At 44.7% G+C, this 144179-nt stretch overlaps 1 protein-coding gene across 2 annotated transcripts; it reads right to left on the reverse strand.

Moving 5' to 3' along the window:
- Nucleotides 1-26591: 26591 nt before the first annotated feature.
- ARHGAP25 (Rho GTPase activating protein 25) lies at nucleotides 26592-114416 on the reverse strand. 2 transcript variants are annotated; one of them, XM_004435597.2, is made up of 11 exons: nucleotides 114180-114416; nucleotides 74073-74284; nucleotides 66606-66693; nucleotides 61437-61553; nucleotides 47130-47337; nucleotides 41943-42075; nucleotides 38644-38717; nucleotides 36537-36658; nucleotides 35268-35464; nucleotides 31785-32314; nucleotides 26592-28502 (listed from the first exon to the last, which is right to left on the reverse strand). In XM_004435597.2, the coding sequence occupies exons 1-11, from the start codon at nucleotides 114238-114240 to the stop codon at nucleotides 28295-28297; spliced, it is 1950 nt and encodes a 649-aa protein (XP_004435654.2). In that variant the 5' UTR covers nucleotides 114241-114416; the 3' UTR covers nucleotides 26592-28294. The 2 variants fall into 2 exon arrangements, with proteins under 2 accessions (XP_004435654.2, XP_087292768.1); XM_087436642.1 differs by lacking the exon at nucleotides 114180-114416 and adding an exon at nucleotides 113902-114041.
- Nucleotides 114417-144179: the final 29763 nt, after the last annotated feature.

A 144179-nucleotide genomic window follows, 5' to 3' on the forward strand; every position in this document is an offset into this window, starting at 1 on the left:
AAGTATGCCTCAAATATTGCACGGGACATACTTATACTAAAAACATGTCTGTTGTTTATCTGAAATTCAAATTTAATTGGGTGTCCTGTGTTTTTATTGGCTAAATCTGGCAGCCTTAGTCAGATATTGCTCACAAGGTTACATGAGTGGAAAGAGCCAGAGGAAAATATGAAGTAGTTATCGCCTCCATTCCCAAAAGGGCTGGCTATTCAGAGGATCACAGATCAAGCCTAGCAGGGTTCATTGTTGAAGAACAGCTTTGAGATTTGAAGTTGAAATCCACTTGACCATGATACCTGCTAATACTAAAAACAGTAGCAATGCCTAACACATCATCCTCCCCATTTCCCTGGAAATCTTACCTTCAAAGGTTTTCTTTTTCATGTTGACTTTGCTTATTTTAGATTTTGTTTTATTCATAAAAGTGAAATTGCTAGAGAAAAAAATATGCACATTTGGCATATATCATTCTGAGAGATACTAGCAATTTACTCTCCAAAATTTATCCCAAATTATACTCCATCAGCTGTATACAAGAGTGCTGTTTTTATACAGTTTCCATAATTCAATTCTATTGCATTTCTTAATGGATGTTGCTGTGGTTGAATTGTGTCCCCACAAAGGGATACATTGAAGCCCTAACCCCCAGTATCTCAAAATGTGATATTATTTGGAAATAGGGTGTTCAAAGAGGTAGTTAGATTAAAATGAGATCATTATGCTGGGCCCTAACGGCAAATGACTGATGTCCTCGTAAAAGGGCAAATTTGGACACAGAGACAGACATGATGAGCACAGGGAGAACGTCATGGAAGATGAAGGCAAAGATCATCATGATGCATCTCCAAGTCAAGGAACTCCAAAGATTGTCAGCAAACCACCAGAAGCTAGGGGGGAGGAGAGAGAGATTTCCTCTTGTAGCCCTCAGAGGGAACCAACCCTGCCAACACCTGGATCTCAGACTTTTAGCTTCCAGATCTGTGAGACAATAAATTTCTGTTGTTCAAGCCACCCAGTTTTCGGTACTTGGTTAAAACAAGCCTTAGGAAACTAATACAGATGCTAAGTAAGTTTAATTAAATAAATTTAAATTTATTTCTTTAATGATTGGTGAGTTTGAATATATTTTCATATATTTCTTGATTAATTATCTTTGTTCCACCAATAGACTTTTCCTGTCTTTTACCCATTGTTTATATTCTTCTAACTGATTTGTTGGAATTCTTTATATTATGTATAACTAATCCTTTGTTGTATGTTATCAATAGTTTTCCCGTTTGTTGCTTATCTTTTAACTTTTCAAAAATATTGTATTTTGCTGGTCAAAAGTTTTACATTTTTATTTAGTCAAATCTGTCAATGTTTTTCTTTGTGGCTTCTGGGTTTTGTGCATCATGCTTAGAAATGGTTTCTCCATCTCAAAATTTTTAAAATGTTTTGTCAGCAAACTAATGTTTGGCCTAGCTTAATAAAACAGCCAAAGGAAAGAAAAGAGGTGGAGGGAATAGGAAATTGTTTTCCTGACTAGGACCATCATAAGCGAATTTCACGCTGGGCCTGGAAGAAGTTTAAAGCTACACTTTCTCTTGTAAGTCCTTCGAAAAGCTCCAGTTTTGCAGTTGCCTCTCACTCTGTAGTTCCTGTGACCTGCAAGCTGGTTGCTTACTCCTCCTGGAACACCCAGGGAACCAGGGGTCCATGCGGGGTTCTTTTGTGCTGACATCCCATCACGTCTTTAGGTTGTCTTATTGGACGGTGTTCCCGCTACCTATCACTGCGTAATTAGCCATACCCAAACAGTGCTTGAAACAATAACAGTAAGATGGTGGCTTTGTCTTCTGGAAGACTTCCTCACTTACATGGGTGGCACCAGGCTAGGGGCTCCTTGAGTCTTTCTCTCTCTTCTCTTTATGCTGTCTCTCCACGTGTCTACCTCCGGGTTATCAGACTTCTTATATGGTGGCAAAAGGTTTCCAGAGTGCATGTCCTGAGAGCCATAGTGAGGCAGAAGCTGGATCATTTTTTATTACCTAGCCTTGAAAGACACGCAACATGTCTTCCACCACGTTCTATTTGGTAGAGGTGAGTCACTAAGGCCAGCTCATAATTAACAGGATGGGAATTAGAGGCCAGCTCATAATTAACAGGATGGGAATTAGACTCCATCTTCTGAAAGGAGGTGTGTCGATAAATTTTCAGACATCTTTTAAAACCTAATAGAATCTAAAAAATCTCTAAGCTGATTCTCTCCTGTCTACTGCCCAGACTGGGGCCATGGGAAACACATAGGCATTCCTTGCCCTGCCTGACCCTGAGTGAGTGAGCCCGTCCCCACCCAACAGTAACTTCGCTTCACTCCACGACCAGAATGGGTCACCAGCTAGTCTCGTCTGGTCTCTTGAACTTGGATTTCCTGGGTGGGGCTCAGACTTGAGTCTTCCGTGCCCCTCCCCCAAAACATAGGGAACACATATCAAGCTCTCAGAGGAGTACAATTTGAAGCAACTCATACTAAATTCGACGTGAAAGGCAGGCATTCTTTCCCCTGCCCTTAATTCCAACAATAAGAGCTAGTTTAAGTAAATGAGGATACATTCAAAATGAATTAATAGTTACTAAAATCAAGTTTTGAAGAATGCTCGGGCATGGAAAATATTTCCTTAATAGAAAAATATTTTTTCTTAAATTAAGTCAAATCATGATAGGTTTTTATCATGAAAAATTGGTAACTCCAGATGGCTAAGCAACATATTTAAGCTCGAGCTATAGGCCCCTTTCAGTTCTTCTTGTTTATTCGATTTTAAATAAATTATAATTTGGAATTCTTGCTGTTTGGATAAAGGAAAAACAGAAAAATTAAGTAACAACTAAAATCAACTAAACAGTCAGTGGAAGAATTAATCACAAGACCTACATATTAGGATTATTAAATCACAATTCAGCTTCATGTGACCAAGATGTTTTTAGTGAACATTTGTTCATGCTTGTTTTTTTAATGAGCAGAAAACAAACATTCCAGATCCTAATATACCATATTCTGCATTTTCCAAACTTTCATAAATGTATTTAAACAAAAGCCAGATTTTTAACAAATAAATACTGTCAAGCAGTATTATTTAGTAAGTAATCTATCTACATGATGTGGTTGAATGCCATTGGCTTGAGGAGTTGCAAAGTGAGAAGCAAAGTGCTTTTGAAACAACACAGCACATGGTGTTGAAAAGCTACATGTGGAGTTAAGTAAAGGTTGAAGGCAGTGTGGATTCACACGCAAGTGCAGTAACCAAGTCTCATGATCCATCACCTTTAGGTTTGTTGTTTTTTGCCATGACAACTGCTTATCTTTGGTAGATGTTTTTGGATTCACAGCTGACACTTGAGGAAGTAGCTTTTCTTATACTGGATCGACAAATGAAGACCAAATATGAAAATTAAGCAGGCTAAGAGATATGGAGGATATTAAAGGGGTCTATTATAACTGCTCTTTTCATGATCACACAAGTGATGTCAAAAAGACACTGAATGAACAATACTGGTTACTCTGAGCTCTGATATTCACAAATAAGATGCAGTTAATCAATCACCTACAGCTAACTTGAGCCCTTTAGATCTATTACAAATGCTATTATTAGCACGATAACTTAAAGTCAATAATAGAAAGATCAAACTGTTAGCCTCTAACCCTTGTGCCCAGGCAAATTAGACCAATCTGAAGTTCCAATGCCAGATTTCAGACTCTGCCTTGACACCCTGAGCCTGTGTGGCCTTCATGTCCACTGGTATAGCCTTAGACTCTGTCTTCTTCTTAGACCATCAAAGGATCCCACCATTCTCTGTGCTATCTAGAACAGGGGCAGCAACCCCATGGGTCAGGCAAGTTACCTAAACAAGTGAGGTGGCCTGGAGACTGTGGAAGGCTCAGGCTCCACCTGTTGGTAGCAGTGGCTGTACAGTTCCAGACAACTGTTCCCATGGTAGAATCTAGACCCATATGTAGAGTCTAGACCCATTTGTACCAGATCTTTCAATTTTTAAGACAAACTAGAAATCTGGAATTTAAAAATTTTTAAATTTTTTCTTCTGTGTCTAGCAAGTGTCTATATTCTGGGAAGTACAAATAATGCACACCTGTGAGCCAAATTTGGCCCACAAGCTGCCTTTTTGCCCTCTCTGGGCTTGAGGTTAGTTGAAATACTGGGAGAATCATATTCCTCCTGACTGGGACTGTGATTTTTCCCGTTGAGCCCATAGTTCTGACAATTGTGTCCAGAACTAGAACTGGTCCTCTTGAGGCTCACTCTCTCAGCTTGACTCTCAGCTGCTTCTCTCAGTTAAGACAGATCAGGAGTCGGGTTGAGTACTTCCTTTCCCCCAGTTCTGGGGAGTTTATGTCTGCTCTTTGGTGATGTAGAGTCAACAGCATCCTTGAAGTCCCCAGCAGGCCTGTTCAAGCCTGCCCTTGATCCTAGCATTGTTCCTACAGCTCAACATTAGACTGTGACTTTCTTCAACAAAGAGCCACTCTATTTCAATAGTTCTCAAGCCAGTTTGTGCATCAGAATCATGAGGAGTAATTTTAAATCAGAGTCTCTGGTCTTACCCAGGAAGATCAGATTTAGTCAAAAGGGTATGATGTCAGGCAGCAGTTCTCAAATGTTTTATTCTCAGGACCCCTTTGCATCCTTAAAAATTACTGAAGATCTCAAAGAGCATGTATTCATGTGGGTTATATTAATTCATATATTATAAATTTAAACTAAAAAATTTTTAAATATATATTTATCAATTCATTTTAAAATTAAACTCATTGTACATTAATATAATAAAATATTTTTGTGAGTAATAAACATATTTTCCGAAACAAAGTTGATGTCATGAGAAGATTGACATTGCTTTACAATTTTGCAATTCTCTTCAATGTCTGGCTTAATAGAAGACAACCAGATTCTCCTATCTGCTTCTACATTCAGTCCATTGTAATATGTTGTTTTGGTTGAAGCGATGAATAAAATTTGACCTCCTACAAATTGTAGTTGCAAAAGGGAGCCATAATTTAATAGCCTGTTCAGATAATTCTGGATATTCTTCTTTGGTATTACACTAAAACTCAATAAGTGATCATTTCTTATATGTTAGTTGCAGGTGAAATCTGAAATCATATTAATGAACTCTTTGTACTTAGTTACATTAAAATCCATTGGTCTTCTTGCACTTTTAATGGATCTTTTACCCAAGAATGATTGTATAATATCATGCATTTGTCATTTGGAAAATATTTGTTTACAGATCTTCTAAATGTTGACACATTTCATTGTATGTATTCATCATCACACATCATGTAGCCTCTGGAAAATTCCGTTGTACAGTCTGTAAGAGATGAGAGTGATAAAACCAAATAATGTCTTAATATTATTGTGAAAATAGTTTTGACTTCTATGGACCCTCTGGTGCAGGAAAAAGAACCCTTTCCTAGACGTATACAGATCTGGATTCTACCTCAGGCTGTGTTGTTTACCAAACAGCTAAGTTTCCTCACCTTTCTATGGCTCAGTTTCTCAACTGTAAAATGAAAGTTTGGAACTCGAATCAGTGTTGATCACTGTGGCACCAGTGGCACTCAGGGCAGAAAAATGTGTGGTTGTGAGGGACTGTCCCTCATGTTATGGGAAATTTAACATCTCTGGCTTCCCCACTAAAAACAAGTTGTGACATATCCCATCTTCAATCCTTGTAACACACCCAGAACCCTTGAGAAAACCCTTTGGAGGGCCACATTACCTCCAGTGGAGACCTGTTGAACTAAATGAACCTTAGGGTTCCTTTTAATTCTGAAACTAATTCTATTAAAAAGTGGGAAAATGGCCTAAAATAATTTAACATATTTTGAATTTCTCTTTTGTTTTGTGTGTGTGTGTGTATGTACACATCTAGTGAAGTGTCGTAGACATTCTTAAATATATTTGACTTGAACAAATGTTTGTGACCACTTTGGTCTAGTGACATAGAAGGTAACAAAACTAGATGAGCTAGGGTAGGGGCAGGAAGAGAAAATAAAGAGTGGAAAAAAATTCACATTCTCCTGGTCACATTTTTACAAACTAAGGATTCTTGAAATCTTTAAGAGTTGATAGTGCTTTGCACAATCACTTGTGCGGCTGTTCGGAGATGTGGAAGGAAGAGCTAAGTTCTCCCTATACTCCCAAGCTTCAGGAACCTATAGAGAGCCCTGCAGTCATCCCTCAGCCAGCTCTGCCTCCTTTCTGCTCCTGAAGGGCAGTGTGGCCTGGTGGTTAAAAGCCTGAGTGCTGGACCAGCCTGCCTGCCTGTTACTTCCCCTCTCTATGCCTGAGTTCCCTCATCTGTCAATTGAGAAGAATGAAAGCAGCCACCTTATAGATTTACTGGGAGGATTAATTGTGTTAATGCATACAAAGTACTTGGAACAGTGTGTGCCAATGGGTAAGGCAGCAATAAATGTGAATCGTGTCGCTGAGCAAAGGCAGGGAGCCCTGGTTCCCCTCCACTGAAGACCTTGGGCCATCTTTGATGTTTTGTTCACCTTTCTCTGTTACATTTTTCCACTCTTTTCCCATAAGGCTGAACATAAAGCTGATTTTATCATACTTTTATGTGTACATGTGGGTTGTTGGTCATAATAGGGGGAAATACCCTCTTGTAACCCTTGATGGCTTCAGCACAGAGCTTTCGTGGAGCCCTCCTGATGTCCACTCTAAGTGAAGGCAAAGAAATTTCCTGAAGCCCAATAGACCTGGCACACTGGAATTTTGAGGGGGTGGAACACACGTTTTTAAAGGAAGCTAATCTGAAACTGTCTCCATTGGCAATGAAAGCCTCATAGAAACAGGCCAAAATGGAATTCCCAAGATTTTTAGCTTTGCAGTGACCACTGAGAAGAAATTCCAGATTAAACAGCAGAGACCGCCCTTGCCAGGACTTTTCCACAGTAAGCATGTGAAAAGGTTTGCAGGTGAATCTTGGAGGAGTGCTGCCTCTTTTAGATTGGGCAGTTCACGCAAAGGTCGTACCTTCTTCCTTCTCCTCCTCCAGAAAAAAAGAGACTGATTTTCATTTGTGCCTTCTGCTCTTTGCAGAACCTCCCCTTAGGCTCCAGAGAATTTTCACTTTCAGGTCACCAAAGCACCTACCTCTCGGGTTAATTGTGGACCAACTTGTGACTTGGCTTCCGGCTGACTCATGGACTCATGGAGAGAAGAATCCTGACAGATGTGTATATTCCATCAGCATTGCAGAGATAAGGGGAAGGTGACCTCATGGCAAGGCTTCTGTGTGTCTGTGTGTCTCTGAATAAACACTCTCTAGTGGAGCTTCTTGGTCTGTGTGTTTTATTTCTATTCTTAAGTGGCCCAGACACTTAGCCACTCTCTCCTCAAGATTCTACTAACGACTAATTTAAGTATTTGATAGGGAATAGGCAAGATGATTTTAGGGTCTCTTCCAACTCTGTAAGGGTATAAATTTATATATTTGTAGAGCTAGAAATGGCTTCAGAATTCATCTAACTCAACTCCCTTATTTTTGACCTGGAAGCTGCAGCCAGAGAGGCTAAATGGACTTCCTAGATCAGAAACTGCTTTCATAGCAGAACTGAGTTGAGAACTCCCACACCATAATTCTTTCTACTACTCACTCCAGGGTTCTTGAAATTGGGGTGCTCCATTGGACATGTGTACCTATGTGTACAAAGGCCACAAAAGGGGTAGAATACAACTTGGGACATCTTCCTAGAGCTTCAGTTTTACCCTAAGGCCAATACTTAAAACAATTTTCATATCACATGTACCACTGTTCTTATCACATGTATCACATGTTCCCCAGCACTCAGAAAAGGGCCTGACATAGTAAGAAATCAATAAATATTTTCTGGGTAAATGAATAAATAAATGTTAAAAATACAATATGATAGTTCATCAAAAATTTTAACTTGCAGTGACCTGAGAGATACGTCAGCGGAAATATTTGAGAAAACTATAGTGGTGCTAAAACCAGGTGTCTCAAAGAAGCAGCTATACTGTGGCCATGTGCCTCATTTGAAAATGTTTCTCTATATTACCAAAGTCTAATGTATTTTGACATTGGGTAAATAAGGAAATTGCCTCCTTTGTTCATCTCTCTGGGACACAATTCCTCCCCTTACGACCTACCTGCAAAATCTTTTCTTATTACTTTCCCAGGGAAGGCTTCCCCAAACTCCAGGAAGGGCTAGGGGTTAGACTAGGCTAAAACCTCCAGTTTTATGCTCCACTGGACCCTGCCCTTCTCCTTTGTAACATTCAACACACTTGATTAATATCTGGCTTCCCAGCTGGGCTGTAAGTTTCCTTTATGAAACATGGCTCATGTTGATCTCACTCATTGCCTGATATCCCTAATGCCTTGACTAGGACCTGGAACATGGTAGGTACTCAATAGTATTTAACTGAAACAGAATTTAATTTCCTGAGCTGATCATAGTAGTGACTGGAGGTGCCTGGCTTATCCTGCTCCAATCCAAAAACACTGGTGCTTGGCCTGTCAGAATATTAGCAGTTCACTGCATACCAGATGCTAGACAGTGTCTCCTGCTGTGCTAGTTCCAGAAGCTGAAACAGCTGCAGGTCACTAACTCTTCAGATCCAATAGCCACTCACTGTGACTCAGGCTGTTTGTCAATCTCTTTCCACCAGGGTCACTGATTTCCAGAGTTGCTCTATTTCCTAGTTGAGAGCTACTGGAGGTGGGGAGTCCAGCAAGGAAGTTGATTAAAAGGCCTGGTCTGAGGCAGTATAAGTGTTTGAGGAGGGGAGAGGATGGATTCAAGAAGTATTTTCAGAAATAGAATTACCTGAGCTTGGATTTATGTAAATGGAGAGCAGGGCGTGGAGAACCCCAGATGATTCAGGGTTTGGTAGCTTGCATGACTGGTTGAATGGTGACACTATTAATTAAGAATGATGAAGGAGAGGAGAATGTCTGAAGGAAAAAACAAGAGCTCCAGTTTGAAAATATTGAGTGCAAGGTGCCCATCCCTGAGGTGGATATGTCCAGCAGTTAGAAATATGAATGTGGAGATGGCAGAAAGGTGAAGGCTGGAGACCTATACTGAGAAATTGGAAGGTGGCCTTGGCCTGCTAATCACCACCAGTTGCTGTTCTGTTCATGGTCAATTATCTGTCACTCTATCCGAGATCGCTGGGTAGAGATCCCTACATCCTCTCTCTCAATAAGTGACCACTGTGGCTGTGGCGTTTGGGTCAGTGCAACAAAGGTAGGGCAGTGCCTGTGGCAGACTCAAGGGGAGACACAGATCAAGCCACTGTTCTTGGCCCAGGCCCAGTTAAAGATTCCTGCATGAGGCTGACTCGAGAGGAGGCAGTAGTTCCAGCACTCAGTCCTGGCTCTGCTGGTGATGCACTAGGAGGTGGATCACATCAGTGAGAACATAATAAATATATGTGGGGATTTGTAAATCCTGGAGAAAAATGGACACTTGTGAACAATTATATAGAAACACTATGTCAGACAAGGTAGACATGTGATGTGTGACACAAGCATACAGAAATAGATGTATTTGGTCCTCAATTTGTAAGGACTTCTGCTTAGTCTGCTCCTTCTAACCACTTGGGCAGGTGTCCACTCTTCCTCACTATCACTGACTATACCTGTTCTTGAACTTAAAAAGACACTAGATCCCTTGACCCTCATTCCATTTTATCCTAATTTATAAGCCCCTCCAAGTTTCACTCCCATGTCTATCTGTCATGGATCCACTGTCTTTAGTCCATCTACTCTCTGGCTTATATTCTCAAGTCACCTTGTCTCCTTGTCCTTTCAGCTCATCCACAAGGCGAAGCTCCAAGCCTGGATTTATATCACTGTCTGCCTTCTTCACTCCTGGGCTTGGGCTGCTTTGGAGGAAACCATGCAGCCAGGAGATGGATGCAGATTCTCTATAGTCTCATAGTCTCCAGACCACAAGACTGTCAGACAATCTTTCCAAGTGTCACCAATCATTTCTGTCTTCCACTTGGTTAAAGAGTATTCCAAACCCATAATTCTCTTTTCATGCTCTAGGCCCTTTGTCTTTCTTGTGAATCTCATCTACCACTGCAGCTCCACCTATAAAAATTGGGTCCCTTCGTCTCTGTTGCAAAGAGCACAGGTGTGCACAGCTAAGAGGGTGCGTGAACCGGTTACATGTAAGAACCCGGGCTGCTACAGCCAGGGGTGATGAGACAGGATCAAAAGTCAAAATGAAGATCAAAATAAAAAATAATAGCTAACATTTACTAAGCTCTTACTAAGTGCCAGGCAGTGTTCCAAGAGTGTCACCTTATTTAATCCTCATGGCAACATCATGAAGCAGTGGGTAAAAACACATTCCTTGCTTACTCCTGCTTCTTTGTTAAGAGAGCTCCAACTCAATTCATACCCATGGCATGGCTCATCATTGGTCTGAACAAACCAAGGTGTCCCTCTCCACTTTGCCAGACATGCACTTCCCCAGTCACCTTTACAGTGACGGGTGGCCATGTGACTCCCTTCTGAGCAATGGGAAGCTAAGGCAAGTCTTCTGGGGATGCTTCTTTTTCCAGATGAAAGGACAGTGCCTCAAAAGGAGAAAGGTGTTTGTCCTCTGCTCCTTGACTTTGAATGCGATCAAGCGGCCTGGAGCCAATGTAGCCATTTTGGAAACATGAGGTGACCAGCACGAGACAATCCAAAAGGTTAAGGATGATGAGCGAGGGGGAAGCACCAGAAGAGCCTGAGCCCGTAAGACACTGCGGAGATGCCCTCCCATGCAAGTACCACCTACCTCCAGATTTCTTATTAAGAGAGACTATTACATGTCTTCATTGCCTGGGTCACTCTTAGTTGGATATCCTTTTATTTGCAGCCAAACACTCTTAACTGAATCAGGTTATTACCATTAGAAGAAAAAACTGAGACTTGAGGAAGGCCAGCGACTTTGCTAAAGCTGGTAACTGGGGAGGGAGGCCAGCATTGAACACACACAGTTGGATTCCAGGGCCTGTTCTCTGGGCTCTGTTTGTGTCGGCCAGTTTACTAGTGTTTCATGATGCAGAGTTGGAAGATGGGCAAAGAAAGAAAGAGCAAGATAAAGGGAAGCAATCAGGAGAGGACAGAACGAGAGAAGCTAAACTGATACACAGATTAAAGAGATGGCAAGAAGAGAAGTGGCGGGGGGTGGGTGCTAAGGTTAAACAGACACATCAACAAAACTTCTCACTTGTAGGTAAAGAAAGTGATGTGGAGGCTCTGATGAGGGTGGAGCTTGAAAGATGGGATAAGAGAAGTTACTTCTGGGGGGATGTTTCAAAAGATAGAAGTAAAATACAGGAATTCTTCTCTTTAAAAAAAAAATGCTCTGAGCTCTCTGCACTGTCTTCTATCACATCTGGAGACAAGAGAAGATACACAAGGAGTGGCCCACATGGGCTCAGAGCCATAGGTTACTCTGAAATAATAAAGACCCATGGCTTCTGTACAGTAGATGAACCTACTTAAGGTAATAATTTATTCTCCCAAATTCCCTCTTTGATTGTATAACTCTTCAGCTGCCACATTGTAGACAGAATGAATAAAGACAACAATGGACTCAATAAAAGAAAGAGAAGAGAAATGGCTGGCACCAGGCAAATTAGCAGAAAAGGGAAACAATGTTCTTCAAGATTTGCACCAATCTGCTCAGCAGACACTTTTTAAAAGTCTGAGCTGGAACTAAGGACATACAACTGTTATTGACTTGCTTCAGAGACGTGAATTTGAACAATTAATATAAAATTCTGCCACTTTTGATTTCAATCCAACCTTTTCTAGCCTCTTCTGGGACCTGATTCCATCCAGCCAGATTGATCGTTGGTTCCTGAATTGACTGATGGCTCTGCTTTGCATGTGCCGTCTTCTCTGCCTGGAACCCCCCACTTCCCCTCCTCTGAATCCCTTCTGTCCTACTCACTACTGTTCAAGTGTCACCTTCTCTAAGTAGCTCCCCCTCATTTGGTGTTGGGTGCTCCTTTTTTGTGTCTCAACAGCAACCTGCACATGCTTTATTACAGTACTTGTTGATCTGGAAAAGTCCACCTACAAGGACTGTGTCTTTAATAATTTAATCCCATACCTCCCAGGAATGCTGTTTCTGCTGTTTCCTTTGCTAGCATGTCCTTTTTAGAGCAATCTCTGAAAGCCTGTGAAAGTCTATGTATTCTCTAGCAGAGCACCCTATTTATTTCTTTAATAACATTAATCACAATCTTCAGCTCTTTGGTTTACTTGCTTCCTTGTATCTGTCTCTCTCGCCCTCTAGAAGGACCCTTGTGTGAGAGCAAGGACCTTGCTTTCTTGTCTCTATCACAGAGCCTGGCACTCACTAGTTGCTCCAAAAATATTAGTTAGAATAAATAATACCATGCCTGGCACGTTATAGTCAAAACTACCTAAAATTCAATCCAGGACTGCTTTACTGCAGATCTTTCCAAAAACTAATTATCTGTATTTTTTGTTGTGGACAACTTTTATTTCATGCTGACAAGTATCATTCAAATGATACACAAAAAACAAAATGTTTATGTGGAAATCATGGAAAAGGCTTTTTCAGTGGGATGGTGTCTCCCAGTGACAAAGACTACATACTTCTCTGAGAGTACTGGTTCTTCAGAGCTTTGAGCCAAAGTGTATTGTCTTTTAAAATCCCTTCTTTTGAAACTATCAGAAGCACCCTTGGGCATTCTATTCTAGGTCTGAACAGAGCAGGGGCCGGAGCCGAGGGCCACTGCAGCCAGTGTTGGGATATATGTGACGTCAGCTCCAGCTCAGCACCCCAGTCCCTATCGATGAATGTTCCAGCTCAACTCACCCGTCCAGGTGGAGATGACAAATTCAGAAAATATTGTTGCCTCCATACTTCCTCCAGCAAAGACAAATATTGTTTGTCACCGTGGAATAGAGAAAACACAATCTTTTCTTTTTCTTTTTATTGTTTTTCTTGGCATACCTGGCCTTTGACGTACTGCACAGGTGATTGTAGAAGGTGGGCTGAGGAGGGGCACAGTCCACCGCTCTCACTCTGTCACTTCAACACAAATCACTCCTCCAAAGCAATTATGTCTCAACTTAGATTAAGTGCCCTGGCTCTGAGAGGCTCATGCCCTCCCAGGTGGCTATGCAACTCCTCCAAAAAGAGCCGCTGACTTTTAGAGAGGGAATCTTGGCTTCCGTTGCCCTCACATTTCTTGAAACTTCCAGCTCACTCAGGACGGCAGCACACAGAACAACACAAAACGCTGACGTTGATGAATCTTACTTCTCCACCACCTGCCTTTGACAGCAGTAACTATTACTTGCCTCTAAGTAATTTCTCTGTCTAGCAACCAAGAAAAACCACGTTTTTTCCAGAAGTTCATCATATTTGCCATCATTCTTCACATCGAATGCAGTCAGTCTGAATCCCAAACCCGGTTCCATCAGTGATAGCGGTGAGACACTGGGCTCGTCATGTGGCCTCGCCAAACTTCCTTTATTTATTGTTTGCTCGGGTATTTATTATTTAGTGAAATAGGATTAATCATCCTAATAATACCTACTTTTAAGATTTTATTATTATTAAATGGAATAATGCATGTAAACTGCTTACACGATGTCTGGCATATTGTTAAGCCTTAAATGTTAGCAATAGTAATGAAAGTATAATTAGTTAAAATTATAGCTAATCATGATAAATTATCATAATTTATCATTGTCATCATTAAGATGATTATTAAGAGAGTGGGTATTAGTATCAACCAAAGCAGCTTTTGAATCTCGTATTTACCACTTATCCTCTTTGGGCTGTTTTCCTGCTGTGTAAATATGAGCGACAACCTCTCTCAAAAGGTTGCTGGAAGGGTTAAGTGAGGTCATGTTAAAAAATAAATAAATAAATAAAAGCTCTGGGCCTGGCCAACAGTTTAGTGTTCAATAAATAGTAAGATGCTCAAAAAGAGAGCTCAGTGGCAGAAATCTCTTCTCCTCTCTGAGGAAAAACAGAAGTTTGGTGAAGCTTTTTCTCCAATGTGCCTTTTTTATTTTAAATTATTTTCTAGGTAAAGTGATCAGGCATGGAATTGTAATCCTGAGGCGATCAGTCAACCAATAGATATTGACTAAGCCAGAGGTTCCCAAACCTTCCCCGTTCGTGCTCTTGGTTTCTCGGTAAGTGGTTCACGGCGTCCCTGAGCCGAAAGAAACACCTGACAGTGCCGCTTAGTAAGTGGTTAAGTCCGATCAATTTAGTAAACATTTGTTTATTTATTTAATAATTTAGTAGGTGTTTGAAAAAAATACACATACATTGAAAGAAAAACAATGCTATTTTTAATTTCATTTTTAAATAACCACGATTACTAGTGCGATATGTGCTCTTGCTGAGTACTGCACGGTTTCTCAAACCTCGGCGTCAGATGAGAGACCTCCCCTCCTGTTTCCTGTTCCGTGTTGATTTTGTGCATTTCATCACAGCACCAACCAAAAGCCCAGCGTCAAAAGATTTGATGTCATTGAAAGGAATGCGGGCGATCTGATGTCAGAGCTGTGAACCACCTCAAGCTGGTAGTCAGCTCTGGGTCCTACAGATGTTACAGATCACTGTGTTTCCCTGGAAAATGTAAAATATCTTGGTGCCCTGTGAGTCTGCTGCAGCCGCTGGGGGGGGTACCTCAGCACGCAGTTTGGGGACCCCCAGAGTAGTCAATTAGTGTGTGCCAGGAACTTTGCTAAGCTCTGGGTTTAATGCACGAACCAGATGAACACAGACTGTGCCCCACGAGTCTTACAGGTTAGTGGATGAGACCAACATTAATCAAATAATCTTACCAAAATATGCATTATTACACACTATGATAAGTGCCGTGAAGTAAAACCAGCGTGTTGCCAGCTCGGCCTTGTTCTCAGGCCTGAGGGAAGAATCTGTCTATGTTTGGTTCTCAGCAGGTGTTTCCTTCGGCAGCTGCAAACTTACAATTGTACTCAGCACCATCCTTTCTAAAACAATGACTTGGATGGAGAAGAAAACTGGTATGTCCAGAATTGGGGAATTAAAAATAACAATGTCAGTTTTAACGAGATGCATCTGGATGGCGTCAAGGACGCCCATACCTACCTCAGCATCATCTTGTCACCCCTGGTTCTCAGGGAAGATAATCAGAGGGGGCTCTCCAAGAAAGATCACTTCATTTCAATAAGGCTCTTGCTATAAATCCTAGATGTTGGGCCAAGGTGAATGTTTTAGGATAGATGTCTTTGGTCCGGGTCCTGGGCAGGCTGAAGCTTACAACCTAGAAGCAGGCTGTCTGGCCTCCTGGGCCTCTGTGCCCCGGGCCCAGGCTCTCATCTCTACATCCATGTTGTTTAAACTCACAATGTGGAAAGAACTGAAGAGGTGGGGGTTCTCTTGCCCAACTAGCTGTGTGGAGACTTCCAGAAGATAACATTGCAGGGGAGAGTTTTGACCTCAGCCTCTCAGCCACTAGTGCCAGACCCCACCAAAATATCCTCACCCTGTATTTCTAGCCCATCCTGGGGTTGATGGAGAGGCTGAACCTAGAGCTCCCACTAGTGGCAGGAGTGGGCCACCAACATTTCTTGACTCCATTTGTTTCTTTTCTTGTTCACCTTGGATTCAACAGCTAGGCCTACGGTCTACAAGAAGCATTAAAAAACGCTGTCTTGGGGCCGGCCTAGTGTCTCAGTGGTGAAGTGCATGCGCTCCACTGGTTCGGATCCCGGGTGCACACCAACGCATCGCCTATTAAACCATGCTGTGGTGGCGTCCCATATAAAGTAGAGGAAGATGGGCACGGGTGTTAGCCCAGGGCCAGTCTTCCTCAGCAAAAAAGAGGAGGATTGGCATCAGATGTTAGCTCAAGGCTGATCTTCCTCAGACACACACACACCCACATACACACACACACACACACACACACACACACACACACCACTGTCCCCACTTTTATGGGGACATTTCTCCAAACACTGGTAGTTTTCTATGGACCCACAGGGAACAATCGTTGCCTCCAGGCCTTTATGAATGTCTCTTCATTATTGACTCCCAAAGCCTCAGCTACTAGTACGGAAGTATCAAGTCACCTCATTTCTACCGTCACCTCCCCCGGCCCTCCACTACTTTGTTTTTCAGAGAAATATTCAGAATCGAGAGACGTGAATTTTGCACACACACACACACACACACACACAGAGTTTATCCCTGGCTTCCGCCAGCTGGGAGATAGGTAGGGCAGCTGGGGAGTCTGGAATGAGTGGCTTAGAAAAGCTCTACAGAGGGATTAGGGAAAGTGTTCCCCTCTCCTCCTTTCCCTGGTGATGTTTCTCCCTAGGTCTGCCTTTTCTCAGCCTCAGAACAGTGAGATTGGGGGGCCTAGCCTAAGGGGATTGAGGAGGCCACTCAGCCCTCCCAGAGTAGTATAGGCTGCAGATCCACCTCTAGCCCAGGGACAAAGGGCCCTGTGCTGCCACGAGGTCCAGCCAGGTCACTGAGGGATTAAACTGTAGTTTGGGGCAAAATCTTTACGGTAATAAAGAACACACAATTGTCTGGCATGTCCCCACAAACCCACCACAGGAATAGCTGGGTGAGTATAAGCATGGGCATTCAGGGTTTCTGAGTCAAGTTAAATACTGCCTCATCACACCTAACTAATAAAAATATTATTAATAATAATATTAATAGTTTAATAAATAGTCTAATAAAAATGCTGTTTATCACAATTAAAAGCCAGATTTCTTGACACCCATCCAGTGCCCTTCTCACGGCATCCATGGGTCATCAAGATTTTAGAGTTCTGATCCTATTCATCTTCTGTAGTAGAAAATTTAAAACAAAATGAAACAATAACCCATCGTTTCTAGTTATGAAGGTATTAACATATTTACTGATTTGCAGGAGAGATGCTGAAAGATGGGGAACCCTGAGTGACAATACTAAAAAAGGTACCAAGTGTTATGGGCTGAATTGTGTTCCCCTCAATTTGTATGTTGAAGCCCTAACCCCCAGTACCTCAGGATGTGACTGTATTTGGAGGTAGGGTCTTTAAAGGGATACTTAAGGTAAAATGAGGTCATAGGGGTGGGCCCTAATCCAATATGACTGGTGTCCTTATAAGAACAGAAGGATTAGGACACAGGCACACCCAGAAGAAAGACCACGTGAGGACACAGGGAGAAGGTGGCCACCCCTAAGACAAGGACAGAGGCCTCAGAGAGACCGACTCTGCTGATGCTTCAATCTCAGACTTCTAGCCTCCAGAACTGTGAGAAAATACACTTCTGTTGATTAAGCCACCCAGAATGTGGTACATTGCTGTGGCAGCCCTAGAAAACTAATACACTAAGGTTGGGAGTTCTGACAATTTTAATAGTGATTCAGAATTCAAAATGATACCATTGAACAGAGTAGGCTAGGATTCAAATTCAGGTAATTCTCATTTTGGAGACGTTGTGTATATGGCAAACATTATTAATTGTTCACCACCTTGGGCTGTTTTGAAACAATGGCTTTCAAAACAATGCCTTTTGAAAGCCTATTGAAGAACATTTTGGGGGGGGAAATGGTTTTTTAGAAAGACTGTTTTCTGGGTGGCGTGGAGGGGTAAGCGGGAAGCCTCTATGTGCATTAGAGTCACTTCATCCCTCTGTCCTAGTGCATGAAGCTTCAGGCTGAAGGCAGAAGTCCATGCTTCTGGCAAAAATCTGGCTTCTGCCTCTCCTCCAGGTGTTTCCTCCAAACCAAGTGCTCTGGTGTGAACCTAGTTCCTGGAAGGTAAAATGGAGCAGCCGGATCCCTGGGGCCGCCACAGGCTCTGTAAGCACATTCCTGCACCAGAAGCTCCTGCTGTGTGCTTCGGGTCAAGGACTTGAAACTTCCCATAGTGACTTTACATACGATAACAGCCAATTTTCTCAGCTGCATCAGGAAGCCCAGATGCCCTCGCTGTGGGCAAAGACCCTCATCCTCCAGCCCACGTACTCAGAGGAGCTGGGAAGACTGTGTCCTGCTGGGAGAGTACTGCATGGGGGCAGGTCTCACTGTGAGAGCCGGTGTGCCAACAAGGAAGTGGGGGACGGAGCCTGCTTTAAGGAGAATTCCTTGTTCCAGGGGTCTTGAAGTGCAGGACACCCCCTAACCCTCAGGCTCATAGCTCACACGTGTGCAGCCCTTTCACGTGCATCATCCTATTCGGTCCTAACAGCCGTCTTGGCAGTGGGTAGGATAAGGCTCATTAGTACCCCAGTCTACAGGTGAGGAAAGTGATGTCTCACAGGGTGACCATGAGGGACACCTACACTGCCAGTCAAATGAATGGCACAACAATGTATCGAGAGGAGACCCCCTTAAAGCAGCTGAGTGTGGTTGCTGTGGCAGCGTGGTCTTGGTAGTCATCCTGGGCCCCATAGGAAGACAGCCAAGCTGGGCTGAGGAATGTGCTGAGCTGACATGGTGGTTCCTGGGATAACATGGGCACAAAGGTGCACACATGAAGGGTGGGACAGGTGCTGGCCTGACCATCCTCTAAGTGCCCACTACACCGAGGGAAGGCATTTGAGCTTGTACCATTGGCAGGCAAAGGTTTATGGGGCAGGATGGCCTGATGGCGCTGTTAGCTGTATAGTACACCTCGAAGTAGACTAAATAATTACAAACTTGGAACAACTCTCCCAAGGTGATACCCCTGTTTAAACTTGACCAGTACCACCCACCACCCAGGCTAGAGAAAGAAGGTAACTTTAGAATAGGAAGTCTGTGCTTCTAAATTTGCAGCCTACTGGTTCTCTCCGTTACTAGATCTTTTTGATATTGACTTCTTTATCTACAAAAAGAGCTTCTCATCTGCCATAAGCAATAACAATAATAGCTTCATTTACTAATAGAGAGCTATCTTAAGATGAACATCTTGGAAAATTTCTTGACATCTAAGAATCCTCTAATGCCCTCTGTCTCTGAGTTTTTACCTAGTTACTCATAACAAGGGTGGCATACCTGAGCTTCCTGATTCTCAACGTGCTGCGCTGCCATTTCTGCTCCACTGAGACCATCTATCGGAGAGTCATCCGGCAGCCTACACGGCCCCTTGGTGTGAGCTACCGAGCTGACTGTGCCTCTGCGTGGAGGAAAAGGCCCCCCTCCCCTGGGTGAGCAGTCGGGGCTCAAGGCTTAGAGGGCAGAGTGTGGGCTGGATTGGAGCTGCAATCGCCCCCTCAGATACACAACAGCACACAGCAGCCCGGAGGCAGGAGGCAGTCACCCCCAGAGTTCCAAATGGCGAGCTCCCTCTGCCTTCTGATCCTCTCTGCAAGGTTTCTACCCATTGCCCCACTCCACCCTGCCCCCAGCTAAGACCTTCAGTTCAGTGGTCCAGGAAGAGGCCTCTGCCTTGCCTTGTACCCTCTGCGTAACTCTTTTCCTGTCAGGTGCAAGCTTCACTTCTGCTGTTGCCTGCCTTCTCACTTCACTATGGTTTCCAGTAAATCTCTGTTTCCAGTTGGCCAAGCTTGGCTATTAATATGTGAAAGTAGACTAATTTGCCAAAAGCCAATTTGTCAGACAAGCAATTCACCCAATTACTGGAGATTGTGTGAAGTGTTAGCGTTGCCCTAACGTGCCCCAACTCCATCTCCAACCCCAGAAGCTGTCAGAAAAATGTTTTCCTCTGGACATGAGACAGTTTGCAGAGTCACAGCAAACGGCAGGAGCAAAAGCAGAAGCAAGTCACTTTGCTGTAAAAGGGGATACTACTATCTAGCTGTGGGGGTTTTGTTAGGATTAACTCAGTTAAGACAAATAAAGCACTGAGAACAGTCTGGCAGGCAATATTCAGCACCCAATAAATGTTAGCAATTATTGCTACTGTAATATTTATTACTTTTAATTTCACACATGTGTTTAAATTATATGAATTAAACTATACACTAGATGAAAAATAAAAATAACAATTTAAATGGGAATGCCAAGAAAAGAAGATAGATAGCAATCACTAGGGCCAATTCAGTGGTTCATACCCTTGGTCTTGTTATTTACCCGAGGAGGGAAAAGGGCTAGAAATTGAGATGAATCACTAATGGACAATGATTTAATCAATCATGCCTCTGTAATAAAGCCTCCATAAAAACCCAAAACGGTGGGGTTCAGAGAGCTTCCTAGGTTGGTGAACACACAGAGATGTGGGGAGAGCACGGAAGCTCCGCGCCCTTTCCCCATACCTTGCCCTATGCGTCTCTTCCATCTGGCTCTTCCTGTGTTATATCCTTTTATAAAAAATCAGTAATTTAGCAAGTAAAATGTTTCTCTGAGTTCCGTGAGCCACTCAAACCTGAGGAGGGGGTCATGGGAACCTCCGATCTATAGCCGGCTAGTCAGAAGCACAGGTGACAAACTGGACTTGAGATTGGCATATGAAGTGTTGCAGGGGAGCAGTCCTATAGGACTAAGCTCTTGACTGGTGGGGTCTGACCCCATCTCCAGGTAGATAGTGTCAGAATTGAGTTAATTGCTTGGTGGTGTTAGAAAAAACACACGTTGGACATAGGAATTTCATAAGTGTTGAAATGAAAAAAAATTGTCTCAGAAATAGGATACTAACTGTGAGCCTGAGCAGATTACTTGACCTCTTGAAGCCTCAGTTTCCTCATCTGTAAAATGGAGATGATACTATCAACTACCTCATAGTTGGCTGTGAGAATTAATTGATATTTTGCAAGTAAAGCAGAGTGTACCAAGCTTAGGGAATGGAAAGCACTCAAATATTATTTTTTAATGTCCCTAGTCAAACGTAGCTCTTCTAGAACACTCAACTGCAGGAGGAAGAATCAATATTGTAACATTTAGCTATATCTTGGGTGCAATTTACTTGTACTAAGTAAAGGTATCATTGGCCACACAACTGCTCAGATTATCTTTTCATAGGGATCAACTATCTCAACATTGGCATGGCAGCTGCTGGATGCTGTATAATTTCCATGTGTTTTATTTCTCCAGTAACCTTCATATTCTTCGGGAGATGGATTCCAATACTCTCAGAAGAGCAAAGAAGACACACAAAAGTGACTGTCAGTGGCTAAATAAGTAGCCTGAATAGCAAGCCAAACAATTGATGTGCACATTATGTGTCCAAGACTATGAAATCCTACATGAAGCTCATAGCTGGAATTCTGAGGGTATTAGTTTTGCATTAATAAATAACCAGCATTTCAACAGGTGAGTAAACTCAGTATTGTGGAGCATGGTGTTGGTTTTTCACTGAAGGTAATATGCAGCCCTAAAATAGACACAGTTCCTAATCCAGACTACCTGCTTCCTGGTGATCAAGTTCAAGTTTCCACAGAATGTGTCTGGTGCCCAGCCCCAGCCCTGCTGAGGTGGGCCACATGCTCACCCAGCCCTTTCTCTAAAAGGAGACTAACAGGCAAACCACTGCCCTCTTTCACAGCCAGGAAGGAGTGACTTCTAAGGGAAAGAAGGGCTTTGCATCCTAGCCGAAAAGCAGTGATGATAAAATGCAAGAAGCAGAGGGCAAGTTTGGGTGACTGCATCATTAGATGGGCCTTGTCTCCAAAGCAGTCATGCGGCCACACTCCCTCTGCTCCCTCATCTATGAGGAGTGTTTTGGAAACAGTCAGACCATGTGAAATAGGTTGAAGATGTTCCAGTGTCCCACACTCAGAAGATGCAAGCCTCTAGCCAGAATGCGCTGTTTTAGGCTATAAACTTCCACAGGGCAGAGCCTATATTTGACTTATGATACATCTTAAGATGAGGAAAGGATGGGGAACAGGTGACCCTATTTCCTCCCACCACCATCACCCCATTTACATAGAGTCCTCTCTGTGGAATATGAAGAGGTTTTTCTCTCTCTTAACGGTCTCCTTGGCAGTACATCCTTCAAACTTATCCAATATGCCCACTTCAGGGCCCTTCTAGGCTCATGGGAAGAGAAAAAGTTTTCTCTAAATGGAAAGGAGAGTTGAGTCTAAGTGAGAAAGTTCAGCACAGAGGTCTCAGAGACTCACTCACTCGGACCGTGGACCAGACTCTTAGGAGACCCCAATCCCAGAGTTATTCCCAAGAGGTCTTTTGAGAGTGGAGCTGATGACATAGGAGTCCAGGCAAGGACCTGGTGAGGTGTGGCCTCCAGCCGTCCTCAGGGCAAGCAGGCGGGCTGTGGGGAAGGCATCTGCCAGCAGATATTCTTCCCTCTTGATGCTGAATCAGAAGTGGCAAAATTGAGGGTTCTTTCCTGGACCCACATCAGTCTTCTTGTCTTACAAAAGTGTCCTTGGAAATTTTGTTTGAGTCTATTATTACTTAGAGATAGCTTTCTACGCTGCCCTTCTTCCCCACGTGAGGGCAAGGCCAATACAGCATTGAACAAATTAGACAGACTTGCTTCAGTTCCCAGCTCTGCTGCATTGAAACTTAAATTTCAGTCCATAAAACAGGTAGAGTAGCACTTGATCCAAAAAGTCAATTTAAGATTTAAAGGAGATGATGTGTACAAAATGCTTGGTGCAGTGCCTGACAGAAAACAAACGGTATTTGTTGCTTATTAATGGTAGTTATTGTTATGATGCTGATGATGATGCCAATCAAGGATCCAGAATGATCCAGGAAGTGGTGGCCCTTGGCAGGCCTAGGAGGACAGCCATCAGTAAAGGGGAGAAGAGAGAATAGTAAAGGAGGTCAAAGTGCCAACTTTGACCAGCTGCCAGGTTTGCTTGAGGGCAATCCTGCTACCTGAATCCCCCTTTCCTCTTTTACAGCCCTGCCCCCTCACCCCATCTCCGATTGTGTGCCCTGTGCTCTCAGGTGGCCAGCGCCTCTGCATCGCGCATTCCTTGGTGACATCCCCTACTCTAATCTACCCCTCCACCGGCAGCACAACTTCTCGGGCCCAGCTCTCATTCTTTCACTAGGCACCCCTCTGCTAGAAATCAGATAACTAATATAAAGAGGGTATTAATGATTAATGGAGGCTTCATGGTAGTCTCTCAATAATATCATATTCGTGGTTAATATCCCAAAGGCTCCTGGTAGAGATTTCTTAATCTATTATGGGTCTGAAAGGGAGATAGTTTTAATCAGAGCTGTTCTCAGGATTCTTTAAATCAAGCCCTCAAGCGCTTACCTTCTTTACCTATGTATAGAGTCAACCCTCAAAGCAAGTTGAGAGTACCCCATATATTAGGGAAGTCTCAAACTCTGTGGATTTGTTCATGACTAAGCTACTGTTATATTGAGTTATACATTTTGGCTCAGTTTTCTCCACCTGAAAAATGGGTATATAACACAAATCCATTCTATCTTTTAGGCATCTCTTATCCTAAATGAGTGAACATATGATTAACTAGAACGTAGGGAGGACAGAGAATGTAGTCGTGTTGACTGGAGATGGGAGAGGGGTACAGGTAGATTTAATATTATCGTTACTCATGACTTGAGCCAAGCTTAGCAGTTTTAGAACCATGTTTAACAATCCTGCCTGCATATTAGAATTAACTGGGAAGTTTTTTTGAGAAAAAAATTCTTAGGCTCCATCTCCCAAGATTCTGATTCAATTGATATGGGGGGGATCTGAGCATCCAAACTTTTTAAAATACTCCTTAAGGTGATCCTATTGTGCAGACTAAGAACCACTGTCTTGGAACAGCATCGGTAAGACAAAGTAGGTGGAAAACGGCATCCTATTGAGTGGATCTTGGTTGCAACCAAAAGCTGAGCCCAGCTCGACATTCTGGAAGCACTCAGCAACTAATGTTCAGTGGGTTTCACATCATGGTTGTGGTCTGGGGGAAAGAACTCTTGGATAGAAGCCAAGAATCACAAGAATTGGAACAGTGGGGTAAAGGATCCCTTAAAAATCACCTGACTTGAATCCTCTTCCTCATCGCCGTGCGAGCACGGGCGGTTCAGCTTATGTCTCTGGGCTTCCGCTTCTCTAGCCAGTGAATGAACAGGTAAGAGCAGATAAGCTCAGGGTGTCTTTCAGTGCTGTTATCCTAGGACCTAAGATACTTTTCAAGCATCAGAGGAAAGAGAAGCTGACATTGCTCCTCTGTGTTGGTATTCTTTGCTCATTCTTTGTCTGAAATCACCCTGGGAAGCCTTCGGAGCCATAGGCCCTGTAGCTCCAGCTCTCTCTGCTGCCAGCCTGGGCTCCTCGAGCGGCAGCTGATCTCCGTCCTCGGGGCCTCCCTCCACCCAGCCTTCTCCGGCAGGATGAAAGCTGCCGTGCAATTCCTGTAAGGCAGCCCATTTGAACGGCAGGAGCGGCCTCTAAGTGATCTTTCTGCTCCCCGGCAAGCACATGATGACCACTGATGGTATCTGCAGAGGAAGTGGTGGAATGTGGAAGTTTACACGATGTCAGTGCACGCACATCCTCCTGTCTTGAGCTGGGGAGCGCAGCCAACGGCTGTGTGCTGTGATGCTCCTTGTCCTCCCATTCTCTGCAGCTTTGGGCTGCCTCAGAGTCTCCTGCTTCACGCTTTTCTGAGAGGATGGGCCTCTGAGCAAGGTTTAAAGAATTGGCCAGAACAACAACAACAAAAACGTTTATTGCTTACATCCTCTGCAGCAGGCACTGTACCCGTGATGTCACACTCCATCTCTCCAGGCCTCAGATTCTGACCAAAATCCACTGGAAGGAAATTGCCATCGTCTGAGTCTTTGTGCTCCCTCCCCAAATTCATATGTAGAAATCCTAATTCCCAAAGATGATGGTATTAGGAGGTGGGGCCTTTGGGAGGTGCATAATCATAAGGGTGGAGCCCTCATGAATGGGATTAATGACTTATAAGAGACCCCACAGAGATCCCTAGCCCCTTCTGCCATGTGAAGATACAATGAGAAGCCTTCAGCCTGGAAGAGGGCCCTCACCCAGCCCTGATCTCAGACTTCCAGCCTCCAGAACTGTGAAAAATAAATACCACCCAGTCCGTGGTATTTTGTCAGAGCAGCAAGAAGGGACGAAGATGGGAATCATCCCAGGCAATCCCCTAATACAAAGTATCCCATCCAGTGCACAAACTTACTGGAAAACCATCAGATCTGCTTCAAACTCAAGAGAAAATTGCCCTGTTATGTGCCACGCTTGAGGCTATAAGTGAAATGAAGAATTTTGGTATGGAAGAGGGCAAGGAGTTTTAAAGTGCATATTGCAGAACTTTTTAGGTTCTCAGTATCTGTGTAGGTAGAAGAGGGGTAAGGTGAAGGATGGCTGGAAAAAGGCAGATTTAGCAGATTCTGCCCATGGAAGGGCTTTAAAAGTAAAGGTGGGAGCTCCAGGGTCCAACCGAGCACCGATGACATAGGTTGTTCTCTGGGTTCTGCCTTCCAGAAACTGGCTCCTAGGTCCAGTTGAGGTCTGGAGCTACTCTGTCACACACCTCATGTGTAGCCTTTTGGGACATGGAGGACAGTGGCATCAGACCCCAGATCTTCTTCCCTCGCCCTTTTTTGGATTCATGAGGACCTAGGGTTCTGGAAAAACTCACTGTCGTGTTCTCCTTATATGTAGGGTGGCACAGGAGTGAATAGTGGCAACTTAAGCAAGCCATGTTCCCCTCTTGATTGTGGAGGGGAATTGGCACTCCAGCTTTGAAGCTGGGATGGCCATTCTGTCACCTCATAGTACTGGTGGAAGGAAGAACGAGAGGCATCGCCTGACCAGGAGGGCTTGGGTTTCAAACGTGGGCCTTCCATTCAGCCTGAGCCCTCACTCCCACACCCAGCAAAGTCCTATAACACAGACCTCCAAACAGACTTTGGGGCACCCTCTTTGCACCTTCAAACAAATGCTCCCTCTGGAATTGTGAAGCTGGCTACTTCCATACTCAAGTCCACATTAGCACCTAAATAGCGAGTGTGAGGAAGCTACAGGAGAACCCCGGGACATGCTCCTGGTGGAGCTGCAGACACTTATCAATGTAAATTAGGTGTTCAATAAGTGTTTCCATGTCTGTTACCCTCCAATTAAAAAAACAAGTAAACCCCAGGAAATCAAGCATTTTATTGCTCTACTTAACCATGTTCCAAATCACTTCCCCTCACTCCCTAATCATCTGCAAGCAGGCCTCTGAGAGAATGCTCTAGGTATTGTCCCTACCTTCCATCAGTCTGGTCCTTAGGTGCCAGGGTCAAGGGAGTAGGGCCTGAGGAGTAGGACTGAGAAACACTGACCCTCCCTCTGTACCTTTCACTCTGCAAGTAATACGTCATGGCCACAGGCAGGGGAAAAATAACCAGGGAAGAAAATAGAGAGAGGAGAAAAAGTGAGAGAATGAAGAAAGAAAAAGGAATAACGGAGGAAACACACGTGCTGGGGAAGGCTAAACTCTCACCATGGTAACCATATCTGTCAAACCACTGCTTAAGCCATGTGGCTTCAAGAGTTCAAGTAAATTTATGGGAGCATTGGGATGACATCTGTAAAACGCGTGCAGGAATGAATCCCTGCTGGGAAATTGGGCCAGTGGCCTCCAGAGCTGAAAGCACATTTGAGAACATCTATTTATATTTGTTTTTATCTTATCAGTATTCAATTTCTGTCCTGTGCATGTTTGATAATATACATAATATAGCAATACAGTAGTTTTGTTGTTAGTGCCGTGGAGTCTATTCTGACTCCTAGTGACCCTGTGGACAGCAGAGCAGAACCCTGCCCAATCTTTTTGAGCCATCCTCTCACCTTCTGGCGCTGTATCAGACAATGCTCCACTGCTATTCATAGGGTTTTCATGGCCAACTTTTTTGGAAGTGGGTGGCCAGGTCTTTCTTCCTAGTCTGTCTTAGTCTAGAAACTCTGCTGAAACCTGTCCACCATGGGTGACCCTGCTGGTATTTGAAATACCAGTGGCATAGCTTTCAGCATCACAGCAAACACGCAGCCGCCACAGTGTGACAACTGACAGACGGGTGGTGTGGTTTCCTGACCTGGAAATGAAGCCGGGCCACAGCGGTGAGCACAACAAATCTTAACCACTAGACCACCAGGGCTGGCTAATACAGTAGTACATATAATTTATAAATAAATAAATATACTTATATTAGGGCATATATACCCATATTTTCTACTGTTGGGGTACACAGTCAAAAGAGTGTGGAGATCACCTAACTAGAACAATGACAAAAACCATGAAAGACTCCATTAAAGCCTGGGGCCTCACCAGTGGCCTCTGCCAGGCTGGCTTAATATAGAAGGTGAAGTCAGCTGTCTGCTGGGAAAACTCCCCTCCCAGCTCATCTCTAGTGCCTCATGTCCCTTTAAAGGGTGAAATCACTTGCATTTTGGTCAAACAGAAAAAATATTATTATCATGACTGTTATATCTAAACCCCCAATCAGCCTCTAAGGAAGTCACATCATAGTGGGAAACCTTTGCTCCCAGGCCCACCGCACACAATTGCGGCCCCTGAAAGGCAAGCGGGGACTGGAGTCCAGCCCATGGCCTGCTCACCACGCCATGTGCCCAGAGAGGGGTGCATCTGCCCCAAGGAAGGCTGTCTCACTAACTCTCACATTGTATGCATTACCAACAGCCCTGCCTTTTTTTTCCACTTTATTTGAATATAATTTTCTCATTGATTTTGCTGTCATAAATACAATTTATTGCTTGTTTTGTCTTAGTCTAATAATAATTTTGAGTTTCCAACCCCTGGAGAGTATGCATTGTGGTGGGGGTGGCAGAATGGGGCTCTGGCTTCAGCAGGTGCAGCCCCCCCCCAAAACACAGCATGCCACGGACGAACATTCAAAAGCTGCATATCATTTTCCGCCCCTGTGTCTCAGAGACGCCTTGAGGCCATCTAATGAAGCGAGTTGTTCCACCCAGAAAACAAAGAACTAACACTCAGTCCAGCCTTGGTTGGGAGCAGCCTGTTGCCTGGGTCCTGGGAGGTGGCCTGCCTCAAATGTCTCCACTGGATATAGGGAATCAGCCATGGAAGGTTCCATTTCACTGGGCCTGAGACCACAGTGGAATAATGCAATCCTTTTGAATATAGCCACAGGGGGTCTCAGATGTCCACACGTCTCTGCTCACTGTTATCTTCCTGAAAACTCCACCGACTTATTTACTAGGAAATGCGATGTTTCCCCCAAAATGTTTTCTCCCTCTTCGGGAGTAATTTTGCTTCCCGCACATCAGGTAGCAGCAAGAAAGGGAGCAGCGTTGGGTCTCTGGGGGCTGGCTCTGCAGTACTCCTGGGACCCTCACGCATCAGTCTTGGGCTCCTTCATCAATCTGACAAATTCCTTGACTTCTTCTTCCAAGACCTTGTTCCTCTTCTCAACATCCTCCCGGGAGCGCTCCACGTTGCGAAGGCTGATTTCCAAGGCTGCAAACTTCTTCTTCTCCTTTTCCAGTTCCTCATTGAGCCTTACCACCTTAGCCCAGACGTCGTAATTTTCCTTCTCAAGGCTACGAGGAAGGAAAGAACAGAATGAGAGAATAGAGTATGACCTCTAAACTCTCCCTTCACCCTTGCCCACAACCTCCTCTGTCCATTTTTCTTTCCACATCACGAGATTCACATCGAACCTGTATCTCTTATTTATGTCCCACCCCCCAATGTGAGGACTTCCCAGGAAACTTGTTTTCCCAGAGCATGTCTGAGCCCCTTTTGTCATTTAGCACCGTCTTGTGACATTTCTCGTGTTGGTGTTCATGTCGTTTTATGCTTTTTAATTTCCATCAGATAATAAAGTCTTTTTTTTTTTTTTGGTGAGGAAGATTGGCCCTGAGCTACCATCTGTGCCAATCTTCCTCTATTTTGTATGTGGGATGCCACCACAGCGTGGTTTGATGTGTGGTGTGTAGGTCTACGCCTGGGACCCAAACCTATGAACCCCGGGCTGCTGAAGCAGAGTGCGCAAACTTAACCACTATGCCACCGGGCTGGCCCCAGTAAAGTCTTTGAAAGAGGAGACCACCTGTAATATATGTATATGTTCACCCCCACAGCACCTTGCATCTGTCCTGCTCAATAGAAATGTTGATTGACTGCTGAAGCCCCATCCAGATTCCCAACACCTTTGTACACGAGAGTGCCTTCTCATCCTGCTTTAATGGAGAGGACAGACCAGTGCCTTCTCTTATTAAGGCCTCCTGGGGATCAAGATTTGGAAAAGTACAGGGAACTGCTCATTGAAGGGCAGTGTTCCTGGCAGTCCCACCCTCATTTCTGGATCGTGCTCCAGGTAAAGGATTTGTTGGATTCCTGAATTCCCAGGATTTTCATGGTTACTGGCCAAAATCTTAGTCTAGTTGCAGGTGCCCCTCTGCCAGGCTGTGCTGAAGTAACTCTTAGGAGTTACTTCATATGCCATTTTTAAGCCAAAAGCGGGAATTTCAGGCCTGTGGGAGATTATGTGATTGGAAATTTGCTTCAGAATTTCATCCTGTGAGGTGCTGCCTCCCTGCTCCCCCAACAGCCTGCCCATTTTCATATGGAGACTTGAGCTCCATTTGAGCCCATGCCTGGCTTCTGTCTCCAAGGGCCTTGGAGAAGCCATTCTGCATGTAACAGCACCACTTCAGAGCTTTGCCTACCATAGCTTACCTCTTCTTTTTGTGTGTGTGTGTGAGGACCAGCCCTGAGCTAACATCCAATGCCAATCCTCCTCTTTTTTGCTGAGGAAGACTGGCCCTGGGCTAACATCCATGCCCACCTTCCTCCACTTTACATGGGACGCCGCCACAGCATGGCTTAACAAGTGGTGCATCGGTGAGCGCCTGTGATTCGAACCGGCGAACCCGGGGCCGCCGCAGCGGAGCACACATACTTTACTGGGCCGGCTCCCGCCTATCTCTTCTTAAAGCTAAATTAGTTTCATTTCTTTTGGCACTCCCATTACAAATCTAGTGTTCTTCTCCAAATTCTCCATCTCCCCCTTGCTCTGGAGGGAATCTCAAATGAGATACTGTGCTAGATCTTAACGTCCACTGATTCCAGTGGAGAGGCAGGATCTGAGTGGGCTCAGGAGGCTGGCTGACAGAGGTTCAAATCCCAGCCCCACCAAGGACTAGTTGTACAACCTTCAGAAATCTGTTTATACTTGCTGGGCCCCCATCTCTTCTGTAAAATGGGGATATTACCTATTTCACAGGATTGCTGTGAGGATTACATGAGAAGGTGTGTCTGAAGCATGAAGCTTAGACGCTGCAGACTGTTAATTCTCCTCCCCCTGCTGAGGATGAGAGGCCCCCCTGATGGTGGATTCAGAGGACTTGGTTCCCTTCAGGAGGAGAGGCTGCCTCTGTGGCAGCCAGTTCTTTCCCTACTTTGTCAGCAACACTCATGTTAGAGTGCAGGGGGAGCCTCCTCTGGGGCTGTTTTGATTACTGTCAAGATGTCACCCAAGTCTTGTACTTCTACAGATGATTGATTTCGGGTTCTTAGACAAAGGAGTGATACTTTGCTTCCGGATGGGCTGCCTTCTTTATAGAACAAAGGATGATGTCTCACAAAAGTCTTCCTTTCGTGTACCTGAGTCTTCATGTACCTTCCTTGCATGTACCTTCAGTCTTAAGATTGAACAGTATCTGTAATTTGAAAAACGCACTAGTTCACATTTCACTACCTCATGATTAGTGTTAATATGGGCTAAGCTGGATTGACGCTTCCTCTCATGAAAAATCAGTGGTGTGAAAAAGATTTCAAGAAAATAGTTTTTCCACCAACGAGAGCAAATTATGTCCAAGTGACTTAGGGATTTGCATGAACCTGTGGCAATAGCCGCCTCACTGGCCTCCTGCTTCCGTCTGTCCTCCGCAGCCGGAGCCCAGTGGGAATCACTGATCCAGGGAAGCTTCAGTCAGCTAGAGCCTTCCGGAAGCTCTGCCTCACTCAGACTTTAAGGTGGTTGGCAAGGCCTCCTGTGCTCTGCCTCCTGCACTTCTCCGCCTTCTCTCCTATCAGTTACTCCCCATGCCCCAGCCTACCACCGCTCTTCCTGCGCAGAACACACCAGACCTACTCCCTTCCCACGGCCTCTGCACCTTTGGTTCTCTCCACCAGGCTTGCTCTTCCCCACTACGTGGACCTGACTTGTTTCCTCATCTCCTTCAGGCCTTTACTTAAGTGACACCTTCTCAATGAGGCCTTCGTGACCACCCTATTTCACACTAGAACCCCCTTCTTGAATTCTCTATCCTCCTGCTCCACTTTATTTCTCTCCATAGCGTTTTCCACCATCTGACAGAGCATAATAGCATACAAATTACTTATCTGTATTGTCTTTCTGTTCCTGCTAGAAGGAAAGTTCTATAAGCGCGGGGACTTTGGTCTGTTTTGTTCAGTGCTATTCCCCCCAGCTCGGATGGTGCCTGGCACGCAGTAGGTGCTCAATAACTATTTTCAGAATGGATGAATCACATTAATATGAAAAAATTTTTAGTTCTTCTTAATTCATTAAAACACATTGATCCTTCAAGAACCACTATTTGGAAATAGTTAATTAAGCTACTTAAGCTACATACTTAACTTTTCATGAATTTAATCTAAAGCTTAGAGTTTTCGCTAATTTAGTCATCTCACCACTCTCTTTCCCCTTTTTCTTATTAGGCCCAACTACTCTTGATCACTGTATTCTCTAAATCGAAGGTTTACAATGTCACTTCTTTGGCAGACAATAACAATCCGTCTTGCTTCTAAAGATGGAAGCCAAGCGGCTGCCCAGGGCCCCTCTGCATGTGACTTACTTCTTAATCTGTTCCTCATACATTTGCTTCTGTGTTTCTATTTCTTTTTGCAGCTCACGGACCACGCTCTGCAAAGATTCAAGTTCCTCTTCTCCAGAGTTCTTTTTTCCAGGCCCGGTTGCAGAGGTTGGGCTGGCAAGAGTGTCTCTCCTGGGGTCACAGGCATGGGAAGAGAGCACATCTGCTTCGTCCCTGGGGGACCCGGGCAGGGCAGGGACGTTATCGTAGGTGGAAGTCCGCTGGGAGTCAGAAAATTGCGGCACACCTTGAGACATCGTTCTCCTGTGCCCTTCCCCTGCCTTCCCCTCTGAAGATGACCAGAACTCATTTTTAAAGATCTCCACTTTGCTGCTATTGGCACCTTGAAAAGCTGATGTCAAGAAGCATTTCCGGTTAGGGAGTGTCTGAGTCCTTTTTCGAGACTGCAACTTCCAATCTCCTGGCTTTTCCCTGGGGTCTCTGCTGCTGTCTTCTAGACACTCATCACTCGGCCGTTGTCCAGTGGGGCTGGTTGTGTCTGAGTCGCTGGTCTAGAAAAAAATGGCCATGAATGTTACATGGGTCTTTCTCACATAGGTCATGCTCCCAAGGTAAGGATTAGAGAGACTTGAAAGAGAGTATATCCCAGCTGCACCTCTATGAAACTCTTAATTAGAAGACTATCTCTTAATTTGTCACATTAGTTGATTATCTGTGTGGAATTTTTTCAAAAGGATATTGCACTTGAAGGAACTCATGCTCTAGAGGGAAGTCATGACTAAAATCAATTGTTTGTTTCCGGTAAAAGAGTCCTAAATGATGATTCTTATATAATCTTAGAATGGAGAGGCCTTTCTAACTATGATTCAAAATCCAGAAGTTATAAAATGAAAGTTTGATAAATCCAACCTACATAGGTTTCCATGACCCACCAAAATGAAAAAAGAACAAAAATAAAACAAAGAAATCACCACATGCTAAATCAAAAAAGAAATGACAAACTGGCAGAAAAATTTGCAATATCACAAACAACAGGCTACTCTCCCTAATACATAAAGTTCATAAAAATTGAGAAGAAAAAGACCAACAACCAATATAAATATGGGAAAAGGACAAGATAAGACAGTTCAGAGAGGAACAATGCAACTGGCTCTTACATCTAAGAAAAGATGTGCAGCCTCTCTCATAAAATGAGAAACTCAAATTAATATTAAAATTACTGAAATATGGGCTGGCCCAGTGGCTAAGTGGTTAAGTGTGCACGCTCTGCTTTGGCAGCCCAGGGTGTGTAGGTTCGGATCCCGGGCGCAGACAGACACACAGCTTGTCAAGCCATGCTGTGGAGGCATCCCATATAAAGTAGAGGAAGACAGGCACAGATGTTAGCCCAGGGCCAACCTTCCTCAGTAAAAAGAGGAGGATTGGCAAAGGATGTTAGCTCAGGGCTAATCTTCCTCACACACACACACAAAAAGCTTACTGAAATATCAGTTCTCACCTATCAGATGAGCAACCTCCCCCAAATTTGACAACACACTCCACTGGTAAAACTGTAGGGAAACAGGTTCTTTCATGCATTGCTGGTGGAAGTACAAAATGGCACAATCTCTGTTTAACTATTTTAATCAAAATTACACATTACAAATCTATTTACCCTGTGACTCAGGAATCCCACTGCTGGGAATTTATCCCCGAAATACATCTGCCTGAATACAAAATGAAGCATGGTCAAGGTTATTCATTGCAGTCTTGTTTATAACACAAAGGACTGAAAACAACCTGCTCATCTATAGGGGCTGATTAGGGGCTGATTAAGTAGATTACATGCACAGAATGGAACACTATACATCTGCCAAAAATATGACGCCATAGGAGACAGCTGTCTATGTACCAATGTGAAAAAGTCTCCAGGACATACTGTTAAGTAGAAAAATGCAAGATACAGGGTATTGTGTGTGTGTGTGTGTGTGTGTGTGTGTGTGTGTGTGTAGAGAGAGAGAGAGAGAGAATCAGAGATTATGTTACATTTTGTGTAAAAAGGGAGGTGAATAACAATGTACAATCATATCTGCTTATATTTGCATAACGGAACACTGGAAGGATAAATAAGAAACTAATAAAGGCAGGGAAGGATGGGGGGCGGGGAAATAGCGGAGGGAGCAGGACTTCTCATGTATATCTTTTTCTATCTTTTTGAACCATGTGTATATATTATATATTTTTAAATCAAATTAAAAAGAAAAAGAATGAGCCCTAAACATAAACTTAGAAAATCAGGGCTTAAGGTCTCCTTCTAACCCTTCTAGCTAATCCCCTGCTTCTGCAACCCCATCCGGGTTGGTTGTCAGAAGTTCCTGGACCTTGAGGTGAGAACCAGATCTAAATCCCATTCCTTCTAGGGCTGCCACCTTGGGCCAGCTGGTCAACCCCTCTGAGACTCAGCTCCTCAGCCATAAAATGTGGATGACGAATTCTGCCCTACAGAGTTAGAGTGAGGACTCCAAAGGTGATCCATTTAAATTTCACAACACAGGGCCTGTCATAGCTGCCCATACTGTTACAATAAATAGCAGAAACCTCTCAACTGAGCATAGCAATGGCTCCTGTCAAGGACTGCGAGTGTTATTTCATTATATGAAGTACAAGCATTTCTAAATATTAATTTAATTTTAGAGTGTTAGTAAGATGCATTGTGTCCAGACAGACATCGCCTAAGAAGAATCACAATCACTACCAGTATCTATCTTTTTCTCAGTACTTTCTTGATCATCCTCAGGATTAACAGTGCTATAGGCAACTTACGTTATTTGGTCAGCCAGAAATTTTAAATCTATTTCTTGGTCACACATAAAGAATCAAGCTGCTATATAAAGTTCACATGTTCTCTTAAAAAAATATTTGTCTCTATAAATATGTAAAAATATTTGAGCTTTGTAAATTATTGTCCTCAAAGAGTCTAAATTTCAGATTCTGCAGAGTTTTTTGACTTTGAGAACGTGAACCCCAATCCTTCAGGACAAATGAGGGGGTTGACATTGCTCAGACTGCTTATCAGGGAATGAGAAATATTACACGAACACATCACATACTCTGAGAAAGGAATCACGTTTCATGGGTTAGCAGGAAACCCGTTCCCTTTGGACTTTCACCCAGAATTTTCAACAACGCTCACTAAAACATTTACAACGTGGTATATAATTTCCCCATTGAACTGTGTTCGAAAAGGTTTCCCTTTTAGAGTGGGCTTCAGTGAGGACTCCCATTGCTCAGTCATTGGGCGACTGGCACACACGTCACTAACCCCACCCTCAGGATGCCAACAGAGACTAGATTTTGAAACAGGGCAGGCTTTCAAGATGCATTCAAATGGGTCTGTATCAGCTGTGCCCACAGCCACAGCATCCTCCAAAACTCCCCAATTGCCACCCAAGAGCAGCTCCTACATGGAATGACCTAGACTGAAGCAAGAGTTGGAGGGAAGGAGGAAGTCTCTCTGCACCTTACCGTGTTACTGAAGCTGTCTGTCCTAGAAATTGAGGGGTCTTCAGTGGCATCCCAGCCCACAGAGCTTCGAGCCACTGGAGGTTTTCTGGGGTCATTTTTTTGGGCAGGTGGTGACAGGGGTGCATCTTTGGACTTGGGGAAGAGGACTTCATGGTCTCTGATCATCATGGTCATTACTCTTTGGATTTGAGGAGCCCCTGGAAGAAAGAAGAAAGAGATCTGTTATGCTGGACCACGGGGCAGGAGGCAGGTAGTCCTCAAGGATCTCCACCCGTGCGATGTCTCTAAACTTGGCTCTAAAACCACAGGGCCCAAAAGGACCAAATTTTGCTCCTCACAGGACCCTTCTTAATTGCTTGGGGTAGGGGATTGTGGTGAAAGGGATGGGATAGAAGAAGGATATAGGAGTGGGGTGAAAGAGAGTTATTTTCAGTCTACACCTCACTGGCTCAGTCTTTTTTTTTTTTTTAAATCTAAGGTTTTGTTTTTTTTTTTTAAGATTTTACTTATTTATTTATTTTCCCCCCAAAGCCCCAGTAGATAGTTGTATGTCATAGCTGCACATCCTTCTAGTTGCTGTATGTGGGACGCGGCCTCAGCATGGCCGGAGAAGCAGTGTGTCAGTGCGCGCCTGGGGTCCGAAGCCGGGCTGCCAGCAGCGGAGCACACGCACTTAACCACTAAGCCACGGGGCCGGCCCTGGATCAGTCTTTGATCAGGAAAATAGGCAATACAACAGGAGAGAAAATGAAGACATCTTTCTCTCCCGATGTGGTCCTCAATATATCTGATTTCTTACGGCACATGGTGAAAACATGCCAGGCATACTGTTTCCCCAAATCCATGGCAGACATCAGTACTTTATGCCAGGACTTCTGCTCACCGAACTAAGACACAGCCTCAGAAGTCTTTTCAACACAGCTTTCAAGTAGCCTTTTTGAGAGGCAGCTTATAAAATGAAAACTATTTGTTTTCTCCTGCTAAGGATATTTAAAAGTAATACAAGACTAAGAAACACTAGCTAACTGTTTTCATGCTAGCCTATTGTACTGTGTGACCATTGGGTAAATCCTTAACCTCTCTGCTCTGCTGTGATCTGGAAAATGGACATAATTCTTGCCCTGCCTACTTCACAGGGCTACTTTACAACTCAGACAAGATAATCAGCTGAAAATGCTTGGCAACTTGCAGAGCAGTGCACAAACATAAGGGGTAGTGTTGTAATTGTTACTTCCTCCGCACCTGCCTTCACCATAGGACCAGCCATACCTCGCATGATCACAGCAGGGTCTTCCACCTTCGACCTGATGAGATTCACACCAATCACAGTAGCCAGATTGTCCACGCTCATCTTGTTAACACTACAGTTCAGCTGGATTTCATGTAGGAACCTGCGGGCAGCCAGGAAATCCCAGAGTAGGAAATAGGAAGTTGCCAGAAGGAAGCACATCCAGGTACCAGTGAGATCTCAGAGATGGATCCCAACTCTTTCCTCCTGCTCTCAAGAATGGAATCAGCCTGCTTTGCCCACAAGAGTTAAGCTTTTCCCTGAAAGATTCAAGACTAAGGAAGAAGAGAAACCAGAAGGGGCCTGCTCGGCTGCTGGTGGTGGCACTGGGCTGGGGTGGGGGAGTCACACTAGCGGGAGGCAGGATCCAGTTCAGGGAGCTAAGAGGAGCTTAGAAGGACTAAAATGGCTACCTGACTGCCGCCTTGTCCTGACTTGATAGGCTTATCTCCCAGGCTCTCAGCACCCATCTGACCCAAATCTCCAGAGAAGAAAATTTTATCATGAGACGATCTCAGAGACTGGAATCTCTGATGCCTCCTTGCTCTCATCCTCCGATTACAGGATCAAGCATCTCGAATTCTCAGCCGGTGCTCAATAACTAACAATGAATTTTTACTATAATTCCACCCATTTGAGGCATGAAGCTCTCAGATTCACTCAAAAAAACCTGAACAGATCAGCAAGGGAATTTCTAAATACTCTCTCTAAAAACCTTTTTAAAATGGCTAGACTGAAGCAACATAAAATTCCAAATACAGAGAAATGATGAAATAAATGTTGGTGTGTTCAAATGAGGAAACATTCTGGAATATTATGGAGTCATTTATAATCCTATTGTGTGACATAGGGAAATGCTCACAGTATAACATTAAGCCAAAAGAAGCAGACATAAATATATATATATATATAAAATTCAAATTTCATATAAAAAATTGTTCCCCTATATTTATATTGATGTGTGTAAAGATCTATCATAGAGAAAAAAATCCAGAAGGAAACACATGCAAGTGTTAATAGTGATTTTGCTGGGTGGGGGAATTGTGGGTAATTTTTATTTCTTATTTACAGTACGTTGTATTTTCCTGGTTTCCAAATTAAGCATGTATCTATTTTTTTTTTTTTGGTGAGGAAGATTAGCCCTGAGCTAACATCCATTGCCAATCCTCCTCTTTTTGCTGAGGAAGATTGGCCCTGAGCTAATATCTGTGCCCATCTCTCTCTATTTTGTATATGGGATACCACCACAGCATGGCTTAATGAGCAGTGCATAGGTCCGTGCCCAGGATCCGAACCTATGAACCCCGGGCTGCCGAAGCAGAGCACATGAACTTAACCACTATGCCACCAGGCTGGCCCCGCATGTATCGTTTTTAGAATCTGGAAACCACAAAAATTTTTTTTTTTTTTTTGCTGAGTAAGATTCGCCCTGAGCCAACATCTGTGCCAGTCTTCCTCTACTTTCTATGTGGGTCGCCATGGCCGCTGACAAGTGGTGTAGGTCCGTGTCTGGGAACCGAACCCAGGCCATCAAAGCAGAGAGTGCCAAACTTAACCACTAGGCAACAGGACTGGCCCAACAAATTATTTTTTAAAAAATAAAGATAAATTTCAGCTCTGTCTGACATGGAGATCCAGGCTCCCAACTCAGCTAGATCTGGGTCAATCCACATGCTACATGTTTCCACAGAGATGGCACACAGCAGGTCCTCAGAAAGGGAGATAAAAAGGGTGGCCTGGAATGAATGTCTCTAGGGTGCTAAGCTATGGCCCAGAATCAGGAAGATGGGAGATAATTCTAGAAACATTATAAGGATTCTGGGTTCCGTTGCATGTCCCGGGACTCTAGGCCGCATTGCAGCAGGCTTGAAGGAGGAAACGTTCATTTTTCGTGCCGATCAGATTTTCAGGGGATCCTTTCCATTATCTTGTGAACACAGGAAACCACTTCAGTGCTATGTGAATGGAGTTGACCTTTCAAAGGTCTGAATCAGCATCTCTGAGTTCACAGAGACACTCTCTCCTCCCCAACCAGGGGCTTCTTTCTGATGTGCCTGAAAACTGCAGAGTGACACCGGGGACTCTCACCTGCACATGTAGCTCAGGAGGCTATAATTGTCTCGAGGAAGGATGGAGAGCTGCTTCATCAACTCCTGCTGAGCCTGGGGAGAGATTTTTAACACCAGTAAATGAGCCAGCTCACTGGCCAGCAATGAGACCCTGGAACATAAGCGGTGTAACTGTGCAGAAGCCACACTGTGGCAGTCACTCCTGTTCCCATCGTTTTGTGGATTTTTAGAAAACTTTTTATTTTGAAATAATTATAAATTCACAGAAACTTGCAAAAAATAAGAGACAGGCTCATAGTTTTTTGTCCAGTGCATTTTTTTTTTGTGTCTACAATTATGCCCCCTCCCCTCCCTACTCTAAGCAAGGACTATTAACAACTCGTATTCACAATAATTGTTTGCTTAATGAATGCTTGAGATGTAACACTCCAATAAAGAAGTGGATCATAACCAAATGATGTCAGGTCACTTGAAGAGTATTGAGAGAAGGATGATGCTTCTGAGGAGGGTTTCAAGCAATGTTGCCTTTCCGAGACCTACTGGGGCACAAGGACAGGCTGACCAATCTGGAGGGTAGGTGAGAGGTCAGAATGTTCTAGCTCCGTGATGACCATGAGGGTCAGAGACAGTTATCCAAGGAACGCATGTGCCAGGGAAAGGAAGGACAGGGAGCTTTTTTTTGCGTGTGAGGAAGATCAGCCCTGAGCTAACATCCATGCCAATCCTCCTCTTTTTGCGGAGGAAGACCGGCTCTGAGCTAACATCTATTGCCAATCCTCCTCTTTTTTTTCCCTTTCTCCCCAAAGCCCCAGTAGATAGTCATAGTTGCACATCCTTCTAGTTGCTGTATGTGGGACGTGGCCTCAGCATGGCCGGACAAGCAGTGTGTCACTGAGTGCCCGGGATCTGAACCTGGGCTGCCAGTAGCAGAGCCCACGCACTTAACAACAGGGAGCTTTTCTGTGTTCCTTTCACCCGCAGCCGCTGTAGGGTCTGTAGTCACCGTCTGTAACATCATGATTGGAAAGTGCACCAGTTCACGTGAGGCAGGCAGGCTCTCCTCAAACCCGAGCAGCTCCTCCTGGAGAAAACGCGCCCTATGGCCTGTCAGCCTGCATGTAGTGACTTGGCACAGACCCTGTGTGTCCAGAGGACCCGCTTCACACTGAGATTCCCTCCTCTTCAGTTTAGTCAAGTGAATTCTTTGCAAAGGTTGCTATAGGCTCACCCCTCCCAGCTACCGCCACTGTCACATTTTCACCAGTGAGGGAGGCTGCTGTCCCTCTGCCCTGTCCAGATGTGCGTGACTGTAGATTAGAAACTCTCAGATCTGCTGAGACTGAGAAAAGTCAGGAGAAGCAGGTCTAGAGGGAGGAAGTCAGGGGTGGGAGCCTTACTATCAGAACTGCATCTATGTACCTCCTGCGCTCGCCCTGGAGCTGCGGGGTGAGATGCCACCGGAAACGTATCTTTTTAGCCCACTTTTAAACCTTATTCCATAAAATATTATTACCTTCACAAAGGTGAGCTGATATACCTGTATAAATTAAGGCTTTCCATAGCCTCTTCTCCCCACAAAAAAATTCATAAATCATGCACAAAATACTCTAAATCAGATCATGCAACCTAATTTTTGTGTTGGAAAATTGCTACAATCGCTATGGCATGTGAGCTGCAGCAGTCATTCTCTTCCTTCCCTAATGTTGAAATAGACAATTGCGTTTTTTCACGGGCCAGGGTCTACTTAAATTGTGAGGCTCCTCCCTCTCAGTCAGGATGGAAGTTCTCACAGCTGTGCTTTCTTCCAGGGCTAGAGCACTATCCACTGATTTCCCACCACCCCCCCCACCCCCGCCCCAAAGCCCCAGTAGATAGTTGTATGTCATAGCTGCACATCCTTCTAGTTGCTGTATGTGGGACGCAGCCTCAGCATGGCGGGATAAGCGGTGCTTCGGTGCGCGCCCAGGATCGAACCCGGGCCACCAGCAACAGAGCGCGCGCACTTAACCGCTAAGCCACGGGGCCGGCCCTCCATTGATTTTTAAAATATATATATATACATACTTTTCTGAAAGCATACTATATAACAAATTGTGAAGTAGAGAATAAAACTCCCCTTAAACTAATAATTTAAAAATGTCACTCACCTGTATCATATCCCTTGGTCCTCAAAACAATCCTGAGGAGAGCAGATATTATTATGCAATTTGCCTAAGTTTGTGCTGTTCAATATAATAGCTACTTGCCACATGCGACTATTTGAATTTAAATAAAATTAAATTAAATTAGGAATTTTGTGCCTCAGTTGCACTAGCCACATTTCAAGTGCCCAATGGCCATGTGTGGCTGCTGGTTACCATACTGGACAGTGAAGCTATATAACAGTTCTATCATTGTAGAAAGTTCTATTGGACTAAAGTAAATAAACTAAGTCTCATAGGAGATGCATGATTTGCCTAATGGCAAAATCAGAGTTAAATCCAGGTCTTCATTGCAGGTTTTTCTGTGCGCCACTTTGCCAGAGAGAGCTTTTAACATAGTAGTGCTAAAACCCAAACTCCCAAAAGTGGGCAGTTAGACCCCTGTATTAGCAGTGTAACACAAATGCATCATGGTCCCTTGGGTTTTGCAAATCTTAGTTGAAAACAATAAAGGTTTTGTTGTTGTTAGCTCGGTTTTATTGATTTCTTTTGTTGATTGGTTAGTTTGTTTAATTACTATGACTCCAGTGTGCTGAGTGTTGACTACGAGGCCTTTCAGGAAACAATTTACAGAGGATTAAAAATCCTGCTGGTGAACTCGCACTCGAACAAGCATGATGTCACAGGAGGTGACTACACACCCTATAGGCAGCTGCAGGTGAAAGGAACAAAGAAAAGCTCCCTGTCCTTCCTCTCCCTGGCACATGCATTCCTTGTATGCCCACGCCTGACACTCATGGTCATTATGCAGCCAGAACATTCTGACCTCTCACCTGTCCGAGAGGTTGGCCAGCCTGTCCTTGTGTCCCAGTGGGTCTCAGCAAGGCCATATTGCTTGAAACCCTTCTCAGAAGCATCCTCCTTCTCTTACTAATTTTAAAGTGACTTGGGGGTATTTGATTACGTTCCAATTCTTATTGGATTGTTATACCCCATGAAGACTATCACCTTGCTTCGCTTCCTTTGCCTTTTGTTGCTGAGCAAGTTCCAGTTTGACTAAGTATCTCACCAAAAGATATGGCACCCCCTGACCCACTGTTGCCTGCCTACCAGAATAGTGTTCAGTAACCATCACTTTCTTCTGAAGCAGGACAACTAACTCTAATGAGATACAAACCTTTGTCTCATCTGCATTCATGAGCTGCCCACATAGCAAGAACCCCTCATACTGGCTCCAGGGAACCACCGGCTCCGGGAGATCTCGGAGGTAGAGCTTTAACAGGGAGGCCACCGTGTGCACATCTGTATCTCTGGAAGAAAATAAGCAATGCTTTTTGAAACTCCAGAACTCTCTTCACCTCCCCTCGGTGATCCACTGAACAAAATCCCAGGTTCCAAAGGTGAGTTTTACAGAGGAGTAGAGTCCAATAAAGATGTATCCAACCAAAACATTTTTGCTAATCTCTCTTCTGGATTAATAACCCTCAATACTTTTTCTTTCTCTCTTCTACCTGACTACCTCAAAGATAAGTTCAAGGTCTATTTTTTCTAAAGCAGAAACTATTTTAGTCTTCAATGCTTTCTTTTTTCTCCAAGTCACTTAATACCTCACAATTTAGCATTCTCTACTTAGTCTTTAATTTTTCATGTGGTAACTCCTTTATATCCATGGTCCACTGATCTCTTTCATCCCTCAGAGAGTTTCAAATATTTCTGAGATTCATTCATATATTTATGTAATCATTCATTCAATCAATAAGCACTGAGAGAACCTACTAGTTGCAAGATACTATGTCAGGCACTGGAATTTCAGCAGTGAACCTGAAGAACACACAGGGCACCTGGCCTCATTGAGCCACAGAGCTGCGCAGAGGCAAACGTTACCAAGTCTTTACAATACTATGCGGTTAGTGTGACAACAGGGGAAGTCCAGGACCTGGGACCATATGGAAACGTGGAAAAGGGACACCCAATGCAGAGTTGGGGAGCCACAGGAGACTCTTCAGACAGGATCTGAAGAATGCTGAGGAGTCCAGCATGGCACAGGCAGCATATGCATGAGCCTGGAGGGTGGACAGAGGAGGCTCTGCTGCAGGACCTGAGACAACATTCATACGATTGCCTGATTAGCCGGAAGAGGCACAGGCTTTTCAGTCCAGCTTCTCTGGTTTACAGCAGGGGTCAACATACCCTGGCCAGGAGTCAAATCTGGCCCACCACCTATATTTGTACAGCCTGTGAGCTAAGAATGGGTTTTATATTTTTAAATGGTTGGGGAAAAAACTCAAAAGAAGAATATTTCATGGCATGTGAAAATTATATGAAATTCGAATTTCAGCCTCCATAAATAAAGTGCTACGGGAACACAGCCACGCTCATTCGTTTCTGTATCATCTTGGGCAGATTTTGCGCTGTAAGACCAGAGTTGAGCAGTTGTGGCCGAGACCATCTGACCCGCAAAGCCTAAATATTTCATATGTGGCCCTTTAAGAAAAGTCTGCTGACCCCTGGTTTACAGAGTTATTGTATTTATTCTGCAACTCTACAAGAGGAAATGTCTGAATCTATCATATACTGGAAGCTCATTAGTGAAGAAGTATTTCTTTATTTCATATAAGGAAAAACTGATATTCTTAAGAGGCAGTCCTGGTAGTGTTTTGAAAGCTGTGATGTGGTAAGAGGTTCAGACAATCTGTGTCTCCTCGGTTTCAGCAATGGGGAATATAGAATCGCTGGGTAGAAATGCCTCGTGGAGGAGAGAGTGGGGAGGGGTGGATTTGGGCAGAAAGAGGAGCAGGGAGGCATTTGAGGCAGCGGAGACAAGAACACCAGGACTTGACGGTGAAGCTCTGTCTTGGCGTTTGGTATAAATTTTTATGTTTTGTTTTTCGACAACCAGTGGTTAAAGCTGTCTTCTGAAAAGGCTCCCCATCTGCAGCCTGTGAACTCTCTACCTCCAAGGAGAACTCGAGCTGGCACAGAGCCCGGTCCACGCTCCACGGCTGCCCTCAGGAAATCGAGGGCGGGAACCTTCACTTAACCTGGGGATTCTGGAGAAGCCTTCCCTGCTGAGTCACTGCCTAAAACCGCCCCTGGGCAAAGCCGTCTTGTCAAAATACAGGAGAAGTTCCCAAGAAAATGGCAGACAATCAGCTGACAGTTTGTAGGCGCAGCCTTCTGCTAAAGGTCTAAAGCCGCCTCTCCTAATGTCCCTGCATCGCAGTCCACTCAGTGGTCTTAATCAGAATCCAGGCTCTCTTGCTTGACTGGGGGCTCTCTCTCACCCCACATCCAATTAGTCTTCCAAAGCCCCTCAATTCTACTATCTAAACGTCACGTGAATCCCTTGAAGCCCCTCCCCTCCTTTCACTGCCCTATTTCAGAAGGCCATCGTCTTGTGCCAGGATTCTGCCCCAGCCTCCTCTCCGGCCTCCTGCCTCCAGGGTTCCATTCGCTGATGCACTGTCCATTGCCTAGCACAGCCCCCAACACTCAAAACACACCCACAGAATGAATGTAAAAACCAAAAAATTTGAAATGAGAAAAACAATATAGATGTCAAAAAATGGACTCTTTTGAAGAGAAAGAACAATAAAAAAGACAAACTAGGGGCCGGCCTGGTGGCATAGCAGTTAAGTGCGCGCGCTCTGCTTTGGCAGCCTGGGGTTCACAGGTTCGGATCCCGGGCGCGCATTGAGGCACCACCTATCAAGCCATGCTGTGGCGGCGTCCCATATAAGGTAGAGGAAGATGGGCACGGATGTTAGCTCAGGGCCAATCTTCCTCAGTAAAAAAGAGGAGGATTGCCATCGGATGTTAGCTCAGGGCTAATCTTCCTCACAAAAAACAGAATAAGACAAATTACTAGATAGTTTAACTGAGAGAAACTAAGACAGCAAAAATATCCAACATTAGAAAAGAGAAACATGTTATAACCACAGATATAGTGTAGATACTTCAAAGCTATAATCAAAGAACACAGTTGGCTGTATAAACCATCTTAGAACACTGAAACCCCCAGCAAGCTTCCGGATCCATTTCACCAGGGGAGGATAATGCTGCTTGGACTGGTGAACCCTCATGCTTCTTTATTGTCTCAGCTTAAATGTCATTTTCTTGGGGACCTCCCTAAATCCACGAGAACATATCAAAAGCCCCCTGTTCTAAGTTCTCATAGTACCATCTAGTTTTCATTTTTAGCACTCAACACAATGGAAATTATACAGGTATTTCTGCAGATTTTTGGTTTAATGTCTGTGCCCCCATTGTAACAGGGCTGACTCAGATGTCACAGTTATAGTCTAAATTTCCAGCATGATGTTTCCTGAGTTTGCTATTCCTCCAACATCCTTAAATGATTTTTTTTAATCAAGTGTTAAGAGCAAGTCAGGAGCCAGGTGGCCTCTGAGTTCCACACCTGATCCACCAGAGATTAGCCACGGCCCCTCAGACGGCTCTGCCCACCCTCCCCTTGTAGCACTGATCTTATAACGCGGCGTGTCTGTATGTCTGTTTCTCACAGAATTGTAGGTATTGGAAGTGCATCAGCTGTGTGGCCAGGCCATATCCAGCCCAGTAGAAACTCCACAAGAAGACTTTTAAATTCTTATTCATATGTTTAATGAGAACCAGATACACCCTCACTAGAATCTACCAAATAAGAGCTCCTTTGTTCTTGTTTATTCTAGTGAGGCTATTTGGGGGATCTTATGGTGGAACCAAGCATATGACCATTGTCGAGGTTCAGATGAATACCCACAAGGGTCATGTGGACCCAAGAGTTAGCCCTGGGAGGACCCTGAGGAGCCCCAGGTGGCCCTTTCTATTTCTGGATGTGTAGACTCTACCCCTCTGTTCTGGGGATGGAGATGTCATGACAAGGTGTGGTAATTTTCCTCCTTCCAGCCTCAAATACTTCACAGGAATCAGACTCTGACTCCACCACCCGGGCTGACTTTACAGGCGCTTAAGCTGACGCCTAGGATGGGCATTGGGCACCCCACAGTCACCTCTATCCCTCCTGGCTGACTGCTCCCATCGCTTTAGCAACCACCCACCTGTATCTTTTGATCAACTCAAAGCTAATTAAAAACATAAAAAGAAAAGTGAATATAAAGGTAGTGCGCTGTGAACTATATTGAACAGGTGCCTGATAATGAAGTGCGATTTACGGTGCTGCTGAAAGGTCCTTAAATTTGATGGCATAACCTGCTACAGTTCTAGTGACAACTCCACCCTCGCTTTCCTGTTAAAATACAGCACCCCTGGTAAATTAACCTATTATATTTCAAGGGCAGCAAAGACAGACAATACGATGGGGCAAACTGAGACAGTGGCTGTGAGAATGGAAAGAAACAGGTGGGTCTCAGAGATACTTCGGAGGGAGAATGGACAGCGTTGGTGACTGGAGTGGGAGGTGAAGGAGAGGGCACAATCAGACTGTCCACACAGCAAGACACTTAGCTAGTCATGATTTTCCCAGGATCAGCTCTACTCTTTGGTCGTCAATCAGGTCTTGGGGAATTTCAACCTTTGGAAACTGGGTAGAGTTCAGGCCTGTCTTAATAAACCTTGGTCTATGCGCTGCTGATTTGGAAAGAACAATGACTCTTTCTTGCCAGACAAGCGCATGCAGGCATCCAAGGCGAATATTGCACAATAGCAGAGTGTACAATGTCAGGGCAGGGTTATACTAGCTGGGCATGGCAGAGAAGGAAATCTCGGCTGGGTGGCTGGATGAGGTGGGGAGGGAGGCGGATGGTGGGCAGAAACGTCACTACACCTGGTATGTCCCAAACAAGGCCAGGCAACCTCCACACAGGAGACTTCGGAGAATGCCAGGCTGCCAAAATGTCAGTATGTACTCCCTCCAAAAGGGCTCAGAACTAAGTTCAGAATTGCACAGTACTGTGACCTCCCAACCTACGTGAAGTCCTAGTTCTGGTCATTTCTGGAAAGCTGAGGAAGACCACTGGAGCCCTTGGATATAGATATGGTGCGTCCTCCACCACACCAAGTGTGTTTGTACAGCCAGCTTTCTCATCTGCCCTGGTGGGTGGGCCTGGAGCTAGGTCCCATCTTTTTCCCCTACTCTGCACTTCTCTCGCCCCGATATCCTAAACATTTCTTGACTGCCCAGCAAGGCTCTAGTCTGAGTTCACATCATCTGTCACATAAATGATCAACATACGCTCCTCACTGTGCTCCAGGCTCCCAAATTCTGACTATGAGCGAAACAAAAGGCTCCTCCTGGGGCAAGCCAGGGCTCTTGGAAGTGTCTGTGCAAGTCCTGTAGCTCAACTGGAATAGAGAGGTCCTCTCACCCGAGCAAGGCAGAGGGGAGGGCAAGGTGAGCACAGCGTACCTGTCAAAGGAGGGCCGCTCCCCGGCGTCAAAAGCATCTCTCAGCTGCTTCACCAGGTTGTCCTGCCCAGGCAGTCGGAAGATGCCCTCTTCATTCAGGCCATGCTCGAGAATGAACTCTGCACACTTCTCCACCAGGATGGGCACCAGATGGGGGCCAAATTTCTGCTCATAAGCCACAGTCTCATCCAAGCGCTGACCAAACACCGCTGAGAAGAGAAAAAACAGGACCTGCCCATCACCCTTGGGCTTCCATTGGATGAACTGATAGGTCAAAGCGCTTTGCTTCTTTCTTGATTTCCCATGTTGCTTACAATCTCAAAGGTTTTAGGTACTAAACAAACGACATTAAACAAAATATAGTAGACAAATCACCTATAATATTTCCTGGGGCTATAAATTTGCAGCAGTCTCTGTCAGCCTTTTTCTATTCACCCACATTTTTACATAGTTAAAATAACTCATTTTTATTATTTGTTGTGTGCTAGAAATTGTGCTAAGCCCTTGCACACCTTTTTTCAATTAATCTTGACAGCAACCCCATGAAGTGGTAGTATCGTTATACCCGCCTTACTAGTAAAAACACTGAGCCTTAGAGGCACTGATGAACTTGCCAAGGTCAGGTGCCAGGGTCTGGTACAGTCAGAATTCAAGTCCAGGCAATAAACTCAAGAGAATGTGCTCTTAACCACAGCAGCAAGCAGGCCGTTTTGAATTCTGCTTGTGTCATATAGCCTTAAAGCATGATTGTCTATCACATGGATATCCCACTGTATTAAACCATTGAGGCATTTTTGATAATTTAGGTTGCTTACTATGTTTTCCTATTGTCAACATTGCCACAGTGAACATGTTCATTCGCCTAGCAGAGTTCCTGGAATGTATGTAGTACAATGTGTAATTTCTAATTAATTGCTTAATTAATTAACATTTGGATGGATGAACATAGGCTTTTCATTCTTTTGAACTATTTCCTCAGGGCTAATTCTCACATGTAGAATTACTAGGTCAAGGGGTTTGAACGTTTTTACCACCTGATAGTATGCAAATTGCTTTCCGAAAATATTTTTCCAAATTATACTGCCTCTAGCAAAGCATGTGTGGACCAGCTCCACCCCAGCCCTGTTAGCACTTGGCTGTCTAATTTCCGCACCCCAGTGGAGCTACCCAGTGGTGTAGCAAGTTAGCTTATAAATCAGGACAATCGCTGGCTACCCATTCTCCCACCAGCCTCCCATGCCCTTCATGTCCTGGAGGTTCAAAACACAGGTCATGGCTTCAGCTCTGTCTTGCCTGATTCTCCCTCTGTCATAAGCAGGGTTCTGCCACACCGACCGCTTCAATCCCTAGGACATCAGTTCCCAAAGTTCTTCGGTTTTCCCCATGATTCTCTCTCTCTCTGGTTGGTCTCCTATATGCAGTCTCTAATTAATATGGATTCCACCTTAATGTGGCGAGCTCTGGAATCCACCATGTCCTCTCCACTCCCCCACACTGCCCTCCACTAGGCTGGACTCCTCTCTCATCTACGACTGCTGTGGTCTCTTCTAATATGTTCAAAACTCTCCTGCTCCTTACCTTTCTACACCACAGATCTACCCGAGCACATCTCCCGTTTTTAACAGTCATCCACTTCTTCCCCAATTGCCACAGCAGCATTTTTCAAATTATCCCTCAAAATTCCAGGGGTTCCTCTGAGGCAGGCCCCTCCCTCATTATATCAGGTGCCAAGAGGTGAGGGCATCAGATCTCGGAGGAGCTGAGCAGGTGGGCCTCTGTACTCCCTACTCCCACCCAGATCTGCTGGGCTATTGTCTGTTGTATTCATAGCATTCCAGTGAGACTTTGTATGGTTAAATATTTCTGGGCTGAAGTTTTAAACCAGGGCTGGCACTCCTTAGGATGGCATTTGGCCTGGCCCTCACCTACCTTTCTGGCCTGATTTCCTGCCACACTCCCAAAGGCACTTCAGCCTGAGGTTCCCAAAGCCCACAGCACTCTCCAGTCTTCGTGCCCTTGGACGGTCTCTTCTCGCTGCCCAGTCTGTTCATCTCTCCATTCCCTGTTTGCTGGAATTCTACTTGTCTTCCTTGGCCCAACTCAAATATCATCACCTCTGCCACTCCTTCCCTGACCCCAGCCTGAGACACTCCATCTGTACTCTGTATACTCACAACCCTTCTTGAATGACCCAATGTCTTTCCACACTGTGCTGTAATTATCTGTAGGTACCTGTGCCCTCTGCACAACTCTAAGTTCCCTGATGCTGCGAATATGGGGAGGGTCTCTTTTCATCCCCACTGTTTAGCATGGGGCCTGGCCCAAGGAAGATAGTCAATCAATTCTGCTAAATTACTTAACGAATCATTTCATCTTTAAGCAAATGCTCTCCCTGATTAATGGTAATTTTGACATTTCTTTAGTTTAAACACTAGTAGGGATCTCCTCAGTAAATAAATTCAGCTACATGCTAACAATTATCGAGTGTCCTGCCATGTGCCAGCTTGTGTCATATAGCCACGTGTCCATAGGCCACGTGGAATGGTCTATGCAGACAAGGGAATGTAAGACATGGTTCTTGTTTTCAATGAATGTACCATTGAGTTATGAAAATGAAATGACTACATATAAAATAATGAGAAACAATTAGAGAATATCAATAATTATATAGAATTAGGTTCCTCTTTGTGAAAGGAGCTGGACAGATATTTTCACCAAATTGGAAGAAAATGATTGAGATGATCTGACTTAAAACATAGACCACATGGCATTTGTAAAATTCCCTTTGCAGGGTCCAGGTAGGGGCACCACCAAGGGAGAGGCAGATGTGTTTCAGAGCAGCTGAAACTTGGGCTCAAGGAGCCCGGTGGACCCCGAGAGGGAAAGATGGCCCAAACAGTATGGAAGGGTGTGCACAGAGATGTCAAAGCTGTCAAGTGTGAGCTCCATTTCTGAGGCCCCGAGACCGACGCTCCACTGGGCAGTGACCTGGAATCAAGCTGCTTCTTACACCCCTCTGCGTAGCCAGGCCTCTAACTTCTCTCCTCGTCGGAGTCTATCAGACTTGTCTTGTGTTTATCTTCTATTCCTCCTACACCCCACAGGCAGTCATTTCGATGTCACCCTCACCAGTTCTCTCATTTCCCAACACTCCTTTTCCCTCCAACATCTCTACCCTGCCGATTCCTGATACTCTCTCCACGCCTTCGTCAGGCCACTGGAGCTACAAGAGAACACAGCATAGCATATCGTGGAAATTTCTATTTCCACTCTCGGTGAGACCTTGCTTCCAAACCGTCCCCACTCCCCTTGAGCTCACCACCCATTCCCTCCCCTCTGTCTCAGCAGGTGGTCTTGTCTCCTCTTTCCCTTATCTCCCCAAATGGAGGACATCGTAAGTGAACTCCTTGATCTCCATCTCTTTCCTCCTCTGTCTGTCTGCCTGTCCTCTCCCGGAGGAAGAAAAGGACCCTGTGCTTTCCTCTAAGGTGAAGCTTTCTTCAATGTGGGTTCCACCCCTTTCTACCTTTACCAGGACTTCATTCCTTCCCTTTCCTGTCTTAAATTTTTCTCTTTCTATTGCAAGAGCCTACATGAGTCTAAGTCTTTGCCAATTTATTAAAGAAGAACCTCCCATCCCAGCTTTCAGGCAAACAACAAATACTTGCCCATCTTCTCTTCACCAATACACTCATAGCAAAACACGCCTACTTCTGGAAAGTTGTCCACCCTCACAGCCTCTACTTCTTCCCTCGTTACTCACTTCTCAACCTCTCGCGCCGTCTCCGTCTGCTTCATCGGCCTGCATCTTTGCCATCCAACCCGCTCACTGAGACTTCTAGTGCCCTCCTAATGGCCAAACTTGGCTTATGTTCATTCCACACTCCACTGGTCTTCTCTGAAGACTCCGATGGTGCTGATTCTCCTTCCTCCTCAAGACTTTCTCCCTATGTGGCTCCCACTCCCACTCTATTCCCATCTCCCTGCTGGCTCCTGTGCTGTCTCCTTCAATGTCTCCTTTCCTCCACCTGCTCCTTTAGTGTGTCATTTCCTGGCATTCCAACTCAGATGTCTTCTCACTCTAAACACTCTCCTTGGGAAAGGTCATATGCTTCCATACATTTGGATATCATCCACAAACTGATAACTTATAAATCTGCATACTCGGTCTAGATCTCTCTCTATATCTCCATCATCTCCATCTCCATTTCTCTCTTCTCTTGCCCCCTCTCTTCCCTTAAGTCCAACATTGAATGGCAGTTCTCTTAGAGTGTTCTCCGGTGTCACTCTCTTCCTACCGCAACACTCCCAAATCACTACTTCTCCTGTAGCCTTCCTTGCAGGCAGTAGCATTCAGTCAATCAAGCACCAGGCACTTTTCTAAGCACTGAGAATACAAGTCCATTAACACAAGGTACCTGCACTCAGCTAACCCAATTAGCAAAGGAATTATCTGCACACCCCTGTTTCCTTCCAAACAGATCAGTACATTCTAAATATGCCTTAAACCATCATTCTCCTCTATCCTCACTGCTACTGTCAAAATTATTGTAATTTTTGGGGCCAGCCCGCTGGCGTAGTGGGGTTAAGTACGCACGCTCCGCTTTGGCGGCCCGGGGTTCCCACGTTCGGAACCCGGGCACAGGCTGTCACACCGCTTGTCAAGTCATGCTGTGGTGGTGTCCCATATAAAGTAGAGGAAGATGGGCACGGATGTTAGCCCAGGGCCAGTGTTCCTCAGCAAAAAGAGGAGGATTGGAATTCGATGTTAGCTCAGGGCTGATCTTCCTCACACACACAAAAAAAATTATCGTAATTTACTGCAAATTTCTTCCACTGGAATTCACAAAACCATTCAGCAAATATTGACTGAACATCTGCTGTGGGCCACCCTCTTTGGTAGCTGGAGATTATGATAGAAGGAATGAAAAGTGGTCTTTGCTCTTGAAAACTCTGGAGCTGATGCCCTTCCTCCTTCTCCCCACCTGGAAATCTGATCTTGCAGCAAGCCTGAGTTCAGATGTCTTCTCCTCAGAGGCCATCAGTCACTCCCTCCTCTAACTAACCTTTCCCTAGTTCACTAGGATCTAGCTACACAGACATCTTTTCTCCCCTCCAAGGAGTAAAACTTACTCCTGCCTCCAAGCCTTTGCTCCTGTTGTTCCTCAGCTTGAAACGCTCTTCACCCAGCTCTTCAGGGTGCTGGCTCCTGCTCATCACTACTCTTTCAGCTCAAATGTCCTCTCCCCAGAAAGGCCTTTCTTACCTATCGCCTCTAAAGCAGTGTCTCCCACCCTCCATCCCTCAGTCAAAATCTATCTCATAACTCAGTCTCATTTCCTTCTTGACCCTCATCATCATCAGAAATTATCTTTATTTATTATTTACTTGTATACTATTTATTTCATACTACTGGAATATAACCTTCAGAAATCTACCTGTATCTCCAAGTATTCATTTTTCTGGAGATAGATTCTATAACTTTCACTTGAATCTTAAGGTGGTCTGTGTTCCTAATATAACACAGAAATCGCTGATTTAAATCCTGATAATTCAGAGAGCTCCCTGTTTATGCCTCTGTTTGCTCACTTCTCATGTAGTTTTATGATGATTTATTTAAACACCTCTCTCTTCCACTGGACTACGGGCTCCTCAAAGGTAGACAGCCTGTCTGGCTCACCGTCTATTTTTATTTCCTGGCACAGAGCCTGGCATATGATGGACCCAGTCCTCAAAGAGCTGTGACTACCCGCCGTCTCCCATTCCTCCCAATCTCGCCCCTTTTCTCTCGAATGCACTCTGATCAGCACTTCTCCAAACTTGCACTTGTCTAAGAGATCAATGGCCTTTACATTTTTAAAATCCAGGGGTCAAATTCTGTCTTCATCTTAACTGCTCTGTCAGGAACATGTGACACAGCAAATCACTCCCTCCTTCTTGAGACACTTTTTTTACATGGCTTTCAGTACACTCTCTTAGTTCTCCATTTATCTCATTAGCTGCTCCTTCTCAGCCTCCTCCGATGATTCCTCCCTTTTACCCTGTCCTCTAAACACTGGAGTGTCCCAGACCTTCCTCTCCTCTTCTGCACATACTTCATTATCTCATGGCATTAAATGTCACCCAAAGGTTGAAGACTCCGAACTTTACATCTCCAGCCTAGAAATCAGTCAAAGCTATTTCCTCCAACAAGAAATGACCACTGCGTGCTCTAGAGGCACCAGGACTGACAGGGTCCCTTCTCACATGAGAGAAAGAACATCCTGGCTTTCTTTAGTTTGTCCAGGTCAGGCTTTGCCACTCTTCGTCTCAGATCACATATGGGGAGTTTAGAATCCAAAACATCCCTGGAACTCCAGAGACCCGATCCTGAGTTCTACTTACCTCTGCCTTCTAGGTGCTGATCAGCACCCATTGATCCTGGGGGGACATGAAATAGCCTAGATACAGGGAAACAGGTGACCAGAGAAATCCCAAGGAAACTGGGGAAGGAGCCAGTGAAGGAGGAGGGGAGCAGACAGTGGGGTGGGGAGGGAGTCAAAGACCATTCTCCACCCCAGCACACCACGGGGCAAAACCCAGGCTCCTGCCCTGCACCATGCCCTCCTCAGTGCACCCAGTCCTTCAGCGACCCAGTGCCCCACTGCTCTTTCCACCCTCACCCAGCCACTCATTCCCTCAGAACTGCTTATCGCTTTGCACCAGACACCATCAGTGGAGGCATTTCCAATTTAACAGGTACAAATCTTAAGTAATTAATTATGATATGTAATTAAGTGAATTTATGACGGAACTGCCCTAGAAGCTTTCACATGTGCTCTCATTTAATCCTCATATGAAACCCTACAAAGTCGATATTCTTGTTCCATTTTACAGATGAGAAAACTGAGACTCAGATTAGGAATTTGTCCAAGGTCATACTTGCCCTGTGATTCTAAATTCAGTGCTTTAATCTCTTTTGTTTAAAGTCAGTGGAATAACATTATCTAGGTGACATTTCAGACATCATCAAGTCTTCAGGGGAGAGGGAGACAGGTGGGAAGCTGCCCAGTCTCTGCTCACAGGCCATCCTCCACCCTTTACTTCTCAAGTCCCCTCTCCAGATTTGCTAGAAAACCTCAGGACACTGGGTTGGTTTGGGGAAGTGACAATCGAGGGATTAGCGGTCACCTCCTTTCTAACCTCTTCCCTCCTTCATCATCGCTCAGACACTCCTGGGTTCAGGAGGACCAGAGCCCCTCCCCACCCCGCCTCCAGTCCGGCCCAGGCCACCAGGAGCCCCGCCCCGCCCCCTCCTCCCCTCTTCCCGCTGGCCCCATCCACCCAGCACTGGTACCTGCTTCCCAGGGTCTCGGTTGCAGGAGCATCCCCATCCCCGACAGGAGAGGGAAGGAGAGCTGGGCAAAGTGTCTTTTAGTGGAAGAATTGAACCACAAAATAGGGAGGAAATACCTTTCTTTCGGAGCTTGGGGGTTTTCCTCCTGAAGTTCCAGCAAAAGAGCAATGCCAAAGCAGGAAAGCCACAGCCCAGTTCCCACTGCGGCATCCTGGGAATATGAAGCATGGCGGGGGCCGCGGAGTCGCAGCCTCTGCCGGGCCAGCCTCAGGCCTTTCCTTCTCCCCAAGCTGGAAGAACCATCCTCTCTCGCTTCCAGATCAGCACATGGTTGTAAATACTGCTCATGTCCTGACTCTGGCACGGAAACCATGGGATCTGTCGGCACCTGCCCCTGGCCCTCCCTTCCTCCTTCCCACACCACTTCCCCTCCCCACTCACCTTTACACACAGGACTCTTGGCTTTTAAAGAGTGAACATAAAGCTGTCAGGGCCCGCAATAAAAATAAGTGCCTCCTTTTACTTAGCAGCTAATTGTCAACTGCCATTCAAGGGATACCATGGAGGTGGATTAAAAAAATAAAAAATAAATCCCACACACAAGCCCTTACCAGCATTGCTCCATATATCAAAGCGTCTGGCAGGAACACAGGATTTCACTTAGCGTTGATGAAGCCAGCCCACCCTTCCCTGGAAATGCTTTCAGAGTTGCACGTGGCTCAGTGAAGCCTTCAGAGAGAATGATCTTGGAGGTGGGTAGTTGGATAAAACAAGATGATATCCCTCTCCCATTGAGAAGACTTAGCAAATAGTGCAGCAACCGTACCGGACATACCCAGGAGACTTGAAATGGACTCTCAGCATCACGGGGGATAGTCAGAAGCAGGGAAGGATTGCCAGGAAGGGCCCTGGGCAGTGTGATGCTGCCAACCAAGTGTCCATCCGTCCATTCATTCATAGGCCAGGAATCAAGGACTCATCTTTGACACCAGATTCTCCTTCCATGTTGAATTCCCTGTCCTGGCATGTTACCTCCCAAACATTGCACAAACCAGTTTACTTCTCTCCACCTCCACCACCCTGTTCAAGCCACCTTAGGATGAAAACTGACATCTTTAAGAAGGCTGACTTCACTGTTATCACCTTCCTCTCACTGCAGAGCCTGTTCTCCTTTCTGTCACAGGACCTTTGCACATGCTATTCCTCTGATTGAGACACTGTTCCTCTTCTCCCTTCTCTGCCTAGTTAGCCTCTACTGGCCCTTCAGATTTAAGCTTAATCATCACTAATTCAGGGAAGTCTTCCCTGAACTTCCTGACAAAGACTTTTTTTTCCCCTACATGGCATCATGTGTTTTTTCTTCACGGTACTTTTCACAGTTGTAATTTTATAGTTCTCCTTGGGAATTTTTATTAATTTTTGTGTCTTCTACTAGAATGTGAGCTCCTTGAGAGGAAGGACTTTGTCTTTTTTTTCTCTTCTCTCTCTCTCTTTCTCACTATTGTACTCCCAGTGCTAGCACAGTGCTTGGCACATGGCACATGCTCAAGAAATATTTGCTGTATAAATGAATAAATAAGTATCTGTCTGGCGTTAGGATCTTGGGGAAGGAAAGATGAAGGAATTAATGGAAATAAGTAAAAATTATCCTCTTAATGTCCAGTTTAGCAAGCAAGAAAGAGCCAGACACATGGAATAACAATGAATCACAGAGACAGCACACTCCCACAGGCTAACCCATACTGTGGATTGTGAAATCACACTCTGAAGGATGCAGAGAACTTAAGAAATGAGAGGAAGAAACCCAAGGCATATAACAATTCAATATTTATACACTCTATGCCTAGTATTGGCAAACACACAAAGATGTTTAAAACATGGGACGTGCCCCAGGGCCTTACACTCTGGTTGGGCCAAGAAGAGCTATGCACAATGTAGTGCAGTATCTACGGCCTGAGAAAAATCTCAGATGGCCAGCCTCCAGAAGAAGAGGGCAAGGCAGGAACTGACTGAGCAACAATTTGCAATGTGAACTGTCTGCTTCCTGGGCATGGGACAGAGATCAGGCTTCAATGTGGGGCTCCAGGGAAGGCAGAGCCTCTTACTAAAAGGAGGGGGTGGTTTGGAGAAAATGGGCAGCTGTGAGCCTGGGAACAGGTCACCAGAATTCAAGATGTGATCGCCTCTCTTCTCTTTCTCCCACTTAAATTGGGAAAACCTGGGATTGCATCCAGACCTTCTGGCAAAAAGTTAATCTAACCTTTCCAGCCAGGCCCTTAGGAGAGAGTAGTGAAAAAAAAAGATAAATTGGCTGGCTAGGAAGGAAAAGGCTGAAATACCAAGTTGTACCAAGGTACTGCTCTCCAAGGTGTGATATTGTGATTTATAATAAGAAATATATATTTGGCCTTCCACTCATTTCCTCGCACAGCGCTCCTAAAACTGTTGGAATTTCCTGTGATGAGAGCGATAAAGGTGTCTTCTGTTATGTTAAAGAGGTGACTTTTGGAAAGCACCTAAGGAAGGGGGCTGGTTGCCAGTGGAACTAACCATGTGATTATCGGGTTGGAACTTTCAGTCCCACCCCGACCTCCAGGGAGGGGAGAGGGGCTGGAGATTGAGTTCAATCACCAATGGCCAATGATTTAATCAGTCATATCTACACGATGAAGCCTCTGTAAAAACTCAAAAGGACGGAGTTCAGAGAGCTTCTGGGTTGGTGCACATGTAGAAACGCCAGGAGAGTGGTGCCTGGAGAGGGCCTGGAAGCTCTGCACCCTTTCCCCATACCTTGCCCTATGTATCTCTTCCATCTGGCTCTTCCTGAGTTATATCCTTTTATAATAACCAGTAATCTAGTATGTAAACTGGTTTCCTCAGTTCTGTGAGCCGCTCTAGCAAATTATTCGAACCCAGAGAGGTGGTCGTTGGAACCTCCAATCTATAGCCAGCCGGTCAAAAGCACAGGTGATAATCTGGACTTGAGACTGGCATCTGAAGTGTGTGTGTGGTTGGGAGCAGTCTTGTAGGACTTAGGCCTTAACCTGTGGAATCTGATGCTGTCTCTGGGTAGATAGTGTCAGAATTGAGTTAAATTGTAGGACACCGAGTTGATGTCTGAAAATCCCCCCCCACACACACACACTTTGGAATTGGTCCCAGAATCAGACAAGGAGAGAGAAATGTTCAGAGCCAGCTACGAGGCAGGAGGAGCCAAGGGGAAGAAGTTGGGTGTGCTGTGGGAACCACGTGGGTCATCTCTCCCGTCAAGGGAGAAAAGGAGGTGGAAAGGGGACTGGGGCAGGAAGAGGACTTAGCATTGCAGAATTGTCACTAGAGTGACTTCTAAAACTTAAAGTTGGGATTTATTACCTGGGGCGTACAGATGGACTGCAGAGGTCTGAAAAGATTTTACAGTTGAATGTGAAATAGTTTCACTTAGACACTTTTCTGGGCAGAGTTTCCATAGCTTTTATCAGATTCTCTAAGGGATCTGTGATCCATAAAGAGCTTCATCAAAGATCACCATTAACACACTTGGAGGGAGATCATTCTAGAAGGAGCAACCCACTTATTGAATAATTTCTCACATAAGTTGATCATCATTTAATAAAGAAGAAAGTGTAGGGGAGTAGAACACAGTTCTTCCATGGGGAGAGGAGGCCATTCCTTATCCTACTCATTTAATAAATATTTATTGAGCACCTACTATGTCAGGCATGGTTTGGATGCTGGGATACAGCACTGAACAAAATAGAAAAAAAATTCCTGCCAAGTAGATTTCACTCTAGTGTGAGGAGCTTTTACTCTAATAAGGGGAGACCAACTATGAACAAATGAGTAAAATATTTAGCATGTTAGAAGGGAGTAAGTGCTAAGGAAAAAAATGAATCAGGAAAGACGGATGGAGGGTTGGGTGGGGAAAGAGTTCACTGTTAAATGAGATGATCAGGGGAAGGCTCACTGAGGAGCTGTTTGAGAAAAGTCCTGAAGAAAGCAGGGGACCAAGCCTTGCAGCTTCCCAGGGAAACAGGATTGCAGGTGGAGGAAACAGTAAGTGCAAGGGCCCTGAGGCAGAAATGTGCCCAGGATGTTTGGGGAAGAGCAAGGAGTGAAAAGAGCATGGGAGAGGGTTCTGGAAAACAAAGTCAGAGAGGTAATGGGGGGGGGCAGATTCTGCACTGTAAGCCATTATACGGCTTTTGACTTTTCCTCTGAGAGAGAAAGGAAGCTCTTGGATAGTGTTGAGCAGAGAAGAGTTTTGATACGACAGGCTTAATGGGCTCACTCTGGTTGCTCTGTTGAAAACAGACTGTGAGAAGGCAAGGATGAAAGGCTGGAGATGAGTTTGGAGACCACTGCTGTAATCCAGACAAGACGGCACCTCAGCCAGGATGGCAGTAGTGAAGGTGGTGAGAAGGGAGTAGGTTCTGGGTGGGAAAAGCCATAGTTTCACGAAGGGCTGGAAAGAGGCAGCAGCAACATATCTCAGTGACTTCACAATGTTTGAGGGGGCCTGCCCTGCCCATCCAGCAGGCCCCAGGAGAGGCACTTGACAGCGGGATCACGCTGCAGCGAGAGAGAGCCGCCCGCAGAGGCAGGAGCCCTGGGCCCCTCAGACTAATCGTTTACTTCCTCAGGACCAAAGCTTACTGACCCACAAACAGGAAGAACAAATGTCTGTCCTGCCCCGCGGCCTCAGACTGGACTCTCTGCCATCTTCAAATGCCTTCTTATCCTGAGATATATGATTCTGGTTCAATAAGAGGCTTTAAAAACAACTGAAATGCCACAGCAGAGCCAAGCCCTGTTACTCGAGTAAATAGTGCTGCACTCTCATTTCTCCTCCCTTGGACTTTCCCCTGACCGCAGGACTTATGCTCAACTTGCTTCTCAGGGCGGTGGCCTTGAGGTGGGGCGAAGGAGAAATCCTCGTATGGATTATGACAGAGTGCAGCAGCTCACCACGGCAAGGCTGAGCCGAGCACCCCACGGGGCACAGATGCTGGTCACAGCGCGTCGACAGCATTTTGACTCAGAGCAGGTGCCTAATTAGGCAATATCCACTATCCTTTTCAGTGCAGACAGCCCGAAGCGCTGGACCAGGGAAACAGAACATGTCAACGTGGCTCACAACCTCCTAATCCAGGGCAATAGGGGACGTTGCAGCTAAGATTATCCAGGTTGTACAGCATCTAATAGGGCTTTGATAAATAAAAACCTCATCTCAGCCTGATTAGCATCATAAAAACTGTGTTTAGGAATGGGGAAGCAGTTAGTGAAACCATGCTACTCTTTTTTCTAACAGAATGCAGCTGTTCAAGATGACTGTAGCAGTCGCTCTTGAGTTTGGATGTTCCATCCAGGTCACTTCTTTTCTCGAAACCCCCACTAGGTAGGTCATAGGCCACAGGACTGCCTCCGTGCCCCAGATCCTGGGTCCGCAGGTGGACTCCTGACCCGGCTGAGCCGGGTGGACCCTCATTCTCAGGAGTGTGGAATGAGTGCAGCCTCCGCTGGCACTAGAGAGAGAAGTATAGGAAAGCTGGGGCTGGCACAGCAATATTGGAACAGGCGTGAGTACGAGAGGGCTGCTGACCGGAAGAAAACAGGCCGGCACGTAGAGAGAAGCAGAACAAGAAGCCACGTGGCCCCAGAGAAACCAACGGGATAAGCTCAATGCTGACGGTCCATTCTTGGCCCCAATATCTTGAGTCTTCTTGGTGGTTGTGCCCTTCGTTTCTTTGAGTAGCTGCTGTCCCTACCCAGTAAATCCCTCCTTGTTGCTTAACATCTTTGGATGCAGTTTCTATTTCTTGTCACCAAAAAATCTCTGAAATGTATCAATTAAGATTACATAGCAATTAAATTATACAGAGGTTAAGATATTTTATAGCTTAAGCTAAAACATAAAATGCATTAAATTGTATATATCCTATGCTTGTCATTCTGAGAAAAAAAGGAATGTATATATGAACACTAGCTGGAAGGAAAACATAAAAATATCTCTGGTGGTTTTAGGGGTCATTATTTTCCTATATTTTTTCAAATTTCCACAAAATTGCTTTCATAATTCTTGAAAGAAACTGTTGGGCAATCAAAAAAATATTTAATATTTGATCTATAAAGCCCCTCCTAAATGATTTCCAAAATAACAGGCAGCATAGTTGATAAATAATTGTCTATTATACAGTTATCCTGGGGTTGACACAAATAAGTGTGTTCCTAAAACGTTGGAGGAAAATGGCCACTTGAGATCTCATCCATGTCAGTTCTTCCATATTTTTATGAAAGGAAAACACACATACTGGATTCACATGTTTGTTAATTTCAGACTTTTTTTCACATCAGTTTTTCCCAGGCAGGGCCCTCCTCTACTCTGGACACAGCCCCAGAGTTCCCAGAGAGCTCAAACGCTTGATCATGTAACCTAGAAAAGTGTTCACCCCGAATTCACCAAGAACCTGCGAGACTTCAGACACAATTCCTGAACCCTGCCCCAGTCTGACCACCCAACTCTGGACAGCAGCTTTACCTTCCTGTGCTGATCAGCCTAACCCAGCTCTCAGCATAGCTCTGGCCATTAACCGTCTCAGGTCCCACAACCCCCATAACTGGACCAACTCATGCTGCTGCAGAACGTTAGTACTGCCAGGGACTGGGGTCAGGTGGTCCCACCCATTCATTTTACAGAGGAGAGCACTGCGGCCCAAAGAGGGGAAGACTGCTTCAGAGCATCACACACATTTGCTTTGAGTGCCAAGGGCTTTCAGTCCTTCCAGCTAATCTAGAATTAACTCCTTGAGATGACCGAGGGAGGGAAGCTAGAGGCTTTGCAATGAGCATGGCTTCACAGGTGTCCTCTGGTCTCCCTTGAACACTGTTCAAGGAGGGATCATATCTGGAGCTACTTCCTCCCCGTCCCTGAGATGTCACAGACACCTGTCCAGGAAAGCCTGCAGAGGTCCTTACCTCCAGAGGGCGCTCCAGCGACTCTCCTAAGGAATTTAACCCACTCCTCCATCTCCGCCTGGGAGCTGGCCATGAGGACATAGGAGTCCTGTCCCGCACGACTCTGGTCCCATGAAGCTGGAGGAAGAAGTAACACTAATGAAGGTCTTAAAGTGGTAAGGGGCTGGAGCAAGGGAAGGTGAAGGGAAGCCGAACCTGAATTGCTTCCTTGGTTCAGTTAAACAACCAGTCAAACAACACAAAAGCATTGTCTACTTATCCTCAGTGGAAGTGAATATCTATGCACCCTTATGGTTTTTGCCGAAGCTCTAAATCTATAGAAAAACCACGGACCACGGTGGTTTACAATTGGGATGACTTGGGCTGAGATCTGCTCCCATGGAGGACAGAAGCCATTTCCTACCAAAAAGGAAGAGGAAGTTCAAGGGCCAGTGTCAGTATTAGAGGAGACAGGATCAGCCCATACAAGTTTGAGACTTCAGTCCATCATGGCGATCACAGATACTTTCCTAAGCCACCCCTGAGCTGTGGGGTGGGAAAGGGAACCACAACTCAGGAGGGAGGGACAATGAGCACATGTGTGCCTTTCTCAGAAAATTGGTGCTTCCTGTTCAGGATTACTGCTCTCCTGCCTGCACAAGACATTGCAAATGATAGGTTCTCAATACATAGTTGATGGGCAAATGAAGTTTGTTGGGACTTCTTTACCATTTTCACTTTAAACCCAAGATTACAGATAGACGTGTGTAGTGTCTCCTGGGTTGGTGTTACCAAATGGACAAAAGGGTGGAGGAAATGACAAGGGGACAGAGGAGATTGAGAGAAAGGATGAGAGAAAGTGACAAAAAGAGAAAAATAGGGAGAGAGAAGAGAGGGAGAAAGAGAGCACCAAGCATGGGTCTTAGAAAGGACGAGAAATTAATAGCGAACTCTTTCAAATACAGGATACTATTAAATTTCAAAGTGTCTTTATAGACATCAACCCATTCTTCTCACAATGTCAGGGCATTTCCCTCAAAAAGAGCCTGTTCTAACACCCAGGTCGTGCCCAAACCTGTATTTTCTTGCAGGACAACAAAAGACTTTCAAATTCCCTTTGGTTCTGGTCCCTTGAACTTATCTTAATATCGCTGAGCCTCACCTTCTTTTACACTTTGGGATGAGCTGATTCTGAATCCATCTTATCATTGGGTCACTAGCTCTTCTGACCAGAAAGGTCAGTCCATGGAAGCCCTGGCCAGTCAGGAACATCCTGAGAGCTGGGTATTTCCAGAAGTGAAATGGGAAGTAAAAAGTGCTCAGGGCAGAACTAAAGAATCCCATAGGAGTCACAATATCTCTTTGACATGGAATAGGGCTCTAGTATCATTTCCACTCTACAGATAATGGAACTGAAGCCCAGAGAGGCAAAGGGACCTGCCCATTGATACCAAGTAAGTTACCGCCAAACTCAGGGCAAGGCCACTGGTCGTACTCCCAGTAGTTTCCACTAGCCCATACTGCTTTAAATTTGACCTTGGCCAAAATGTATCTGGCATCCTCCCCCACCATGCCTATACTTCAGTGTACCGTGTTATTAAGAACATGCCTTTTCAGTTTACCCTGATGCCTGGGAAATCCTTTAGTTCCATCATGGCAACTCCATTGAGAAACATCCAGCTCTCCGGATGTTCCTGAATGGCCCGGGCTTCCATGGACTTACGCTTCTCGTCAGAGGAGCTGATGAGCTGCTGACAAGATGAATTCAAAATCAGGTCATCCCAAAGGGTAAAGATGATGAGGCTCGGTGATATTAAGATAGGTTCAAGAAACCAGAACCAAAAGGAATTTGAAAATCTTTTGTTGCCCTACCAAAAAAAAAAAAAAAAAAAATTGTTGCCCTAATGTTTGGGCCCTTGGGGTGCTAGGACAGGCTGTCTTGGAGGGAAACTGCCTGACTAATACAAAGCCCATGAATAGCAACTCTGCCCTCAGGCACATACTTTCTCTGACTTAAACAGTCTATTTGACATGGGTCACCTATTGGGCTGTTTCCCTTATCAGAAAGGAACCTCCTTCTTTTCTTCCGCTGCCTAAGGAACTCCTATCCATTCTCTAAAACCTCGCTCAAATGTCATCTTCTCTAAGGACCCTTTCTTAACATCTCCTCCTCCCACTCTAAATTGAGTGAGGAGTCCTATTCTAAATCCCTTAACATCCTATCCTTACCTCTATCACAGAAGTAGCTAAGTTATCCTGAACATTGGTTTCCTTATCATTAAAACTGAGGTAATTGCTTAATATGTCCAAAACTGAAGCCCTGATCTTCCACCCAAAACTTGCTACCTGCAGAAATCTCAGCAAATCCATCTTTCCCATTGTTTAGGTGAGAACCTTGACTTTTCTTTCCAATCCATCAGCAAATGAAGTCCTCTCTACCTTCAAACTGTGTCCATAAATTGAATGTTTCTCACTCCCTTCATTGTTGATGATCTCTCACTCGGATTACTGCATCGCCTCCTCACGGGTCTCCCTGCTCTGCCCTTGCTCCTTTATATTCTCAACTCAAAAGAGTTTTCAAACATAAGTCAGATCATGTTACTTCTTTGTTCAAAACCTCCCAATGGCTTCCCATCCTTCTAGCATAAAAACTAAACTTTTTCAATTGCCTACAAGTGCCTGTAAAATCTGTGCCCACCCGAACCAAATCTCTTACTCTTCCCCCTGTCATCACTCCTCTGTAACCACAGTGGCCTCCTTGATATTTCCTGAACAGGTGAAGTAGGCTCAGAGACTTTGCACCGGCTTTTCCCGTTCCTGGAATATTCCTCCTCCAGATGTACATGCGGCTCACTCCTTCAGATCTTTGCTCAAAGGTCACCTTCTCACGATGCCTACTCTGCCCCCTCTATTTAAAATGACAAAGCAACCATGGCCATCCCCACCTCAATCAGTGCTTTCTCTCTTTCTTTGCTTTAATTTCTTCCACAGTACTTATCCCAACATAAAAACTATACAATTTCCCCATTTATTTGGTTTGTTTTCAGTCTCCCCAGCATTAGACTGTAACCTGCATGCAGGCTGTTTTGTTCTTTGCTGAATTCCCAGTTCCTAAAATAGCACCCAGCTCATAGTAGGTGCTCAGTAAATTTGTTGTGACCTCTCATAAGGCAGTATGAGAATTAAATGCAACATATGCCACAGAAGGACTAACCCCCCATCTCCGATGACTCCCTTTGGGTGAGAGGAGAACAGAGAGTTATTCTGCTGGAAGTAAGTAGGGAGGAGGAAGCTCATCCTACATTTTTGCCTGCCCCAAATAAAGAAAAACATAGCATAACTACAATGAAAGTCTTCTCTGTGGCCTTTGTGCAACTAACACTGGTGATCATGGAGAGAGGGCCCTGATTAGGATGGCCGTTTTTAAGCCAGCATTGGCCCCTGAGAACCATCTTGCACAGAAGGCTGACCAAAAAAGGAACTGAAAATTCTCTACATCATAACACAAAGGGTGTCTCACTGTAGGTTGAGTAGAGCCTTGGGAATGGTGGTGCCTTCAAGAAAATGGCTCCTACCTTACCGTTGCTTTAGAGTTGTTGTTTGTCCTTGTGTGTGTGTGTGTGTGTGTGTGCGCGCGCGCAACTGTCCAAGAATTCCCTCAGCAGCCAGCAGACCGCTGCAAGTACGAGTGATAATGAGATAACAAACCTTCATCCGCCCCAGCACAGCAATCTTCAAGGGCCCCGGACTTTGGGTGCAAAGCCCACAGTGAATTTGCAGCTGGAGCTCTCAATAGGGTTCCCTCAGACTGAAAATTCAGGCTTTGGGACATGTCTTACCATGTATGGTTGCGTCCCATGAACTGTGCTGAGAAAGGGGTCCTAAGACTAGAAGAAACCTTGTGGGCAAGTGGTGGGGTCTTCCCAGCGAAAGGAAGCTCTCTCTCTTGAGCAGGAGAGAGGTGGAGAGACTTTCAGATAAAAAAGCAAAGGAGTGCCCACAAAGGCGGCCACCCGGGTAGAGCTGAACTTTAAAAAAAAGTTTTCCTTTGTTTTCTATAAATAGTCATAGCCAGTTTTATAATTAGTTTCTACATTATAATTTCCTGTAGTTATCCCCAAAATATCAAACCCTTACATGGCACTAACTATACATGAGGCAGGGTAGCAAGTGTGTCATATATATTTCTTTATTTAACCCTCACTGCCATCATCATCGTCCTCATTTCACGGGGAGAAATTAAGTAACTTGATCACAGTCACGCAAAGCGTAAGTGGCAGGGTCAGGATTCGGCCCCGGGCAGGCTGGCTCCAGACCGGGCACGCATAACCTCTCTGCTATGCTGCCTTCTCCAGTAAGTTTCTCACACACATAGCTGCCTTGCGTGAGTCATAAGGATGGAGTTAGGGAAAGGGGCCCTCGGGGTACCTGTGGCCTCCCCTGCTGTGTCAGCATGGCAGCGGCAGCCTGGCTGCACAGCCGGACCAGCAGTCCTGGGGTGTCGGGCGGGGCTGGGGCTGGTAAAGGAGCAAGAGACAAGGAGAAGCAGCCTCAGCGTGAGAGCCTCGCACAGACGCAAACAGACTCCCCGGAGACAGAGCCAGACAAACTCCCCTTGCTCCAAGTGCGTTAGAGGAAGGGAACTCTTGACGGGGAAGAGGCACCCTCCAGTGTGCTGCTCGCATGCGCAAGAGGCGACTTACAGCAACCGACACGTGCTGAGTGCTCAGTAAATTGGAGCTGTCATTTCTCATTGGGTCACCCCGAACCATATGAGACCGCTGACTTTCCACCATTTTCGAGCTACCAAAATGGCAATTTCACATGGTTCCATTTATATTTTCACTGTTAATTTTAATGCCCCACTTACCTTCAAAACTGAGCTCCTTTTAGTGAGCAGGGAAGGTACACTTTCCAGATAAATGTCCCCAGTGCCTAGTGGAATACCCGGCACTAAGCCTGCACTCATGAAAGGCTTATGGAGTTGAACCAAATGTACACCCACTTAGTCCACTTGATGCTGGTTAATGAACTAGGATAGGCTCATCAACTATATGCAGAACTACTATGCATGCTTACTAGGTTGGTTGGTTAGCTGACTGACAGACTCGCTGAATTTAGCCTTGAATTCTAGGATCCAGAAGTAAGATGGGAATGTAATGCACCTCTGTCCCACCCTTTGTCACCTACCTGGAATGACTTCAAAGACAAACTTCCCTGCTTCTTCTGGGTTTGTGGCGATCTCCTTGATTGTACTTCCTGGTAGATACATGCAACCCTGAAAGAGCAAAAGTCAGGCCTTTAAGATAAGCAGCAATTCTGTCATCTGTGAACTAAAATGAAGTTGGAGGACAGATAGGATAATGATGGATGGGGCAGGGCATGGCAAGGAACATGGAAAGCTGGCATCTCAGTTTTGAATGGGGCTCTTCTGCTATTCAGGCCTCAGTCAAATTAAGTGGTAGCTATCTGAGAGCAGGCTAGGTGCCTAGAGAGAACAGGACAAGGTCCTGAGAGGAGAATGAGCTGAGAGGGGGCCATCACCAACACTTGCCTCTTCCCACTTTTCCAAGGAGGTGATTTCCTGGCCAAACCAGACACCTGATTTTTGTGACAGCAATGCTGAGACTGGGTGGAGCATACTACCTGCCGGGCTGCCAGAGGGGGCATTGAGGACTGAACCACAGGTAGCCAAGGAAATGGGGTACTTAGTCGCAGTAAGAGCTACTGAGCAGCACATTGCAGGTGTCTGCCCATTTGCTAAGCACCTTGAACATATTTTCATTTAGTCCTTCCAGCAACCCTCCACGCAAGGTACCACTACACACATTTACAAGTGAGGAAACTGGGCCTCAGAAGGACTCTGTCATTTGCCCAATGTCACAGAGCCAATAAGTGGCAGAATGGTAATTCATCTCAGAAGTGGGTTCAAAACCTGTGCTTGTCACCACCACAGCTGAGGTGGCGAGGACCCATCAGCTTAACGTGCCCTGGAAGTAGGGAGGAGGATCATGGATCCATGGTGCAGAGTGAGGGTACAGGAGGATGTGGGACCTCTTATACACGAATATGTTATCAGAAAAACAAGTCACTTCCACCATGTGTGTGCACAGCGCTTTACCATTTATGGTGCACTGTCACATGCAGTATCTCATCAGATCCCCACAACGGCTCCATATCAAGAGCATGAGAAGGTCTGCCACTTCTACTTTGCAGATGAGAAAACCTACACTTTGAAAGTCTAAGTGACTGCACAAAGGAACATGGTCAATTAGTACTAGCGTTCGTTACTCATAATTTACATCCCACTGGCTGTTGGAGGTAGTTTCTCTGATTCTGAGCTGAGTCAACAGATGTGTCTTTATTCTAGAACACAACATGGGTGGAGAGGATTGGCAGCAGAGAGGCTACAAAGGCAAGAATCTTAAGGAACTTTCAGATCAGCTCAGGAGCCTGAAAGAATAAATGTTTCTCGAGGATCTAGAAATAAAAATGTCTAAGACTGAGAAAAGTGTAGGAGAAAAAGAAGAAGACAAGGAGGAGGAAGAAGAAGAAGAAAGAGGAGGAAGCAGAAGAGGAGAAGAAAGGGGAAGAGAAGAAGGAAGGTGAGGAGGAGGAGGCGGGGGAGGGCAAAGAAGGAAAAGAACAAGAAAAAAGATGTCTATAAAAGGGAATTCTGTATTTTATCACCTAAAAATAATCTCCACCTACATAGTCCTCACCATCTTTAAATAACATCAACGGCCTCAAAAAAACACGGCCCTGAGATTGTGCTGCTGGGCTACTTTGCATGAGTTATGGCACCAGAATAAAAGGCCAGGTTATTTTTACACCAGAGGGAGTACTGCCTGGCAGGAAGAAAAAGAAAGTGTAATTTCGCAGGTACCTACCTGCCTCTCCTAAGTACCTCTCTAAACTATTATTTGATACCCCAAATCATTTCATCTGAAAATAGTAAAAATAAAATACAAATATATAAATATCATTTATTGAGCAGTTACTAGGTGCCAGGCTCTGTGCAAAATGCCCTGAATATACTATTACATCCAACCTTCATAAGAACACTAGGAGGGATGGACTGTTATCTTCCCCATTGTAGAGATGAGGAAGTAAGGCTCAGAGAGGTTAATTAGCTGGTCCAAGATCACAAAGCTAATTAATAGGAAAGCTATGATTCAACCTCGGTCAGTGGGATTCCAGAATTACAAGTAAGGCTTTACTTACAAGTCCCACTTACTTGCCGGAAGAAGTAATGATCGGAGTTAAACTTAATCACACCAAGGCTGAAATGACAAATTGCAAGCTGTTTCCTCATACTGAGCACGAGAGCCCAACGTCTTAAGTGAATAGAGGAGAGTGCGGGAGAAGAAGAGTGGGAAGTGGGAAAAGAAACATTGGTGGGGGTGGGGTGGGAACACTGATGGGGAAGGAGGAATTGTCCCAGACAGGGAAGGGCCCAAGTTGCCCATGGCCACTTTCACCTAATTCACAAGTTGATTAAGGTGGACTCTGAACAAAGATGGAAGGAGAGGGAGGTTTATGCTAGAGGCCACAAGTCCTACAGGAGTGAAACAGGGGAGAGACTATGGCGTGGTGGGCTACAGCATGCTTATATTGGCTCATGAGAACTAACTGTTAACATTTTCAGGAACTCTGTGAGCCGGCGGTTAAACGTAGCCATTATTAAAAGTTAAATTACGTAAACGTACAAAGAAATATTTTATACTAAAAATAAAGGTAATAATACTCAGAATTCAGCACTTCCTAATTGTCTAGTATATTTTACTATTATTTCTAGTCCTGTGGTTATTTACATCTAATCTATCTGTGTGGTGGAAATACTGTAACTGTGCTACTGCACATCCCTTCTCAACTCTGCATTCATTGATGGCAGGTCGGCCGCTTCAATCAGCCACATGGGGAGGATTTACACTACGAAACTGGCAAATGCTGCATTCAAATCAGCTCCCCCACCAAAGAATCATTTATTAAACTTTTACCAACACACCATTGATAGACAACTGCCTGTGGTGACTTCACAGAAAGCAAGAGATGAGACAATGGGACTACCAAGCTAGGATTGTCTAAAACCATTATGGTAGCAGAGACTTGAGGGCAATTTGTTGAGATTCTGTTTTAAACAACTTCCCCAACAAAGAACCCTTTGGAATGAGTTATATAAAGCTAGGTCACAGACTTACAGAGCATTATGTTGTTAGAGCCAGACAGATCTTTCTGAGAACTTACAGCAAAAAATGCACAGACTCTCCACTACCGAGCCCCAAGGTTCCCTGAAAGCACATACACCCACGTCCATCATATAGGCTTCCATAATTTATTTAATCATCCTCCTTTGTTGGACATTAGGTCCAGTGTTTCTCATTATAAATAGCACTGTATATATCTTATTATTTCTTGTGGATAGCTTCTCAAAACTAGAATGACTGGATGTAAGGCTATGCCTTTTTTTGGCTCTTAGAAATCTGGCTACATGACTTTCTAGAAAGGTTGCACCAACTTACACACACATCATCAGCATACGTTGGGGCCTTTTTCATCTGATTGCACCAAGATTATCAGGGTGTTTCTGTTTTTTGGGTTTTTTAGGGATAGGATGTATGTGTTCTTTTTAAATTTATATTTTAGTTACAGAAAAATTAGAGAGTAAACAAAAAAGGGGAAATTAAAAATTGTGTGTAACTCCAGTACTCAGAGATAACCACTGTTAACACCTCTGTGTATTTCTTTCCCAGCCTTTCTCCATACATATAGATTCATGATTTTTTTCCCTCAACAATGGGATTAGTATATACACCATCCTCTGTTCTAGACTGCCCTTTTCAAAACAATAATATTATGGATATCTTTCCATTTCAAAAAGTATTAATTTAGGGCGTCAACAGCTGAATTGCATTCTATTGTATAGATATATAAAAGTTCCCCACTATAACTTAGCCCCTTCCACTGGTCATTGTTTTCTCATCACTCTTATAAACAACACTGTAGTGAAACCTGTAAAAGTAAATTTAATTATCTACATCAGTCTTAAGCATCCACTTAGGTTAAATTCCTAGAATTAGAAACGCAGGGTCAAAGAGTTTGCATTTTTTTAAAGGCATATATCACCCTCTGGAAAGGGTGTATAGATTTTCATTTCCACCAGCTGTGCATGATAATTCCTGTTCCCTAGTCTTTACCAACACTGAAATTCCTAGAAAGTCTTTGCTAATTTGATAAGGGGACAGAGGTATCTCATTAGCTTGCATTGCATGTTTTTAATTATTACCGAGATTGAACTTTTCTATATATGCTTATCAGCCATTACCTTTCTTTGGTAAATTGTCCATTTCTGTCGTTTGCCCATTTTTCTATTGAGCTGTTTGAACTTTTCTTATAGATTTTAAAGAATACTTTAAATATTAAGAATATTTATTTACTATATGCCTATATATAATTTTTTCCTGTCTATTATTTGCCTGCTTTATTATGTTGGTTTTTGAAGTATAGACATTTTTATTATGCAATTACATTAGTCTTTCCCTTGTGTTGTCTTTATTGTTATGCTTAAAAAACACCTGCCTCCCAAAGATTATGCAGATAACTTCATTTTTCCTAGGATTTTTACTAACTCATTTTTTACATTTAGTCTTGACTCCATCCAGAATCACAAATGATATGAAACATAGCATGGAAATATATCCTTACTTTTTCCCAAGAATTTAGCTCGTGTCTGTAACTTTCGTTTCATTTCTAGATATTTGCAATGTCTAGGAATCCCAAAACAATGTTAAAAGATAGCATAATAAAAGTACTTTACCTTGATTAGGTTTTTTTATCTTAACGAAATATTTATGGATATATGAAAAGTCTACAGTGATATCCACTTAATTCTTGTTTGTAATAATAATATAGAAACCTCATCCCAAATTTTCAACTGATTTCCAGCAGGAAATTAATTAAATATATTATAGAATGTCCATACAATAGATTATTTTGTCACCATTAAGCATTACATTGTAGAAGAACATTTAATAATAAGGGATAATATTCACGACATATTATTAGTTTTTTAAAGAATACGATTATACTAATTTTGCATTTAGAATAGAAGAGTTTCTAAATGTACATAGAAAAAACTGGAAGAAGCAAGGATTTAGGTGGCTATTTCTTGCTGATCGGATAATTTTTGTTTTCTATTTTGTGCTTTTCTGCATCTTCCAAATTTCCTACCATGCATACATATAGCTTTTGTAATCAAAATATACTTATACCTATAAAGTAAAATATTTTTTCTAAGAAATTATCATTTTGTTCCTAAAAGCTTTTTTAAAAACTTCTTATATCTGAAATGAGTATTTTTGGCTTCTATCAAATACCTTTTTCAGCCATCCATTTAGGGGTTGTGTGGTTTTTCTCATTTGACTTATTGATCTCGACCTATTGATCTGATGTATTATATTAATAGATTTCCTAAAAAATAAACCCTGCTTGTCATCCTAGAAAAAGCTTTACCTAATTCTCCCAGGCTAAAGTAATCCTGAGAGGACTTTGAGTTTCCTCCTCCAGAAGGAAGGGAGAGAAGCTAGGACCTTCGATAATTTATTTTACCCTTTGACATCAGTTTATGCTCACACAAAACAGTTTTTTACACATGCTTCACGTCGTTTGATCCTGTGACAAACGCAGGCCAGGTATGACTGTCTCATTTTTATAAAAGAAGAAAGAGGAGTCCAGAAAAAATTAAATAGTTACATAGCCAGACAGTAGTAGAGCGGGGAAAAGAACACAAGCGTGAACATAACGCACCTCTCACCCTCTCCCCCTCTCGGAAGTAAACCCCACCAAGCTGTCCTTTCCACGATTCGCTAAGGCCAATGCCTTATTGCATCCCCCTCACTCTCTGCAGTTGGGAAGAGTTCCTGCACTGGCTGTTAAAGCGCAGTCACCGCCGTCTTAGCCTGTAATTGCTTGGCTCTGAGAGGGTCTGGGTTGCTCATAAAGTGAAGGAAGTCTGGTTACCACGCACAGGACACTGGGCAAGAACTCAGTCTGTGGTGGGGTCTCTGGCCCTTCTCCAGCCTCTGCAGTGACAGGCACTCACAGTCCTCAAGTGGCGGGCCTGGTTAACCACGTGCTGCTGATGCGTCCCAGATCCTCAAGCCTGCCCTTAAAGGGAACTGTCTTCTTCCAAAATGACCATTTCATTTCTTTACATACTGCTATCCACTCCCATATCCTCGCTTTTCTCGGGGCTTTTTTCTGGCTCCAGAAGGTTCTAGAGTCTGTCTATCCTAATGAGTTCCTTCTGGCCAAGCCCACTCTTCCACCTCCACAGACATGAGCCCTAGATAGGGTGACTAGTCATCCTGGCTGCCCTGAAACATGCAGTCTACACCTGGGGTAATCGTTAATAGCACCCTCTTTCACTCTCAAGCACCACGACGGCCACAAGGAATCAACAAGGCAGGAAAAAGAAACACAGGCCCAACATTTAGGGTCAAAGCCCTCTCTAGCGCCACGTACTCCATCAGGAAATCCTGTTTGCTGTACTTTCAAAGTATATCAGGAATCAGATCATTTTCCTCCAGCCCCCAATTCCCACTGAGATTCTAAACATCATAACCTCTTACCTAGATTACCCTGCGCCTCCTCCTATTTTGTCCTATTTCTGGAAACAGTAGCCAGAGCCATTTTTTTACAACATAAGCCAGAGAATGGCCCCTTTCTGCTGGGAACCTTGCAATGCCTTCCCATCACCCTCAGTGTAAACACTCAAGTCCTTACAGTGACCTACAAGGCCCTTTGCAATCTGTGCCCTGACCCTCGACCCCCACGCTCGCCTCTCTGACCTCATTCCCTCTGATTCTTTCATTCCCTAGCTCTGCTGCCCCCACACTGACATCTTTGCTATTCCCCCGACACGTCAGACATGCTCCACCTCAGGGCCTTTGCACTGCCTGTTCCCTCTGCCTGGAATGCTTTTCCCCCAGAGAGCCGCCTGGGTAATTGCCTCTCCTCCCTCTTCACGAGGTCATTCTGACCACTCTTTTTAAAATTGTAACTCCTCCCCCAAATGCTTGCTCTCCCTCAACCGATTTTATTTTTTCCTCATTGAACTCGCCATTTTCTAACAAACCACATACTCTCCTTATTTATTAGATATATTTTCTGTCTTTCCCCCCATCTTCTAAGTTCCACATGGCAGCGACTTTTATCTGTTTTACTCATAGGTTTATTGCAAGTACCCAGAACAGTGTCTGGCACATAATAGACACCCAATAAATATTGACTGAACGAACAAATAAAGGAAAGCCCCAAATCAGTTTTCCTGAACCCAAATCCTCTCTGAGCCCTTGTACTCAGCAGCACCATCAAGACTATGTTGCCAGCCTCGACATACAGCTGCCTTTAGTAACTCCACAGTGGTCACCTTGGGGCTTCGTGGAGAAGGATCACTCTGTCACCTTTGCAGCTCAGTTTATATACCTAGACAGCGGTGAAAAAGAGAGAGGGAACTCCTCTCAAATGCGTGTGTGTCTAGTCCTAGTAACAAGGCCCCTGTGAGTTCATACATGATCTGCGGGGGCTCCACGCCCGCCTTCTGCCGTGCCTGGAGTAGAGAGCCCTGCGCATGGGGACAAAAAGGCTGGCTGGTACCTGTGCCTTCACGTCCTCTTCTTCCTTGTAGTAGTAGAGCTTCTGCGCCTTCAACACGAAGTACCTCTGCTGCCAGTTCTTCACGATGGACCTCTGCTTCTTCAGCCAGCCCATCTTGATGGGCCTTTCCAGAGGGTTGGGGGTGGACGACAGGTGGAAGGCCGCCATCTGCTCGCCGGTCATCACGCCGGTCATCACACTCCGTGACCGAGCTATGGAGAGGAACAGACAGGCAGGCTGACCGAGGGACGAGCAGCAGTGCGCAGGGAGTGGGCGGAGGCAGAGAGGAACCACCAAGGGACCTGAGGAGCGGGTGGGGCCCCAGCCAGGTCGGCTCAAGGGTCTAGATCGGTATCAGAGAAAATCCCCCGTGACCCGGAAGGGCAGCCGCGGGGCCTGCTCCCGGCGAGGGCCGGGCCCGGACCGCACACCGGGTCGAAAGCCGGCGGCCCAACGCACACGCAGTCCGGCCGCCGATGTCGGCCCCCTCATGCTGCAAAGCGAAAGACTGGCTGGAGCCTTCTGAAGAGGAAGTGGCCACAGCATCTGACAAAAGGTGCTTCCTTTTTCCTGCGTGGGAGTCAGTATCTGACAAGAGAGAGGAGAAAATAATGCCTCGCTCTGAGGGTTCGGGGTGAGTCCCACGCAGCTGCAGAGGCAGCCGGAAGCTGCCCGGGCATTCTTCCACAGAGGAGGAGCTGGGTGCTTGCTCAGACCTCACTGTGGAATGGAGGCCTTTCCCAGCAGACCCCCGAAAACCCTGGGCCCCTGGCCAGGCGGCCAGCGTGCAGGAAGTTGGCACCTCCTGAATGATCCTGCCGAATGACATCGAGTGCCATTCTGTCCCCTGCCCAGTGAGAGCGTTTACAACCCTTCACCCTGGACCAAGGGCCTCCCTGTAGCTGCCTTCTTACTACCTTTCCAGTCAGGCTGTTGCTCCATGTGGCTGACAGCACAGCATTTGAAAGCAAAATGGATCTACCAACAGAATGCAGAAGCAGAATACCAATCCAGACCCCTCAACCCAGTGCATCATGTAGCTGGCTTTTGCTTTCACATAAGAGCTCTGCCTGTCATCGGATCAGGTCCAGGTGTCCACGGCTTGTCTCCACGGTAACTCCCACCCAGGACAACTCTCTCCTTTCCTTCCCTCTACAGCGGTCTATCAACCAGCCTATGGTCCCCATTCAGCATGTCCTCTGAGCCCCACCTTCCTTCTTTCCTAGCCAGTTCAACAGTGCCTTTAACATCACGTGGAGCTCCTTGTCTCCTCGACCTTGTGCTGCACTCCACACTTGCCAGTCCCCAGGGCCTGCATTCCCCTCCTCATTGGGGGAAGTCTCCATCTTATAACCCCTTTATTCAGCTTTTGTCAGTCCCTAGAAAGTTCACAACATAGCCCAACTCAGCCAACTCCACTCTCACCCAGTGTCATCTCACCTGGTTAGAGACAGCCCTTCCTTTCCTGGCTCTTTGACCATGGGAACCTTAGGAAACTTCTCTGAGCCTCAGTCTCCTCGCTTATTAAACTAGGATAATAATAGTCTGGACTCTGTGGAATTGTGGACAATAAACAAGCTAACATATATAAACCACTTAGCACAGCCCCTGGTCCAAGGCAAGCAAATGTTACTCATTATTTTTATCAACAGATGACTTTACTTCCTACTCTAAGGATGGAAATTGTATTTGAGAGCTTCCTAAACTCACCTCTTCATTTCAAAATGTCACTCCATCATCAAGCATTCTCTCTTCCTTCATTCCTATCTTTAATGCATTGAATCGATAGCTTCTTCCATTGCTTTTGATTCTTTTCTTTCTATCTCCCTCTAGGCCTGTGATTTGATTTATGTTCATGGCGTTCTTTCAAATACCAGAATTTTATGCAGTATTATAGAGTCTCTCTTCCACTGACTCTAGTTGTGTCCAGAGTTATCACTCTATTTACATGCTTTGCCCTTCAGTCCTGTATTGCTCTCCAAAGAAGGCTTTGCCCTCATTGGCTTCCCTTGACCCTCACGAGGGGTCTGTGTTCCTGTCACATGCCCTCATTCTTGGGTGCCAGCTTGCAGTCAACCTTCACCTCCCACCAGGGATTGGAAAGGTCATACTATGTTGTACACCAGGAGGCGAGACATACTTGATTCAACCCCCTGTTGGATAGGCATCATCACAGGAGTGCACAGACTCAGTTGTAGGAAAAAGTAGCTTGACGTTTTGATGATAATTTGGCACCATGCTTGCAAAGGGTTTGCTTTATATCGGTATGTCCTGGCACCCCAGTTAAGAATTTTATCTTAGATCTTGCTCCTCAGTTAATGCTGTCTTCAAGATCTTCCAACTGTAACTCAAAGAACAGACACTCTGGGGCTGATCACTTCCTCTAAGACTGTGTAAATGATCTGAAGGAACCATAGCAGGGTTTTGGCAGGAAAACAATGGGGAAGAGGGAAGTCGAAGAACTGTATACAGCTCTGTGTCTCTCTAGGTCACAGACTATAACTTATGAAGACTCATATCTGTCCTAGAAAGAGGGCAGATAGGAAGCAGAAATGCAAAGGATGATTCACACACACAATTTTTGGAGAAGATGGAAACATGAGGCATTCTGGCAAATGCATGGGCATTTTCCCCCACCTCAACAGTCTCAGCATAGCCCAGCCCAGTGTGACTTTTGTGATCATTCACCTGAAGCAGCATCAGACTTGGGAAGGAGGACCAACCTCCTAGCAGGGGCATACTTAGGAGCCTTCACTTGACTTCTGGGTTGATGCCACCAAATGGAGCTGGCACAGGAGAGGAGGAAAACAGGCAGGTGCCATATGGTGGTTATGAGGACTCAGGCCTCCTGGGCTATCCCCTAGAGACCCACAGAAATTGTTAGAACCACTATGAGAGAAAGTGAAGGTCTCCAGCAGCATTGAGAAAGTGGGGTCGGGCAAGCAGGAACCAAAAAAGACACTGTAGATTAAAGAGAATAAACTCAGCACAGAAGAACTCAGTTCCTGCGATATTATTCTGTGATTAGTTCCGGAAAGTATTTTCTGTTCTGTTGTGCAAAAATAATGACAACAAAACCAACACACAAAAACAAAAAGCTCCCCCAGAAGCATCTGTGCATTGTAGAATGGCCCGGCAAGGGCAGGAGTAAGGATCTTACATTCTCAGACGTGGCCAAGAGGGGCTTTGATGCCCCTGTGACAGGTAGGCAACCACCTTGTCTGCCTGCATATGGGCAAGGCCCTGACTAACCATCTTTGTATTCCAGAAATGATACCATTCACCCATACACCCACCCCGTGTTCCTTGAGTGCTGTTATCATCCCACCTTAGGTGGTGTGACTATGGGCACTGGGCCACGCATTACAGGTTGGAGTCGGGGTGGCTCAGGACAAACCTCTGCACTGCTTGAACTGCTGGAATTAAGCCCACACATTGGGGAGCTGACAGCTGGGCTCTGATGACTAAGCAGGGGATCTTTCGGTCCTGTGTCAGAGCCATCTCCCACCTTGGCCCTCAGCATTGCTCATCAGCCAGGCCTATCATGAGATGATTCAAATACCAGGGAAGAAAACCTGGTGCGCCTTGAGTTCAAGTTGGTTTTGACTAACTTTCCTTGTTAGTCCCTTTGAACAGTCTGTCTTCTTTGTGGGTGTGATTTGTTCCCGGATAAAGTAAACAAAGAAATCTGTTACTATTAATGGAGCTGTTTCTCATAAAGAAAATAACAACCGTGATAAGCTTTGCTTGTGAGCCAGTCATTGCACACTGAGTGCACGCTCCCAGCCCTTCGGGAAGGAGGTCTGAACCAGGCTGTGGGCTGGAGAGGGAGCTACAGGCAGAGCAGGGAGGCAGGAAGGTAGAAGGCAGTTGCTAAGCATTTACAGAACACCCTGGTGAAGTGGGAAATGAGGGCCTCAGTAAAGTCAGAAACCCGCCCTTACACTACAGAGATAGAAAGAACAAGCCCCCAGCCCTGCACTGTCCAATACAGGGGCCACGTACCATGGGTGGCTGTGTACTTGAAAATGAATTAAAATAAATTAAATTCAGTTCCTCAGTCACACCAGCCACATTTCAAGTGTTCAGTAGCCCCATGTGGCTCATGGCTACAGGACTGGACAACACAGGTAGACAACATTTCCGTTATCACAGAGAGTTCTATTGGTCAGCACTTCCTGGAATCTGAGTGTTATCATCACTAAGCATGGGACAAAATGGGCCAGAAAGGTGGGGCAGCATTTCTTCAGATAGAGAAATCAAGCTGCAGGGCCCAGAGAAGAAGTGGCTTCAGCTGGCAGGGTGAGAAGTTCAATCTTGATCTGAGGGGTACTAGCGAGCCATTGCATGCACCTTAGCAAGGGAGGCCAATAATAAAATATAGACAAGTTATATACTTGTGCTGCATATACTGAATTCTAGTCTGCAGGTGAGGGAGCGTATCAAAGGAAAGAAGAGAAATGGAAGAAGTGCCACATTCCCAAGGATGCTGTTTTTGCAGTAGAAGTTAGCTGTGTCTTGCCCCACGTTGGAATAAGAGAAAATTAAAGAAGGAAGTATAAACAGAGAAGTCAGCCTGGGAAGCATTATCACTTCCTTTCTTCATCTTCCCATCTTCTGACCCCTAACCTCAAAAATAATCAATCACAAAATCTCATAGGGTCTACTTTTGAGATATTTCTTCTGTCTGCATTTAACTCTGCCTCAGTTAGGATTCTATTTTAGCTGGCTCTGAATGTGTGGGTTAGACGGGAGTAATTCATTCAAAGCTGGGAGAACTATTGAAGATATTTTTTCAATATGTTGATATGAGCAGTGCATTCACCTGGGAACCATGTTTAAATGAATTCGAAAAGGGAGCAGAATTTACACGGCTCCACCCCAGACCCCTCCCCTGAGCTGCAGACCCAGCTGTCCAGATGCCTCCATGTACCTCGGTGGGACTCTCAAGGTCACCATGTTGCTAATTGAACTTACCATCTCCCTGCTCCTCGCCTCTCACCTTCCCTCCGTCCTGCACCCAGAAACACAACCAAGCCTGCTTTACCTCCACTGGCCTCTCCGATGTGCTGTGAGTGACATCCCCCCAACCAACCAACCAAACCAGAAGGATGCCACATTCCTACAGTCATCACAATCAACAACTCTCTCTCTCTATGTTCCAGCCTTCCTCTTTACCCCAACCTGGTTTTTTGGACCCTTCTATTCTCTCCCTGGATTTCCACAACAGTTCCCTGACCTATCTCTCTCCTGCCAGTCTCACCTCCAGTCCATTGATGACATTGTTTATAACACAGTCCTTTGAAAACAAAAATCTGATCATGTTACTCTCCTGCATGAAAGCCTCCAATGACTCCCCAACACCTTTGTCCTAAAAGATGAAGTCTAAATTCCTTACCATGGGGCTCAGAGTCCTTTGTGGTTTTCCTACTGCATTCCTTGCTCTTTCTCCATACCCATTCTGCACTTCACTCATGACAATATGCTATTCCCTCTGCTAGAACATCCTCCCTGCCCATCCCCACCCACCCCTAATTCGACCTCTTGGAAAGCTCTTGTTCATCCTTCAAGACTTACTTCCAGCCACATCTCCCATGAGAAGCCTTCTCAACCCAGCCAGAGTCAGTCGCTCCCTGGGCTCTATTTTCTCTTAACTGGGGACACATGTCCATCAAAGCGCTTATCCTGCCTGGTCTTTTTTCTTACTGTCTTCCTTTTCCACTTGTGCTCTAAGAAGAGAGGGGCTCTGCCTTGATGTTTTGACCTTGCTCATCCCTCTACTCCCAGCACCTAACACCTAAAGAGAAGTCAGACTGGAGTAGCAGAGGGCACAGGCTTCTACATATGCAGCCTTGGGTGAGTCATGTTCTATCTCTGAGGGTCAGTTTCCTCCTCTGTGAAATGGTGATAATAGATGTACCTTGTGGGCTGGCTAGTCTATAAGGATTAATAATCATAAGTGGATGGGCCCCAGCCAATGTCTGCTTCTTAAAACATGGGCATTAAATGGTGGCTATTATTATTATTATAGTATGGACTCAATTTTATGTTAAATGAGAGAAAAGAAAGAAGAGATGAAAGAGGGAAGGGATGAAAAGAGGGAAAGAGAGGGAGAAAGGGAAAAAGAGAAGGCTAGCTGGCCATTGTATAATATTCCAGGCACAAATCCAGAGGCCTGCATTAGGATGGTGGAGTGGAAAAGGAAAGAGTAGGAGAGGCAGTCGTGGGGCAGACCGCCAGACCTCAGCAACTGGCTGAAGAAAGAGGAGTAGGGAGAAAAGACTTTTGTGAGGTTTGGGGTTTGCATGGCTCAGGTAAGGTAGCCTTCTCCATCTGTTCATTCAATGCACATTGGCTTAGCACTTGGCAAACACCAGGAACCATGTCGGGTTCTGGGATATAAGACCAGCCAGACACAATCCTGCCCCAAAGTAGCTCACAGACCTGGGAGAACTATTTATGGAAGCAGAGAAGGAAGTCAGAGAACAAGATGGGTTTGAACAAGCAGGGGAGTGCAGTTCTAGGCGTGATGAAATATAAGGGTGGACTGAGACCTTCAGACTGCCCCTGAGTTCTGGCTTTGACAGGTAAGCCCTGTGGATTAAGAAAGAGGTTACTGGGGAAAAGAGGTGCAAGAGAAAGCCAGGAGATTTGAGTGACATGAAAATCTCAGACCTGAAAAGTAATACAATAGATGTAATACAAAGTAAAAGTAATACAAAGAAAAGGCTGAGCACGGAGAAAACTAGCATTTTTAACTTGAGGTTATGAAGATAAACTTAGATACAAGACAGAAAAGGGTATTGTTTTTCGTGGGACTTTACAGAGATCTTGCACTAGGTCTAAGTATGGAAGAAAGGAAGTGCAGCCACAAAACCCATTGTCCCCAAGGGTTTGGGGATGGAGCAGGGGGCTGCTGCCTGGAAGGGAAATGAAAGGAGAGAGGCTGTCCTCCTGCACCAAGCAAAGATCCAGGGTCACTTCTCACCCATTTCACACCCGGGGACAGGAGCTGTCCTTGGGGAGCCTATGGTGACTTTGGATGGAGAAATAGGCTCCTCTGTCTCTGGGTGGATGGATGTAGCCACACACCAGGGTGATAGCCTGATGAGAGGAGCACCCGCTGTATTTCAGCCCTACTCATCCTTTCTGCCAAGACCCTGTACAAAATGCACACTTACACACCTTACATGTTCTGCAAGAGGTCATTTAAGGATGTAAAGTACCATTCAAAAGCAAGAGGTCTTTTTTAAAGAATTGCTCAAGTTTCTGATCTCAGTTTTCTCTCTCAGAAAGGTATATTTGACTCCAAAGGGGAGCTGAAGGCCCCGTGGTCTCAGGAATAAACATCTTTGTGCTTTTTTTGCGTGTCTGCAGGTTATAAGTGCTAAAACTATAAAGAGGTTCTTGAGGGCAAGGACCATGTCTTATTTATTTTAGCATCCCAAGGACCCTCACATTTTCTGGCTCAGAAAAGTTAATTGGAAGAACCAAAGAGAGGAAGGTTATGTGTGTTTGTGTGTGTGTGTGTGTGTGTTATATGGAGAGAAAATAATGTTGAATAATGTTCAAATAAAAGATTCATAGGATGGGTTCTCTTTAACAAAGAAACTCATCTTTCTTATCCCTTTATTATCTTACCCCTTTAATTAACCAATCAGAACAACTTCTTGGGCATTTCTTACGTGCAGGGCATGGTGCTAGGTAACGAGACGGGTTTAAAAAATAGAGGAAACCTGCTAAATTAGTAAACTGAAGACTTGCGGGATTTCAAACAGTTACTGCGCACCCTGGCACACAAAAATACATTCCCCCGCATCCTGTGGCCAATGGTTGCCTCAATCCCAGCCCTAGTTCTTGATGGGCCCAAGCCCTGTCACATTCTCCTTGTATGGAAAAGGGGGATTAGTAATCAATCGTGAACCACAACATGTTAAGGAGAGATTAGCATCTGGTTGAGGCTTTCTTTCAGGTAAAATCAGAATGAGAAAAGAGTACCACTGATGGAGAATATAAAATGGAAGCTCAACCATCAGAAAGTAGGTTCCCCAGGGCGGGGACTTTTACCAGTTTTCTTCACCGATCTAACCACTCCTCCTAGAAGAGCATCTGGCCAATTGAAGGTTCTCAATAAATATTTGCTGAGTGAATAAACATTTTAGAATGAAATGCAAGCCACCCTCAGGCATTTTATATTCACAACAAATATTGGCCAATTTACCTATTTGTGGGATTTCTAGATCTGTTCACTGTGCCCACTCAAGCAGAGTGGCCAGTAGAAGATATAATCCTGGATCTAATAATGACCCACACCAATAGTGATATATTTATTGAGTCCTTACCATGTGTCAGCTGCAGTGCAAACACTTCATATGTCTAGTCTCATTCAATGCTCTTGCTAACTCTTTACAGTGAGCACCATGTTGTCATCCCCATCTTACAGGCCAGGAACTGAAGCTCAGAGAAGTGAAATGATTTGTCCCAGTTACAGGGCTAGAAATCTGATTTCAAAGCCCAATATCCATACTGAGGCCATACTGCCCCCAGAGAAGCACATATTCTAGTGGTAAAGAGAGGCATCTAAATTGGGAACCAATATGTGATAATTCACAGGGTTAGCCAGTAAGAGGGAAGTGAAGGAGAGACAGCACCACCCTTCCTCTGGGCAGGGAACAAAGCCTCTATTCCTAACTCATCACATGAGACACCTGCCTCAGCCTCCACCCATTTTGCCTCAATATTATGTGTAAACAACTTTGCGCTACTTTTTCTGTCCAAAGATGTACACTCTGCAAGGCTCAGCAGGCCTTGAAAACACAGTGACAGAGAAATGGTACTGAAACCTCCACTGAGGCTGAGCTGACACCCCATAGGAAAATGGACATATTAGGCAGTCCTGCCATGTCTTACAAGCTATCTGTCCAAGCTCATTCGGAGACACCTAAGGATTCTGACCAAAGCCCAGAGTGGCCGAGGTGTGGGAGGGAGGAACACAGAGCTGGCCCCATGTGGGCTCAGCGCTCAGGCCCACACCGCAGCTCACAGGCGGCACCCCGCCCCGGCTGAGAAGGGTGCTGCTGGGGAGCCCTGTGAAACAGCAGGCCCAGCATCGCTGCCTCCCTGATCAACAGGGATTCATACACCCTTGCCCACACCCTTCACACATATACACACACACACACACACACATGCACTGTCGCCCACACACCCACCCACACGTGCAGACCCTCAGCCTGTCCTGTTATCAGACCGTGGGAACTTGGCCCTCCTAGAAGAAAATTAGGTCTTTTAACCTCCAGGCTCGCTTTCTTTATCCCTTTTCCTTCTTCCCTCTCCAAGGCAAACTGCCCTCCATTTTAAAGCACCTACCATTCAGGGGAGTGGGGAACTTTAAAAATCTTTCAACTTTCAAAACCTGGCATTTAGATTTTAGGATAAATGTATCCCGTGATTTACTCTCCTGGATTTCTTTTTTAATTCTAAGCTTCATTTTTAACTTTGGCATGACAACTTTTGCTCCCTGCAAAAGGAAACAAGCTGTGAGACTGAGGACAGGAAAGGGGCTTGCTCTGTGCACCTGACATCAAATCACAGGGGCGTTCCCAGGATGCTGGCCTGTGAGACAAATTTACACAACCTAATTCAAAGAAATATCTGCAAGTTATTCCCTGCATGCTGGTCTCCATACCCAGAAATTGAACAGGTTTAATTTTCCCATGTTCTATAGTTTGTAGAAATGGACTTCGTTGTTTGACAAGTGAGCATTTCAACCGAAAAGAGCAAATTCTGCTTTGAAAAGGGACTTAGTACACACAGCTATGTCTTTTGCAGGAAGAGATAAAAATGTGGTCTCAGTAGCAATATGAAGGGGAGAGAGAGAAGCCGGGGAGAGATAGGGAGGGAGGGAGGGAGAGAGAGAATTGGCTGTCTGTTTCCTCCTAAGCTTGCAAGATCTTCTACACTCTGCCAATTCTCTCGACCTAGGGTGCCTCTCCAGGTCCACCCCTCTGGTATCCACGTTTTGGAGCTTCCGTGTTTCTTAGGAATTGAGAGTACAGTTATCTCTTGTGGGTGTGTGTCTCCAACAGTTGCAACACTTCACCGGCCCCCTCTGCCTTTCTTTGCATAACAGGAAGCCAAGTGTAATAACAAGAAGCTTGCAGAATTGTGAATGCTTCCTACTGAACACTGCCCGGGGCTGCCTCTTCCTCAGTACAAGGTGAAGTGGAGATTTGGCAATGGGGTGGTAAAGGTACCCTGGGTTGACAGTGTGGCTGCTTAACTGTGTATCAAAGCTAATTGCCATCCCAGACATAAATGTAAGGAAGGACTTTCCATCATTAGGACTGTGGGACATTAGCACAGTAAACTACTCAGGGCTCACGTGGTGTGCTAAAGCAAGAAGGGCATAGGAGAATTGACCCTTCCATTGTCGAAGCGAGTCACTTGTTCTAATTAAGAGGTTTTGCTTAGTCACTAACAATCATAAATAAGTGGCGCGTTAGAATGCTTGAAGTATTTGTGTTTTATAAGCCCGAATGAACTCTGCAACCTCAGTATTTCACAGCAACGATCCAACCAGGGCGATGCTCAAGGACTGGCACCGATGACCAAGCACTGGGCCTTGGGAGGCCACCAGCCATTACCCACCCTACAGATGTCACTCCAAGATGTTCCTACGGCCTTCACTGGTCTTCGGGAAAAGTGATTTTTAACCTTATAATTCTACTAACAGTGTGAACAATCAACAATTCTTGCAGTGGGATGGGTCTGGCATACAAGTCATAATATGTTTCTCTTATTCTACAACCTGATAAAAAGATTCTGTTAAAAATTGAGGCAATTAGGGGCCGGCCCGGTGGCGCAAGCGGTTGGGTGCGCGCTCTGCTGCGGCAGCCCGTGTTCGCCGGTTTGGATCCCGGGCACGCACAGGCACACTGCTTGGCAAGCCATGCTGTGGCGGCGTCCCATATAAAGTGGAGGAAGATGGGCACGGATGTTAGCCCAGAGCCAGTCTTCCTCAGCAAAAAAACCAGGAGGATTGGCAGATGTTAGCACAGGGCTGATCTCCTCACAAAAAAAAAAAAAAAAAAAAAAAAATTGAGGCAATTAGATTGTGGATAGATGATAGATGATCCAATAAATTATTAAGTAGTTTTATTAGGTGTGATCAAGCAATGTCGTTAGGAAATAAAATGTCCATATCTTTAAAGATGCTTAAGCATGAGGAATAAAATTACATAGTGTATGGGATTTGCTTTAAAATAACTTAGCAAAGAAAAAGAAAGAGCTAGATAAAACAAATGTGACAAAATCTTGATAATTGTTGGATTTCAGTCATGGATATACGTATATGGGGTTCATTATACTTGTTTTCTATTTGGGTTTTGAAATGTATGTATAATAAAAGATTTCTTCAAGATTCTATTAGGCTTTAAAAAATAGATTCTATTAGGCTTAATTTTTTTTTTTTAACATCAGCTATCACCCTGAGCTTCAACTCACTTGTTTTCCCAGGCCTGTGTTTCCAGACCTGTTAGTTACTCCTCCAAGCACAGCGGAATGATACTACACAGATGTTACACCACACACGTACTCATTGCCTCCCGGATGGATCCTGCCCCTCCATTTCCCCTGCACTGTCGTTTTATCAGTTAATGAAGGGGAAGAACTGAGGGACTCCTGATGCTTCCAGTTATGGATAGTATTTCCTGTAAAGTCAACTTTTACTGAAATTGTTAGTGGTGGTGGTAGTGTGTGTGTGTGTGTTTGTGTGTGTGTATGTACTTAATTCCCCCAGCCCCACCTTGAAAAACAGCTGTTGCAAGGAAAGCAAAGAGGCTCTGTCTTATAGGAGAATTCCTTCTGATGGGGAGTAATGTCTGGGACATCTGGGGCCTAGTACAGGCTCAATGGAAAGAATGGAGTGACTGATTATCAGTATTAGCAATGACAAAAGTTGGAGGAAGTGACAGTCCCCGGGCTACCACTGCAGCTTGGTAGATGGCCAACACCTGATGATGGCTCCCCTAGCCCCGTGGTAGAGAGGCAGCCAGCAGAGTGCAGTGGAAGGTGTATCTGCTTGGGCCCAGGTTCAAGTTCTAGCTCAGACACAAACCAGCTGTATAATTCTCTGGACCTTTCTGAGCCTTAATTTTCTCACTTGTAAAATAAAAGGATGGAAATGAAGCCTCTTAAATGCATTTCCGACTCTAAATATTTTTGGTTGATATAAAATATACAAAAAATTGATATAAAACATTTTTCAGCCAACTATTTTGTGTTGTAATCCTCTTTTAGGTGTGATGTATTTAACTTAATTTGCCAACTCAGGCAGGAGTCCAGTTCTATACCAAGAAGACAGGATTCTAATGATGCATTTATTTAATTGACTAAGAAAAATAGACTTGGCAAAAGACATAATCTGGGCGATTTTAATCAATCACAGATGGTTTGGCACACCCCTGGTTAGAGAGAATTTCAATATTAGGCTAAAGATTTCCTGAGAAGTCTCACTAATAATACAGTGTAGGAGGTACAAAGACAAAAGGCACTGTAACTATTACTCAAGGATTGACAGCTTAACAGGCTGCATGGTCGATTTATTTTGGGATAATACCTTAGCTCCCAAATATTATGGACCCATCATCTTCTGGATGTATCTCTCTGACTCTAAACCAGACTTTATGTATCAAAAACTGAAAACACATTCATGCCTTTTCAAACAAGGAAGTCTTCTAGCAATTTAGTTAAGAAGATAATAATGTATGTATATTAAGTTTATTTATAAGGATATTCACTGCAGTACTATTGTTTAAAAAATATAAACAACTAAATGTCCAACAATGTGGAATTGGTTGAATGAGGTGTGATATGCCCATAAAGTAAAATATTATGTAGCCTTAAAGATGCTGCTTTATTGGATTATAATGAGATGGGAAAATGTTGAATTTATGTGGTTAGGTTAAAAACTGCTGATTCCAAAATAGTATATAGAGGGCGACTCCATTTTGTTAAAATACACACACACACACACACGTGTATGCACATATTGTAGCATGGAAAAAGCATAAACACATTTGTGGTGTAGCACAGAAAAACTTAATGGCAAGATTCACACCAGACTGGTGTAGGGTTAGAAGTTACTTTCCAGAGAGGTGACATTGTGGGTAATTTTTATGTCTTCTATTTGCTGTCATTTTTTATAAAGAAAACAAAAGTTATTTGTAAATGCTCTATGTCAGCTTTCTCTTAATGACCTGTAGGCTGAGTCTCCCAATTTAAAAATTTTAAGACTTAAACTAAGTGAGTCAAGAAAGAGAAATGACTGAGGGGGATCTGTCCCAATGTTAGGAGGAATTTACATAACCTAAACCAAAGCAAATTCCAAAAGTTTTGAAATAGAGCATTTCAGGAGCTAGCTATGTCATCTTGGGCAAATCACCTACCCTGCCTGATGGGATTATTTGCCAGCAGGATACAATATATAAAAGTCCTTTATAAAATATAAAGTAGGTACAATTAGCTAGTTATTATTATTGTCATTAACAAGATAACTTCTGCAGAACTTAGTTTTTACATATATAAAATGAGGTGGTTGAACAAGATGCTTGCTAAGGTCCTTCTCAAGCCCCCAAATTCTCCTATTCTCTGTATCCTGGTAGTTTCTACTAATACCATAATGTATGCAGAGTGTACAATTAGAGAAAAGGGCAGCAGAATTGAAGGATTCATTATCTGGGAAAGAGAACAAAACAGAAAGTGCTCAGGGAAGGAGAGGGATCGGTATAGCTTGGAGCTCTCAGCCAAGACATCACAGAAACCATAGAACCTGAACACGTTCTTGGCGCTGAGGAGGGGCAGGCCTTGGGGAGACAGAAAAGGCAACAGGAATGCCAGAGGGAGCACGAGGGGGTGCTCTGAGGGAGCTCAGGAAGGAAGGATCATCTGGAATTCCAGGCTGTTTGACCTCATGGTGTAACAGCCCCATTTCCAAATTTCCATTGAAATGACCAACCAATTACCTCGGTAATAATAAAGGGTAATGTGAACTGAAAGTAAAAGTAAAGAAGGATGCTCTCTGCATGCTATTTGGGGGAGGAGGATTTCTGTAAGATGTAGGAAAGGTAGGGCTGAACTGAGACAAGAGCTGACCAACCCACAATGCAGTGTATATGGAGGAACAGCTGCCCTAGAGCAGAGCAGGGGAAAGGTCCCAAGAAGACTCTGCCCCAACTCCTAGAAAGGAGAAGTGGGGGAGGCGGGGAACAGATGGAAACCCCAGAGCCACTTCTGGAAGTGCTCACAGAACAGAGGCCTGGCTGGGGCAAGTTATTTGCAGTTGACTCCAGGTGCTAAAATTCCGCTCAGAGAAAAAATGGTGGCCCTGTCTTGCTGGCCCCTGAACTGGATCGCTGTACCAGTGAGAGTAGGGGACACTTTTCCAACTAACCTGGGGCTACCACGAGGAGAGAAAAAGAAACTCTGCACGAACAGAGGAGGAGCTACTCCGTCTAAACTGGATGCTTCTTAAAAAGTTACAGGTAAGCTTGCCATACCACCCAGCAATTCCGCTTTTAGGAATCCACTCATTAGAAGTGAAAACGTATGTCCACAAAATTTCCTGTATGCAAATGTTCCCAGCAGCGTTATTCATAATGGTCAAACTGGAAACCATCCAGAGTCCAACAACTGGTGGATGGATAAACACAACGTGGTATAGCTATACAATGCAATACAACTCAAAAATAAAAAGGAATGAAGTACTGATACATGCTACGACATGATGAACCTCGAAAACCTATGCTAAGCGAAGGAAGCTAAATACAAAAGACAGCATGTTATGATTCCACATATAAGAAATACCCAGAAATGGCAACGCTATAGAGACAGAAAGCAGATCAGTGGTTGCCTGGGGCTGAGGATGAGAGCAGGGATTGACTGCAAATAGGCAGGAGAGAACTTTCTGGGGTGATGAAAATGTTCTAAAACTGGATTGTGGTGATGGCTGTACAACGCAATAAATTCACTAAAAATCATTGAATGTAAAACTTACATGAAAGAATTTTATGGTATACAAATTGTTCCTCAATAAAGCTGTAAAAAGATAGATCAAGAACCACATACATTTAGTTGCCACCCACACACAAAAGAAACCCACAATGGAAGCGTGAAGAGCGAGAGAGTCTCTGCATAGAAAAATAAGAAATAATTCCTAACTCATCGTATGAAGACCATTTTAAATAGACCATAAACTCCACGAAGTTAGAGATTTGCCTGTTTTGTCACTCATGTATCCCAAATTCCAGGAATGCAAGGATATTTCAATATTAGGAAAACTATTAAATGGCTTATTACATCAATAGGCACAAGAATTTAAAAAACATATGTTTTCAAAAGATTGTCAATTTACATTTGATGAAGCTCAATATTAATATATATTAGAAATTCATTATCAAGAATAGAAAAATATTTTGTTAGGTGGTAAAGAATGTCTGTCTCAAACCAATAGGAGGGAATTGAGAGAATATGTTCCTGAAAATTCAACTTCTGAAAATTGGAAGAATCGTTAAGGTCTTAGGAATCAGGCCAAATGTTTGGGGTTTTAGCTGTGTAATGAAGAATGGTGAAGTACAGGTGAGCTACCCCAAAGAAACAGAAAATGACACAGCAGAAAACGTCTGACACTTCTACTGTGTCATATAACTGAGGGCCGTGGAATGTGTGAAAATTTGCATTGCTGGGACATTTTGCAATGCTGTTAAAAATATTTTAGGGTTTGACAGAAGAAATCTTTCTAAAATTCATGAAACATAATCAAATAGAAAAAAATCAGTGTCTTGCTTAGAGCTACTGACTTGTGGGAAATTATTGAGATTGTACTTTTTCATAAAAGTACATCATTTACCAGTGTCTCCATGCGTTTCAGGCTACGCTTCACGGTATTTGAGCGAAGCTTTGCAGAATGCAGAATTTCCCCTGTGATTCTGCCACTGACATCTTGCAGCTCTGTTTCCTCTTTGAAACTGTCAAACTTTATCAGCTGTCTGAAAAGAGAATGCTTTGGGGGTTTCCCTTTTATCGCCCAAGGTCCTTGCAAAAATGTTAGGATTTATTTTGTATGCGTCTGTGAGCAACCATAGCACCTCTGTCCGCCCTGGGCGTTCTTGGTGGTTAGACACAGACTTTTGCCCTCATAAGTCTCTTTGTGGCTGGCCACCCCTCGACGGTGCTCACAGCCTCTACACCAACTCTCTTGTTGCCCTTGGAAGAACTAGAAGAACACCATTCTTCTTTCTTTTTTCTTTATCCATTTGTTGGCTTTTAGCCGATGGTCACTGAAGGACGAACTAAGCATGGAAGTCCTGGGGGCAGAAGCTGAAGAAGCAGGAAGCACAGATGGACAAGCAGGAAGTGGAGGAACGAGAACCACGAATGGGGGACTCGGCGACTGACACCATGACACACAGGGCTCGCCACCAATTACGAGTCCCTCTAGCCTGGCACATCCTATAGCACAGGAGACTTTTCAAGGTGACAAACAACTTGTGATGTTTAGGTTGGGATTTATTTTAAGGGAATAATTTCACTAAACTGAATGTATGCACTAAATGGAGATTCATCCAACATAAAATAACTGACATCTTATAAGCAACTGGCAAGGGGCACAGTTAGAAAAGAAGTAGCAAATATTTTAACGTGGAATAGAAACAGAGAGGAAAAGATCTACTTCATGTGCTCAAGAATGAATCATATTTTTTTCTCCTTCCACTCTTTAACTCCACCCTTTCCCTCTCTCCTTCTATTTCCTGGCACTTCCTTATTGTATCAACTGTGAAATGGTGACCTCAAGTCAGACCTACGTGAAGTGGGAGGGAGCTGTAACCATACTGAAGAGCAGCCCCTGAAAACATCTGTTCCTTTTAATATGTGGAAAGATGTTTCCAAATACAAATAGATGAACATAGCTAAATAATTGACTTGAATACTACATTTCATTGATATGTATAGTGCATGAGTTTTGCTATACCACGGACAGATGTATTTTTGGGAGGATGAGTTTCCAGAATGCCATTTCTACTTGCATAATTTTGAGAAAGAGGTTCCAGAATGACATTCTGGAGTGTTTGGCCAAAAAAATAGCACTGACTATTCCAATCTTCCAGCACTTTCCCCTGCATGATTAAAAAAATACTTTGGAAAATGTGACTTCTGTGATCTTTGGGAGGAGGCCTGGAAAGGGAGGGCTGAGGGTTCAGAGTGACACAGGAAATCCATGTTTGTAATGCTTAAGTGTGTGGGTGTGTTCCTGTGAACAGTGCTGGAAAGGAAAAATGAGAGAAAATGTTTGCAAACCATTGCAGGCAGGAGCTGAATGAGAGACTCAAAGAGTCTATAACATTTATGAAACATATTTGATATTCACAGAATATCTTGGGTTGGGATTATCAAAAACAACTCAACATCAAAAGCACAATCTATAAAAGAAAAATTTGATATTAGACTTCATCAAAATTAAAAACTTTTGCTCTATGAAAGGCACTAATGGGAATGAAAAGCAGACTGTGAGAAAATATTTGCAAATTACATATCTGACAAAGGAATTATATCCAGAATATATAAAGGACTCTCAAAAACTTTGGAAAACAATTTGGCAGTTTCTTACAAAGTTAAACATACACTTACCATGTGACCCAGCAGTCCCACTACTCAAAATTTACCAAGGGAAATGAGACATTATGTTCACACCAAAACCTGTAAGCACACATTTATAGCAGCTTATTCATAATCTCCAAAAGTTAGAATCAATCCCAGTATCTTTCAACCAACAAATGGCTACACCCATGCAATGCAATACTACTCAACAATAGAAAAGACAAAGCTATTGATACAAACAGTAACATGGATGAATCTCGAATGCATTCTGCTGAGCAAAAGAAATCAGACTCCAAAGGCTACATTCTATATGATTCCATTTATATTACATTTTGGAAAAAACAAAACTCTGGAGACAGAGAACAGAAGAGTGGTTGCCCAAGGTAAGAGTTGGCGAAGAAGGGTTGACAAAAAAAGAGTAGGAGGAAAATCTTTATGGTGATGGAACTGTTCTATATCTTGATTGTGGTGGTTGTCACATGATTCTATGCATTTGATAAACTCATATAACTGCAGACTAAAATGAATAAATTTTACTAGATGTCAAGTTCGAAAAATTTTTTTCATCTGCTCACATTGGTGGCATGTTTGTTACACAGTACCATCTGACATTCTCACCTCCTCCTGACCTTCAAAAGTTTCCATAGCTAAAGCAAGTTATGAACAGAAAAAAAAGTGACTTCTACCATCCCAGTGACATGGGTGAAGTGAGTTACCTCAAAAAACATGGGAATGTGGGAAAGACAAACAAATCAAGCTAAATACCGCCAGATTGTTAAGGGAGAAGGATCCCAGAGTCGGCAGATGGTGCTCCTTCATTTAGCTTTTCCCTTCCATAGGGGCTAGGGAAGGCCATGGTATGCCATCCCCAGCAACAAGCCCACACTCCCATGAAGAAAGTCCAGTCGTGATCCTCACCCATATTATTCATTTTAGTGTCCCAAACAAATACGGGAATGTAGCCAGGGGTGTTTGCTTCCATAAACCCAATCTCCTAATTCCAGTCGTACTGGGTTTTAGTACATGGGATAGCACAATGGTAGGCAAGTTGGTGGAGTTAGAGACCCTGCAAAAGATTCTCTTGTGGAAAGTAGTAGAAAGACCACTGAGTAGTGTTCAGGAGACCTAGTATCCAGTCCTGGTTCTGCTGCTAACTTGCTATGTTCATATTTGGGCAGTTCACATAATTTCTCCCTGTTTTCTCACTGTCTTAGTCAATAATTTTTTGACTGCAAGAAACAGATTCTGAATTAAGCTGGTTTAATATAGATATATAAAAGATAGAAAGATGATAGATAGATAGATAGATAGATAGATAGATAGATAGATAGATAGACAGATAGATAGATAGATAGATAGATAGATGATAGATTCTACCCAGTAGTTCTCAACTGGGGACAGTTTTTACCTCCAAGGGATACTTGGCTATGTCTAGGGATGTTTTCGGTTGTCACAAGTGGGAGGGCTGCTACTGACATCAAGTGGATGGAGTCCAGGGATGCTGCTAAATACCCTACAATGCCCAGGACAGCCCCCACAACAAAGAATTGTCTGACCCCAAATGGCAATAGTGCTGATGCTGAAAGCCTTGTTTTAAATATAGACACACACATACATATATACAAATAATGTGGCGTATACATGTGTGTATAATTTCTTTAAGGATAACATATTATTTCAAAAAATCTAAGCAAATTTTGAAAAAAAAGTCATGGCTCAAGATGAGTAGAGATCAAGGCAAACTTTGCGAGTTTTAAGCTCTTAAAGAGTTCCAGGGCCTTCTTCTTAGTGCCCTACAATTTGCAGGGCTCAGTTCCAAATGCCCATTCTCTGGGAACCTCAGACTGAAGGAAAACAAGACAGACACAGCTTGAGTCAACTGTTCACCCTGCTCGAGTCAGCTCTGTCCAAGGCGGCAGGGGTACAAAGGCTAAGCCTGTGGCCACCCATGGAGACTGGGTTGGAAGCCCTCTGAGACAGGGAGCTGAGAAAACAGCCCCAAAGAGGCATATTCCATTTATCTGTAAAACAATAATAATGCCAACCATCTTCTAGAAGCCTACCATTAAATAAATGACTGTGGACCTCAGGTCACTTGAGGCAGAAATGGCAGGTCTCTCCTTGACATAGAATTCATAATCTTTGTTTTCTTTTTTTCCTTTCTATCTTGAAGAACAGTTTGCAATTTTTATACTGCTACAGGACAAATGGAACCATAACTTATGTTCCACAGTTTGCATAGGTGATTTCATGAACTTTAATAAGCTTTGCTTATTTATGGCAGTCCCAAGTGTTACCCCCTTAGAGCTGTCAGGACGTGGAGGGTAATTTTGCTACTTGCCATTTATGATATAAGAACCAAATGAGATAATTGAAAGTACAGTACATCCCCGCCCCAACACAATCAATGGGGTCCAAAATTCAATCATCTACTACACACGGTCACGGTATTTTGAAGCTAATGAAATGGCCGCCAGGAGCCTGCTCAGTCAGCCAGCGGCAGCTCCAGAGGTCTGGCTGCCCCAACACATCCATCCCAGCCCTGGCTGCGTGTGCTGCCATCTGGTGGCCACGGTCGGCTTCAGTTTACACATCAACCAACAGGCTGCTGTCCTGTGGCTGGCCAGAACCTGCAGTTCCGCAACCAGAAGCAAGTCTAGGAATTTGCCAGTTGGTTGTCACCTCTTATGGGCCCAGGCCAGGAAGACTGCGTCAGGAAAAGACTGTGGACTAGGGAACCCACGTGACGTTTCCCACCCAGCCTTATTTTTTCCGCCACATCTCTGTACGCACAACACCCAGAAAATACCTTTGGGCAGGAGGGGCAAGACAGAGGATGGAGCCTTTGGCCATCACATTATGTCTAATTAGCACAGGGTTCCTTATTGAGGGGTTTTCTGTGCTTGGAAATATAAAGCAGTGGTTTTAACCTTTGTAAGATGACGGACCCCTTTGAGAATCTGTACATGCTCATATAATTTTACATACAATTTCAGAAAGGTCATGGGCTTAATGAAGCCAATCCACGACACAAAGGGAAGGACACTGATATATAGGCCTGATATAGGTGTTAGTTGGGTATTATATGTGTAGTCATAAGCCACTCTGAAGTCGTTTGGAACAGAAAGGAAAAATGGCAGAGGTAGACATGAGGGAAGGAAGAGGACAGCTATCCTAATTGGAGGGTAATAAGCCCTCTACTGTCCTCTAGCATGTGCCAAATGCCCATAGGGCTCTTTACCCATAAGGAGTCACGCTGTGTATCTTTCACCTTCTCTCTTCACCCTAAACACTGGGACCCCGTATTACACACCTCAGTTTCCTGGCCCTACCCATTCCTTCTGGTTTCTGTCCAGAGTCCCTGGCAGACCAGCAATGAGGCTTGAGTTGGGAGTGAGAAGACTGGCTGGGTTTGGCCCAACTCACCTGAGTGACCGTGAGCAAGTCCTACATCCTCTCTGTGCTCTGAATGAAGACAAGCATTCCTTAATCCCTTTGGGGATATAATGAGACACTGTGCACAGGTGAAAATCATGGGAAGAGAGGTCGTCTACGACTTTTGGAGCTTGCAATGTTATTCTAAAAACAAGTCCTTCTAGGATACCCCACAGGTAATTCATGTTTAGAGCAGGTGAAATATGTCAGCTGGCCCTGTGTTTTGGCAGCACTCACAGCAGCAGATCCCAACCTTTGCTGCATCTCTGGTCACTTGGGAGCTTATAAAAGTACAAATACCTAGACTACACCTCTGCCACTTAAATCAATATCTCTGGAGTGGAATTTAGGCAGCAGAATCTTTTAAAACCTCCCCAGGCAATTCCAATGGGCAGCCAAGTTTGAGAACCAATGATTTAGAGAAGGGTATGGGAGGTTCATCCCAAGAGCCTGATGCCACTTTCACATGATTTCCTTGACCCCTGGTGATTGCTCTGATCAATGAAACTATCAACATGTGCAGGCATTGGGGAGCTCTCAGAGAATAAGTTAGAGACTGTGAAAACTGGCGGCTGGACCGTGGTTAGGAGGCTTGCAGTGTAATCTGGGCCTGAAATGGACGTGAGACAAGTGGGCGGATTTGAGATAAAGGTAGGAGATAGAATTAACAGGACTGATATGTATTGTTTGGGGGAGGAAGATGTCCTGAGGTCAAGGTCTGGCTAAACGATGACCCAGTTCCTTGGATACAAGGTAAAAGAACATCAGCCTTGGCTATACAGTTTGTGGCCCCCAGTACAAAATGAAAATGTGGGGTCCCTTGTTCAAAGACTATTAAGAATTTCAAGATGGCAACAGCAGAGCATTGAAACAAGCAGAGGACCCTTCTGAGCTTGGGGCCCTGGGTGACTGTGTGTTGCACACCCACGCAGCCAGCCGTGAGAAGGGTATCTTGGCCACCTGATAGAGCAAGGAGGAGTGGACAATACAGGGGTGAATGGAGAGAGACAACTAGGATGGAAGGCCACCAGACTGATGAATCTGTCTCTTTGAAGGACTCAAAGAAGTGCTAGCAGGGGTTATTGTAGGAGATTTTCCTACTGGTTGGTGAACTTCCTGTAGAATATTTTAATGGCAGGAGTGTGTCCTGAGGCCTGTAGTTTGCTCAGGCACTAACTGGCTGCTGGGGTGTCAATGGCACCAGAGACTCCGGAGACGTATTTGGTGGAGGAGTCTAGGGAATGGGCTATTCTGGGAGAAGATGATAGAGTTGTGTGCAAACTTTGCAATGGTGACATAAGCCAATATATTGATCAGAGTTCAGTGCAGGATGTAAGAATTGCCTTATAAGGATTTAGGTGCTTATAGAATATTTGGAGGAGCTGAAGGAGCAGGTTCTAGGCCTCCCAGAGCAAAACAGACCTGATTCCCTCGGGGAGTTGCCACCTTTGGGGAAATTCCGCAAGTAAGGTCCCTCCGTAGTGGTGCTGCCACTGCCCCTCGTACCCAAGACGCTGGAGAGTGGACGCCGGAGCTCTGCTGCCCGGAAGCCTCGCGGGCTCCGATCTTGCTCGCCAGCAGCAAAGCCAGGAAGAAGCCACAGGAAGAGAGACGCCCGCACTTTACTTCCCCCTTCCAGATCTCATCTGAGTGAGTCTAATCAGCAGAATGTAATCTATTTCTAGAATCCGAGCTACAAGAGAGTCTGAGAACTCTTGGTTTCAGCTTTCAATCTCTCCAAAGAGAGGGAGGGTAGAATGAAGTTTCAGTGAAGCAGTCACAGCCTGTTTGCCATCAGCGATTGCCCAACAGCATAATTACTTTCTGCGAGTGTGGTGCATACGCTCAGTTTGGCTGCTGGTTGGTGGCTGGTGAAAGTCAACTTGCGGGGCTTTGAAGAGTGTTGTCCCAAACTGCAAAACCATATGGAGGCTCCCCTCTTGCCCACCTCACGTTCTCCACTTTTCCCTCCCCTTCTTTCTGCCCCTCCATGCGCTAAGCCCCTCTCTCCTACTCTGTCTTCCTTTCCTCCTCTCCCTTGCTCGTCCTCGCCCCTTATCTCAGCTGTCTACCTCTACTCGCTGACCATATGACAAAACAGGTGCATAGCTTTAGTATCTGTGTTTCCTGAGCGAAGCTGCTTTGCGCCTGAGTTAGGAGGTCCCTGGATGCTCAGGATGAGAACTAATGTCCAGTTAAAGAGAAGAGGCAGAGGGAAAGCAGGGCTGGCGAACACGGCTCCCCCAGGCCCCTGAGTCTGAAGTAGAGGAATTCTTTGGCCACACTTTAGTCATCAAGAAGACTTTGATTATAGGAGCACAAAGTAACCCTTCTGACCCTATTCAGCAGTCCAAGCCCTGTGACTTAGGCCCTGACCTCTCTCGAGAATAGCTGAGTGCTCAGTCACCCACACGCTGTTTCAAATTAGCTTCCGAAACCAAAAGTCCTACTTCCTTCTCCACAAAAAAGTCAGACTCGCCTCTCTGGACCAAACCATTGCTCAACACTAATAAGGGCAGCAGAAAATATGCATTGGTCTTATTTCAACTTATTTCATGTCATGGGGATGGAGGAAAGTTAGCAGGCCACAGGCCAGTCCCCAACTATGCCACAAAAATCTTCTTGACCACCTACTGTGGATTAGGTGTAGGGCAGGAGAGAAAAAGATGAAGGGGAGACAACTGTAGGTTTTTAGCCTGAGCAACTCGGTGAATGGTAGTCTTTTATTAAGGCCAGGTAAACCGGATGAGAGGAGTGGGAAGAGAGGTCATTCCGAATTCCGTGTTGGACATGCTAGGAAAGAGAAGCCCACGAGACATCCCAGTGGAGGTGTTGAGCAGTCCAGAGCCCAGCAGAGAGGTGGGGGCTAAGGTATAAAAGTGCAGATGGAATTTAAAGCCACGGGAAGGGATGAGACCACCCAGTGAGTAAGGACGCATGAAGAGAAGAGGACAAGGGAACTGAGCCTGGGACCAGGGCTGGCATCATAGACATGCAACCTGTGCAGTCACATTGGGCTCCACCCTTAGACCATCACTGCACTTGGTTTAATGCTCTACTGTCACCTTCTTGAAATTCTTAATAATTTGGAACATGGGGCTCCACATTTTCATTTTGCACCAAGTCCCACTATGATGTGGCCAGTTCTGCCTGGGACACTTCAAAGTTAAGAGGTCTGGTGGAGAAGGACACTCCAGCAGAGAAGACTCAGACAAGGTGGCTCCTGAGGCAAGGGGAAACCAGGGAGTGTGGTGTCAAGGAAGCTTTGAAATTATTTCAAGGAGAAAACGACTGATTATGTCAAATGTTGCAGAGTAGTGGAGTGAGAGGAGGACAGAGGACTCACCCTTGGCTTGCCAAGGTATGGATTATTCATGACTTTGATGAGAACCTTCTTGGTGGAGTGGCGTGCACCAATGTTTAATTAGGCTGACTGCAGAATGAGAAGTGACCAGGTCTACCACTGCCATTTGAGAGCGTGTGACAAGAATACAAATGGGGCCCCCATCCTGCAGCCTACACTCCTTCTCTTCCCACCCCCAGCTCCACTTCCCCGTGAGGGTCCTCACATATGTCAGCCCAGACATCTGGGCTCTGTTCTGGGGCTCCCTGCAATCAACCGTCCTCAGGACAACCACTGGGGGACCCAGGAAAACATTAGTGCAGGCCCTGGAAACAGCTCTGGCCATCTGTGTGGGGAATTTCACGGTCCCAAGTGGTGTAGACAGCAAGCAGGGCACAGGCTGCAGACGGGCATGTCCCCTCAGCTAGCCGCCTTGCCCTGTGAGGAGGAATACAGCTGGGCCCAGGACCCTCTAAGATCCAGGCCTTCGGGTGATCTGAGGGTAGTGCTAGAGGTGAAGACGTGGGTAGACAGAAGCACTTGGTGGTAGGAAAATGAGGTGGTTCTCATTCGGTTTGTATTTTCAGCACATATTTTCTCGATGAAACATAAAAGTGAGAGTGAAGGCGAGAGGAGGTGTTAAGGCCTTGAGGAGAGAAAAAAAAAGTTTTGGGGAAAAGGAAAGTAAATTTACTAGGTAGGCATAGTAGGCTTGTCTGGCCCTGTTGATGGTCTCCCTAATACGATTGGTTACAAATTTTAAGTGAATCCAGGCTGCTCAGTGGTCTGATTTGCTCCAGCAATGTTCAGCTGCCCAGGTACAGGCACCAAGAAGGTTCATGGTTGGGTTTAAGCAGGGTCAGGGGTTTCTCCAGTGGTTATGACCGAGAGGGGTGGGGCAGTGGCGGGGCAGAGGACTTCAGGGATTAGTTCAGCAGTACTACACCGCCAGAATGAGGAATCTATGGTAGGGAGGTGTAATGGATGATTGATAATGAAAAAGTGGTGGAACCGATGGAATGATTGCTCATTGAGCTGAGAGGATCGCTGGAGTATGAGAGCGGGGCACGTAGGATGTGGTGGTCACAGCGGGGGAAGCCTGAAAGTGAGATTTCAGAGATGGTACAATTATAGGGGATGATATGGTTTACTTATGACTCTGAGCAGCCGAGCTGGTTGGAGGAAGTGTTATTGGAGATGAGGCCATCAAAAGAGAGATACTACCGGTAATAGAAACAAGATCATTGCCAGGCACCGTGCTAAGTGACTTGTACACTCGTTGTTTGATTCTTATAACAACTCTATAAATCAGGCAGGACTCCTGCCCCCATTCCTCAGATGAGAAGACGGAGGCACAGACAGATTAAAGCTACTTGCCCAAAGTCAAAGAGGTGATAAAAGGCTGAGCTGGAAATCGAATCCAGGCTTGACTGACGTCAAGGGCTGTGTTCTTAAAGACCCTGCCGCCACACTCAGGTCTGGCATCTTAGTTAAGTCAAGCTGGTTTGTTTCTCTTTTAAATTTTTTTCTTTCAAGAAACACCTTTTGTCTGGAACCTCACTTTTTATCTGTAGAGACACAAAGGTGGCTCAATCACCAATCTCTTTCACTATAAAGCTGGGCATTTCAGGCCACAGAAGGATGAGATATGGGGCAGACTTTGTGCTGACCAGAGACTGCTTAAATCCAGGGCTTTGTGGAGAGAAGAAACGGAAACAGATCAAGTTTATCAGCAGAAATGAAACGACGTCCATTGTCTGCGGGCGCCCTCTACTGGCCGTTAGTCAGAATAGCAATCTGGGGCTGGAAACTTGATTTGTGTTTTTTTGGAAGCAGAGTATAGATTTGAAGTAACAAGTAAGAACTTGCCCATTGTAGATATTTAGGAGCTATGGCTCAAGCGGGGCAAGGAAACTTTAGTGACAGAACAAACCCTGTACCAGCTTTTTAAATGCCACAATCGCAGTTACGTCATGAACTTCTGATTCTCTTTAGTGGGAGATCCCTGCTTCCCTCCGAGTGTCTTTCCAATGACTATGCACTACTTGAGGTAAGATATTAAGCTTTTTTATCTTCTTACATCCCGAGACTAGTACAGTGCCCAGCACACAGCAGGCGTCCAACAAATATGTGTCAACCAGAATAGAAGGAAAATGAGCAAAGTGGTACAATTTCACAGAAAGAGGAGGGACAAATCCTACTTGGGCAATCCAGGAAGGCTTCCAGGAGGAGATAGGTGGTGGCCATGGTGATGGGGAGGAAGGAATAGAGTTGAAAAAACATCCAGAAAGTAAAATGGCAATCCTAAAGGCCAGACACATATTCCACAGGGCAGGAAGTTTTGTGTGACTCTGGGCAGAAGTACCCTGCCATATGACTGACAGGTGTGGTTCCCAATCCTTCCAGAGAAGGTATGAGCAAAAATAAAAAACGTCATCAAAACAGATGGAGGAAGCTAGAGTGGCAGATTCAGGTAGGCTGAAGAAAGAATTTGGAAGAATTTCTGACCGGGGAATACTTGAAAAAAAAAACCATTCAAGGTTTAAAGAAGTTTTCCCATAATTTCATTTTTACTCTAAACTGTGTGATCTCACCAGAAATCCAATTCAATAGATATGCAGAGCACCTACAGACGTAGAGCGCTGGGGCCATGGTGACTTTCCTGGTTTTCATGCTGCGAGTCTCACATCTCAGGAACCCCCTGAGTCTCAGGCAGTTAGGACGGCTGGTCACTCTAGCTGAGTGGGAAAACTTGGAATGGCTCAGAGGAGATCAGTGCCAGATGAAGAGAAGGCAGGCTGGTCCCAAAACAGAGCACAAACGTCCTTGGCTGAGAATGAGCTGGAGGTGACAACTATACTCTGTACTGTTATCACCCTAACTCTGGTTGTGGGCATGATGAGATACCTCACCACCAGCAAAACAGGTTTCTGAGTTCCAAATGACCAAGTGCATGGAATAAAATGCAGAAAGACAGTTAGAGAGGAAGAATGCGCTTACAAGAACCCTTGGGTAGCAACAGCCAACTTGAGGCCAAGGAAGATGGCAGTCGCATTTGAAAAGCCCTGCTGTTTCCTTACCGTTATATCTGAAAATAATGATCTGAAAATGAATGGTAGGCCACGTACAGGATTCTTACAGTAAACCAGAAAGCTAGTCCGCCACCGCTGTAACCCATATGTGAGTGATCACACTGACCCCAACGAAGCCCGCACAAACAACTTTCAACCTTACTTTGGTGGCTATAGGTACATGTGACAGTGGGGACGTCAGCGGCTCTGGAGGAGGTGGCTGCTCAGGGAAGGGTCTTCCAGGCGGTGCACAGCACAGAGTCACTCTTTTCCTACCCCAAGTAAGGGGAGTTTGGGGAACTGCTTCCATCCCAACAGCATGAAGACGGTGACATTTCCACAGCAGGCACTCTGCAGGGAACGTCCCAGAAGCTCCTCATTATCATTATTGGAAAGTCACAACTCAGGCACTTCACTGATTTAGCAAAGAAATGACAAAAAACAAACAAGACAAAAAAAGAAAAGCAAGAAGAAAGAAAAAGGAAAAAAGAAAACAAGGATAGCTATGAAAACATAACTGATAAAGTTTGTGGGAATTAAGGAAGGACTGCACAGGCAAAGATTGGAGGAAAAAGGAGTGACAAACAAGACACGGCCAGTCAACTCCAGACCGGCATGGCTGTTGTGGGCCAGGGACTGACATCGGGCAGGAAAGTGGAACAGAAGATGTTGTGAAGACCATTTGTCTAAAGAAGAACTAAACTGGACGAAAACAAACAAAACCCTAGCCCTGCCGCTGTGGCTTTCACCAGTGACTTGGTAGAAGGAGCTGACATCATGTCTATACTGTAGTGATACCCATGGTGGTGGTGATGACCACTGATGTTCATGAAGCACACACCAATGTCCACTATACTATACCAGTGCTAAGGGTTTTACGAAGATCATCTCCTTTAATCCTCACAATAACAGTATGGGTTAGCACTATGATTATGCCCATTTTACAGATGAAGAAACTGAGGGCCAAGGTCACATAGCTAACAATTAGTGATGGTGGGATTCAAATGTAGGCAGTCTGACTCCAAAGCTAGCTCTCTGACTACCCTACTATATGTAGCTGGCTCATTTCATTGTAGCTAGTTCAGACTTTGTCAGAAAACTCTTTTTGCAAACTTTACTAAGTTCTTTTAAAATATTATAAAATATTCTATGTCGGCATCAGAAACTTTATACCGTAGCACTTCCTCTTTCATTTTGAAGCTCCCAAACCAACAAGGAAGCATATAAATGGTTCAGAAGCTACAGGCCAGGGTTCCAGCAGTAGAGTATCACCAGCTCCATCTGAACTAAGATCCGTGTGTGCACATTTGCGGGGGTGGGGGGGGTCACACAGGGAGGAAGGGAGGAAGTGAAGCAGCTGTCACCTGAGTCAGCCACAGTCCTGGGGACAGACACCTCACAGCTTATGGAGAATATGTGGTGGCACCAAGCTGAAAAACACTTTTCTTAGGAAGATGGAGGTGTAGGTGAGGGAGCACTAGCAGCATGAGAGGCACAGTACCGAGGATGCTCCTTGAATAGGACTGATCATACAGAGGCGAGCAAGGAAATGTTATATCAACAAACGAATGAATGAAGGAAGGAAGGAAATGACTGGCCTCAGTGTACTAATGATACTATCATTTTATGCAACTCCAGGGAAAGAATACGAGTGGTCACAGAATTCTGTTTTCCTTTATGAACTAAAAGGAATGATTCTCAGCACTAACAATTTTGAACACCATTCTTAGAGAAACTGTAATGTCCAGTTGCTACTAGTAAGTATGAAATCTACTCACAGGTTATCTGAGGAGTTGTGTACTGATATATTGCATATATGCTTACACTCTCTTCTCAAAAGAAAAGACTTTATGAGACTCTCATATTCAAATAAAAAACTCATTTGCAATGAACATGTAAATTTATATCAAAAACAAAGGAAAATACAAATATGCTATTGAATGGGTGAAAATTGCTGTGATTGACCTTCAAATTTAGCTCTTTCTCGGCAGCCAAGATAAAAAGAGAAACACAATAAGGTTGCACAACTGCCTTACCCAAAAGGAGGAAACACTTCAGTCCCTCGAAGAAGACAAAGTGTTCCTGAGCACTGAATTCTCAACTAATTCTCTCACAGAGTTATACATGGGAGTCACTAGCATTGTTCACTCCTTGTCCTCAGCTTTTTTTTCAGTCATTCAACAGCATTTATTGAGCAACTATTGTATAAACAGTACCTTGCTAGGTACTGTGTAACAATGGGCTCACATCACATATAGAAGACAAACATAGAAATAAAGAATTACAGTACAGGGCCGGCCCTGTGGCTTAGCAGTTAAGTGCTCGCGCTCCGCTACTGGCGGCCCGGATTCGGATCCCGGGCGCGCACCGACGCACCGCTTCTCCGGCCATACTGAGGCCGCGTCCCACATACAGCAACTAGAAGGATGTGCAACTATGACATACAACTATCTACTGGGGCTTTGAGGAAAAAAAAGGAGGAGGATTGGTAATAGATGTTAGCTCAGAGCCGGTCTTCCTCAGCAAAAAGAGGAGGATTAGCACGGATGTTAGCTCAGGGCTGATCTTCCTCACAAAAAAAAAAAAAAAAAAGAATTACGGTACAGTGAGACACGTTTAGGATATTTAGACTTGAGGCACTCTGGGTGGAGCGCTTCACCTGGGAGAGGTCAGCGAGGTTTCACAGAGAAGGTCACGTTTTTTTATTTTGTTTTGTTTTTTATTGAGATATGATTGATAGATAAGATTGTATTAGTTTTAGGAGGACAACATAATGATTTGACATACGTTACATTGTGAAATGATTACCACAATAAAGTTAGTTAACATCCATCACCACACATAATTACAATTTTCTTTTCTTATGGTGAGACCTTTTAAGATCTATTCTTTTAGCAACTTTCAAATATACAATACAGTATTGTTAGCTATAGTCACTGTGCTGTACATTACATCCCCAGGACTTGTTTATCTTAACTGGAAGTTCACACCTTTTGACTACCTTGTTCTCATTTTTACAACACAAACAGGAGCAGATTTCATGAAATCATTACTTGCATAATGATACAAACTGTGGGTGTGACATTAAAGCACAACTCATTGAGCTCATTCTGTGAGTGCATATGCCAAGGTCATATACAGCCTCTGGTTTGATCTGAGGTTGGAAATGAGATTATCTATAAAGAAAGGAAACAGGTGCTTGTTGAGCACCTAACATGTGTTCTGCACATGAAATAGTTGCTTCCTCTCAACAGACGTGTTATTAGCCCTATCCGTTAAGCCACTTGCCCTGGGATTCACTGCTAATTAGCAGGAGGGTCCCAAGTCCATGCACTCATTTCTGGTTTCTTTACCAAACACCCTCCTGCCCTCCTGCCCTCTATCAAGAAGAGTCAATGGGCAAGTCATCCCTTAGACAATCTTCTGTCAATGCCACTTTTTATAGGCAATTCGAGTTCATTCTCTCCAGGGAGGGCCTAGAGGACTGTTGTTGCACATTATTGATTAAGGATAAATTCCTTTGTTCAAATGCCTAGCGATCAGTTGGTAGGGTTGACTCACATCATGCCAGTCCAGGAGCGTTCACTGAGCTCACCACAAAGGAAGTCCACAGCTTCTAGAGCTAGAAGCCTCTCTCTAAACGGCTGGGAAAGGATTATTATACTCTCCTTCCCGTGATTTGCTGACTGAGGGACTCCCAGAGAACAAGATGTCTACACTGTGACCAAAGTAGGGATAGGAACTGGGTAGTAGAAAGGGGGCCCAGAGTAAAGAGGCCTCCAGGCAGATGAGAAAGAGCAGGAGCTGGGAAGGGTGAGATGTGGCTGAGCTCTGCAGCGAGAGTGTGTGCCTGGGGAAGGAAGTGGGTGTGGCAAGAGACAAGCAGCAGGTGAGCAGGGCCAGGTCACAAGGACTTTCAGTTTAATCCCTTCACAAGCAGAAGCTATACAAAATTATAAAGCTTTTCTCTTCTCCGAAGAAACAGAGACCACGTACAGGAAAACCAGTGTGAGAAAGATGGCGAGTCTGGGACTCGCTGAAGAACATACACGTCCGTATCTTAAAGAAAAGGAATGGCAGTGATGGAGAGAGAGGGGACAGGACCAGAATTCCCACTCACAGGCGCCCTGCCATGGGTCCCACGGCTGTTCTCATCACAGGACTTGTCTCGATGTCTTGTAATTGTTGCCTTGTCTGTGCCCCACTAGCCTGTAAGCCTTGCACGAGCAGAAAGCAGGACTGTCTTTATATTCGGCTGCTAGACCTACGGGTGTAATTGTTTTTTTGTAAAGTGATTTTTGGTTTTTTAGAAAGCTTTCAAAGGGAAAGAAAAAAACTTTCAAGGAGAAAAATGATGATGAGTAAAAATAAGATAAGAAATGCAAATTATTTTCTCTCTTTGTAACTTCCATATCTCAGTTCCCGTCTGGAAACTCTGCAAACTTTACATACCACCCCCTGGGTGGAACCCCTCCCCTTGGCCTGTGCCTCACCATGGCTCTCGCCCACGTTATCCCTGGCTCTCCACGCGTGCCCCATGGTCTCAATTGCCGTGGCCACAGCTGGGGCTTCCCTTCAGTCTCTTGTACCCGATTAGCCAACCACAGAGCCGCCTCATGACAGGTTACATTTCTCATCTCTCAAGCCATCTTGTGTGTGACAGGACCATCGTTACCAACTTATCTTCTCAATCGGTCTCAGAATCTTTCCAACATTCCCATAATGGGCGTTCTCTTTTTTTTTAATGTGTAAATAGATGATTTACTTTTGCTTTCTTAAAATACTATTACAACTGTATATATTAATACTGGTAGAAGAACCACAAGTTTTGGAGGTTAAAATGTATCACAGGGAGACATGATTTGGCCAGGAGAATAAGTTTAATGAGTAAGTCTCAACTTACTCTAAGAGCAAGTTGATAATTTATCTATGACTTTATATACCATAAAGCACGTTCTCACCCACTACCAGCTCAGTGCTTTATACTCAGTATGTAATTGTATACACAAATCCCAGGTCCTCTCTAATGTCATTTTATTTTCTGTTCCAACAATGGAATGTTCAGAGAATGGGTAAATGTCTACACTTTGTTTCTTTTTGAAACCTTTGTAGGTCAGCTCTTCTAATTTTGAGAGTTTAAGTGAAAACCCAAATTATCACACACTATATTATATAGAGTCAACCTGCTTTAAATATTAGTTTCCATATTTTTGTTTCTATAAAAATAGTAATGTTCTCTATGCGTATTTTACCTTATCCGTGCATTACATATTTCAGGTAAATAAAAATGGTTTCAACTGAGATTTCGAACCCAACAGATATACAGTTAAGCACTTAAGAAGTAATTTCAACTACCAGGAAATGTTAATGAGTCACCTCACATTTGTTCCTGTTTCATTGGATGACAAAACCTACAGGACACCCTGCAGAGAGGAAATCTAACTCAAATTAATCTGTCTATATCTAGAATTATTATATTCAGAAGCTTCTGGCAATTAAAGCCTTACCATGAGGCACCGTTCTGGTGTTTTCGTATTTCATCATGACAACCGTACAGGAGCAAAGTTTAACAATTTTCTGAATATTTTAAATATTAGCCTATTTTGTCAAACCACTTATTTAAAAAGAATGCTTTTGTTAAAATCTCAGGGCCCGCCCGTGGCTTAGCAGTTAAGTGCGCGCGCTTCGCTGTTGGCCGCCCCGGGGTTCAGATCCTGGGCGCGCACTGACACACTGCTTCTCCCACGGCTGCGTCCCAAATACCACAACTAGAAGGATGTGCAGCTATGACATAGAACTATCTACTGGGGCTTTGGGTGGAAAATAAATAAATAAAATTATTTAAAAAAAAAGAAAACCAACACAAGACTCAACATGTGAACTTTCCCTATTAATTCTGAAACTTAAAACTAACACTATTAGTTTGCTTAAAGTTTGGGATTTTTTTTAAAAAACCGATCAGATACTGCACTATACACATCCTAGATATTTTCGAGGATCAAAGTCGACTGTTGAGTATGGTTGGGTCGGCAGGGAAGCCCTTTGGTCAACTCTGAGCGCCCCTCGGTGAGGAGCATCTTGGCTGAAATGACCAGCGACCAGGCTCCAGCGGGGCAGCAGCTCGAGGCTGCACTTCATGGGGAGCCCCCACCCTCGGCCGCCGCGTAGTGCCCAGCGCGCCCCATCTCTGCGTCCTAGCCTCCGGGCCGCCCCTCCGCCCAGGCCCGCCACCCCCGCCACCGCGCTGCCCGCCCCGCTCCAGGAACCTGGCACACACAGAAGGCCCAACCCGGCAGGAGGAGCGACTCCTCTAGAAAAACAGGCGGCAAGTTCTCAGGAAGCGGGGAGGCGCAGTTCCTAGGCCCATTGGGTCACCCTGCCTCTCAGGAATCTCATCCTCTGTCCTTGGACAGGCCTCCCTGAAGCCCCAAGCTCCGAGGGGAGCAACTCTTGACTCGATCTCCACTGGGTCCCTCCGTGACGGCCCCTTGCCAGTTGCATCGGGTGAGCCTGCTTCCCTCAAAGGACCATGCGCCAGCTCTGACGCAGACTGGCGGAGAATCCAGAGTTCTCGCACCGGGCCCTGCGCAGATGCGTTACAAGCTGTGACGCGTGGGTCGGAGAGACAGCAGCACTACCCCCACTGGAGGTATTTATGGCTGGGTATCCCACACCAGGGCCACGGGGCATCGCACTCTCCACCCTTTTTCAGAGACACAAGGACGGAGAGCCACTGAGCTCGCCTCTGCCAATCCCAGCGCAGTTTGGCTCCCAGTCTAACACAAAGTCCAGAATCCAGGTCAGCCTTGCCCAGCGTCTGCAGAGGGCAGTTTGTGCATGAGGAAGTAGAAGATAAGATTTTGACTCCCCTTCACCATTCAGGTTGGTCCTTACTCTTCTGCTGTGGAGGAGGCTCAGAGATGACATCGGTCCCTTTCCCCAAGTGGCCAGGAGGCTCTCAGCCTGGGCAGCAGGAGGCATGCATCTTGTGGAAAGCATTTAATTTATGCCTATAGGTAGGTCAACAACAACATAGGGACAGACATTTTTACTCGAATGAAGTAAAGATAGGTGTGGGCCTGGGAGGAGCACCCCACTATGTCAGTGTTCCCCGTGGAGGAAGGCATGATGTTCTCCTTAACTCTGCCTGCAGGTGTGGGAACCCTTATCATCCGGGACCCAGAACTGCTCAGGGAGTGCAAAGGCTTCAGCCACAGCAAATAGACTAAATTTGGTCCGGAACCCAGGCTGGTCTGGATTAGCACATTGTAAGTCTGGCAATGAATTGTAGAGAAAGTGTTCACCAAAGCTGAACACCGAACAAGCAAAGACAAGTTCACCATGGCCCACATGGTCTCAGGGTTCCCAGCCTGGGGAACCAGCGTTTCAGTCTTCAGGTAAGGCAAGAAATATGCTCGAGCAGGCTGGCCTGGTCACTGTGGGGCCATGGAGCTCTTGCTAGAAAGCCCTGTACCCTAGGACTAGAGGTCCAGAAAGTCCATAGAGGACCAGGTATGGGTCCTGGCTTGTTTGAATGTCTGCAGTCAGCTGAAGGCTTTGCAGCTGGCTGCTGATCACCAAAGGGCATGTGTCTGTAAGACCCTGGACCGACAGGCCTGGCCAAGAACTTGGAGACTTGGAATTTGGAATCTGGAATTTGTTTTACTTTGGGTATTTTTAATAACACAGTTAATACTTGTTCATTATAGAAATCTTGGAAAATACTTTAAAAATCATAATATATATGTGTGTATGTCTCACCCATAAATCCCTCACCCATAGTTAACTAGTATTGACAAATGGTGTACATCCTTCCAGATTTATGAGGGTTTATTTACATGTTCATTTCTTTGTTCATTTTATGTACAATAATAAAATAAACTCTTGTGTACCTACCACTGAGGTACCTTGGAAGTTTCCCAACTGCCTTCTCCGTCCTTTTCCCTTCAGAAGTAACAATCACCTTGAATTTTATATTAGTCAGTTCCTTGCTTTTCTTTGTAGTTTACCATATACATATATAGTTTTTAACCTTAATATAAACGAATCCCATTCTGCTCTTCTATGACTTCTCTTTGTTGCCCAATGTTAAGTTTTTGCTATTCAATCTCATTTAAATGTATTAATTAAGTATTTTTGCTCTTGCATAGCATTGCAGTGTATAAAGATACTATGGTTTATTTTCCTGTTCTATTATTGATGGGCATTTGGGTTATTTCTTGTTGTCACAAACAATACTACTATGGAACTCCTGTACATCTATTCTGGGTCACATGCACAAAAGCTTCACTAGGGGACAGTCTTTGGAGTGAAATGGCTGCCTCGTGGGGCTTGTGCATCACTGACTTCACTAAGTGATGCCAACTTGTTTCCCACAACGGTTGTGTCCTCAGCGTATGCGAGTTCCTATTGCTCCACATCCTCGACAACACTTGGTATTGTCAGACTTTTTCATTTTAGCCAATTTGGTGGCTGAAAACCAGTATGTCATTTTGCTTTTAATTTACATTTCCTGATTATTGTGATTAAGCGTATTTTCATATGTTTATTGGCAGTTATTTCTATTCTGTAAAATGCCTATTCATGTTGTTTGTTCATTTTTTTAATCGTTTTTTATTGATTCACAGGACTTCTTTATATATTCAATTCTCTCTGTCTCTGTGTATCTATGTATTTATCTATGCTTTTATCTATCTAAAACTATACTTTCAAGTCTGGCTTCTTTTAACAAGAATAATAACCTACATTGCATAAAGCCTTACAGTTTTATAAATTAGTCTAGTTATGAAGATCCTAAGTAACAAACATTTTCATTCCCTTTACTCTGATTTTCTAAAGGACAAAAGTAGACCCCATATCAAACAAATAAGGATTTATCAAATGGAAAAAAAATCAATTAAAAAAAAAACTCCACTATTGTCTCACTTTACTACTTGGGAGACTAGAATAATGAATTTCTGAATAATTTTTTTTCAACATTAAATTTCGGAGAGGAAAAAAAAGATGAAAACAGCCACCCTTCCATATGTATCTCAGAGTCAGATGCTCTCTAGGGCCTGTTCTCCCCTATTTTGGCTTGGAGGAACTGAGAAAAAAATAAGATGTGCCTGCGACTGGATACAGCATGGGCAGTCCTGAAATTCAGCCACCAATCTTCCAACTAAAAGCTCCCAACCGCAGGGCAGAAGAGAGCTTTCCCTGGATGATCCATACCCTCTTGTTGGAGTGCCTCCATGCAAGGAACTGGATGTGCCAGACCCCGACAGTGTGCAAGAAGGGATGCTACAGCCTAGAACCCGCCCTCCAGGGCTTACAATTCAGTTAGAAAGACAGTGATGTAAATAAGAGCAAAAGATCTGAGAACCCGTGCATGAAAGCCGTGGAAGGCTGTCGGCAGTTTTAATTGCTGGACTGAAATTGAAGAGGATAAAGGATCAAAAGAAGAACTGTGCTCTTGGCTCCACCTCAAGTCGAGTCTGTTTGCTCTGCATTTCCTTTACTTCCAACCCTTGTTCCCTACCAGGATCAATAGGTCATATACAAGGTGGCCTTGGTCCCGTTCTCCCACCACTGCCAGGCCCAGGTCGTGGTCTCCGGGTCAGCCCTGCCCTCCGGTGGGGCCCTCCCCAGCTCTCTGAGGTGGACATACAGTGGCGAGTCCCTTCCCCACTCACAGGGACTTTCACTTTCACTCCAGCCTGGCTCAGCACGCAAAGGATTTAGGGGAATCTGGAAGTGCAGCCCACCAAACAAAAGCTGGGGCCCCTTCCTGGGCCACTGTCTTGCTATTTCTTGAAACAGGTGCTGAACCTGGTCTCCTCCCTATGCTTCTGCCCATCCCCCTTAAGTTATATCTTTTTCTTTTATTTTGAGGAAGATCAGCCCTGAGCTAACATCTGTTGCCAATCCTCCTCTTTTTGCTGAGGAATGTTGGCCCTGGGCTAACATCCGTGCCCATCTTCCTCTACTTTATATGGGACACCGCCACAGCATGGCTTGATAAGCAGTGCGTAGGTCCATGCCCTGGATCTGAACCTGTGAACCCCAGGCCGCCAAAGTGGAATGTGCGAACTTAACCGCCACACCACCGGGCCAGCCCCTTAACTTGTATCTTAATAAGAGGCTCTTGAAAATTGACCTGGACAGTGAATCATGAGATACTACTTGGGTCTCAGTCCAAGTGGTCTTATAATCACACCCTTTTGGTGATCATCTACTCCAGTGATTCTCAACTATGGGCAGGATGTCTCTCCCCAGACATCTGATAATGTCTGGACACATTTTTGGTTGTCACAAATGGTGGTAGAGGGGTGCTATCATCATCTAGGAGGTAAAGGCCAAGGATACTGCTAACATCCTGTAATGAGCAGGATAGCCCCCATTGCAAAGAATTATCCAGCCCCAAATATCAATAGCGTCCAGGTTGAGAAACCCTGATCACTCCTCACTAGCTCAGGCTGGAAAACCACAGGTCATTGGCTTCCCTGACATGACCCCTAGTTCCACACATCTTCTTAATAGAGGGGAGCTTCTTTGATATACTGTTAAGCCAGTTCCTACAGTTGCACCTGGACACAGGATGCTGGAGAGAGGACCAGAGATCCTGTGGCTGAGTCAGTGACTCTCTCCCTTCGGAGGACTCAGTTTGTGATCTGAATTCTCCATCAATGTGACACTCATGGAAGGTATTCTGGCTGCAGTCCAATCTCTTAGGGTGACAAACTTGTAAATAGCATGGATAACGACAAAGGCCCCTCTATATTTCATTAGGTAATTACTATTTTTTCAATAAATGATACTAACTAATATCATCTGCTTGTAGTCAATCATTCATTCAGTCAACAAATATTTATAGTGTGCCCACTAAGACCAGGCACCATGCTCTAGGCTAGATGAATGGTAACTCTCCGAGGCTACTAACTTAGACCACAGCCCCTACAGCAGGCCTTCTTCATCAGGTGGGATAGAGGGGTGGGTGCTTGTTAAATTACAGATTCTTGGGCCTCCCTCCAGAGATTCTGATTTCATAAGTCAGGATGGTGTCTACGAATCTGCATTTTTAGCAAGAACTTGAGGTTACTGATACAGGCCATCCATGGGACTATGATCTAGGAAACATTGATAGAAATCATGAAATCCACCCAACCTACTCCCAGCTCTGAGAAAATTTGGACCTGAGCTCTAAGGTGGTAACTTCCTATATGCCTGAAAAAAAAATCATTTAACCATTAATTGCCTCAAGTTTCCCATTTTTAAACAGGAGAGTCAGACCTGTTCAAACACAGATGGTAAGAGGATAGAATGGTCCCACATAAATAGAAGCAGGACACTTTCAAAGGAACAGAATCTTAGAAGTTTTCCTTCTAAAAACAGATTTTTATGACATATGACAAAATGAACATTAGCCAAGTACACTGGTATCAACAGCGGATAGGAGAAAAATCTCTTGCTTATGTGAGAGGTATGCACGCTATCTGTTCTCTGGACTGACCTCAGCATGCAGTGATTCCTAGCTTCATTAGGGACCTCCCTAGTTACTAAGATAAATGGCTTCTCTGATTACTCTCAATTTTCTTTCAAATTCTTTCTCAGACCTACATCATTAGCCCTCCATTATGTGACTTTGCAATGGACCACTTATTTGAGTAGCACGTTAACCACCATTAGAGGCCCAAGTCTAAACTTTATTCCCAGCAAAACTTTTCCAAGTCGTTAGAAACACCTTAACACTTATCTATGTCTTATATCAAGGAAATTACCCCACTTGTATGAGTATAAGTATAAAACGCAGAGAATCACTTTCAGCCCAATTGCTCTACCCTAAAGTACTGTGATCAATTTAATAGAAGAAACCCATATAAAGAAACTCATGATAACAAGTATATACCAGACTGAAATCAGTGTGTCACCATCATGAGAAGAGGTATGGATGAAAGGCCAGGATATCTCAGAAAACGTGCCACTGTCCCTTAAGATAATTAACCTCAAATGCATCTCTCTTTTTCAGCTCCTCTAGCTAAGAATTCCCTTCCATTCTGTTCCTTTAACAAAAATTGTCTTTATTATACCTTCAAATGTCTCTATGTTCCTGTCTTGTCCTCATTGCTTACTTGTTGCTACAAGTAACCCCACCTCAGCCCCCCGAGTCCACAGAGAGGGCCTGGAGACCCAATGGGCTCACAACGCAGGACACCTTGAGTTGACTCACAGATCAAGCTCTTCACAAGACTACTCTCTGTGCTCCCATCAAAAACCACTCAAAATATGGATGAGTTTCCAAACACGAGAGAAATTATCCTTCCATGATAAATAGAGAAAAACTCACAGTTTTGTGTACGATCTGTAGCCTTAGCCCATCCGGAGTACCCCAGATCCCACACACCGAGGAGCTCCATTCCACCGCCGCCTCCAAAAGAAAGAGAACCCCCTCCCAGCGCTTGGGAACTTTGAGCCAACATACCAATTTGAATGCAAATGTTTCCCCAAACCCGGATTAGTGAGAAACCCATTTTTAAGTAGACCCTGCTCCCTGCAGACCAACATGCAAATGGTGGGTACTCAAGTATAAGAACCACAAAGGCAACAAAAAGACATCGACTCTACCTATTTTCGCAGCCTCCATTTTCAGGTTGAAATCCCAGTTTCTTGGCAGCTTCAGGGACATTGTGCTTCTGGTTCCGGTGAGTAGCTGCCCCAGTGGGGAGTCTGTCACGATTCGCGCCCTTCTTGTCTTTTCGATCCTTCCCTCTAGCTGGTGTGTGTGTGTTTCCCCCTTTCTGATCGCTTCACCAGCAACCTTGGGTTTGAGGTCGACTTGCCAACGTGTCTCCTCCTTTCTCTCAGAGGAAAGGTCCATCCATCTGTCACTGGGAGATGGCACCTAAATGCCCCGAACCCCACCCACAGTCCCACGGGGGCTGGTACCTTGTGAAGCGTGCACCCCGCTTTTCTTGCTTTCAGTTTTACCAGAAATATCCCAGTTGACACTTCGCTCTGCGTCATGGGAGGCAAAGCTCCTGTTCGAAAGAATCTCAGGCCTCACTGAGGCGAGATGGTGATAAACAACTGCGGCCTCTTGGCTTTTTTTTTTTTTTTTAACTGTCTGCTTCCTTGCATTTGAGGAAGTGGGCGGCTGTTCAGTGTAGATGATGCATGATGAGCACTCTTTCTCGAGAAAATGGTTTTTGGAAATGCTTGTATAAGTACAATGAGTGCCCTTGTGATAGAAGGCTATGGTTTTGATTAAAAGAAAAAGAAAATTCCGGGATTCCTGCCGTATGCCTCTAAGCCTTCCTCCTCCTCACTGAATGGATCAAGCATCTGAAAATGGTCAGTAAGACAACCAGCATTCCCCCAAAGTCACCTTCTTTTGAATTCTTGCTGCTACGAGGACCACATAGTAAGTTCTCCACTTGTTCAGGATAAAGGTTCCAAGTGATCCCAACCTGCTGTAGGGCAGGTTCTGGTGTATTCAGATCATAAGTTAGCTTTAGCTGGGTGGACCCCTCACGTGCTAGAGTGGTCTTCTGGCATTGTGCACAGGGGTTGGGTTTTGGAATCAGACCAACATGGGTTCAACACCCAGTTCCTCCACTTCCCAGCTCTGCAGCTTTTAACAAGCACCTGAATCTCTCTGGGCCTCAGTGCCCTCATCAGTAAAATGGGGTTGATAATAACCGTGACTGCACAAAGTTGTGAAGGCATCTAGTACAGAGCTTGACACACAGTGGCTGTACCACAACATTAATTCAACCCTTATTCCATTTAGTTCAGTTCTGTGACAGGCTTTCATATGTTTAACTGGGTCAGCCTAACCTAGTGATTAAATATTTGGGCCCGGAACCAACTGCCTGTGTTCAAATTCTGGCTCTCCCACTTCCTTGCTGTGTGACTTTGGACAAATTTCTTGACCACTCTGTGCTTCAATGTCCTCATCTGTAAATGGGGCAAATAATAAGGCCTACCTGATAAGGCTGCCATGAGGCTTTATGAATTAGTAGGTACAAAGTGCTCACACAGTCACTGCCTGCCAGCATGCAAGCTACATATCCTCGGTCCGTTCATTCTTCAGCTCTCCTGGATGACTCTGTCATACTCTCTTCTTCGCCTCCCACCTGCTCACTCTCTGTTGATGACCTGGTTTCCTGTTTCATCGAGAGAGTTGATGCAACTGGAAAAGAACGTCTGCAAGCTCCCACTGCTGTACCTGCCACTCCGTGCACGTAAGCCCACACTCAGCCTTCTCCGCTCACAGTGGGAGAACCCATTGTCGTCACTCCCCCACCTCTACTGCGTCATCAGTTTCTTCTGTCTCCTGGATCATTCCCATCAGTATTCAAACTTATTATTTTTTAACCCACCTTTTCAAAAAATCTCTTTTGATGCCACTTACCCCTTCAGCTACAGCCTCGTTTTTCTCCTTCATTTCTAAGCAAAGCTTGCATAAGAATAATCCTTACCTGCAAACGCCTCTGCTATTATTCTCTCCTCAATCCCTTCTGTTGATGTTTTTGCTCCCACGACTCCACAGAATATATTCTTATCAAGGACACTGATGTCATCCTTGTCACTAAACCCCCTGGTCACTTCTGCATGTCATCTCACTGACCTCTCAGCAGCTTTGGACACATCTGACCACTTTCTGCAACTTGGGGCCCCTCTCCACTTGGCTCCCTGGACCCCTCACTGGCCTGGTTGCCTGCCTGCCTTTCTGGCTGCTCTATCTCCACTGCCACTGATTCCTCCTCATCTCTCTGAGCTCTAAATAGTGGAGGAAACCAAGACTCACTCAGTGGACTTCTTTTCCAGCCAGACTCACATCTTGGTGAGCTCATCTGACTCAAGGCTTTAAATGCCTTGTCTCTGCTGATAATTTCAACATATATTTCCAGCCCAGACCAGCCCCCTGAACCCCAATCATCTACGTCTCTGCTTAGATATCTAATAGCCATCTCAAACTAAAATGTCCAAGACTTATATTCAGGGGACCAGGCTGAAGGAGAAGTGATGACCTGAGGCATATTCTTCTCCTTGTGATGGAAAGGAATGTAAGAAGGAAGAATCACACAAGAACCTCTGCTTGCATCACGTCTGCTCATATTCCAGTGGCCAACACACATCACACAGCCAAGGCCAAAGCCAGTGAGGCAGGAACTACACACCGCCCTGAGAGGGAGGGGGGAGGGGGGGAGGGAGAAGGGAGTAAATATCTGCGGTCAAGACTCCAATCCATCAGACCAACCCAGTTTACCCAGCTGCCCTCCAACCTCCCCGGGGGTGCTGATTCCTCTGAACTTGACTCAGCCAGTTGGAGACTTTGGAGCCCCCACTCTGCCTTACTGCCTCCCCGACCCAAACATTGCTGCTCATTTTCCTATCCTGATGTGGGGTGGGGTCGGGCAGTCACCATCCACAGGGAACTTGACACCATGGAGAGTGTCAGTCCTGGGACATTTAACTCAGGAACTCTGAAAATATTTTGGAGGTAGTATTTAGAAACACACAGAGAACTTCCTTTACTCTTTAGGATAGGTTCCTGTGAGTCTTGGAAAAACTCATGACTGATGGGGAAGTTGGTTGTGAACACTTGGGAAGGCAAGCAGAGGAAAAGCACCCCTGGAAAGGCCCAGCACAGCAGCCTTCCCTCTGAAGAGCCCTCTCCGGGTCAGGCAGCTGCCTGGGTAGGGGGAGAGGACAGCTGTCTGCTGCCGTACTGCTCCCCACTTCCCAACCTTCAGAAAATGAAGAACTAGATGTCTTGTCTGGTCCGGAAGTTTGAATCAGTGTCTCCAACAGCGAAAGCAAAAATTCATTCACCTATCTGCTTATTGAATGCTAACCATTTGTTAAGTAAGGACTTAATTTTTGCTGGACATTGAAGGAAAGTTCATGATGAAGCAGATTTGGTTTCTGCCCCCATTCAGCTTACAGTGTGTTGAGGGAGAAGAACGATTAAGTAAACAACTAAATACAATGTAAGAAGAGTTATGTGGGAAGGAGGGTAGGGAGCTCTGGGAGTTCTTATTGGAGGAGCCTAACTGGGACCTGGGGAGTGACAGAAGGCTTCCTGGAGGAAGCGTCTTTTATATTAAAGCTTGATGAACAAGGTAGGGAATCAAGAGGGTTGGAAAAGACTTCCAAACAAAACAAACAGCATACAAGTGGCAGAGAGGCCAGAAAGAACGCATCAGGTTGCTCCCAAAAAGGAAGAAAGGCATGGGATGGAGGAGAGATGAAGCTGCAGAGAGAGACAGGGCTGGAGTGGGGCTGGGTCCCTGGTGAGCCTTGGGAAAGAGTTTCGACTTTACCTTGGAGGAAATAGAAGCCATTGCAGAGTTTATATTGGGATCGCTGTGGCAGATATCCAGGTGAGAACGAGTGTGACAGTGTGCAGCAGTGTGCAGGGCAGGAAGGGAAAGCAACACAAGAGTGTTTTAGGTGGAAGGACTGATAGCCGCGGGGCAGTTTCTCTGGGAGGAAAAGAGACCCCATGGTCTGTCCACAGTCCCTGCAGAAAGGGCAGCTCCAATCACAGACATGGGGAGTGCACAAAAAGAGCAAGGATTGCTAATGAGGAGTGCAAAGTTGAGGTTCCCCAAGGAGAAGATGCAAAGCTCAGACAGGGGGATGTTGCATTTAAAGACCTACAAGCACTTGAGTGCAGATGTTCTGCAAGTTTGTGAGCCTAGAGCTCAGGAGAAAGATTCATTCATTCGTTCACTGGTTCACTCCATAAACATTTATCCAGGACTGTGCTGGATGCTGAGCAAAACAAGGATGATTAAGAACCTGGCCTAATCCTCAACTGACTCATGAGAGAGAAGTGTAAACATAATGGCAGCGCTATTCGCAGTCCAAAAATAGTGCACACACAGGGAAGGTTGAGACCAGGAAACGGTGAGCTCTGCTTGGGTGGCCAGGGAGGGCTTCCCGGGAAAGGTGACCCAGGAGAGAGCAGTCAGGCAGGAAGCAAGGTGGGGGAGAGGGGGGAGGGCATTCAGGGCAAATGAAACAGCGGATGGCTGCTAAAACACGAAACCCATTTAGGGAAGTACCAGGGATGTGCGCGGCTGCGGCGTAAGGCTGGAGGAGGAGCTGGGTGAGGTGGCAGGGGCCGCTGGGCCAGGGCCTGACCCACTGCTGAGGGGTTGGACTCCACCTGAGGTGAACAGTCATTGGAGGACTCTTTAAACATTCCTTTTATTGTTCTTTTCACCATTATAGAAGTCTATGCAAGTTTTAAATGAGCATAAAATAAAAATCACTGTTACCATTTAATGTGTCCTGAAAATTTTTCCCATTCTCAGTCTCCACCTCTCTCGCTGTAAGTGTATACGTAGTGTATGTATATTTGTATTTTTTAACTTTATTAAGGAATAATTGACAGATATAATTGTATAGATTTAAAGTGTACAACATGATGATTTGATATATATATGCACTGTAGATGTATGATTACCAAGATTGAGATGATTAACACAGCCATGCCTCACATTATTAACATAGTTACTCTTTTGTGTGTGTGGTGAAAGTGCTTAAGATCTACTCTCAGCAACTTTCAAATATATAATAGTGTATTATTAACGATAATCATCATGCTGTATATTAGATCCTGTATATATTTTTTAAAAATTAAAAAAATTAGTTTGTATGCTTTTATAAGCTATCTTCCTTTGACAAAAAAACATGAAGAGTAATCTATCATTAAGCATTTTTCTGAAACATCATTATTAACGGCCTCATAGTTCTGAATTATATGGTGAGAGCAACATTTATTGAACAAATCCCTATGTCATTGAATACTTGAGATGTGTACAAATTTTCATAATATTTTTGTAGCTAAATATCTGGGTAACTCCATTCTCCTCTCCTCCCATCCCCAGGTAAATTCTTAGAGGTAGAAATGCCAGGAAAGTGGATAAGAAAATGTTAAGACTTGATAGGTATTTCCAAACTGTCCTCCAGAAGGTTCTACCAATTTATGTTCCCGCCAATGATATATGAGACCCACTTCCCTCATGGCCTCACTAACAGTTGTCATTGTTATTTTTTTTTTAAAACAAAAGCATTGGCGGGGCCAGCCCCATGGCCTAGAGGTTAAGTTCGGCACTCTCTGCTTCGGCAGCCGGGGTTCGGTTCCCAGGTGCCCACCTACACCACTCGTGAGCAGCCATGTTGTGGTGGCGACCCACATATAAAAAATAGAGGAAGATTGGCACAGATGTTAGCTCAGGGAAAATCTTTCTAAAGCATTGCCAGTTATTCAAGCAAACAATTCTTTATTAAACAGTGAAACTCAAGTTAGTTTTTACTGTGCTTATTGGCCATTTGTAGAAGTCAGAGATGTCGAGGTGTCTATGTGTCTGAGTGATTTTGCAAGGAATCAGCAAAGGGGGTTTTCTTATACATTTATTTGTGATTTTCATCCCACTAGTTCTGGAGTCTGCTTCAGAAACCCCAGTATCTGCATGGTGGCTCTCCACTCTGTTGCCTCTTTGTCTTTCAGTTCATCACCTCTGTTACTGTCCTCTGCATTTTGAGCCGATTTCTCATGTTTGTCTTTCATCTCACTGCTTTTGTTTCTTTTAACAGCTTTATTGAAATATAATTTACGTACCATACAATTCACCCACCTAAAGTGTACAATTCAATGATTTTTAGTATATTCACAGTGTTGTGCAGCCATCACCACAATCAACTTTAGAACATTTCATCACCCCCAAAAGGAACCCCATACTCATTAGCAGTCACTTCCCATTCCCCCCTACCAGCCCTAGGCAACCACTAATCTACTCTCTATCTTTGCCTATTCTGGACATTTCATATAAACGGGATCATATAATATATGGTCTTCTGTGACTGGCTTCTTCCACTTAGCATAATGTTTTCAAGGTTCATCCATGTTGTAGCATATATCAGACCTTTATTTATTTTTATGGCCAAATAATATTTCATTGTATGGATATAGCACATTTTGTTTATCTGTTCATTACTTGAATAGTTGATGGACATTTGGATTGTTTCTACTTTTTGGCTATTATGAATAATGCTGCTATGGTCATTCATGTACAAGTTTTTGTGTGGACATATGATTTTGTTTCTCTTGGGTATGTACCTAGCATCGGAACTTCTGGGTCGTATGGTGACTCATGTTTAAACTTTTGAGGAACTGCCAGAATGTTTTCCAAAGTGGCTGCACCATTTTACATTCCCACTAGCAATGGAGGAGGGTTCCATTTTTCCCACATCCTCCCCAACACTAGTCATCTGTCTTTTTTATTTTAGCCATCCTAGTGGGTGTATAATGATATTTCATGTGGTTTTGATTTGCGTTTTGCTGATGGCTAATGATGTTGAGCATCTTTCCATGTACTTATTGGCTGGTTTGGTTTTCCAAAGCATAAATTCTGCTTCTTGAAACATCCAAAGATGTAGCCACAGGGAACCTGCATTTTTACAAGACCACATTTAGCTAAAACTTAAGCCACCAATTTTGACTGAAATTCTACCATTTTGTTTTTGTTCCCTTAAATCCTTCCTTAGGGGAAGCTAATGCGCACTGTGCTGAATAGCACACCCAATTTCCGGCAGCCTTTTTTCTATATGCTTCTGCTTTACTAAAGTGCCATCTTCCCCTGCCCCCTACCTGGTTCTCTAGAATTTGTAAGTGATGCTGTGCATGAAAAAGCAGTCACACCTTACCGATAGTGATTAGATCTGCTGGAGATAGATCTGCCACCAGATCTCTCCCTCTCTTTCCCCACTGCATGCTCCAGGTTGTGGTTGTCACCGTCATCCTCATCATCATTACTGTTGTAGCTGTTGTTTTCTGCAGGGATTTATAACAATGCCTGGGGAGGGGATGGAAGGATAATACACTAGCTACCTCGCTGATAAGCATCAGAGAAATGGATGGCGGAGAAGGGGAGTTCAGTTTTCTGGATTTTGCACGGTTTGAGTGCTGAATGAAGAACAGATTCCAGGAGAGTCAGAATGTGAATATCTACCTTTGTCAGGAGGTCTCTGCTCATGAGGCAAACCCAGGGAGGTTTCTCTGAACCCAGGTCCTTATGCAGTAGGAGTTGATCAGTAAGTTTCTCCTTATGAGGAACAAAGAGGAGCTTTGTTGTGAGTGCTAGCCAAATGGTTTTGTTGTTGTTTTCAACAGAATTATTGTACACTTGGGGTGGGGGCATGAACAAAGATAAATCTTGAGCATTTATCAAGAAGCTTTCCATTTCACTATTTAACAAAAAAAAAAAAAAAAAAACTTGGAATATAGAGAGGTGACTGAGGATTGGCCTCCATCCCATCTCCTCCTCCCACAGTCCTTGAGGAGTTGATTGGTGAAAGTTTAAGGCCCTGCCTATGGTGGCAGATCCCTGAATCTGATGTCTTTCTTTCCTAGTAGTGAGTATGGGGCAGGAGAGGAAAGAAAGGCAATGGGAGGGGCTGCCCTAAGCATGCAAAAGAGTGCATTTTCTGTAGACAATTTACAAAGTATAACAAAACTAAAAGCCACCTGCTTTTTGTAAATTATTATCACCACACATGGTAATTCTAAATAATGTCTGTGTGAAAATATTCCTCCCCCTTAGTTGAACCACTTCCAAACCCCCACCTTGGTAGACCCCACAACCCTTGCTCAGCCACATGAGAATTCTCTCCTTGCTGTGGAAACTACCCAGGTGTTGTGTATTTTTATTGATTACACCACCCACCTGCAAATATCAACACCATCCCCACCCCAGCTCCCTGAGGATTTGAATCCCTATTCCAGCCCCTACCCCACTTTCCGCAGCGGTGGTCCATAAGAAACCCCCTCACCTTGGGAGCTTTCCAGTGAGCCTAGAATTTGAATCAGGTGACTTGGTTCAGAAAACCTGCAGGATGCCATTCTGAAATGTCTTGAAAGACTGCATCTTAATGAGCTTATCCTGACAATTTGGGTAGAGTTCCCACTTTTTTTTTAATTCACAGATTTTATTTTTTTAAGCAGTTTTAGGTTTATAGAAAAATTGAATGGAAGTAGAGTTCCCATGTACTACCCACCCCCAGGCACTACCCAGGCAGTTCCACATTTCCCCCTTGTTAGGATCTTGCGTTAGTGTGGTACATTTGTTAGACCTGATGAGCCACTGTTAATACATTATTATTAACTAAAGTCCATAGTTTCCATTAGGATTCACTCTTTGTGTTGTACATCCTGTGGGTTTGGCAAATGTGTACACGTGTCCATCATCGTGATAATATACAGAATAGTTTTGCTGCCCTAAAAGTCCCCTGTGTAGAGCACCCACTTTTTGACACCTCCCTGTGTTTTCTCACACAGTCTTTTTTCTTTATTAGAATTAATTGTTATGATTTTAAAATCAAGAGATTCATATAGGAATCTGGGTTTCCGTCCTCTTGAAACAGCCAGCAATGCAGCCACACGTACCTGCATGTCCACGAGACCACGGTCCACAGAAGCTCAGCAGAGGCTGACCCTCTTCAGACAGGTCAATGTGCCAAAACCCTTCCACTCCCAAGAGGCGGTGCCAGGTGCCATTTGTGGTCACACTTGTACTGTTGTTTTCCTTATAATAGATTTAAGAAGAAAAGTATAATATTTTATACCCGTGTCTCATGCAAAATCAGGGAGACAAAGGGTGGTCTGAGAAGGTCAAGACGGTTGAGAGAAAACACAGTTCTTCGTAGACATGAGCCAGCTAGTTTCATGTGCTTATGTCATGTCCCCCGGACCCCCAAGGCCTGGCTCCTACAGGCATTAAAATGTGGGCCCCACTTTGGGGGTGCACTTGACTAGCAACTGCACTTTTAGCCACTACTAAAGTGTAGGGCTGATGGCTGCATCTTGTAGATATGACCAGTTCCCAGGATGTGTGTCCTGGAGTGTGGCATTTGGAGACACCAAAAGAAAGATCCTTTTCAAATGGATTTTTTTTTTTTTATAATTTTATTTATTTATTTTTCCCCCAAAGCCCCGGCAGATAGTTGTATGTCATAGCTGCACATCCTTCTAGTTGCTGTATGTGGGACGTGGCCTCAGCATGGCCGGAGAAGCCGTGCGTCGGTGAGCGCCCGGGATCCGAACCCAGGCCTCCAGCAGCAGAGCGCACGCACTTAACCGCTAAGCCACGGGGCCAGCCCTCAAATGGATTTTAAAAGTCTCTCTCTTTAAGAAAGCTGGATTTAGAAAACACAAGTTCAAGGTTTTATTCTCTTTCCCTAGGCTATATGGCGAAAACAGGGGTAAAAAAAAAACAGCCTGGCAGAGGAAGAGACTTCTGTCCTCCGAACACTCTGTGTGAGCTAATGGGACAGGGGAGAGGCCTCAGGGCTCAGAGCCTGGTTCCTCCAGGGCCTGAGCAGTGAGGTGGACATGCCCTCCTCATTAATGATCTCGCCTCTGCCAAGGTCTCTGATGTTGGTTCTGATGGCTGGTCACAGTTTGATAGTCTACTAACTTTTACTTTTTTCCAACTATCCCATGGCCAAAAAGCAATGTATCTAAAGTTCCAAAGGCCAAGACTGGCATTGTTGCTGCCAAGGCTCTACCTGGAGGAAGACTGTTCCTTGGATCATGGGAGTAGGGAGAGAAATGTCTATTTAAATGGGAAATTTATTACCAAGTAATTATAAACAGAATCTGAAGTTTTTGAACCAAAGCACACAGAGCAAATCAGGGGGAAATGTCCGCCACATAACACTTCCTTTGGGCCACTGTTATCGGTTACATTATATTAGGTTGAACCACATGAAATTGCTGATACTTGGCTACTGTTGACCTGCAAAACAACAGTTTCATATGGTTCAATGTAAGAGGCCCACTCTGCTTCCTGCCACTCATTCACTTAACAAATATCAAATGAATCGTTCACCTGTGATGTGCCAGACACTGTTCTCGGTGCTGCGATTACAGCCAAAAGCAAGACAGACAAAAATTCCTGCTTTTGTGAAGCTTATGCTGGTGAGAAGAGACAGACATAAACAGAACAAGTAAGTACAATGCATATGCTGCGTTAGATGGGGGTGGGTGCTGTGGAGAAAGGAAGAGAGCTGTGAGAAGTGAGAAGAAGTGCTGTTTTCAGGAGCAAGTGGCTGCAGTTTTAAATAGCTGGACAGTGTGACATCTGAGTAAAGACGTAGAGAGAGTGAGGAAGGAGCCAGGTAAATATCCGTGAAGAACTTTCCAGCAGAAGGGAGAGTGAGTGCAAGAGCCCCACCTGAGGTGGGAGCAAGCCAAGTCCAACCCAGAGACAGCAGGGGGGGCCATGTGCCTGGAGCAGACGGAGCAGGAGGATCGCTGGGGACAAGGTTGGTGAGACTACAGGGGTCCGATTGTACAGGGCTTTCGAGGACCTGCCCAGGCTTTTACTTAGAGTGAGGTTTTGAGCAGAGGAGTGACTTGACTTGATTTGTACGTTTAAAAGATCACTATGGCGTCCACGTTGAGGGCCAGAGACAATGAGCTGAGAAGTCCCACTTCACGGAGGCGGGCAGGAAGCAAAAAGGGGCGAATAGTCTGAAGGGTGGTGAGGGCAAGGGCAGAAGCAGAGACATTGGAGGCTGATTGCAACAGTGCAGGTGAGAGAGGATGGTGGGTCTAGACCAGTGTGGACCAGCCAGCACAGTGCACATGGTTGTGCAGTTGATCCACTGCACAAGTTCTGGCCTTGTGGGTGAGAGGGGCTGGAGTTCAGCCAGGGTCCAGAGCCTAAGTGTGGAGCTGCATCCATCCAGAAGAAGGGGCACCTTTCTCTGCGCAAAGGCTCTGTCTACCCATTAAGTCGTGGGGGTGATGTTTTTCTAAATTTTACAAAAGCAATGCCATCTGGACCAGCACAGGCTCTCGTGGTAGCCAGGGAGCTGGTGAGAAGTGCTGAGATTCTAAATATATCCTGGATCAACCCTGTCAGCTCTACTAACAGATTAGGTAGGGGCGTGAGAGAAAGAGAGGAATCAGGAGAAACCACAAGAATCATGGCCTTAGAAACCGGAACAATGGAGTCCCCATTTGCTGAGATGGGAAAGACAGGGAAAGAGCAGGCTGGGGAGAGGGAGTGGAAGTCACGTAGTGAGCTAACGTGCTCGGTAACCATCCAAGTGGAGATGAGCCAGTGGGCAGTCGGATATGAGTCTGGTGTTTGGGGCTGAGGCCCATTGGATGGATATTTTAGATGATACAAGAAGACATTTCCTTGACCTTACACTTTTTTGGTCCCCTAAAGTGGCTCAGGAATAACCTTAGTAAAAGCAATCAGTAATAACCTGCAGGGTCCACAGGTGCCCATGGCCCCCATCCTCGCAGCATCCTGCAGAGAGGTTACGCACTGTGGGGCTTGCCCCAGCTGGGTGGCTGCCCACAGTTGTTCTCCTTTTTTAGGGGGCTAGTGTGAGAGAGGTTTTGCTCAGGAGAAATAAACGTTGGAGGCTCAAATGTCAAGTTGTCTAAATTAGAGGCCAGGTGTTTAGGGGACTTGGGGGAAATGTCAGCTCCCCTGGAGACTTGGAGAACTTGGGGGCCCCAATCCAGCTGGAAGTTGAGTCCAGGAGGGACTCAGCCCTTCCCACTGGAAGAAGGGAGGCTGCTCTTCCTGGCCACCCAGAGAGCTCCTCAGGTCACTCCCCAGACAGTCCTGCTCAGCTCACAGTTCTGCTCTCCGACCCCAGCAGCTCATCAAGCGGGGGCATAGCTCTGTTGTATCTGGATTAAGAAGAGGGAGATTATTTACCCCACTCCACCCACTTCCCAGTGTTGGACACGTCCATGCCCAGCCAATTGGGGTCTTTCACCTCTTCCAAAGTGAGCCAGATCATTCATCTCTTTGGAGCAATAAGCTCTGTGGGAATCTGGGAGTCTCCACCTTGCCACCCTAAGTGCCTCCAGGAAGTGTTAGTAAAATCACCCAAGGCACATCTGTATGTCCAATTTGTGTCTGTCCCAGATTGACTAGCTATAATCAGTGGCAGGGCCTGTCTCCTCACTGAGCCCTGAGCCATGGACACTAACCCTCAGCACAGGAGGTCAGAGCAACTTGCAGGACAACCTGACCAAGCAGGCAAGGTGCGCAAAGGGAGGAGGAGTAGCTTCTCCCATCTCCCACCCGTCATGCCTCCATCTCAAGGTCCAGGAGTCTCTCCATGGCAGAGGAGCCTGGGCCTTGTGACTGCCCCCCAGGAAGCCCCTGATAGGGATATCAGTATTTCCCAACTGCTCAGCTCACACCTGACCCCAAAGACGGATTGAAACGGTCAAGAGGCCAAGATTCAGTGCCCGTTTTTCCCCTCCAAGTCCTCAGAACTATGAGGAGTGGGGGCTTGCTCGCTGATCCCTAGAGGGAGCCCGAGGGCAAGAAGGGAGTCCTTGTTGTCCGTCCTCCTTGACCAGGTTCTGGGTGGTCACCCTCCTTCTCACAACTGCTCTTGGTTTTTATCTGCCCCTTCATGCTCTGTCACAAATGTTTCAAATCGCCACAAGGAAGTTCCCAATAAATGTAGCCCGTTCCTAGAATTTTCCAAAGGCCCCTCTAGGATTTGGAGTAGCCCACTGGCTTTCTATTCTGCAGCCGGTCCTGGAGTAGGGACAGGCCTGAGCAGGCTGCCCAGGGAGCCCAGGGGGGGTAAGTCCACCAGAACGCGCCTTGCTCTGAATGACCGCCCCCTTCCCTCACCTTGGCTCCACTGAGCCTCTTTTTGCTATTAACCAGCAGCCGCAGTGCCGGCACCTGGGTGGCTGCCCACCAGCTCTCTCAAGCCCACATTTGCCTTCCTGGCCTTGAACACGAGCCCAGAGCCCTGTGCAGGCCGACCAGGCCAAGTGCCGAGGTGGACAGCACTCACGCGCTCTTGCCTGCGTTCTCCCGAGACTCTGCTGAGCCTGGCTTTCCCCTTCAGGCTCTCCCCCATGGTTTAAGAGTCAGAAACTCCTCCATTTCCCTTCTAACAAAAATGCTGTTGGCCGTCTTGCTTCCGGGGAGGGGCTCTCACAGCAGATTTGGCTGACCCACTTTTCCCTCTCTGGGCTTCCCTTGCCCTTTCTCTCCTAACTCTGCTAGGTGGAGACCTGGGAGCTGCACCCATCCCACCTGGGATCTTACAGTTCACACTGACAGGGCAGGCTGACCATAGGTGGTGCCTGTGGTCTTAGCAGGGGTGTTCAACTTTGCCTTGGGGGTCTCTGGGAAGTTACATACCCCGCACAGGTATGTAAACGTACTCACTCTGAGTCCAGTTCAAGACTAGGGCAGGTGTGTCTGCCCGCTCTGGATCAGCCAAGCTGATCCAGACCTCATTCTTCGATGAAGAGCTCTGCATTAACCCTCTACTGCCTGTCATTTGTCCTCACGCAACTGCATAGAGACTCCACCTAGAGATTCTTGTGGCCTGGGCCTTCGGGACCCCAGCTCTCTTTCCTAAGAAGGTCCCAGAGTGTAACTACAGTAACTGCTCCATCCGGGGGAAGCGTCTTTGGTCCCATTCTTCCCCTAGTCCTTCAGCTCTTCGGGAGGAGCCAAAGGATTGAATGCAGCAGCCCCATGGCTCCAGTTCCCTCTATACGGGTAATCCACCACACAGGGTTTCTGAGGGACCCTCTTTCTAGGGCTTTCTTGGCCCACAACTGATTACCTGACCACCAGACCACCAACCTTCCTTAGGGCCAGTGACCCGCCCTCTCAAGGGTTTTGCTGGTCCACAGACATTGTGGTCACCCTGGTTACTGCTTTCCCCTGACCTGCCATCATCCTTGGGGTGAGAGAGATATCTTCCACCCTGGCGGACCCCATCGACCCCTTCTGCACATGTAGTTGGGCAGTATTCATTCCAGCTCAGCACACTCTGCCAGAGAAAGCACTGATGCCATCATTTTTGCAGGCTGGGACCACGGGCGGAAGGGTCAGCAGGTACTCGTGGTCTCCCTCCTCTTGGCTACAAGCGTCAGGTTGTGCTCCACAGGAAGGACCACATCTGAAAAAAGCATTTGAAATGAAAAACCCCTAGGAGCGTTTGGATGCAGCAGCCATTATAGTGTACCCACAGCAGACCACAAAGGCCTGCAGGATCCCTGCTCAGCCCCTGCACAGTGACAAAGTAGCCACCAAGGACTGGGAAGGCCAACAAGGAATCTATTCGACATAGAGATGCCCTGCCTGCCAGCTGTGTGAGCAGGGCTCATTCTCCCCAGGGTCCAGCCTGGCCCACAACGAGTGGACTAACTTTACAGGCTCCCTGCTCCTGAATAGGGAGCTTCACTTTCTTGAACATGTTCTCAGGGCATGAAGTTGCCCACCTCTCCCAAGTGGAGGGCCACAGACTGTTAGCTTATAAATGGCCTCCTTTGTCATGTGCTGGGAATCTCTGACTACAGGAACTCCATTTATGACCACTGCCTCCCAGTGGGCCCAGCACCATGGAATTTGCCAGCTATTCCACACTCTTACCAACCACAGCCAATGTGTCTAAATGGGCACTCGAATGGCCAGCTCAAGAAGCAAACCAGCCACAGTCACATTTGCTGCATAAGAAGAGAGAGCAAAGAGGCGGTGGTGCCCCTCTGCTGGAGCACAGAATGGTGTGCATCCAGCTGAACCCAGGACAAGCTCACCTCCCTCCAGTGTGGACAGTGGGGAAACGCCCTGCCCGAGGGCGTCTGCACCTAGTGACACTTGCTCGTGTTTGCCCTGAGTCCTTTGCACTATGCTTTACAAAGCTGTCCTGGAGCGCCCATGTGCCCATAGTGACGCGGAAAGGTCGGGGAGTCCAGGAGCCTGAGCTCGGGTGAGAAGCATCGTAGGGAGCAGAGGCCCCAGAGCCAGACTCCTTAGGTTTGAATCCTCCTTCCTCAGCTAACTACCTGCATGACCATGGGCAGGTTGATTAACCTCTCTAAGCTTTACTTTCCTCATATGCAAAAGGAAGGTACTTAGTATATCTATCTCATAATGCTGATGAGAAGATCAGATGAGCTAACGCATCAAAAACGCTCAATACAGTCTCTGGCATGTAGCAAATTCTTAGTAAAAGTTAGAGAAGAAAATAAACCATTGGTGAAATTATGTGTCCTGAAAAGGCGTTGAAGCTCCATTTCATGTGACTTAATAAGAAAGTAAGCTGATAGCTAACCAGTGAAAATGTGCTATATCGGCTCCAACTTGGGGAACAGGAAGGACCTGCCATTCCTTGTTGAAAAGGCCTACCAGCCTGCAAGGCCAGCTTGGGCCAGCTCGGGCCAGCTCGGGAGGGGCATGGAAAGGAGTGAGGAAGGGCGCTGTCTATCCACAAAGCACTGCAGTGCTGACACGCTGAGGATGGTGACTAATTCTGGACCACAAACCAGTGGTGTGGTTTAATGAGCCTCTTCTGGCCCACCCAGAGGCCCAGCACGTGTGCAAACAATGACACACCCAGTTTTATCAGATTGGACATACTAGGGGGAAGGAAGTGGTGCTGTGGGGAGGGGTTGAATCCTAACCCTGACACCCGGAGAAGAGAAAGGGATGCAAGTTGCAGAAAGGCAAACTAGTTGCCTTCTGTCCACCTGGGGTTTTGCTGAGAGGCAATCTAACCCAGCAGTCCGAGAGCTCTATTTTTTTTTTTTTGTGAGGAAGATCGGCTCTGAGCTAACATCTGCCAATCCTCCTCTTCCGAGAGCTCTATTTTTAAGCCAAACCTGGACTGCTCCGTCCATCAGCTTCTACTCTCCTGAGATCACAAGAGGCTCAGCAGGGCACTGCCAGAACAGGAAGTGACAAAGGCAGCTGATTTTGCCAGTGATATGAAACCCACGGTTCACATTGAGTAATTACACACAGAACAGCCAGACCCTGCTGGAGGAAGGGATGAGTTAGTGTGAACGGGTAACTTCACCTGAAACTAACTCCTCACATTGGCAAAGAGAACACTCGACTTTCGTACCCGTTGCAAAGCCATTTTCCCCTCATGATTTTCATTATGACCTTGTATTGCTCATCTCATTTTACAGATAAGAAAACTGAGGCATGGACTGGAGAGGTAATTTGCTTAGGGGTCAGGTCAGAAATCTGTATTTTGTCCATGAGTTGTTGCAAACCTTAATGGTCAGAAAAATATACAATATAATCCTTAAAATAAAGTATGAAATTCAAAATAAAGCCAGGACTTAATTTCTGATTGTTAGCTCTGATGATAAAAAGAAGAAATGAGTTTCGGCCAGTTTCATAAAAGGAGTCGCCACACGTTATCCGTTATTCAGAAAAAGTTTTGTTTATGGAATTTTAAGTAGCCAGTGTAATTAAAACTTGTGCACACTTTCATCTGAAACTTTCCAGTGTCGATGTAGAGTTGGTGTTAGTTCAAGTTGCCACCAAGAAGTTTTCTGTGTGGTTCCAGACACGTGGGGCAGGAAAAAAGAAGGAGGATGTTAATCCACACTAAGGCTTTAGAGTCTGGGGGTGTCTTGTGTTTCTGCATTCAGTCACATCTGTGAGCACAGCTGGATTTCTAGAAAAACTTATTTCAGTTTTTAAAGATAATATTACTCAAGCAGAGGAGTCTATTAGGATCACTTTCAAATATTCCGAAATATCTGGCAGGGGTTTGTGGGAAAGTGTGTCAGAAAATAGCCTACATGTTTTAAAACCACATAGATTTTTGCCCACCTTGCTAAAGGATGTTTGTCTCCGGGACGCGGAGAAATGCTGAAAGCAGACTGTGGTCCTTGTGCACCAAGAATGTACCCTTTTGGGTTATTCCAATAACAGAGTGAATATGGATACATAATTGAGGGGAATTTGATCTCTGCCCATAGCAAAGCTTCCAGGGCAAGTATAAGCTACGTGTATTTTTAAAAAAACTGTTTGAAATGTTTCCATATCTGCAATCTCTGTTCTGTCTCAGCTTCATTCCTCCGCCCCACCAAAAGTTTGAGCCACAGTTTATCATGAAAGCTCATCAGAGTGGCATCTCACAAGCCACCTCCTGCCAAGGGACAGCATTTCTGTCTGAATCCCGTGATTTTAAAGGTAGGGACCTTCTCTAACTGGGTGTGTGATTTCTAGAAATCAGCTCTGATCAGTTAGCTGATAGTGCACAGGATGTTGCTAGGGTTTTTCACCAAAACCATCACTTTGGTCTTTGCATAACATTTAGTTTCCTTCTCAAAGTAAGCACGGCTTTAGATCAGTGGACATAGGTAACTGGACAACACTGGACTGTCCAACATCACTCATGCTGAGTTTGGGAATAAATCAGGTGATTATGTTGGTAACATGAGCCAGGTACCAAGAGGTAGGCCTGGACTCCTGAGGGTCTGGTGCCAGTCCCTGCTCTGTCCACTGTGATTTCTTTACCCTAGGCTTCTCATGTACAAGGACGAGGTGGTTAATATTTACTGTGGGCTATTCTTGTGAGGAGTAGCCAATGTGTATATAAAGTACCTGGGACATAGCAGGAATTGTTAAATAGTAATGATAATAATGCTAAATTTCCTTAAAACAATATCTGACAACAAGGCTGTGGAAGGCTGAATAACGGCGCCCCAACGATGTCCACATCCTAATCCTTGGAACCTGAGAATACATAAAGGGACTTTGCAGATATGATTAAGTCAAAGATCTTGACATGGGGACACTATCCTGGATTATCCAGGTGGGTCCAGTGTAATCACAGGAGCTTTATAAGAAGGAGGCAGAGGGAGATTGACATGAGTATGGAAGCAAAGGTCCAAAAGATGCGGGAAAGGGCCCATGAGCTGAGGAATGCAGATGCTCTCTGGATGCTGGAAAAAGTAAGGAGACAGATTCTCCCCTCAGGGCCTTCACAGGGAAGGAGCCCTGCTGACACCTTGACTTTGGCCCAGTGAGACCAGTTTTGGAGTTTGACCTCTAGTACTATCAGATAATAAATCTGTGTGGTTTTAAGCCACTGGGTTTGTGGTAATTTATTACAGTGGGAAGCAGAAACTCATACAAAGAAACTCATGAAACTGATTTTCTTGGATGGCCCATAAGCTGGCTCAGGAGGCAATTTCCAACAAAACAATCTTTTGCATTTTTTTAGAAGAAGATTATCACATATTTATGACACACCTCTTTCAGTGTTTAGAGTGGGAAGAACACGAGGCCCTAATGCAGACCCTAGAGTAATGATTCTCAGACTTTCCTGTGATTTTTGAATCATCTGGGTTCTTGTTAAAATGATTCTGATTCAGGTGGTCTGGGGTGAGGCCCAAGACTGTATTCCTAACACCTTCCAGATGACGTGACGCTGCAGGGCCACAGATCACACTTTGAGTAGCCAGGTTCTAGAGGACCAACTGGGAAGGGAACACATTTGATTGGCACACAAGAGACTCCTGCAATGGATCTGCCCTTAACTAACTTCCCAACTCTGCCCAGTCCTTTGTAACACTCCTTGATGGGTCCCAGGGTCTGCTGAGTGCTCACGACTGGTAGTATGTCATTCACTTCTGCTCCCACGAAGTGAATTATATGTATTAACTCAGTTGCATCTGTTCCCAAACTAATGCATCCCAAGATAATGCAAGCTGTACTTACTATTCTAATTATATGATAAAGTCGATCACTTACACCAATGAAATACGAGTGCAAAGAAAAAAAAACAGAGCTCTTTCTATGAAAATTAATTTAATGGATTTGGAAAGAGAGAATAAATGCATATCACTATAAAATACATCAAATCACATGTGGATAAGTGGAAGCGGGAATCATAAAAATCTCTACACTTAGAATGCCTTAAAATATGCCTTTAAATTTTCACTCTGATTTTAAAGAAACATAAACTTTCCTGCCAGTGCATTATAAATAAGATTTAGACAAGAAAAGCTATAGGGATATGCATCTGCTTTTTAAAAGAAAATTTAAAAGATTGAATGACTGTTGCCACTCTCAGTGGCAGTGACAGAGTGCTTGCTTACACTTCAGACCTTTGGCTTTACTTACACAACATCGCAGTTGTTACCTACCACCCCTGTCAAGCCTCAGCACCACAAACCTGTCAGAGGCTGTGATTAATCTCTGTCTTTTGCAGAGAGAGAATCTGAAGCTGTAAAAGAAAGGAGTGAATTGACTCGGTTCTAAAGCCAGTAAAAGCCTCAACATCTCGGGCCATCCTCAATGACCCAGGGCCAGATCATGGTGCCTCTGCCATGCCTTGTCCTTTAAAAGGGGGTTCCTGATCAGATACAGCATGAGACCAAGGGTTTAACATGTATTTAACTATAAGAGAAACATTAAGGAATACACAGAAAACAAATACTTCTAGATAAACAGAATGTCACATTCTGACATTTAAAGAGGAGAGAATCGCATGTATTGTTCAACTAGGATCAAAAGGTACAGAGAAATATCAGCTGTGGCAAAACCACATCAGGCTGAAGGAAGTTCTGGTCAGAAAACTTTATATAGTAGAATATAGATGCCTATCTGAGATGGCCTAGAGACTCCATGGTGGTTTCTCACCAATGAAGTGCTACCTCAAGATTAGATCATGTGGTTGAGGGGTTGAATAAAACTATATACACATTCTCCATCCATTTGTGCTGGACAATTGAAAACAACAGTTTCATAAAATTATGAAGGTAAAAGGAGTCATAATCCACATCTCATGTGTTACCTTCTGGGAGGGAAAGATGTTGGCCCAAGCTCCAGGAGAGGGTAGAAGCGATCTAAGGCAGGTTCAGGAGCCCTGCTGGCTTTCTCCACGGCCACGCTGGCCACTGCAGTATCCCTGTCTATCTCGAAGGATCTACATTTTGGGAGAAGCCACAGCATGTAAGAGTGAAGAATAATTTCCATAGCATCAGAATGTGTCCCACAAATGTCACATGGATGTTCCAGAGGGGACCTCACTGAACAGCTCTCCTTCTTCCCTAGGCACATCATCTTTCCTTCTGCTTCTGAAGCGGGTTACAACGGACAATGAGTGCCAAGACTCAATAAGAGCAAACAAACTGGGGCTTCTGATTCAAGCTGGCAAAATGAGCATATTCCTTTCTCTCTCCACCCTCCCCAAATCCCATCTAAATGACAGTAAAGAAGGACAAGGAAGAACAGAGAGCATGGAGAGGAGCAGCAGGCCAAGGGTTTTCATGAATCTCTGGAAGCCAGTCAATGAGTAGGATGACATTGAGGGATAAATGTTGGCAAAAGGGGCATCAGCCTAGAACATGCCCAAGAGAAGGCTGCAACAGAGCAGCGGCTCTGGATTCAGGGATAATCCATATGAAATGACTGACCAAATGCCTATGGAATAAATGGTGGAGTAGGTTCATTCTCCTATCCCCTCTCCTCACCCATTCACACAAGAAGCCCACAGTAGGATGATTTCAGGATGGTTAATTTCAGGGATCTAGGATATCATGAGGCATGCAGATTCTTTTCCACCTCTCAGCTCCGCCCTGCTCAGTGTGGCTGCTTACCTCACAACCACAAGATGCTGGCAGCAGTTCCATCCTCTCACCTAGATGTGACGACATCTGGTGGAAGGACTGAGGATGGCTCCCATTCTTCCATGCATCTCTTTTAAGAGAAAGAACTTTTTCCCCGGAAGCCCTCCAAACAAACTTCCCATCACAGCTCATTAGCCAGAACAGGGTCACGTGTCCACCCCTAAATCAATCACTAGCAAGAGGAATGGGATTTCTGTGGTTGACTTAGAGCAGTGCTTCTCAAACTTGAATGCTCATGAGAACCATCTGGAGAAGTTGTTAAAACATTGATGGCTGGGCACCACCCGCATAGGTTCTGATTCAGTAAGTCTCAGAGTGGGGCCAGATAATTTGCCATTCTGCCAGGTTCCCAGGTGATGCTGATGGTGCTGGGTTAAGAATTACTGGATTTGAGCAGGAAACCAACAGTGAAAGGGCCCATCATCTTTTGGCATTGTAAGTGGTTCTAACCTGACTTCCTGCCCACATGTTTCAAGTTAAGCCTTCTAGTGCACATGGCCCGCCCTCATGCTCAGAGCTTAGTCATCCCTCTCCTACAGGGAAGTTATGATTGTAACCATGAAAAGAACTCAAAGCAGAAATGGTCAAAAGTGGCTATCTCTGGGGAGCCAATGGGAGAGGAGGGAAGGGGGAAGAAGTGATGAGATATTTTATTATGATTATGGGCCCATCTGAACTGATTGGATTTTTCTTTTCATCTGTATTATTTGCTTTAATAAGAATAGTTTCATAGTGCACATTTTTCCTACTAAAGAATATTCTCAACTTTCTTCCTTTCTCCCAACAGCCATTTCTGTGTATCAAGATCAAGGTTGTAAATGGAGCTTAATATAGGTGGGAGTAGCTATTTTTTCAAGGATACCAGTAATTGAGTTAAAATCATCATAATGAGGTTGACAAAATATTAACCTATGGCTTGCACCAAAATTTGTCTTAGGAAGGGCACTGTTCCCCTTTGGAAAAATAATTTGAAAAGAACCTGGGAAAAAGTTCACTTCCACTTCTCCCTAGGCCACTTCACCACCACCAAGGACCTCTATGAAGGCCAGCACCAAGGCTCAAGAGAAAATGGCTGAAATGCTCCGCAAATAAAAAGAGAAGCCGTTGGACCTCCTCATAAAAATCCACCAAAGAGCAGAGAGGAGAAGCCTAAAGAAATGAGTGCCATTGAGAGGGAGGGGCTGCAATTTGAACTGTAACCTCTCACCTGGACATCTTTCATCACTTCCCCAAGACCCTCTTCAGTTAAGTGTCTTATACATACTTGGGTGAGTGATTTTTCTAGTGGAAACTAAAGCAGCTGTTTCATATTTGACACGGGATGACCCAGATAACCCAGAAGGAAGCAGAAGGCCAAGGAGGCAGCAGAGACAGAGAGAACAAAATAGAGTTAGTCTGCCCTAGGGGGATATAGCAGAAATCTTGGTTTTCACTTTCTACAGGCCCAGTTATTAGAGAGTTGAAGGTAATTTCACCTACATCTCAAGGGGTAAGTCAGCCTCCAGTTGACACTCTGTTATATAAGAACTAGAAAAAGCCACCAAGTTCATCTCAGGGAGCAAATATTTCAATCCTGTGAAATTGCCAGATGACTGAGGGCTCTGACCTCCTGAGAAGGCATTCATCTGCTGCAGAGACATCTTCCTGGAAGGGGGGATGGTTCAGTAGTGTCTAGAGCCACCCGGGCTGGGAGCTATAGACCAAAAGTTGAGTGTGTTGTTCAGATGGAACAACTCTGAGAGCTCCTGGGCTGGTGTGCAGCTATGCAGAAACCAGAAAAGCCAAGTCTGATCCATTGCAGGGGCCTCTCTAAGTAAATAAGTAAGTAAATAATACAAAAAAAAAGCCCTATAGCTATTTTTAGCCTGATTCGCTCTATAATCATTATTTCATTCACCATCTGAAGAATAGGGACTCTGATTCAAATAATACTTATGTTCCATTTGCTTCTGGCCACCATTCTCCACTAATACCCAGGAAATAATCTGAAGTTTCTGCCATTAGTACAAAATTATTGTTATTATTCCATTTGCTCAAGAACTTAATGGATTCTAGTCATCAATACATTTCTTTCACAACTCAAGTTTGTATCTTTTTTTTAAAGCATTTCCATTTCTCTTCACAATTGCAAGACTATGTTGAATTATCATTTTTTCTCCCCTTTCCATGGCCGATTCTCCTTTTCATTTATTAATTACCTGTTTGACTCATTTGCAGACCTAGCATTAAATCAACCTCATGCTATCCGTCCTGAATAATTAGCTGTATCCTTTATGGATCAAATGCAAGGGCTTGTCATCAGATTCTTCAATAAGGCATCTCAAAAAGAATAACACTACTACCTTAAGGAAAATTGTTCTCTAACTTATTAGAAAAACAATCTGAAAAGAAATGCATTGGTCATTTTGTCCTGTAATCCAAAATCCAGTTTGATTCTGCTCTCTTTGTCCCCACCCTGAAGAAAATCCTAAGGCAGCACAGACGTCCGCGTTGGCTGGCGTGTGTTACATTTGTCCTCCTCTCTCTCAGGAACAAGGACCGCATGTCTGGCTTGAGGAGGCGAAGTGGGACGGAAATACCAAACACATTCACTTGCCAAATTCTGCGATATTAGGATCTTGGTTTAATCTGTTCCAAATTATAACCAAGTAGAGAAAAGTTTTCTGTTTTTCTATATCCGTAGCCATGGGAATATTTAGCAAGAGGAAAACTGTTGTTTCTCAGCCCCCTCTGCTGGCCTTTCAGAAAACCATTAGTCCCCTTACTTCCAGATCTCGTGCTTTGTATGCATAGCGGGCATCTTCCTGCCAAATGTGAGCTGATAGGGAAGTTAGGTCCATGTCAACTGGGAAAAACTCCTCAAGAAGCCCAATGCTCCAAAAGAGGAAAATGGAAGAGAGGCCTTCCCAATGGCAAGTCCATACCCAATTTCAGATTCTCCAGCCCACTCAAGAGAGAAGTAAGCCTGAGATGGGGCCCAGACACATTTATTCTGAAAAAAGACTCCCGGATGATTCTGCTGCACCTCCTGGTTAGGTACCAAAATTCCTAAAATTTATGTTTTATGTTGAATGCATATTCTAGTTGCTACAGTTCAAATTTATATCTATTTTGCAGGCTTAGTATGTTGATGGGGGATGGCTAATCATTAACCTGACCCAATATGCTTGGTTATTTAAATGGCACCTGTAGCCTTGCTTTCTCAGGCTAAAAACCCCAATTCCATTTCTTCACAGTTCTTATCCTCCTAAAAGATTCTCAGGAACCAATAATAGCAATTCAGAGAGGTATTCAGCACTGCACCCAATTTCTGGAGCCTTGCTGCTTTCTCATCCTTGGTTTTCTCATGTCTTCTCCTTAAGGGTTTTGCTAGTGTCAATGCATTTCCTCCAAATGACAGAAGGGTCGCACCTCCCAATCTGCTAGCTGCCATTCTTTGTGCATGACAGCAGGGAAGATGGGGTAGGTGCTGAATGACACACACCACATACTGAGCCCACAGTCCTGAGGTCTATACATCAAACCTATCCCTGGCAAGAGAAGAGGTCTCGGCATGTCAGCTCAGTGACTAAGAGATTGCTTCTCACTGGCCAGGGCACGATTTACACTCAAACTCTATTTACCCCAGTCAGAGCTGCACCTAGGAAAATGGTTTCAAGGCTCTAAGCTATATCCATGACCTTGGCCAGACACCTTGTGTGGTCTTGGTTATTTACTACCAAGGGAAATAACTCAAAATTTGTCCAAATAACCATGGGTCAGTTAAAGTACTGAGAACAAAGAGAACAAAATCAAAGAGAATAAAATATTTACATAATTTGTTTTATCAAGGAAAATATTTACACACATAATATAATACCTTCCTATAACCCTTCATTCTTTACAGAGCATGTTAATATGTGTTTTACAATCAAATTTCACACCACAAATACCTGTTGATTTGTTACGATTTGATATCATTAATTTGTGTGTGTGTGTGTATATAAATAACACATTTTATATGTACTTATATACCTATATATACCTATAATCTTTAAATCAGAAAAATTTTTGAAAAATAGATTAGCATCTTTAAGATAAACTCCTTGATTATTAAAAACAATGTTTCAGTTTTGACAAATATTAACCCAAATTATCTGTAAGGACTCAATTAATGGCCTAACCCACAAGCACTCAAATTTAATCCCCTGTGAGTAGCCTTCTGAAAAATACCATTAGCAATACGTTGAAATGATGTAAATTCTATGAATGTGAGAAGGAGTCCTGAGATAAATATTACCCAGAGGTAAAGCTCTCTGGATTTTTCAGAGACAAGTCTTTAAAAAAAAATTTTTTTTGTTACAGATATAATATAGGTTTATCATGCACCAGAAATGGAGACTCTCATTTATGTTAACAACACTTTGCAAATTGTTTGTGACTCTCCAAGGGAAGACTGACACACACTTTCAAGCATCCATCAAGGAAGCTCCTTAGTTACTTGTTTGAATGTTCATTCTTCACATAAAGCTGCCAAATTAAAGTGAAACTACACTGGACACTAGGAAAAATTAAGGAGACTGATAATCTGGATCTTTTTTTTTTGCCCATCTTATAGCACAGGAGTGGAGCCAGGAGGCAAGGGAAGGGGTCTAAATCCCCAAATGTTTAGGGTTTAATTGGCCCTCACTGCTAACTCATTTTCTAATCTTCTTCATAACCATTTCATCTGGAATTTAGCATGACCTTGCTTGGCTTTCTACATTCATTCACTCAACAAATATCTATTAAGTGTCTCTTGTGTTCTAGGCAATGTTTCCAGTGCTGGGATACAGCACTAAACAGTCACTGCCTTTGTGGAGTCACATTCCCTAGGGAAGACCACCAATCAACAAGTAAATATACAATATAATTCACATAACATCAGGTGGTAAGAAGAAAGATAAGGAAGGTTTAACTAAGGGAAAAGAGAGCGATGGTGGGTGTGGTGGGAAGGTTTATACGGTGGTCAGGGAAGGCCTCTTTTTGAGGAGTTGACTGGTGAGCAGAGCCCAGGGGCTGATGTGAAGGAGCAAGACTTGTAAAGATGGGGGAAGAGTCCTTCAGAACAGGAAACAACAGGCATGAAAGCCTGAAGGTCTTTTTTGAACACCTACGAGTTTCCAGGTACTGTACTAGATGCTACATATATAATGGTAGACAAAATGGGTGTGAACTTCCAGTGTCATGGCACTTATAAATTATGTGGGGAAGGGTCCGAGAGTGATATGAAAGGGTGGTGGCGAGGGTGGGAGTGAACTGACTTACTTAAAAGGGTCAGGAAATGCTTCTCGGAAGACCTGACACTTACCTGGAAGGTGATATTAGCAAGAAAGCAGTTGTGGTGGCCAAGAGAATGTTCCTCGCAAAGAGAATGGTATTCTCACAGTCCCTGGAAGTTCAGCTGGCATGTTCCGGGAAGAGAAAAAAAGGTCAATGATGCTAGAACAAGTGGGCCAGAGGGAGAGCATATTGAGATCAGTTTGAAGAGATGAGTAAATGTCAGATCATTAAGGACTTTGTAGATCATAATTAGGAATTTGAACTTTCTAAAAATGCATTGTATAGCCATGTGGGGATTTAAGCAGAGAGTCTCATTATCAGATTTGTGTGTTCAAAAAATCACCCTGGCTGCTGTGAGGGAAATAGACTGGAAGTAGACAAGGAGGGATGTGAAAAGTCCACTGAGGAGGCTATTGCAGTAGCTCAGAGGAAAGATCGTGGTGGCTTGGACCAAGGTGGCAGTGGGAAAGGAGAGACAGATTCCAGATCTGTATTGGAAATAAGAGACACAGGCCTTGCTGTTGCATTAAAAGAGGGAGATGAGGAAGAAGGAGAAAGCAAGTTGGTGCCCTCTTTCTTACATTGGGCAATAGGTGTTTACTAATGTCATTTACTGAGATGGTGAAGACTGGGAGGAGAAATGGATGGGGTTGGGGGGGATCTAAAGTGCCATTCTGGATACGTTAAGTTTGAAATGTCCATGAGGCTATTGATAGAACATAAAATGGGCAAATTTTACATACCATCCCTTTAAAAGGAAGTCTTTAAAAACGAAGTTTGGGTGTTTGGTAACTTCCAAAGCTTAGTCACTTAATATGACCATCCAGGATCATCTCTCAGGTCAATAAAGTGGTTAAGATTTGTCAGTGTGTGATTCTGCATGGCCAGTATCATGCAGGGACACTGATACTGAATTGATTGGCACACAGAGATGAGGCATAGCCCTCCAACAATTAAATCAGTTGCACTTGGTGTGAGAGATCCCTCAGGAGTAGAATCTGAAAGAGGAATAGTAACAAAATTAAACATCTGACAAAGTCTACTTCTGATAGACGCATGTAATCAGAGGCCAGATGAGAATGTCAGGGTGATTTTTGTGCCTATTCACAGCAACAAGCTAGTGTTTCATTGCTTTTCATTGATTTTTTCTCTATTGTATTTTTGTTGTCTGTGTTTTTAACTTCAGCTCTCGTTATGATTTCCTATTATTACATTTACTCTTCTTTTTCTAGTTTAAGATGGAGACTTAAGTTATTGATTTAAGACCTTTTGTTTCAGATCGCAGAAGTGGCCAGGTTTCTTGCCTGTCTCCCAGTGGCAGCTAACCACCACCTGGTATTCATACAGGGCCCAGAGCGTAGAGAAGCTTCTCTAGGAATTCCTGCTCCACCCTCAAACCCTGAGGAGCCACCTACGCCTACACCATCAAAAGGGGTGGTCTCACTGAGGTTGAACAAGGCCATGCTCTGCCTTCTTGTCGCAGCTCTCAGACTGTTAACCAGTGTCCTCTCCATGGTCTATTTAGTGCAACATATTCGTGCTTTGTATTGGTGATTTCACTGCTTAAAATGGTCCCCAAATGTATTGACGTGTTGTCTACTCTTCCTAACTGTAAAAGGCCATGATGTGCCCTATGGAGAAAATATGTGTGTTAGCTAAGCTCTTTATTTAGGCTTGAGTTATAATGCTGTTGACCATGAGTTCAGTGTTAGTGAATCAATAATATATATTAATAATGTGTCTTTAAACAGAACCATACATGAAACAAGGTTATGTATTGATCAGTTGACAAAAATGCTGTGGCCAGAGGCCCACAGGAAACTAACTCTGTATTTCCCTTAGGAGCAATGGTTCAGTATTCATGAATTCATTGTTTGCAGTGACTTTATAGAACATAACTACTGTGAATAATGAGAATCTACTGTATGTCTGCATGTGTGTTTGTGTATATGTGTCTATTTTATGTATGGGGGTGTGTGTGTGTGTGCACACACACTATATACATGACTGTATCTGCTGATGTATTCCTAAACTGTCTCTGGAAGTATCCCCAAGAAACTAAGAACATTGGTGATCTCTGGGAGGGAGTTGGGTGTCTGGGGAAAGCAGCGGAAGAGGGACTTTTCACTATACACTTTTGTATCTTGTAAATTTTGAGCCAAGTCAATGGGCTACCTAGCCAAAGATAAATACAAAATAAAAACAAAACGAATGATGTACATAGAATAATTGAATTCATTGAGACAGAAAATAGAATGGTGGTTTGCAGGGGTTGGTGCGGAGGAGGGAAGGGGGAGTTATTGTTTAATGGGTATAAAATTTCAGTTTGGGAAGATGAAAAATTCTGAAGGTGGATGGTGGTGATGGTTGCACAACAATGTGAATGAACTTAATGCTACTGAATTGTTTACTTAAAAATGGTTAAAATGGTAAATATCATCTTATGTGTACATCACCACAATTAAAAAAATGGGAGGCTCTCTCAGGTCTCCTGCCCTGACCCAGTCTTTCTCCTGAGCCCCAGTGGAGGCTCATGGAAAAACGCTGGTGAATGTGTGCATACTCTCCTTGAGCCTAGGGCCCCCAGGATGCTAAATTGTCATGGTATCCCTTTTGGCCTTTAAGAATTCCTTAACAATCCACTTATTTTCTTCTCTGCCTTTATGGTTTCCGCCTCTCCCTTCCGTGCTCTGTCAAGGCTAAAACAATTTGTGTATCTTCACTCTTCTTGTGCTAGCCTTTGAAATTCACATCACCTAATTATCTTGAAATCTCAGCTCCCTGATAGGCTCAAGGATTCTGTAGATCATCTGATTTTTCTCACTGTTAGAGTGGGAGTGATGGTCTCTTCCTGCTTTCTATATCCTAAGCAGAAGCAGAACCACTTTGAAGTTTTACTGTTAGATCTTGAATTCCCTGAAGACCTCAATCAAGGTGACCTGCTACCTCAAAATGAACAGTAATCAACATTCTAAAATATTCCAATTCTATTCCTATTTCTAATGTCATGCATATTTCACATTTTAGCTTCAAGGTATTATAAGATTATTTTCAGTTAAATTATATATAGACACCAAATACCTTGGCTCTAACCTGCCCACACAGTTACGCTAGCCCAAGTATTTCTGGTCTTCCCCATGGGTTGTGTACATAGGGAAATCTCACTCCCGTGGGATCTTCATGGTTCCATCTCTGCACCAGTGTCTCTCTTCACATCTCCATTGGAAAGAACAGTTTCCCAACTTATGTCCACCATTACTCCACCAAGCAGATCCTGCCCCTCCTCCAGTGCAGCTCAGCCAGGGATGACCATCACTGCCATTCTCCTGGGCTACTGTGCTGCAAACAGTGAGCCCCAGGGCACCAGAACTATGCAATGTTCTATAGGGGAATGAAAGAAAATGGCTCCCTCCCTTTTGTATTATGCACTATATGAGAGATTCCGAAGCAGGATTGCTTGACCCTGATATATGACAGAATTTCCAGTTTTTCCTTCAATCCTTTTTCCCCCTAGACCAAGGTATACACGAGGACATCCAGGCTAAGGGCAGATTTATGTAATCGCAATTAGGTCCTCCGAATCTCTAACCCCTCTGGGAAGTACATCTTTTTACTGGTTCAAATGCTTCATGCTTGGCTCCTTCTTTCCTCAGGATACCACCTCCCACAGCAGGCTTCTTTCAGACCACCCCACTAGTTCACCAGAAATACTCACCTATGTCTGAATCCCAGCAATATATGCAGCTTCAACCCCGCCCCCCCACACACACACAACAGTAATCAGAAGGCTGCTTAGCACCAAATACAAGTAGCCATCTGTCAGATCTGTTCTCCAATTAACCAAAAGTGTCTGA

Source organism: Ceratotherium simum, chromosome 11 (genome assembly GCF_057802395.1).
Source record: "Ceratotherium simum simum isolate JZ-2026a chromosome 11, ASM5780239v1, whole genome shotgun sequence".
Lineage (NCBI taxonomy): Eukaryota > Metazoa > Chordata > Mammalia > Perissodactyla > Rhinocerotidae > Ceratotherium > Ceratotherium simum.

What these genes read in the sequence shown, in the direction of transcription:
- ARHGAP25 (XM_087436642.1), bottom strand. Translation starts at nt 114,034, where the DNA reads ATGTTGGCTCAAAGTTCCCAAGCGCTGGGAGGGGGTTCTCTTTCTTTT. An exon ending in GAGCGGCCCTCCTTTGACAG is followed by an intron (nt 42,076 to 47,129) that starts GTACGCTGTGCT and finishes ATTTTCTTCCAG; the next exon opens with AGATACAGATGTGCACACGG. An exon ending in CTCCTGAGCTACATGTGCAG is followed by an intron (nt 36,659 to 38,643) that starts GTGAGAGTCCCC and finishes GGCTGCCCGCAG; the next exon opens with GTTCCTACATGAAATCCAGC.